The sequence below is a fragment of the Rutidosis leptorrhynchoides genome, chromosome 2, assembly GCF_046630445.1.
Source record: "Rutidosis leptorrhynchoides isolate AG116_Rl617_1_P2 chromosome 2, CSIRO_AGI_Rlap_v1, whole genome shotgun sequence".
Taxonomy (NCBI): Eukaryota; Viridiplantae; Streptophyta; class Magnoliopsida; order Asterales; family Asteraceae; genus Rutidosis; species Rutidosis leptorrhynchoides.
The window spans coordinates 653,563,575-653,707,753 of NC_092334.1; the positions used below are offsets into that span (position 1 = coordinate 653,563,575).

The 144,179-nt window shown below is 33.1% G+C and overlaps 3 protein-coding genes and 1 pseudogene across 3 annotated transcripts; 2 read left to right on the forward strand and 2 right to left on the reverse strand.

Annotated features, from left to right (window-relative positions):
• The first annotated feature begins 6,073 nt into the window (after positions 1-6,073).
• On the forward strand, positions 6,074-37,272 carry LOC139893797 (U11/U12 small nuclear ribonucleoprotein 25 kDa protein-like). The gene is made up of 4 exons (XM_071876986.1): positions 6,074-6,308; positions 6,384-6,489; positions 36,826-36,925; positions 37,085-37,272. Exons 1-4 carry the CDS (start codon positions 6,074-6,076, stop codon positions 37,178-37,180), a joined length of 537 nt encoding a protein of 178 aa, XP_071733087.1. The 3' UTR covers positions 37,181-37,272.
• A 5,804-nt stretch (positions 37,273-43,076) lies between these two features.
• Positions 43,077-47,480, reverse strand: LOC139893798 (uncharacterized). Its single transcript, XM_071876987.1, has 7 exons — positions 47,030-47,480; positions 46,307-46,424; positions 45,877-46,223; positions 44,902-45,018; positions 44,682-44,798; positions 43,659-43,757; positions 43,077-43,471 (listed from the first exon to the last, which is right to left on the reverse strand). The coding sequence occupies exons 1-7, from the start codon at positions 47,413-47,415 to the stop codon at positions 43,360-43,362; spliced, it is 1,296 nt and encodes a 431-aa protein (XP_071733088.1). The 5' UTR covers positions 47,416-47,480; the 3' UTR covers positions 43,077-43,359.
• Positions 43,922-44,044, forward strand: LOC139895430 (5S ribosomal RNA; annotated as a pseudogene).
• A 1,256-nt stretch (positions 47,481-48,736) lies between the features above and the next one.
• LOC139893799 (phospholipase D delta-like) lies at positions 48,737-54,682 on the reverse strand. Its single transcript, XM_071876988.1, has 10 exons — positions 53,561-54,682; positions 52,394-52,510; positions 51,951-52,145; positions 51,555-51,836; positions 51,046-51,114; positions 50,808-50,955; positions 50,528-50,676; positions 50,258-50,428; positions 49,963-50,163; positions 48,737-49,226 (listed from the first exon to the last, which is right to left on the reverse strand). Exons 1-10 carry the CDS (start codon positions 54,476-54,478, stop codon positions 48,933-48,935), a joined length of 2,544 nt encoding a protein of 847 aa, XP_071733089.1. The 5' UTR covers positions 54,479-54,682; the 3' UTR covers positions 48,737-48,932.
• Positions 54,683-144,179: the final 89,497 nt, after the last annotated feature.

Here is a 144,179-nt window from a genome sequence, read left to right on the forward strand (position 1 = left end):
ATTTATAAGAAAATCTCCGACAGAACAATTAAAATGGACGATCGCATTTAAAGCGGATCCTAATTCCCTTGATTACCGGAGAGTCAAATCTTATTAAGAAGATTTTCTTCAAATCCCTTAAAATCTGAGAATCAATCATATCTACGTCAAATGATAAGATGAATCTACACTTACTCATTTCACTCTTCTATGTTAGCTTCATTCGTACTCTTCATATAAATGGATTGTTTATCCAAATTATTCGCTGATGATAAAACTCTAATTTTCAGCCCGTATGCATCATGAAAACATACTTATTATCATTCACGACCTTTCCACTCAAATTTCGGGACGAAATTTCTTTAACGGGTAGGTACTGTGACAACCCGGAAATTTCCAACCAAATTTAAACTTTAATCTTTATATGTATCCGACACGATAAGCAATATTTGTTAAGTTAAATTTCAAGAATTTTAAACTATGTTCATACATTCATTCAACCTCGACCAAGTTCCAACGATTCACGAATCATTAAACGAATATGATTATATATGTATATGTGTATATATATTATAATTTGAAACGTAAACAAAATATTAGATTAAATACTTTATATGATTGTATCTGTTTCAAAATGTTTATCAATGAAATTAGAAGATAAGATCAAATGATTGAATTATCAGATATATTGAATTATGATTACAAGTCTCTGTTGAAAGGCCCACGTTGATTTGAGAAATCTTTCCATTTTAACAATATTCGAAAAATGGTAAAGTGATTTATAAATAAGAACAAATTGTCAATCATTGAGAACTAGACAAAGGATAGTGGAAGATTGAATCTCATAAAGACTCGATTGATCTATTTAGTTTCAAACGTACAAAAACGTTTTCAGTTTAAAAAGAACTTTATTATTAAAACGTATATAACTTTTATAAATATCTAGAACCTCTTTTGACAACTTCTTACTTAACTAGTATGATAAAGATAACGATATTTATATTTTATTTTATTAAATATATATAGCGATTTAAATTAATATTAAATATATTTATACGCGTATTATACGTACATAGTTTTATACTTTTACTATACTTAAACTTTATCTTTACTTTATTTTTACTTTACTTTCACTTTAATAATTCACTTTAATAATTCATACTTTAATAATTCACTTTAATAATTCATACTTTAATAATTCACTTTAATAATTCAAAAATCTATTATAAATAGAATTCAATAGGTTTCATTATTTCATAGAAACTTGAAAATATTTTTCTCTAAACTCTCTCAATCGAATTACATATATATTTACTCCGTATTATTTCAAGATATTATTAGTATACATAAAATATTACGACGGAGTGCTGTCCGAGTGATTTCGAAATTGTTTTTTCGAGTAGGATAGGATTAAGGAAATTATGGGTTATAGCTATGGAGGTGATTGAGTATGGTTCATGGGTATGCTCGTGAGGTCAATATAGTGTTTATCATTTCCGTTGCGTCTACGTACCTTTCCTGCAATATTGAATCTCAATATTGATACGTGAGTACTCATAATTTAACTTTTACATACTAATAGTGTATCCCTGACTAGTGCTCGAGTATTTAGGATTATGCATGCTTGTACTTTTGATATTGCCCTTAGACAGGTTAGGTTGAATCTTGAATTAGTTACACTTGCGGTTGAGATAAGGTATAAGATATGCATGTCCTTGGAAAGCTAGCGAAAAATTAAGAACTTTTCCTTTAGATATCGAATGGTTTCGATGAACGGATTAGAAGTTATAATCAATTGAATTTTCGATATTTTTATTAAAAATGATTATTATTATCGTCATTTTTATCATCGTTCTAGTTTTATCTTATTATTATCATTATTATTATCTTTATCAATAAAAGGGATTTATCATTAAAAATTGTTATTTTTATTATTACTATCGTTATTATCGTTAAAGTTATAATTAGTATTATTATTATTATTATTATTATTATTATTATTATTATTATCATTATTAATATATATATATATATCATTATTTAAAAATGGTTATTGTTATTGTTATTATTATTATTACTATATTATCATTAAGATAATTATTAGTATTATCGTTAATAATGTTATAGTAACTATCATTATTAATATTAGTGTAATTAAAACAAATATTTGTAGCACCTAATTATTTTGATTACTATTATTATCATTATTATGAACACGATATAAAATACGATTAAAAGCTATTAAACGAAGCGATTAGGAAATAATGAGTAAGAGTATCATGATGAAATTAAAATATTATAAGATATTGATTTAAATAAAATTATCGTTCTTATTATTTTTATCATTACTATTATTATTAAAAGTATCGTTAGTATTAAAACTATCATTTTAACAAAAATTATCATTTTAATAGAAATGTCATTGTTACTATAAAATATCATTATTATTATTATTTTAAATAGAATTATTATTTTAAAGATAATATTAAAAATTATCGTAAATATTAAAGTTATCATAATTAGAATTATCGTTTTATCATAATGTCATCGTAGTAATTATAAATATTGATATTTTTATAAGAATTATTATTATTACAAAATAATACAACTTTTACTTACTATCATTATAGATATTATTTTATCAAATAAATATGTGATACAAACATATTTTACTACGTGTAATAACTTACTTTAATAATACCTATCATATTATCTTTATGATATTAAATGAACCCTATAAATTTTATTACTTAATATATATAAAAGTATATTTTATTATATAAATTTAATATAAAATTTTATTTATTAATAAATAAATTATATTATTTACTCTAATAAATCTTTTAAAAATATTTAAAAATATAAAACGACGATATTTAAACTATATATTAATCATGTATAGATTTTTGGAAATTATTTTGAGTCAAATTTACTTTTGTTGACTTTTGCATATTAGTCTCGAGCATTAGGATTGTGGTACACTATGACTTGACCTAATTTGTTGGACAAATATTGACCAACACATAAATATATATAATTAATTTAGGTTCGTGAATCCGAGGCCAACCTTGCACTTGTTCAATGACGTTATATGTATTTTTACTACGAAATACAGTATGGTGAGTTTCATTTGCCTTTTTACCCTTTATATTTTTGGGACTGAGAATACATGCGCTTTTATAAATGTTTGACGAAATAAACACAAGTAATAGCAACTACATTCTATGGTTGAATTATCGAAATCGAATATGCCCCTTTTTATTAAAGTCTGGTAATCTAAGAATTAGGGAACAGACACCCTAATTGACGCGAATCCTAAAGATAGATCTATTGGGCCTAACAAACCCCATCCAAAGTACCGGATGCTTTAGTACTTCGAAATTTATATCATGTCCGAAGGAGGATCCCGGAATGATAGGAGATATTCTTATATGTATCTAGTTAATGTCGGTTACCAGGTGTTCACCATATGAATGATATTTTTGTCTCTATGCATGGGACGTATATTTATGAGAACTGGAAATGAAATTCTTGTGGTCTATTAAAATGATGGAAATAAATGATTATGATAAACTAATGAACTCACCAACCTTTTGGTTGACACTTTAAAGCATGTTTATTCTCAGGTGTTAAAGAAATCTTCCGCTGTGCATTTGCTCATTTTAAAGATATTACTTGGAGTCTTTCATAGCATATTTCGAAGAATGTTGCATTCGAGTCATTGAGTTCATCAAAGATTATTATTAAATCAATTTATAGTTGGATAGTGGATATTATGAAATGGTATGCATGCCTGTCAATTTTCGTTGTAAAGAAAGTTTGTCTTTTAAAAACGAATGCAATGTTTGTAAAATGTATCATATAGAGGTCAAATACCTCACAATGTAATCAACTATTGTGAATCGTTTATAATGTATATGAACAGGTCCTTTCATTGTCTATGAGCGTTTTTGTTTGAGTTGTACGATGTTGCTTGACGAGTCGTAAGGCTCGCAAGGTGAGTATCGGGAATCTTATCCTAATAAGATTTTCGATAAGATTCTACAACAGATTATAGATTTAAAAGCCACCACGTGGGGTCCAATTGCTTCACGGGTTTTACTGTGAAACCTGCATTTATACCAACTCGATTCTCACCTTCAACTGCACCAATCACTTACACAACTACCTCCTTCACAACTTACCACCTTCAACACGATTATCACTGTTCAACCTGCATATATACCGACACGAGTTCCACCAACAAGAGTTCCACCAACAACTGCACCAATCACTTACCACCTTCACGACTTACAACCTTCAACATCACCAATCACTTACCAACTTCACAGGATTAAAATTGCTGAAAAGAAAAATGATTAGGGACATAATCAGCAAAAGTGGTCAACCATAGGATCAAAATGATGAATTGGAAAAGTTGAGCATAAATTTTCAACTCCCACGTGTCATTTGTGTAACTTTCTAGTATCCTCAACAATCTGTATAATTGGTCAGTGATTCCATGTGAGCGAAAGGTTGGAGTTTCAGCTTCAATTTCGCTTTCCAAACCCTTCGAATACACCGAATTAAAGGTATAATATAAATGAGGAGCATAATCAGGAGATTATGCGATTTTACTTTGAATGAGAACATATGCTATCAAAGTGATTGTTTGCATTCTTTATAGTATCTTTGGAACTGTTTGTATCATTTTCGGCATGTGTTTAATTTCTGAATGATTAGGGACATAAAATTTCAACTCCCACGTGTCATTTGTGTAACTTTCTAGTATCCTCAACAATCTGTATAATTAAGTGGTCACTGATTCCATGTGAGCGAAAGGTTGGAGTTTCAGCTTCAATTTCGCTTTCCAAACCCTTCGAATACACCGAATTAAAGGTATAATATAAATGAGGAGCATAATCAGGAGATTATGCGATTTTACTTTGAATGAGAACATATGCTATCAAAGTGATTGTTTGCATTCTTTATAGTATCTTTGGAACTGTTTGTATCATTTTCGGCATGTGTTTAATTTCTGAATGATTAGGGACATAAAATTTCAACTCCCACGTGTCATTTGTGTAAATTTCTAGTATCCTCAACAATCTGTATAATTAAGTGGTCACTGATTCCATGTGAGCGAAAGGTTGGAGTTTCAGCTTCAATTTCGCTTTCCAAACCCTTCGAATACACCGAATTAAAGGTATAATATAAATGAGGAGCATAATCAGGAGATTATGCGATTTTACTTTGAATGATAACATATGCTATCAAAGTGATTGTTTGCATTCTTTATAGTATCTTTGGAACTGTTTGTATCATTTTCGGCATGTGTTTAATTTCTGAATGATTAGGGACATAAAATTTCAACTCCCACGTGTCATTTGTGTAACTTTCTAGTATCCTCAACAATCTGTATAATTAAGTGGTCACTGATTCCATGTGAGCGAAAGGTTGGAGTTTCAGCTTCAATTTCGCTTTCCAAACCCTTCGAATACACAGAATTAAAGGTATAATATAAATGAGGAGCATAATCAGGAGATTATGCGATTTTACTTTGAATGAGAACATATGCTATCAAAGTGATTGTTTGCATTCTTTATAGTATCTTTGGAACTGTTCTATAAAATTGTATCATTTTCGGTATCAATTAGGATTTAGGAATGATTAATTTCTGAATGAGAGTAATTTTTTTTTTTAAATTTTGTTATATTTACCGTCTTTGGCATGTGTCTTGTTTCTTGCACATTAGGTGTTCGATGTATTGCCTCACTGAGCTTTTTTGTCTATGACACTATTTGTAAGTAAACTCTATCCTAGTTTCGTTTCAGATATAGTTATGACTGTGATAATGAGATCCTATTGTAGGTTTCAGTGTATTGATATTTGTAAATATAGCAAATTTTGTTTCAATGTCTTTGAAAATATATGAATTTATAATCAGATCCTCAAAAGGCCTTTGAAAAACAAGGTGAAATAGTAAGAAATATATTTGAAATCCTCCTAGTTATTCAGTATATTTTCTAAAAGAAATGATTGTATATTATTGTCTAATCTAACAGGTTTTTGAATTCCCGAGTGATAATTATTTGATCCATTTAAAAAGAAGTATATGGCTAGACCAACATCGAGTAGTGCAAAAGATGATGAAATTTTGGCTCTTGAGTACAACACTACCAATGTCAAGAAAGCAAAGCTAAATTCAACACTAGCTGCACTTCTCGATGATCCTGTACTTTCAGATGTGCCAAGAAAGCCGAGTTTATCAGATGTTGACACACTAATCAGCTTGGAACTCGGAAGTGCTATGCGTGTTTCTGTGCTTAAGTTGGATGGTACATCTTTTGGTATGTAAGATTTGTGTTTGTGTAGCTTATGTATATGAGTTTAGTATTGTTAATGATTGTTGGTATTGGACACAGATGTTGCAGTGATGAATTCTGCAACAGTTAAGGATTTGAAACTTGCTGTCAAGAAAAAAGTCAACGAAATGGAGCAGTCAAAGATGGGTCATCGCCACATTTCTTGGTTCGTTCTTTAGTTTTATCATTTAGACAAAATTACTACCGTCGTCCTTGAACTTATACCGAAATCATACACGTCATCGTCAAAGGTTTTTTTTTTTTTTTTTTTTTTTTTTTTTTTTTTTTTTTGCGTTCGTGATCACTGAACTTGCATTTTATAACTTATGTCGTCCTTATGCTAACTGTCCGTCTCTTTCCTATGTTAACCTTTGGCACATGTGAGGGCAATTCTGTCATATTCTCTCTTTGAAAGTTCAGGGATGACTGGCGTAATAAGTTCAGGGACGACCGGCGTAATTTTGTCTTCGTTCCTTAAATAATTTAATTTATTATTTCTTTTCATTTTTCTTTTATTTTCTCTTTTAAAACCCATTTTTTTACTCTTTTTTGTTTTTTACTATTTCACATTCACTGCTATTCCATATTCATCCCTAAAGGTACAACCCTAACACTAAAATTAATTTTAATTTTTCTTTTCATGAATTTGTTTATTTTTAATTTTAATTTCTGGAAATTATTTAGAGTTTCATATTTTATTTTAATTATTTTGGTGTGCTATTAAGATTAATGTTTCTTCAATTGTAATTGTAAATGGTTCGTTGTATGATTTTCCAGAATGAGGTTATGCTATCGAGCCAACAAAGGTAAATAAAGTTCCCTGTCAAAATCATCGATTTGCAGGTTTAATTCTTAGCGTTGTAGGTATTTAAAAACCCTAATTTTTATACCTGCAAATCCCTAATACAACAACAACAATACCCAATCCCGCACATGCGAGGTATGGGGGAGGTGAGATGTAGACAATCCTTCCTCTACACTAGTATAGAAGAGAAGTCGTTTCTTTAACCACGAATCGAGAAAATGAATTCTCCACCCACAGGAAGAGAAAGTCATCATTCTCTCTACTCTAGGGTAAAGAGATTGCTTCCGTGAGGACCTCCGACAAAAAAAAAAAAAAAGATTTTAAGTAAATAAACAGAAAAGAAGAATAATAAAATTAAAATTAAAAATTAAAATTAAAAATAAAAGTTAAAAATTAAAATTAAAATAAAAAATAAAAATTAGAGACGCCATGAAAATGGTAGAATCAGATTTCCATGGGTTTTAAAGCCAGCCTGAAAATCAATTTAGGCTCTAAGCGACAGTCAAGTCGCCACTAAATCGACGCTTGTTGTTGCCTCAATAAGTAGAGCCAAAAGACCTTGTGGGCAGAAACTCGAATGGCATGCCAGGTGGAAGTTGTTGCGCAAGCAAAGAGCCGACCACCCGTAACAAACCAACCACCACTCATGCACCTTTACGGTAGACATCCCCGAAGTCACACGACTAAAGGAAACCAACCAAGCTCAAGAGCAAAAAGGGTCGTCCTCAACCATAATGACCCCAAGATGCACCAAACGATGCGAAGCACCTGATCATATACATACATGCATACATAAATACATGCATACAAACACACATAAACATACATGCACACAAACATAAACCTATATACATGCCTACAAACATCCGTACACAAACAAACCTACGTACATACATGAAACATACCTACGAACATACATACATACAAACAACCAAAACGTACATACCATACACACCTACATAAGCATACCTACATACATACATATTACATATAAATATAAATACATACATACATCTATACATGCATACCAACATCCGTATACGTTGATACATACCAAGTCATCATAAACCTATAAACAAAAACATACATACATGCACATATATATACACACCAACAAACAAACAAAACCTACTGATAATGCTAAAAACGAACATATATTTCATAGCATTATTCCTCAAGAAAGACAAGCTTTTAGTTGCAATTGTTCTATTTACAAGTGATATTCGTTTAAATAATAAAAGGTGAAGACAAAAGACAGATTCGACGAATTGAAGACGCAAACGACCAAAAAGCTCAAAAGAACAAAAGACAATCAAAAAGGTTCCAATTATTGATAAGAAACGTCTCGAAATCACAAGAGTACAAGATTCAAAACGCAAAGTACAAGATATTAAATTGTACGCGAGGACGTTCGAAAAACCGGAACCGGGACCAGAGTCAACTCTTAACGCTCGACGCAACGGACTAAAAATTACAAGTTAACTATATATATAAATATAATATAATATATAATTAATTATATTAATTATATATATATTATATATATATATATTTAAAACCGTCGGCAGCAGGAAACTCCAAGGGTGTAAACTGAAAATACCTCTCCGCGACTCGCGGAGTTTGGAGAGGCTTTTGCCGCGAGTCGCGGAGCCCCAAAATTCACTTCTGGCTATAAAGCCAACCGAATTCTGATCGAATTTAACATCCTTTTTCTCTTCCTCTTCAACGTAAATATATTTATATTTATAATTTATATTTTAATTTTAATTATAATTCTAATAATAAGGGTATGTTAGCGAATGTTGTAAGGGTGTAAGTCGAAATTCTGTCCGTGTAACGCTACGCTATTTTTAATCATTGTAAGTTATGTTCAACCTTTTTATATTAATGTCTCGTAGCTAAGTTATTATTATGCTTGTTTAAAACGAAGTAATCATGATGTTAGGCTAATTACTAAAATTGGGTAATTGGGCTTTGTACCATAATTGGGGTTTGGACAAAAGAACGACACTTGTGGAAACTAGACTATGGGCTATTAATGGGCTTTATATTTGTTTAACTAAATGAAAGTTTGTTAATGTTAATATAAAGATTTACAATTGGGCGTCCCTATAAATTACCATATAAACTCGATCGGACACGATGGGCGGGGTATTTATATGTACGAATAATCGTTCATTTAACCGGACACGGGAATGGATTAATAGCCACTAGAATAATTGAAACAGGGGTGAAATTACATTCAAGGGTAATTGGTGTAATTGTTAACAAAGTAGTAAAACCTTGGTTTACACGCAGTCGATAACCTGGTGTATTCATTAAACAAAGTATTAAAACCTTGTTACAATTCGAATCCCCAATTAGTTGGAATATTTATCTTCGGGTATAATAATAATTTGACAAGGACACTTGCAATTTATATTTATGACTGATGGACTGTTATGGACAAAAACCAGACGGACATATTGAATAATCCAGGACAAAGGACAATTAACCCATGGGCATAAAACTAAAACCAACACGTCAAACATCATGATTACGGAAGTTTAAATAAGCATAATTCTTTTATTTCATATTTAATTTCCTTTATTTTATATTTAATTGCACTTCTAATTATCGCACTTTTATTTATTGTTATTTCATTTTATCGCACTTTTAATTATCGTACTTTTTAATTATCGCAATTTAATTTTTATCGCATTTTTATTATTCGCAATTTCATTATCGTTATTTACTTTACGCTTTAATTTAAAGTCTTGTATTTATTTTATATTTTACATTAGGTTTTAACTGCGACTAAAGTTTTAAAATCGACAAACCGGTCATTAAACGGTAAAAACCCCTCTTTATAATAATAATATTACTTATATATATATTTGTATTTTTATAAAAGTAAACTAATATAGCGTTGAGCTTTGCTTAAAGATCTCCCTGTGGAACGAACCGGACTTACTAAAAACTACACTACTGTACGATTAGGTACACTGCCTATAAGTGTTGTAGCAAGGTTTAAGTATATCCATTCTATAAATAAATAAATATCTTGTGTAAAATTGTATCGTATTTAATAGTATTTTCTAGTAAAATATAAGCTATTTTATATACACCTCGTTCGACATCAAGTATTTTTGGCGCCGCTGCCGGGGAATTACTCTTAAAAGCCGGAAGCGCAACGCTAATAAAAAAAAAAAAAAAGATTTTTATTTACTTTTATTAAAAGTCGTTTTTGTAAAAATTACGTTTTAATCATTCAAAAATATAAAAAGAAAAAACAAAAATATAAGTATTTTTAGGATTTTGTTAAATATTTAAGTTTTATAAGTTTCTTTATCTTTATTTTAATTTATAAAAATATAAATTTTATTAAAAATCGTTTATTTAAATTAAAAACAGAAAACAGAAAATAATAAAAAAAAAAATAAAAAGAAAAAAACGCGTAAAAACAAAACCTGTCAACTGAATTCCTGAACCCCGCGACTCGCGGGGTTTTCCTCTTTATTTGCCGCGACTCGCGGAAGCCCTCTGACACACGGACAAAACCCTAATTTCGCATTGATTACGGGGTTTTAATTATTATTATTATTATTTAACTTAATTATTATTATTATTATTATTAATTTTAGTTTTTTATTTTTTTTACTTTATATTTATGTATTTAGTTTTAATAAGTTTTTATTAAATTGTAAAATTAATAGTTTAGTAAAATAAATAATATAAAAATAATATTTTTATAAAAATTGTACTTTTTACAACTTTTTGTATATTTTTATAATTTGTACCTTTTTAATCGTTGTAGCGTAACTTTTGTATTTTTAGCTCATAATTAATTTTAAACTTAGTTTTTGCTATAGTTATTTTTACTCCTATATTTTTAGGCTTTGCCGTAGAATTCCTTAAGTGCTTTTTCTTTAGACTAAGATTTAGGTGCTTTAGAATTTTGCGACGCCTTTTTAAGTTTTAGTTTCTTTTTAAAGTTATTTCCATTTGGGATTTAGTTTTTCCTGTAAGCTTTAATATTTTTAGACCTTTTACTATGTATCAATTATCATTCCAATTAGTAATATCAATTTGCGATTATAATTTTAAGTTAGTTGTAGTAATAAGGTTAGGTTAGTTAAGTATTTTTAAGTTTTTTTAAGTTTTTTTTTTTTTTTTTCCGTCACCTTTTATTTTTCAACCATTTTTTTTTTTTTTCGACATTTTTCGACGCGCAATCTTTTTCTCTCTTATTTCTCGCCATTCTAGTTTTAGGACTTAGATTTTTTTTTCTACTTCTTATCTAAATTTCTTAAAATTACGAAAATTTATTTTGAGTGGTTAAATTAATAGACATCAAAATTTTCTGGTTCGTAGTAATAGTTGGATTTGTACGTGGACCGGGTTATTGGAGCCAAACAGTCCTCAATTATATTGAGACCAAACGAATCCTGCCCCTCTGCTGCATCTTTTGGCTATTCGAAACGTGGGCAAAATCAGAAAAGTCTATTAATTGGATAACTTATTATAATTTTTCTTTCCTTTTAAAAAAAACTAATAGGATATTCTGTGAATGCACCGAGCAAGACGTTCACCACCTTTTGTACGTTCACCACCTGTAACTCGATCAAGACATCGTTTAACAAATATCGCCGCCGTTGATTTTTCTTTAGAATCGTCATCCAGTCGACCAAGTACTTTAGTTCAAATTTCCGATAATCCAGTTTTTGAAACAAACCTCACAATTGAGAATCCAGATAATATTCAGGAACGGTTCATAGATCCTGAACCATTAAACTTTCCTCCGGAACCACCAATCATTCAAACAGAGATTGTTGAGGAACGAACTATTAAATCAGAATCATCTAGTGATACCGATTCAACAAATTCAATTATGGAGAATCTGGAACCTTTAAGTATGGAAGACCGAATGAGAGCTAAACGCACTGGCCAAGGTCACGCAATTACTCATCCAGACATTAATGCGCCAGATTATGAAATCAAAGGACAAATTCTACACATGGTGACTAATCAATGCCAATTTAGTGGTGCGCCGAAGGAAGATCCAAATGAACATCTACGTACCTTTAATAGGATCTGCACACTATTTAAAATACGAGAAGTGGAGGATGAACAGATATATCTCATGTTATTTCCCTGGACTTTAAAGGGAGAAGCCAAAGATTGGTTGGAATCGTTACCTGAAGGAGCGATCGATACATGGGACGTTTTAATTGACAAATTTCTTAAACAATTTTTTCCTGCATCTAAAGCCGTAAGACTTCAAGCAGAAATTGTTACGTTCACACAGAAGCCAAATGAAACTCTATATGAGGCGTGGACAAGATATGGAAAGTTGTTAAGAGGATGTCCGCAACATGGTTTAGACACTTGTCAAATAGTACAAATATTCTACCAAGGATGCGACATCACTACAAGAAAAGACATAGATATAGCAGCTGGTGGTTCGATTATGAAGAAAACCGAAACTGATGCTTACAAAATTATTGATAATACTGCTTCCCACTCACATGAGTGGCACCAAGAAAAAGATATCATTAGATCATCTAAAGCAGCTAGAGCCGATTCTAGCCATGACTTAGATTCCATTTCCGCAAAGATAGATGCTTTCGAGAGACGAATGGAAAAGATGACTAAGGATATTCATGCTATACGAATTAGTTGTGAGCAGTGTGGAGGACCACATTTGACAAAAGATTGTCTCAGTATTGAATTAACAATGGAACAAAGAGAGAATATTTCATACATAAACCAAAGGCCTGGAAATAATTATCAGAATAATTATCAACCGCCAAGACCGATTTACAATCAAAACCAGAATTATAACCGAAATATTCCATACAATAACCAACAAGGTCCTAGCAATCAACAATTATCCAATAATACTTATAATCAGCAAAGACCGAATTTTCAAAACAAACCACCACAACAAACCGATGATAAAAAGCCAAATTTAGAAGATATGATGACGAAGCTAGTTGAAACTCAAACGCAGTTTTTCACATCTCAAAAACAAACCAATGAACAAAATGCTCAAGCATTTAGAAATCAACAAGCTTCTATTCAAAATCTGGAACAAGAAGTGAGTAACCTAGCAAGGTTAATAGGTGAAAGAAAACCGGGAAGTTTACCAAGCGATACAAATGCTAACCCCCGGAATGAAACAGCTAAAGCTATTACCACAAGAAGTGGTACAACACTTAAACCACCTGAAATACCTGTAACTTCTGATGAAACTATTCCTACTACACAAGAACCACAACCTGATCAAGATAAGGAAAAAGAACCGGTAGTTGAAAAGGTTAATGAAGATAACACAGTTAAGGATAAACCTTATGTTAAACCATACCAACCACCTCTTCCTTATCCGAGTAAAATGAAGAAAGAGAAACTTGAAGCCGAGCAATCCAAATTCTTGGATATGTTTAAACAGATAAATGTAAATCTTCCTTTCATTGACGTAATTTCAGGAATGCCAAGGTATGCTAAATTCTTGAAAGATCTAATCACGAATAGAAAGAAAATGGAAGAACTCTCGGCTGTTACTATGAATGCTAATTGTTCAGCAGTGCTGTTGAATAAGATACCAGAAAAACTATCTGATCCAGGAAGTTTCACAATTCCATGTTTTCTGGGTAGCCTTAGTTCAATAGAAGCATTGGCAGACTTAGGTGCTAGTATAAATCTAATGCCGTATTCACTATACGCTAAACTAGACCTTGGAGAATTGAAACCAACCAGAATAAGCATACAACTAGCCGATAGATCAATAAAATATCCTAGAGGGATAATGGAGAACATGCTAGTTAAAGTTGGTACTTTAGTATTTCCAGTAGATTTTGTTGTTTTGGACATGGAAGAAGATTCTCAAGTTCCTCTCATATTAGGAAGACCATTCTTAAACACGGCTAAAGCAATGATAGACGTGTTCGGTAAGAAACTGACCCTAAGTATAGAGGATGAGAGTGTTACCTTTTCAGTTGATAGAGCAATGCAACAACCACAATCTGCAGATGATACATGTTATTATATTAAAACTATAGATGCACATGCAGAATTATTAGAAGAATTTCCAGAATTACACGGAACAGGAGAATGTTCTTTAGGAGAAAGTAATGAACCAATTGATGAAGCTGAAATGTTAGCTACACTTATAGCTAATGGATATGAACCAACAACAGAAGAAATTCAAATGCTAAAAGAAGAAGACAGATATCGATATAAATCATCAATAGAAGAACCTCCGAAATTAGAGTTAAAGCCACTTCCAAACCATTTGGAATACGCTTATTTACATGGTGAATCTGAATTACCTGTAATAATATCGTCTTCTCTTACTGAAAATGAGAAATCACAACTCATTTCTGTGTTGAAAGCTCATAAACCAGCCATTGCATGGAAGATTCATGATATTAAAGGAATAAGTCCTTCGTATTGCACACATAAAATCCTTATGGAAGAAGGTCATAAAACGTATGTGCAACGCCAACGAAGACTAAATCCTAATATGCAAGATGTAGTTAAGAAAGAGATTATTAAACTGCTAGATGCAGGTTTGATATATCCAATTTCTGATAGTCCATGGGTAAGCCCAGTTCAATGCGTGCCTAAGAAGGGTGGCATGACTGTCATTACAAATGAGAAAAATGAGCTTATTCCTACTAGGACTGTAACAGGATGGCGTGTATGTATTGATTATAGAAAATTAAATGACGCCACCAGAAAAGATCACTTTCCTTTACCTTTCATAGATCAAATGTTGGAAAGATTAGCCGGAAATAGTTACTACTGTTTTCTAGATGGATTTTCCGGATATTTTCAAATTCCAATAGCACCCGAGGATCAAGAGAAAACCACATTCACGTGCCCTTATGGTACTTTTGCTTACAAACGCATGCCATTTGGACTTTGTAACGCCCCTGCAACCTTTCAAAGGTGTATGATGGCGATTTTTCATGACATGATAGAAGAATGCATGGAAGTATTCATGGATGACTTTTCAGTCTTCGGTGATACATTTAAATCATGTCTAGTTAATCTGGAACGAATGCTAATTAGATGCGAAAAATCAAATCTAGTACTTAATTGGGAGAAATGCCATTTTATGGTTAAAGAAGGCATCGTTCTTGGACATAAAATTTCAAAAGAAGGAATTGAAGTGGATAGAGCTAAAGTAGATGTAATTGCTAAACTTCCACATCCCACCAATGTAAGAGGAGTTAGGAGTTTTCTAGGGCATGCCGGTTTTTACCGACGTTTCATAAAAGATTTTTCTAAAATTGCCACTCCTATGAATAAACTCCTAGAAAAGGATGCGCCATTCATCTTTTCAGATGAATGTATCAAATCTTTTAATATTCTTAAAGAAAAACTCACTAATGCACCGATCATGATAACACCAAATTGGAATCTACCATTTGAACTAATGTGCGATGCAAGTGATTTTGCAATGGGAGCCGTTTTAGGACAAAGGATTGAAAAACGATTTCAACCTATATATTATGCTAGTAAGACATTACAAGGAGCACAAACGAACTATACAACTACTGAAAAAGAACTCCTTGCTATTGTCTTTGCTTTTGACAAATTTCGATCATATCTAGTTCTAGCAAAAACGGTGGTCTATACCGACCATTCTGCTCTTAGATACCTATTTTCAAAACAAGATGCTAAACCAAGATTAATCCGTTGGATCTTACTCTTACAAGAGTTTGATATTGAAATCCGAGATAAAAAAGGAGCAGAAAATCTCGCCGCTGATCATCTTTCTCGTCTTGAAAATCCCGAATTAGAAGTTCTGAATGAATCGGCCATACAAGACAACTTTCCTGATGAATATCTATTGAAGATAGATTATAAAGAAATCCCATGGTTTGCAGACTATGCAAACTACTTAGTTTGTGGATTCCTTGAAAAAGGATTATCGTACCAAAGACGAAAGAAATTCTTCAGTGATATAAAACACTATTTCTGGGAAGATCCACATCTGTTTAAAAGTTGTCCCGATGGAATAATACGCCGATGTGTATTTGGAGATGAAGCTAGTAAAATTTTAAACCATTGTCACACAGGACCAACAGGAGGGCATTATGGGCCTCAACTAACAGCAAGAAAAGTTTATGAAGCTGGATTCTATTGGCCTACAATTTACAAAGACGCACACCTTCTTTGCAAATCCTGTGATGCATGTCAAAGGGCCGGAAAAATAAGTCAACGTGATGAAATGCCACAAAATGTCATCCAAGTATGTGAAGTATTTGACATTTGGGGTATTGACTTTATGGGTCCATTTCCAAAATCTCATAATAATCTATATATACTCGTAGCCATTGATTATGTATCTAAATGGGCGAAAGCACAAGCTCTCCCAACTAACGATGCACGAGTTGTAGTAAACTTTTTAAAACGTCTTTTTGCAAGGTTTGGAACACCGAAAGCTTTAATAAGTGATCGGGGTACTCATTTTTGTAATAATCAACTTGAAAAAGTTCTTAAAAGATATGGAGTAACTCATAAAATCTCCACCGCATATCATCCACAAACAAGTGGACAAGTTGAAAATACCAACCGAGCTTTAAAACGTATTCTAGAGAAAACCGTAGGATCAAATCCGAAGGAATGGTCCATTAAATTGGAGGATGCACTCTGGGCTTTTAGAACAGCCTACAAAACTCCAATTGGAACCACACCTTTTAGACTTGTTTATGGAAAAGCATGTCATCTTCCAGTAGAAATTGAACACAAAGCATTTTGGGCTTTGAAGACATGTAATCTTGATTTACATGAAGCCGGACGTCTACGATTAAGTCAACTAAACGAATTAGAAGAATTAAGACATGAAGCATACGAAAATTCGTTAATATATAAAGAAAGAACGAAGAAATGGCATGATAAAAGAATCAGAAGTTCAAAAGAATTTAAAGAAGGAGACAGAGTTCTTCTTTTCAATTCACGATTCAAGCTATTTCCTGGAAAATTGAAATCAAGATGGTCTGGACCATTCATAGTCAAAAGAGTTTTCCCATACGGAACGATAGAATTGATAAATTCAAATGGGATTGAATTTAAAGTTAATGGTCACAGAGTTAAACATTACATACAGGGTCCGATGGAAGTCGACAACGAAGTTAATCACAATTTCGACACCACAGCTAACTAAGTGTGGGGAGAATCAAGTCTTTAAAGGATAATAAGTATTTCTGTTAGAGTTAGATTGTCTGTTTTCGTGTAGTTCTCGAAAATGGAACACGTATGGTCTTTCCCTAGCAGACCCTAAAGAACTAGTCTTCTCCCCCCATTCTGAATTTTTATTTTTTTTAGTTTTTACGAAATGAAGACTGCCTGTGAACTAAACCATGGTCTAATGCTACACGCTTTGATCACTAAACGTAATAATGACATACTCCCGAGTGAAATAGTATCAGTAATCAGAGAAAGAATGGACGGAGTTAGAAAAGGATCCAGATGCGAAGATAATAAGTTACAATTTGGTAAAGGAAAATCAAAATCCGCAGCGAAAAGAAGAGCACGACACCTAGAAAAATGTCACAAATGCGGAAAATGGTCACATGGAGGTAAATGTTCAAATAATCAAACTTATTCAAATACCGAATTTGTTACTTTATGCAGAGACGGACCGTTCATATGTTTAGAAGAAAAGACAATGAATGCTCGAGGTTACGCCTATGCAGCCATGGAAGACCAATTAAACCGACTATCTTATGAATATAATAGATCATATAACTAAGAAATCTATTTCACAGGTATGTCTGTACAGTTTTTATTTTTATTTTTAACCTTTTGATAATAAACGCTAATTTGTTCGCTAAAAAGTATTAAATTGGTATTAAATAAAATTAGGTTTGGCGACCGAAATTATTGATATCCTTCAAAAATTTATTACATCACTGCGAAATTTAACGTTTATTCTTAAGGTATAAATATCTTTAATCAATCAACCCAAAATATTTCAAAAATTCGTCATGAGTTAAATTAGGTCTTGGAACCGAAATTACTTTACCGAAAAGAGGGGCGCATATTTTTGATAATATTTGATTGATTAAAGTGGGATAAAAAGAAAAAAAAAAGATTTTTAAATTTATTTTTACCATGTTTTTAAAATTAATATTTAAATCTTAAATTAATATTGTAAACTTTGTAAAAACAATATTTTTTAAAATTGTAAATATTTGAAAAATTAATATAAGTTTGATATGAATTTATAAATTTTTAAATTAAGTTTGGTGTGAATTTTTAAGTTTTAAAATATGAAATTTTAATTTTATGCATTTCAAATTTTAAGTTTGGTGTGAATTTTGAATTTTTAATATTAATTTTGAATTTTATATTTAAGTTGTGTGAATTTAAAAACAAAAATTTACTTTATCTCATTAAGTTAAGAATATGATTTTTAAAATTCGTCGTAAGTTGAAGACTAGGTCTCTGAACCGAAATTGCTTTACCCGAGGAAGGGACGAGAACTTTTATTATCATTATTTTTAATCTTATTAAATTAAAGTATGCAAAAACATTAAAAAAAACCCAAAAATCTTAGCTTTTAAAACAATCGCTACAAAAAGACAAATTTTAAAATTTTGTCGAAGGACGGACTAGGACATCGATCCGAAACGACCTCGTCCTAAATAACAAGGGAAACAAAATTTTAAAATTAATTTCTTAATTGTTTTATAAGTTAAGGATTAAAAAAAAAAAAAAAAAAAAAAAAAAAAAAAAAAAAAGTAACTCCGCGACTCGCGGAGTTTTAAGTGAAAACCTCCGCGACTCGCGGAGGTACCAAAACACAGAAAAAAAATAAAACAGCTGAATCGATCAGTAAACTCCCACCACCAAAAACACAGAAATTTTCTGCGAAAAAGAACTCGAAAAAACCCGAAAATCACCCCCAAAAATCTCAATTTTTAACCGGTAATCACCAAATTTTTTGCTAAAATCATGTTGAGAAGGATGATATCTAGGAACTACTCAAGAAAAACGGTAAATTTCTACACCTAAACACCATTTAATTCGAATTTTAGTGTTCTTGAGCTATTTTTCCCCAATTTGATTTTGATGCTTTTTAGTGTAATTAGACTTAAATTGTTTATGTATTATGCTTGTATAACCTAGATTGATGCTGTTTAACATGATTAGAAGCCTTAAACTTCAAATTTTGAATAATCTAGGGTTTGTGTTCTTGAGCAATTTGGGGCTTTTTGATATAAACAGGTTATGGCCGATTTTTGTCATGAATTGTTGCTAAATTGAGTAGTGTAACATGTCTAGGTAGTTAAAAGATCCAAACTTTGAGCCTAAACATGATTTTGAGAATTAAAGTGGACTTTTTCAAGTCCAAAATTCATGAACTTGATTTTTGAAAGATAATGCCATTTGAGACTTGTTTATTTGCTAGTAATGATTATTTTGACATGTTATTTGAGTTGAATGCTTATGAACTTGGCGAAAATTTTCGTATATGCTTATTTGAAAAAGTGTAGATTTGATAAAAATGTGGAAATAAGCTTAAGTTTGATATAAATTGATAATGTCATTGTAATTATTTTGATTGATGATTTTGCTGACACTAATGCATATTTGGATGCACAAAATTTGTGTTTGATGTGTTTTGCAGAATGAAAGGGGTGAATCTTCATCCCAAGCCCGCCATGCTCCTGCTGAGAACTTGGAACAACAGGAGGTAGATAACTACTACAAGCAGGATGTACCTCATCCAGTCATGACCTTTTCAGATATGCACTTGGAACAGTTGCACCCGAACCTGAGATTTGACAGACTTTGGATAGATTATCCAAAATATCAACGGGGTTTGCATACTCTTCATTCCAAGGTTGTTGAGGTACCAAGGGTCATAGAATGGGGACCCTTGGAAGCTGTAGAATTGGCCGGGCCAATTAGGGAATTACTGGTACAGAGGTATGGTAATTCTTATTTTAATGACTGGATATGTTTATTCACCATACGCAGACCTGTATATAAAGTATGGTGTGAAGAGTTGTTATGTAGTATAGAGTTGAATGATCGGGTAGCTAGTTTAACCGATCGTTCTTTTATTAGATTTTTGTTAGGAGGTTCGATGCGCCACATGTCATTACTGGACATGGCTCAGGCTTTACGTATATATACGCCTGAGGAATTAGCGTCTGCCGATTGTAGAGGATTGATACTAAACGGTAGGAAAATAGATGAAAATTTTGATACACACGGTGTGTGGAGTCAAATGACAAGCCATCACCGTTTTAAAGGGGGAAACTACTCTTATTTGGATATAGATAGAGCCGAATTAAGAGTAATACATAGGTTTTTAGCTAATTCGATTACACAAAGGGGTAAAAACAAAGAAAAGGTAAATGAACAAGATTTGTTTTACCATATGTGTATTCGAGACCCACACAGCGCTGTAAGTATACCATATTGTGTGGGTTATTATTTATCAGCTATGGTTCGAGGGATGCGTCCACATAGCATAATAGGGGGTGGTATTTTTATTACTTTGATTGGTGAATATCTCGGTGTGGACATAAGTCGGGGGGGATTATTAGTAGAAGAGCCGGAACCCCGCGACACTATAGGTTTAAATGTATACCATGGTGCGAAAGTGTTGAAGCGGCGAAATAACGCCGCAGTACGATACAATGGTAGACATCCACAGGTAGAGAGAAACCAGGAACAAGGTAATGTAGGAGGGGGGAATGAGATGCATAGGTTTATAGCTTCTCAGGAATACGAAAATGCTAGACAGAGAGCATTTGAAGATTGGCAAGTTCATCAGAACCAGATCATAGCGCATTGCCAACATATAGGTAGAAACTATATTCCTACACCGAAACCCGTCTTCCCTCCTTGGTCGATAGAGATGCAGCCACCATATCCTACGTATGACCCTGCCGAAGCATTCTATAGCACTTATGGTTATGCGTGGAATCCCTATTGGTACCAATATCATCCTTAGTTTACTTATTTTTTTTATTATTTTGTAATTTGTAATTATTGATATATTTAATATTTTTGTTAATATTGTAATCATTTTTATAATTATCTAACTTTTATTCTTATATTTTAATAATTTTTGAATGTGGGGTAATAAACCAAACTTCAAAAATATGTATATATGTTTGCAGTTTATCTTATGTACACAACAGGGTAAAACAACGCATTTTCAAAGACTGGCATTAAGTTCAGCAAAAGCAAGTAATTTTGACGACAAAGATGCAAAATATATGTGAAATAACAACAAGACGGAATGAACAAATGATGTGCACCATTTATCATTCAGCAAACAAACGCCAATATATTTGGAAACTTTGGTAAAAATTTAATCATTTTCACACAAATCACCCTCAATAATTTAAATTGTTACTGATTTCTTGCAAATGAGGGCATTGCAAGATCTTAAGTGTGGGAAGGGGTTAAATTCTTTCGGATTTTAAAAATTTTTTACTTTATACACTTGGTTACCATTAAAATACTAGTAAAGCAGTAGTTGTATTAGAATCTAGTGCTCTCTGATAAAAAAGAACAGCCCTAGTCTTATATACTGACTACCCAATTCTAGTAAAATTTTTCAAAATTTTTAATTAAATGAATTCAAATCATGTTTATACATATTTATGAACGATAAAACTAGGTTTTAACACCGAAATTATTGTTACCTCGGAAAGGACATAAATTGAGAAACAAACTAAAATGTTAAAATTCATTTAAAATGGAATAGAGGACGATAAAAAGAAAAATAAAAAGCCAAGTGTGGGAAAATTTACCAAGTTATTTTAAACATATGTCACATATATCTGTAACAAATAACTGAAAATACTTTTGCTTTGAACTAAACTAAACTGTTTTACCCAATGAAAGAAAAGAAGAAATGGATCTACACGATGAATCAATTCCATCACTAAAAGGAAGTAAAGTCTTCCGAAAAAGACACACGCTTCTTGATTTAGGTCATGAAGTTGTCGTCCAGACCAGCTGTAGGTTGACGAAAAATCTAGAAAAGTCATCACTAAAATCAGCAGGAAATCCACGGACCTCAGCATCAAACAGGGTCGCCAAGTGGTCAGATTTATCCTAACCATGAGAAGGATTTATCTCGTACAATGGGGAGGCACCGTGCAAATTAGCTTGATAAGACTAATGAATCAGATCCCCAGAAAGGATAATCTCCTTAAAGATTAAAAATCAGCTTTTAAGACTGATATTACTCAATCCTTGAGATTGACCTTAAAGATTGAGAATTCAAACTCATGGAATTCAATGATATCTAAACTCGAGCTTGAACGAGAAAATATTTTGATCAAAAATACAAACCGATTTGTTTTCTGAAAACCTATTTTCAATGCGTTCATTACCATTGAACGTAAAATCCTAGGAATTCACCTGGAATTCATTAGGTCACCTGAACTAAATCGGGTGTCAACCGTAAGAACGGTGGTTGCATAGCATGGTCAAAGACAGGACCTCGTGCCAAACCGACAAATTATAAGGGTGAGCTTTACTATTGCTCCTACCAAGGATAGTAATTGCGTCCGACACGTTATAGACCATAATCAAAAGCATGTCACGGGACATTGCCTTAACAGTTGCTTGTTCAACGCTTTCCTTTACAACCGGACGGTAGTTTGCCGAAAGGTAATATACGGGACAAGTAAACTGGACGTGTTGCTTTCCTAATACAAGGTTAGCAAGTGGGTGACACAAAACCGCAAGTTTTGAGCTAAAATTTTCAAATCTGAAACCCACCAAACCCACAAAAATATTTTGCAAACACCGGTAAAGGGTTATTCCGGAAAACTTATCTAGGGTAAAAACTAGATTTAATTTTCAAAAGATCAAATGTTTTCATAAAGATCCAATTTCCTTAATGGATCTAAATTTTTATAGTCATGTGGGACTGTAAACCATATCGTTACTACCATTGTTTATACCGCCGTATAGAAATCACTGATGTACAAAGTGTGAAGAATAAAAAAGTGATTCTAGTATTTCAAGACGATATTGCTTGAGGACAAGCAACGCTCAAGTGTGGGAATATTTGATAATGCTAAAAACGAACATATATTTCATAGCATTATTCCTCAAGAAAGACAAGCTTTTAGTTGCAATTGTTCTATTTACAAGTGATATTCGTTTAAATAATAAAAGGTGAAGACAAAAGACAGATTCGACGAATTGAAGACGCAAACGACCAAAAAGCTCAAAAGAACAAAAGACAATCAAAAAGGTTCCAATTATTGATAAGAAACGTCTCGAAATCACAAGAGTACAAGATTCAAAACGCAAAGTACAAGATATTAAATTGTACGCGAGGACGTTCGAAAAACCGGAACCGGGACCAGAGTCAACTCTTAACGCTCGACGCAACGGACTAAAAATTACAAGTTAACTATATATATAAATATAATATAATATATAATTAATTATATTAATTATATATATATTATATATATATATTTAAAACCGTCGGCAGCAGGAAACTCCAAGGGTGTAAACTGAAAATACCTCTCCGCGACTCGCGGAGTTTGGAGAGGCTTTTGCCGCGAGTCGCGGAGCCCCAAAATTCACTTCTGGCTATAAAGCCAACCGAATTCTGATCGAATTTAACATCCTTTTTCTCTTCCTCTTCAACGTAAATATATTTATATTTATAATTTATATTTTAATTTTAATTATAATTCTAATAATAAGGGTATGTTAGCGAATGTTGTAAGGGTGTAAGTCGAAATTCTGTCCGTGTAACGCTACGCTATTTTTAATCATTGTAAGTTATGTTCAACCTTTTTATATTAATGTCTCGTAGCTAAGTTATTATTATGCTTGTTTAAAACGAAGTAATCATGATGTTAGGCTAATTACTAAAATTGGGTAATTGGGCTTTGTACCATAATTGGGGTTTGGACAAAAGAACGACACTTGTGGAAACTAGACTATGGGCTATTAATGGGCTTTATATTTGTTTAACTAAATGAAAGTTTGTTAATGTTAATATAAAGATTTACAATTGGGCGTCCCTATAAATTACCATATAAACTCGATCGGACACGATGGGCGGGGTATTTATATGTACGAATAATCGTTCATTTAACCGGACACGGGAATGGATTAATAGCCACTAGAATAATTGAAACAGGGGTGAAATTACATTCAAGGGTAATTGGTGTAATTGTTAACAAAGTAGTAAAACCTTGGTTTACACGCAGTCGATAACCTGGTGTATTCATTAAACAAAGTATTAAAACCTTGTTACAATTCGAATCCCCAATTAGTTGGAATATTTATCTTCGGGTATAATAATAATTTGACAAGGACACTTGCAATTTATATTTATGACTGATGGACTGTTATGGACAAAAACCAGACGGACATATTGAATAATCCAGGACAAAGGACAATTAACCCATGGGCATAAAACTAAAACCAACACGTCAAACATCATGATTACGGAAGTTTAAATAAGCATAATTCTTTTATTTCATATTTAATTTCCTTTATTTTATATTTAATTGCACTTCTAATTATCGCACTTTTATTTATTGTTATTTCATTTTATCGCACTTTTAATTATCGTACTTTTTAATTATCGCAATTTAATTTTTATCGCATTTTTATTATTCGCAATTTCATTATCGTTATTTACTTTACGCTTTAATTTAAAGTCTTGTATTTATTTTATATTTTACATTAGGTTTTAACTGCGACTAAAGTTTTAAAATCGACAAACCGGTCATTAAACGGTAAAAACCCCTCTTTATAATAATAATATTACTTATATATATATTTGTATTTTTATAAAAGTAAACTAATATAGCGTTGAGCTTTGCTTAAAGATCTCCCTGTGGAACGAACCGGACTTACTAAAAACTACACTACTGTACGATTAGGTACACTGCCTATAAGTGTTGTAGCAAGGTTTAAGTATATCCATTCTATAAATAAATAAATATCTTGTGTAAAATTGTATCGTATTTAATAGTATTTTCTAGTAAAATATAAGCTATTTTATATACACCTCGTTCGACATCACCTACATACATAAACGTGCATACATACATCACACACACATCCATACCTACATCCCACATACCTGCATACCATCTTAGCATACCTACATACATAATCAAACTTACATACATAAACATAAGCACATACATTACAAAACCTACATACATACATACATACATCCATAAACAAACATACATACATACCACCAAACAAACATGCAAGCATACGAACCCCAACATACAAAAAACCTACTCGATAAATATTAGTAAAAATAGTACATAGAAATAATAAAAGTGATAGTAGTAGTAATACCGCTAACAACTATTTGCCTAAAAAAGCAAGTAAAGGGGTTGTTTATGCTTCTGATTCGTCCAATTGCTGCTGGAATTCCATCGGCAACTGGAAAGCTTCATCGAAAATTTTACATGCGAAAAAATCGACTAGGAAAGGGAAAGGCGTTGAGGATCCAAGTGGGATTAATTGTGTGACATGTGGTAGTAGAAGATCGAAACTGAGTAAGAAGCCATCGTCGTCTAGGAATAGCAAGAAGAAGGAGGTGAGCCAATTGATATCGGAAAACAGTATTGGAGTTGAGGAATTCGGCACCAATCTTGGTCTAAAATGGACCAAGAAAGATATGTAAGTGTCTTCTTTCTCTGTTCGTATCTTCTTTTTATTTATGAAGATTATTTCCTTAAACATTCGTGGGTTCGGGTCCGGGAAAGAAAGTAAGTTTGGTGATGTTAAAAGCTTATGTTTGGTCGAAAGGCCCTCTATTCTAGCATTTCAAGAAACTAAATGTCATAACCTTGTCGACAATTGGATATTCGGGCTTTGGGGTTCTAATGATTGTGGGTATGTTCAAAAAGAAATGATTGGTAAGTCGGGGGGACAATTAATAATTTGGGATAAAAACATCTTCGAGGTTTATAGTGAGCTAATTGGTGACTTTTTTATTGCTATACGGGGGAAATGGAAACAGTCGGGAAATGAATCGATTATTGTCATTGTGTACGGTCCGCATGATGACGCCAATAAATGTAAGTTTTGGGATTCGCTTGACAAGATCTTGTGTATTGATGGTGTGTCGTGGGTCATTTGTGGGGACTTTAATGAGGTTAGAGATAAGTCGGAAAGATTGAATTGTGAATTTTTTTATAATCGGGCTAGGAGGTTTAACGAGTTTATTGATAGAAATAGTTTAGTGGACATTCCTTTGGGTGGGAGGAAATTTACTAGGGTTAGTGATGATGGGTTGAAAATGAGAAAACTAGATAGATTCTTGGTTTCGGACGACTTTCTTAGCTTTTAGACCGATCTAAAAGTGGTGGCTTTAGATAGAACTGTATCGGATCATTGTCCTATTATGATGTCGGATGGTGAAGTGGATTTTGGGCCTAAACCGTTTAAAATCTTTGATGATTGGTTCGTGGTTGAGGGTATTGACAAGGTTATTGCCGTTTCTTGGTCTGGTCCAATGGGGGGTAACCGGAAGGATTGCGTTTTTCGTAACAAGTTAAAAAGATTAAAAGGAGACCTTAAAGAATGGAGTAAAGTTCACTTTGGCAAGCTTGATTGTGAGATTGAGTCGGTTAAAAAGGTGGTAACGGATCTTGAAATGAAAGCAGAAGTAGGTAGTTTAAAGGATGAAGAGCGGACTAAATGGCTAAACTCGAGAAAAACATGGATGGAAAAGGAAAAAATAAAGACAGGGATGCTAAAACAGAAAGCTCGTGTTCGTTGGATGATCGATGGAGACGAAAACTCAAAATATTTTCATAATTCCTTAAAGAGGAAATATAATAAAAACAACATCCGGGGGATTAATGTTAATGGGTCTTGGTGTGAAAATCCTAATACAATCAAAGAAGTTGCTTTCAACCATTTTAAGAGCATATTCGAGGTACATAATTCGGATGGACCAAGCCTTGAAGGGCTGTTTTCTGAATTGATTACATCAGCGGACAACGAGCTCTTAGAAGCTCCTTTCACGGAAGGGGAAATTTGGGAATCGGTCAAATGTTGTGGTAGTTCGAAGGCCCCGGGACCGGATGGGTTCAACTTTGGTTTTTTCAAAAAGTTTTGGTCTATAATCAAAGATGATTTGGTAGGTGCTATCAACTGGTTTTGGGTTTTTGGCGAGTTTTCAAAGGGTTGCAATGCCTCTTTTGTTTCCCTTATTCCGAAGAAATCGGACCCGCTGAGTTTTAGTGATTATCGTCCGATTAGTCTTATTTGCAGTTATTATAAAATTATCGCGAAGATGTTGTCTTTGAGAATTTGTAAAGTGGTACCTAGTCTTGTAGGGAAGGAACAGAGTGCGTTTCTTGGGGGTAGATATATTCTAGACGGTGCGTTAGTTGCAAATGAAGTGGTCGAAGATCTTAAACGAAACAAAAAGCACGGCCTAATTTTTAAGGTAGACTTCGAGAAAGCCTTTGATTCGCTTAATTGGGATTATCTTCTTGAAGTGATGAAATGTATGGGGTTCGGTACCAAATGGTGTAAGTGGATTTCCTCGTGTCTTAAATCGGCTACAATCTCCATTCTCATAAACGGGTCTCCGACAAGTGAGTTTAATCTTAAAAGGGGCGTTCGCCAAGGTGATCCCTTATCACCTTTCCTTTTTATTATTGCAGCGGAGGGACTTAATATCCTAACGAAAAAGGCGGTTGAGAGAGGGATGTATAAAGGGGTGGAGGTGGGTAAAGATAAAGTCGTCATTTCTCATTTGCAATATGCGGATAATACGATTTTTTTTGGCGAATGGAGTAGACATAATGCGCGAAATTTAATGTACTTGTTGGAATGTTTTGAACGGGCTTCGGGGTTGAAGGTTAATTATAATAAAAGTCAATTATTTGGGATAGGCATTAGTAATGATAACGTGGAAGCTCTTGCGTCTTGGTGTTCATGTCTTGCAGGTCGGTTGCCTTTCATGTATTTGGGTATTCCCGTGGGTAATAAGATGAAGAAATTGAATGATTGGTCCCCGGTGATCGAGAAATTTAACAAGAGGTTAGCGGACTGGAGAGCAAAAATGATTTCATTCAGTGGACGGTTAACTTTAGTTAAGTCGGTTCTCTCTAGCCTACCTCTCTATTACTTCTCGCTCTTTCGTGCCCCTACTTGTGTGCTAAATTCTCTCGAGAGTGTGAGACGGAATTTTTTTTGGGGCGGGACGGGTTCTAACTCTAAAATGTCATGGGTTAAGTGGGAAAAAATCCTTCTTCCTCACGAAGAAGGAGGTTTAAATATCATGTCCTTAAAAAGTAAAAATTTAGCTCTTCTTTGTAAGTGGTGGTGGAGGTTTAAAACCGAAACTAACACTTTGTGGGTCGCCGTAATTCGTAGCATTTACGGTTCTAATGGAGGTCTTGTGCTTGGAAACGGGCTTGTCCGAAAACCAAACGCTAGCCTTTGGAATTCTATTTGTGTTGCAGGAAATCATGTGGACGGGTTAGGGATTTCTTTCTCTAAGTCTTTCATACGCTTGCTCGGGGACGGGAAAAGCACCTCTTTTTGGAATGACATTTGGGTGGGGAACGCAAGCCTCAAAGACAAATTCAAAAGATTATACAGGCTCGAGATTGACAAAGATATCAACATCAGTAACAAAACCGAAGAATTTAAGGGAGATGGGCTCGGCAATTGGGCCTATCCACCTATGGGACGAACGAATAGTGAACTAACTGAATTGCGAGATACTGTTCGGAACTTGCAGCTGATCGAAGATAAAAAAGACTGTTGGAGCTGGAATGTAACGACCCGGCTTTTTCGACTTGCTTTTGTGCCTTGTGTTTTTGCGAAACTGCGTATTTGTGCGTACTGTGTTACTTTATACTCTGGAAACTTGATTTACGTGGTTTACTTCCATTTATATGTTAAAACGTGCCTTAGAGTACGTAGGATACATAACTTGATCATTGGAAGCCTTTATAACCGTTAGTGTTATTTGACGTTTCGAATAAACCGCGAACTTGCGCGCACGTTTAACTTTTGTCATAATCGGAATATTATGACTGCGAAATATTAATTATTATTTTATAATAATAATTACCTGGTTTTTTGGATGCTTAATTACGCGTAGTAATTTAATTATGCACAATAGTTAGTCTTGTTGGACTTTCTACCTTGTTGGGCTCAAGCACACCCTACTCTAGCTAGTGACCCAATTAATTAGTCCTTGTCCATGTCATCAATCCTTGTCAAATTCCTTGCTTATAAATACTAGCCATTGTCCATGTCATCAATCCTTGTCAAATTCCTTGCTTATAAATACTAGCCCTTGTCCATGTCATCAATCCTTGTCAAATTCCTTGCTTATAAATACTAGCCCTTGTCCATGTCATCAATCCTTGTCAAATTCCTTGCTTATAAATACTAGCCCTTGTCCATGTCATCAATCCTTGTTAAATTCCTTGCTTATAAATACTAGACCTTGCATGTCATCAATCCTTGTCAAATTCCTTGCTTATAAATACTAGCCATTTACCTCTCATTCAAATCACTTGCTCATTTGGTTTTCACACACACTTGTTCTTTCTTTCTTCCCTTTCTAGTATTGCTTGTAAGTCTTCTTTTTCTTTTTCTTTTCCTTTCATTTTCGTGGCCATCATCATCATATTATGGAGATCAAAGTTCCTTTTAGCTTTGATCTTGCTTATATCTTGTTGATTCAAGCATGAATCTTTCAAGAACATGGAAGATTCAAGCTTTCTAGCTTTGAATCTTCACCAACTTTGTAGATTCATCTTTCTTTTACTTTAATCTTGTTATTTTGTTATAAAGATTCAAACTTTTGTTTGTTATCTTCATATATCTTAAAGATCCAAGCTTTATGGTTCAAGATCTTCAAGAACACTAAAGGTTCAAGCTTTCTAGCTTTGTGACCTTATAAATTGTGTGAAAGGGATTCAAGCTCTCTAGCTTAGGGTTCCATCACCTCTTTTGACTTGGATCATGTTCATACTTGTTTGATTGATGTAAAGTTTGTAACTTTGTTTGTAAATAGGACTTGTAATTGTGTTAAGACTAAGGATATGATGTAACATTGGTTCATCATCCATCTAAGACTCTTAAATGAGTTGTGTTACCACTTGGTCTTAACATATTGTGTATTGATGGTAGAATCTTGGTCAAAAGTGATGCTAAACCATCAACGAGTTATACACTTGAAGCTACAAGCATCAAGGATGAGAACCGTGATGAGCATCAAGCACCAAGAACCTCACCGGAGCACTTGTCCACTGATTTTCGTATCTTATCAGACCACCTGGGCTACTGGAAAGTTGATTTTCAGTTATTTCGGTTCGATTAGATGATTTTTCATTTAGGCCTCGTCTTAATCCGAGTTACGGTTTAGGATTTATGGCCCTCCGAGAGTCACTACACCCTATTAACGTTGTGCTGAAATTTCTGACCTACTCGCACTTAAACCGTCTCCACGGTCAAACGAAGACGAGTTAGGTTCTGAAAATTGGTCAGAGATTAGGGGACTCACATACGGAGCCATAGCCACTGACTATGCATCTTTTCGATTTACGTAGAGGTCGCAGCAGCTTACCGAAGTCAGCCTATTGTTTCGATCTCTATTCTTGTCGAACTTACTTAGCTTTTATGATGATGAATGATGATGATGATGACACTTAAACTTATTTTATGCACTATTAGAATTTATAAAAACAACCTACTGACCTAGTAACCCTTGATTTAGGTTGACGACCTTTCGGACCGACTTACTACTTGCGTACTTTCATTACCGACTTTACCGCTTTTATCACTGTGAGTTATAGCATTCCCTTTTTACTTTAACTTATTTTGGGAACTGAGAATACATGCGGATTTTATGTTTTACATACTAGGCACGAGTACTTAAACTTATATATGTGTGGGTTATACAACGGCATAAACATTCCCTTTAGCTCGGTAACGTTTAATCATTGGTTTTTGAACCGTGAACGCGAATCTTAGATATGGATCCATAGGGTTTGACATCCCCACTCGGGCTAGTCGCGCTAGCATTTAAGGAGTGTTTAATACTTCGTAGACATACGCACTTGCCAAGTGTACTTTCAGGGGGTATAAACGTTAAGTTAGTTACCGAGTGCCCACGGTTATACATATACTTTATCATACTGCTTTGAATTACTGATTTGAATCGCTTGTTTGAAGCACTGAAATATCGTGGCCTACATTACATTACTGAATACAAACAAACTATAGCTCACCAACATTCGTGTTGACTTTTTAAGCATGTATTTCTCAGGTGTTTAGACGTTGTTGCTTCTGCTGTTAGCCTTGCTGTTCTAGTCTCGGTGTATAGACTTGCTGTTACAGACTTGCTGTGTTAGACTTCCGCTGCATTACTTAGAGATGTCTCAAGCATGAAACTTTTACTTTGCATTCCTAACTTATGTTATTTTCAAAACAATAGCTTTGTAATGACCTTAGTATCATGTACTCATGTTAATGTTTCCTATTCATCTTTTGTAAAACGTTATCTGTTCATGAATGCAAAACTGGTTTTTAAACAGCATATAGTGTTTGACCTTGTAATGATCCTGTTGTTGATGTACCGTACACGATGATTTTGTACGGGGCGTCACATGGAATCTCAATTCGAAGGGTACATATATGGTCAAGGACTGTTCGGTTCTAGTGGACAAAGTCATCCTACCACGTGCGGTTAATTCAATTGAGTTGTTGCGAAATTGTTTGGTTCCAAAAAAAGTAGAGGTGTTTATTTGGCGGGCGAGATTAGGTCGTATACCGGTAAGGTTCGAGTTAGATAAACGGGGCATCGATTTGAACAGCGTGAGATGTCCGATTTGTGATGGTGACATTGAGACGGTGGAACATATACTTTTTTCTTGTCAAATGGCCAAAGACATATGGGCGAAAGTCCTTAAATGGTGGGGGTATAATTCGGCTTTATTCGGGTATGAGGATATTTTTAATGGTACCTTCGGCTACGTAGCACATGATCACAAAAGGAACCAATGACAAGCGGTTTGTTGGGTGGTTTGTTACATTATATGGAAGAATCGAAATGCAAAGGTGTTCAAGAATAAGCTCGAGACGGTCCCATCTTTATTTAGCGAGGTTCAAGTTCTTTCATACGATTGGATTTCACGACGTTGCAAGGGTCATATTATGGATTGGCTTCAATGGTTCTCACAACCTTAGTTTCTCTCTTTTGTTAGTTGCAATCTTTGCAATTAGCTTAGGGCGGTGTAATTTGTTTTCTTTATTTCTTTCGTGATGTATTGTGTTGTTAAGGTTGCCCAGTCAACCATGTACTATTCGTGATTGTTTAATATAAGTCCTTCTTGCTTTTCAAAAAAAAAAAAAAAGTAGTAATACTAATAAGAGAATTAGTACTAATAGTTGATAAAAATAGTGATAGTATTAATATTGATAAATACTAATACTAATAAATACTAGTAATTAATTATAATAATATTCTAATAATAGTAAATAACTAGTTTTGGGGTCCGCGCTTCGCAGCGGATTTTGTATTAACGATGGGACGAATCATAACGGTCGTATGCGTCGGGCAGACTATTCTGTACATTCAAAATTACCACATGTAAACTAAAGATTGATTCAAATTACCAATAGTTTAGCAAGGCAAAAGGCATTATTTCAAACTTCAAATGGGTTACAGGGACCAACATTAATACAATAAGCATGCCAGAGACATACATCAGTCCATACGCCTGAACAAAAGATAGCGTTGGTGGAAATAAAATTCAACACATCTAAAAAAGACTTAATTGCCTTCAGACATGACAAACTCTGTGTTTCGATTATATATATTATTTTAGTATGATACTTACAAAGTTAATAATATAATATTTATTTACATCGTGAGAAAAAAGTAAAAAAAAAAAATCGATGTGGAAGTTAATTTGGTTTTAACCGAAACCGAACCGAATTCAAATTTGATTTTCGATCTGGTTTTGATTTTGGTTTTGATATTTGAATTTGGTTTTGGTTTGGTCTTTCATTTTAATTTTTAGAATTTTAAAACCGAAAAAACCGAACCGAATAAACCAAAAAACCGAAAACTGAGCCGATAAACACCCCTAGAATGAGGTGAAAAAAGATAAAATGAGGTGAATTGAGATGAGACGACACATTTAGATGAGATGATGAGAAAATGAGATGAGATGAAGACAAAATGGAATGAGGAAAATTCAATCGGATACAATATCACTTTGACGTCCGCAAGAACAACAAATGCCCACACACTCTCTCTCACTTATCGTTTTCTTCTCTTTCTAAACTTCTCCAATTTTCATCTCAAATCTTCTTTGTACAACACACCTGTCTCTCACTCAACATTCTCTTCAATTTATATTTACAAACCATAATCAACAGCAAGTCCACAACAACTTACTTCACCATTCAATTCTTCAAAACTGGTCCGTTTTTTCTTATTTTGTTATCATTATTTTCCATTATTTATGTATTTATTATATTATATTTATTTATATTTATATTTATTTTTATTATTTTACTGAGTAAAAGGTAAGCTGTTTTTTTTTTTGGTACATCGTAACCCTAGCTAAATTACACTCAATTTAGTTATTTATGTTATGTTAATAGGTTCCAAAATGTTAAAATCTTGGTCTTGTTGTAAGCATAAATGGGTTTGGAAGTACTTGTATATTTTTAATTTAAGAAATTCTTGATTATAATTTGTAATTTTTTTTTTTTTTGTCTTTATTATTTGTGCTCACTAATTTCGAAATATGTGTGGCTTTTGTAAATTTTCATGTCATACTTGACGATTTAGTCATTTGATCTTGATTCTAGGTTGTTAGTTGGATCTATCAAGATTTTCCGTTTTGTAGATGCCTCAGGTTGACGGTGGTCGGTGCCGGTGGTTGACGGTGGTCGGTGCCGGTGGTTAACGGTGGTCGGTGATGAAGATTGACTGTGATGGTTGGCAGAGATGGCTGGAAGGAATTGTAGAATAAGATTTGTTTAATTTTTTTTTTTTTTAATTTATGGGGTGTAAAAAGACGAAAATACCCCTGACGGTTACTGTATACTGTAGCAATTTGATGATGTGGCGGGGTGTAATTGGTGGGCATTCTCCATATTTAGTATATAGTATATAGTATATAGTATAAAATAAGGGTACTATAATGGTAGAAGTACAAGAAAAAAAATAAATAATAATAATAATAATAATAATATAATAATAATAATAATAATAATAATACAAGTAATAATAATACTATTACAAATTACAAATAATAATAACCTTCAACGCATTCCTATCAGAAGTCATGTCTTCGGTCAGCAAAAACTCCTTCATGTCGAGCCTTAGTCTATCCACCCACCTACGGGTAGGTCTACCCCTTCTTCTTACGTCGTCGACCGTGAGTGCCCCGACTCTCTTAACCGGGGCAGTTCGTGGTCTCCTCATTACATGCCCAAACCATCGAAGTCGTTCTTCTCTTAGCTTGACGATGATGCTTCCGATTCCAAGGTTTTCCCTAAACACACCATTTGGGATCATATCTAGCATGGTTCTACCACACGTCCACCTAAGCATCCTCATTTCTGCCACCTCCATCCTTCTCTCTTGGGCCTTCGTCATTGGCCAACATTCTAATTCGTACAATATGGCAGGTCTAATTGCCACCTTGAGGAATCTCCCTTTCAATTTGAGCGGTATCTTCTTATCGCACAAGACCCCTTTCGCTGCCCTCCACTTCAACCAACCTATCTTAATACGATGAGTCACGTCCTCGTCTATCCTCCCCGATTTGTGGAGGATCGAGCCTAGATATCTAAACGAATCTTGTGGATGCAAGATTTGGTCCCCAATGCTGACATTCACTCCGGCGTTTTGTTCATTCTCAACCCTGTCGAAGTCACACCTAAGATATTTCGTCTTTTGTCTACTGATTCGTAGACCATTTTGTTCTAAGGCCTCCCTCAATTGTTCTAGTCTTCTATTAAGCTCTTCCTTGGAATCCGCTACAAGCACGATATCATCGGCAAAAATTAGACTCCAAGGGATGCTCTCATGTATTCCTCGAGACAGCTCGTCGAGAATCAAAACGAAAAGGAAAGGGCTAAGGGCAGATCCCTGGTGCAGGCCTACTTCTATCGGGAAATACTCTGTGTTTCCTACAGGCGTCCGAACGCAGGACTTCGCCCCTTCGTACATATCCATAATAGTTCTAATATATCTACTTGGGATACCCCTAACATTAAGGGTCTTCCTAATCAAATTTCTCGGAACACAATCATAGGCCTTTTCTAAGTCTAAGAAGACCATCTCTACTCTTTCCACCACCGAAGCTTTAAAAGTTTCGGCTTTCTCTTCATTCAGATTCTTCTATAGGATCCTAATTAGGTTTTTAAATTCCTAAGTAGGGTTTTTAAATCCCTAATTAGGTTTTAAAATCCCTAATTAGGGATTTGTAGGTCTAAAAATTAAGGCTTTTACATCCCTACAACGCTAAGAATTAAACCTGCAAATCGATGATTTAAACGCTAAGAGCTAAAATGAAACTCTAAATAATTTTCAGAAATTAAAATTATAAAAAAAAAAAAAATCGAGTATGGAGATGGTGGATGATGTTGCTTTCTATTTGTAGATTTAGGGTTATAATATTATTGTTAGAGTTATAATTTTAGGGATGAATATGGAATAGCAGTGAATGTGAAATGGTAAAAAAAGAGTAAGAAAATGGGTTTTAAAAGAGAAAAGAAAAGAAAAATGAAAAGAAAAAATAAATTAAATTATTCAAGGAAAGAAGACAAAATTACGCCGGTCGTCCCTGAACTTTCAAAGAGAGAAAATGACAGAATTGCCCTCACATGTTTGGCACATGCTGAAGGTTAACGGAGGAAAGAGACGGACAGTTAACAAAAGGACGACATAAGTTATAAAATGCAAGTTTAGTGACGACGAACGCAAAAAAAAAAACTTGAGTACGACACGTATGATTTCAGCATAAGTTCAAGGACGACGAGAGTAATTTTGTCTATCATTTATTCATTTCCTTTTTTTGAGTTACAACTTACATTTTGTTTAAGCTACAGACAATAGAGGTAGTAAAATAACTCGGTTAGTTAACTGGTTAAAAACTTAAAATGGGTCAGGTTTTATTTGTAGACCCACCAACATGTCATGGTCTACTTTCTTTGTATTATTGAGTGATTAATGTAATGAAAAGATTTGGAAGCTGACGTATATAATATTAATCAGAATATTATTTGAATGAAACGATTTAGTATGCTGAAACCATTTGAATACATGTTCAGTTACTTGTAACCCTGTTTGTCCTCTTTCATATTTAGGTGATCTTTAAAGTGTAACCTCCTTGAAACATTATCAATCAGATACAATGTCAATTAATGTCTTTTCCATTTAAGTGGGTTGAAATTGCTACCTCTGATGTGCTAATTATGATTTTCCCTTTTTGTTATAACTCAACAAATGCCCTGTCTGCTTGGTATTTTCTCAAGTTTTTTTTTTTTTTTTTTTTTTTTTTTTTTTTTTTTTTTTTTTTCAGAATACCAATTGAACCTGATCTACATTAGTTACTCTATTTGTCATAAAAAAATACATACGCGTATCATTAAAAGGTTTTATGTAAAAATTTTATAGAGAAACTTGAGTGATTTTTGAGCTTATCTTCTTGTTTTTGTTTTCAGGAAGCATGTTTGGCGAAATTTTTGTCTATCGTACCACAACGAGAAGCTTTTAAATGATGATGCAACCCTACAAGATCACGGTGTGCGTAATCACTCTAAGGTACTTTTATTAGCTGTTTCAGCTATCAAAATTCATCATTGATGCAAACTTTTGAACAATAAGTTCAATGAAATTCTAATTCATATTCATATATATATTATAATGTATATTTATATTTAATATTTATATGATCAATAACTGGGATACTTGTTGCAACAGGTGCATTTTATTCCGTATGTGATGTCAAGGGAATCAAAACAGCATTCACGAAGGAGAAAGCATCGGTTTTTTCATGGATTTAACAGACGGGAATGAATTGCTGCTGATCCTAAAGTATTATCAATGTGGATAGAGATATAAACAATTGTTATGTGTTAGTGCCATATATGAAGTATAAACTTTGTAGTTCAGGCATTTGAATTTCTTTATAAAATAGTCAGTGTTACTAAATTTAATTACTGAACGTTGGTAAATGAAAACATATTTGGAATCAGAAAGTGTATCAAAATTACATACCTATAAACGCTTATTTTTATTTTTTTTAATCAAAAGATCAGAATTTTGTAATTTGTTGACTTCACTGGGATAATAAGGAGACCGGTTTTACTTAATCAATTACTTGAAATAAAATCTCACTGTGACATTTTGTCAAACACTTACAGTACATGGTTTCTTAGTACAATAATATCAAAATTAATCCAAAATTTACATTTAGCAACTACAACGATCTGTTTATACGGAGTAATTTTCAGCTGTTAAAAAAAATCACAATTATCTGTTTAGAAAAACAACAACAGTACTTAAAGAGGATTCAAGAACATGAATTTGGTTATTAACTATCCAGAACACATTAATCGTACAGATACCAAATGCAATGCAAAATCAAAGGAATATAACTCATAACTCATTATTATATATATATATATATATATATATATATATATATATATATAGTCTCACTAGATGATAGATATGTTCAACAATAATCGATCAATCAATAACAGTACCATCAATTGAATGAGTTAATATAATGATGTTCCAACACGTACAATCGAACTATAAACAAAACTAATGGTTAAAAGTCACTGAACAGACAACACATAACTCATTATTATATATATATATATATATATATATATATAGTCTCACTAGATGATAGATATGTTCAACAATAATCGATCAATCAATAACAGTACCATCAATTGAATGAGTTAATATAATGATGTTCCAACACGTACAATCGAACTATAAACAAAACTAATGGTTAAAAGTCACTGAACAAACAACATAATTACGTCTTCGATCGAGACCACGTTACTTACTTTCCCGACCGCATTATAATCAAACACGAACCACTGCAAAGCAAAGGTTCTCCTTAGCATCCCGAAAGGACCAAACCTGAATTTTCATAACATTTGTTAATCCATTTTTTTCCACAAATTCTTTCCAATGTTTCTTGAACACATAGTTAACATTTACTCCCATATCCCATTGCCCAAGATTCAATCCCCATTCACGCTTTCGTGGATCAAACACACTCACACTTATAACACTTTTACTGCCCAGAATTATTTTCTCATCTTGAGTCAAAATCTTATCTAAATTTTGCACTTGTTTTCCAGGCATCAACAACCGCACGTGATTTTCGCTGACATCACTTGAAGTAAGTTTCTTCTCAATGAACAAATTAGCCTTCGTACCACCAACACTAGTTATAAAATCTTTCATATTGTAAACCGTTAACTCATCGTCAAACATATTTAAATTAGGGTTAACGTTTTCTGAATCATAAATTTTGCGTTTTTTCAACTCCATCATGACATCATCATCTTCTTGGTCACGGCCCATATTGACCCTTCTGGAACTAGTACTAGGGTTTCTCGAATATTTTTTCACATTAGGGTTACACACGGCATTATTTTTTTCATGATCAAACACCCAACTTTTACCATCCAATCTGAAAACAACTCTTTTAATCATTGAATGATTCATGCTGTTGTGAACAGCAACAGGATTAACAGTAGTAGTAGCAGATGGGACAAATTTAGTGGTGTAGTTCTTTTTTTCACGTTCACAAATTTTTGCAAGCATATTGTCAACCTTTGCAGTAGCAGCAGGGTTATTATCTTTGAAGCCCATTAACGACAATATGTTACGGATGTTCTTCATGCATTTTTCTTCTTTTGGATTCATGTTTAATTTCTTCATTGATTAATGATGAATCGGAAACTATCTGAATGATGAGTGATGGAGGGTTTTATTTAGGGTTATTGAAACGTGGAATCCAAGTTGGAGAGGGAGAGTTGAGGTGCGTAAAGTGAGAAAAAGGTGTTTTTCATTAATTATAATTTTTTTTATATCAGTTATATAAAAGGAAATTAGTTGGAAGCCAAGTCGTAGATACTACCGTTGTATGGGATACATTATAGATTTTACCGTCTTAAGAAATCTTGTTCTAAAATATAATAGACGTAAAAAATAAGGGTTAAAATGTTATACTTCTTCTCCAAGTATGCCATATCCTTTCGATTTTTTTTTCCAATTCGTTTTTTATTTTTATTTTTCAAAGACGAGTGTATTATTATATTTATATTTATATTTATATTTATATTTAAAGGAATAATTACAAATAATTACATGATATATATACATATTAACTATTAACTATAACTATGCATTGCATTGGTAGTAACGATTAACTAACAACAAAATTCCTATTCCAACCCATATCCCCCTCTACATACGAAAAAAGTTACCTAGTCCACTAATGATTCACAATTTGGCCATTTAAAATATTACTCAGTATATAATAATTTTATTTTTAAATTTAATAAGTTTTTTTTTTTACTTTATTATCAGTGTGTATTAGTCAAATTAAAAATAATTAAATTAATTATTAATTTAATTTTTACAACAAATTAATTCAAATTAATTTTTACAAATGTGTATGGGTTACAACTTACAACAAAACAGTTACCGAGTAAAGGAGTACATGTTTGGGAAATTGTTGAGAATGTCCCTATATACAGAAGAATTTAACAATATGCTCTCAAAATATTGAAATTGCAGCACATGCCCCCCATCCACGCATCGCGCACCACGCATCATGCGTATGTAATGGTGCATGATGCGTGTGACCTAGCAATACGAACGTACTAGCTAGTGATGCTGTCATCCAACGCCACGCATAGTATAACACGCACCCTGAGTGGTTCATGATGCGTGGTGCGTGTGGAACATGGGATAGATGTTGGTTCTGCTCTTATATAACGCATAGTGACCACGCATAGTAACCCACGCACCGTGCGTGTTTGGGCTTTATTTAGGTGTGTATTTCACATTTAAATATTCACACGCACACTAACAATTAAATCACGCACATAACGGCGATTGTCACGTTTTTCCCAAGGTTCATCAGTTTTTCCGTTCTTGTACTCTCGATCGTAGTTAACATTAAGAATACTACCGTTATTACACCCTTTTACCCGTTATACGTTGGAGTGAAAGGATTTTCGGTCAAACAAAGGCGATATACGGGACCCCGGGGATTGCCTTTTAAGATATTGATAATCGAATAAATGTCAGAAAATCTTATCTTATCTTATCCGGTGAATCACGCACCACACACCAAACCAAACGAACGGTGCGTGATACGCATAATAGGCCATATGCCCTAATTGCTCGGTGACACGCATCACGCACCATTATATACGCATGATGTGTGGTGCGCAATTCATAGATGGGGGGCATGTACTACAATTTCGATATTTTTAGGGCATATTGTTAAAGTCTTCTGTATATAGGGGCATTCTCACCAATTTCCCTACATGTTTTATATATGATGTATAACTAGGTGGGAGGGGTCCACTGTGTTGGGGCCAAAACTCTAAAAAAACTGTGGTGAAAATCGAGAAATTAAAATGGGTCAAAATCAAGTGGGCCAAAATCAAACAATGTGAGTGGCCAAAATATGGGCTATAAGAGCACATGGAGTCGTTCGGTCTTAAATCTCAGTGTTAAATTTAACACTGGATTTAACACTGAGGCAAAAACAAGGGAAATGGTTCAGTGTTAAATCTCAGTATTAAATCATTATTTATTTATTTTTTCTTTTTTCTTATTTAATTATTTAGTTTAGTTATTATTAATTAATTTAAAATTTATTAATTTATTTTTAATTTATGTAACTAACTAACATATAAAATGTATAAAATAAATAAAACAATAATTATGTTAGTTTAACAAAAATATATAAACCAAAATTTTAACCCAACTTGTTTAAATAAATTGACCCATTTTTAAAAAAAATTGGCCACACTTTTTAGCCCAATTTTGGCCCATGTTTTAACCTAAAATACTCTTATCAGCTGATCTTCTTCATTCGCGTTCCACCTGCAAAAACAAGAACCAGAATAAAGAAGAAGGAAAAGAAAATAGAAGGAAAAATAAAGAAGAAGAAGAAGAAGAAAGAAAAAAAAAAGTAAAAAAAAAATTTAACATTGAGGCTGCAACCACCGTCGTCTGGCTAACGGTGACACCCGACGCCGAATTTTAACGGCGATTTAACGGCGGGCCGGAGTGGGGATTCCCACCGTCGCCACCGTTAAATCCCTTTAACGGTGAAAAAGAGCTTCGACTCCTGGTGCTCTAACTAATAAAGGTAAATGATAAAAAAAATGCTCTAAATGGAATACTAAACCATGAATGGTTACTAGTTGGATCTATAATACCTCTACCCTTGCATAATGACTTGTACAAAAAGAAATGTTATATAAAATGATCAAGTATAGAGGGTACTTGTACTAGGAGAACAAAAGCCAAGACAACTATCTCGAAGGGCCAACCCCATCACCGAGACCATCCATGATCAAAAGGGAGCTTCTCTGCATTCAAGCTAATCTTCGATATTACTCTTTGAAACCGGTTTGATGAGCTTCCCCTCTACCTTGGCAAACTGAATGGACTTCCCCGACCTAGAATAGAACGACAACTCCCCATGGCAGTGTTAGACGACGAAGAAGCCACCTTCTCAACCACACCAGCACTAACCAAATCATAGGTTTGACATCATTTATCTTCTTGCAAGAAACGGAAGCACCAACTGCACGACAAGAATCAAAAACCGAATCCCGAACCGTTTTATGGGCTCAAACATTTTTTTCTAAACGTATCATAACACGAACACTCTTTTTCCAACCTTGCATCCAACACATTCAAACCACCACCACCAACACACGAAGGACCATTAGGGTTAAAAAAAATCATTCAAACGTCTATCACCACGAGGCTTAGAGGATAACAAGTTCGAACCGTCAAACTCGATTTCAAACTTACCCTCAGACGGTCAGACCTATCAACCAAAGCATTCGAAACGGGAAACACAACAACTACCTTCGAACCATTGTCACCAAAATTACCTTAATTATTAAGAAAAAGGTATCGACAGTTAGATGGAGGAATATCCACGCAAAAACTAGAAACTACATGGACTAGTGGACTACCAATGCTAAATAAAAGTTTAGGGACTATATTCACAAATTCGTGCACATGGACTATCAGCGTAATTATGTTACGGAGTATTATCTTTATATTCTCTACGTAAGTTTTATGGGAATTTTCTTTAGAGCAAATGTGTCGACTATATATAAGTGGCTTGGTTCAAGAAATTCACCTCATAATAAAATAAAAGTTACTAATTAATCTATTTTTGACACAAAATTAAAGTTGCACAACGTTGTGTGTGATCTTCTTTGGAGTAAAAGCTTATATGAATGTCCCATCGTCATCCATTTTATTAAAGCACCTTGTGGGCATCTAATTTATATATAATATAGATAGATATAGATACATGTTTAATTGATAATTTGAAAGTTACATTTGGCAAGATGAAGATATATGAAGATGATAGGAAAGAATAAATCAAATTTCATAATATCACTTTAGATCTATAATAACCTTAATCTTTCTCAACGATTTCACAGTTACAAGGTTTATATCGATAATCAACTTATATGGTCAAGTTGCATAAATGGTGCAACATAAAAAAAAAAAATACGGAGTAATTATAATAGTAATAATAAAAAAAAAACTGCACAAAATATTCTAGGATGAAATAGAAATCATATGACATCTATCAAGGTCCTGGCTCGCAATATTACAACTATCACTACTAATACGCATCATAAACATAGTCACTTGTTAGAAAGTAATTTAAACTATAATTATCAACCATATATATATTTTAAGCAAGATTGATCATTATTCGTCTGAAATGAAGGATATCAACATCATCTATCAGATTAATGCAAATAGCATTACCACAAAGCCCTCGTACTGTCGTTCCTCTGTTTTTCAACACATAACAGTCTGAAAACAACCACATATTCAAATCTATAGATAATACTCCGAAAAACTCCATACATCTAAAGTTGTATGTTCTATGTCTTACTTCTTGGCACCACATAAAACCATGAGATCAAATTAGTTACTTATTATTAAGCTGGCTTCTTCCACAGTTGCTCTTCATATTTTGCTTCTGCATCTTGGGGTCGTTCACCATTGCACTTTCGACAAACAACGTTTCCATTATAATTGAGGAAATCACACCTAACCAAGGTTCAATAAAAAAAAAATATACAAATTTAGACCTCAGACCAAAGTTTACATAATATAGTAACATTTCAGACATCAAGTAATTTTGTAAGTGCATAATATAATATGCAATGAGACGATATAATTAAACGATTATGCTAAAAAGAGTAAATGAATTAACTGCTTGTTGTGAGAGACTTACGAAGGGCACTCCCAGTCTCCTTGATTTAGTTGCCGTTTGGGACGTTGCTCTCGGCAACGTAGACACTTTGTGTTGCTGGCAAAGTTCATAAATCGACACCTAAAAAAAAATATACCAAATTTGAAATTTCATACATTATAAACTATACCTAACAAATATATAATATATATATAGGATCGGGATCTCAAACTGTAACAACCCCGTCCCACATCGGCTTAAGTAAGAAAGTTTGAGTCCCTTATAAGGTAACTTCCATCCTTACCAGACACAACACGTTTTAGGGCTACAAGCACAGCAGATCCCATCAGAACTCTGCAGTTAAGCGTGCTCGAGCGGGAGTAGTACTAGGATGGGCGACCTCCTGGGAAGACCTCGTGTGGTCACTATGAAAAAGCCGTGCACCTACGGGCAAAGCGGACAATATTGTGGTCGTGGTAAGGCGGGATGTTACAGATGGTATCAGAGCACTAGCCTCTCGGGGTGTGACGGGCACTCGGCTCGTGCATCTCCTGAGGTATAGATCCTGTGTATCAATTTGTTTCGGCCTGACGAGGACGTCAGGATTCTAAGTGGGGGAGATTGTAACAACCCCGTCCCACATCGGCTTAAGTAAGAAAGTTTGAGTCCCTTATAAGGTAACTTCCATCCTTACCAGACACAACACGTTTTAGGGCTACAAGCACAGCAGATCCCGTCAGAACTCTGCAGTTAAGCGTGCTAGAGCAGGAGTAGTACTAGGATGGGCGACCTCCTGGGAAGACCTCGTGTGGTCACCAAGAAAAAGCCGTGCGCCTACGGGCAAAGCGGATAATACTGTGGTCGTGGTAAGGCGGGATGTTACACAAACTACTTGATTTATATGCCTAAGGAAGAAGGTAGTTCGATCATCTAATTGTGCTTAGTGATAAGTGCTATTTAGAACAATAAAGCTACCAGCATAAGTGACTTGTACATAAGATAGTGGAAATATAAATATTTTTGCTTTAAAATTACCAAATTTATAAACTAACAAATACTACTTACGATGGACAATTCCAGTCTCCTTTCTTCATTTCTATATCATCACTCCCAACTCTCTTTGGCCCCTCGGTTTTGCATTTCATACACCGAATATTTCTTGCAAAATTCATAAAATTGCACCTGTAAAAATAGTAAAGAAATATTTACACATTCAGAAATACAATCATTAAGTCAACTATAAAGTAATGAAAGTGTTTCATAATAAAAGTGTTAATGAACTTACTGAGGACAATTCCAATCGCCTTTTTTCATTTCAACTTCTTCAACACCAGATTTTAAAGGACCGTCTTCGTCGCATTCACGGCATTTTTTATTCCTAGCATAATTCAAGAAATTGCACCTACAAAAGGTTGATTAACGTATCAATAAACATTAATTTATGTTTAACAAAAACGCCTTCGGCAAACAGCTCACTATTTTTCTCAATGCAACAATCAGTGATTAAAATTCCATACAGAACTGTAACTGATTTAAATATACCATTAAATTAATTAACTTACATGCATAAGAAGATGAAAGTTTTGGTAACAAGCAAGAAATGTGAACACTATAATGCATTAAATTGTATTCATCATGTTAGTTACTGTTGCTGAAAATCTATTCATTTTGCACACAAGTATTTGATGTCAGAGAGAATCAAAGTTGTAAAAGTTGCCGGTCGGGACCTTAGAGGGACGAGACGAGGACGAGCCGGACATTGACCAACGTTGACTTTTAGTAACAAACAAAATTTAACTAATATATTAAGCATAAATATATCATCACACCCACACAAACACACACACGCACACACACATATATAGGGCACAATATCTAGTTTAGAAAATTACTGGAATTTTGACCGACTTTGACCGACTCAGACCAACTCAGCCCGATTTTGACCGACCTTCACCCGACTTTTTAGGCATTTTTGGGTGAAACGTGACGGGTTAGTCCCCAAACCGAAGCGTAGGCCGACTTGTACGTTACAACAGTGGAGACAATACAAAAGCTATTGTCTTGATTTAGGTGGTCGCATGTATATAGAAGAAACCGAGCAACTTTTTAACATGGTTCGCCCGTTCCCTTTAGGCTACTTGAAAGATTAAAAGATAACCCAAAGATTAAACTGAGAGACTTTAAACATGTATTTAAGAGATGACCCAAATTGAAAGATTAACATGTGAAACTGCACTTGTAGTAAATTTTATATACTCACTTGGGACACATCCAATCTCCTCTCTTCATTTCAACGTTTCGAGAAGGGTAACGTTCAACAAATTGATAAGATTTCGACTGCTCCTTACGAGCAACAACTGCAGCTGGCTTTTGCAACTCGGGGTTAATTTTAGTGTCACTTAACTCAGTCAACTCCAAAAGTAATTTTTTGGCAGATGATTCAATAACATCAGCAACAGAAGGGTTCTTATTGGAAACAACAATTGGATCAAGTGCATAACTCAACAAAATGCGCACAATATCTACAGTTCGAGCTGCCGATTCAATGTCTTTTAGTATCAAATATGCCCTATCGCATGATCCCCGAAGAACGCATACCCCACATACCTAGCAAAATCAAATCATTTATCATATACATATCAAATGGAAACCTGATTTTATGTTTATAAATAAAATAATATCAAACTTACATCTCCTTCATCAAGCTGTAAATGTGCTCTCAATCGCTTCCCTGAATTAACAGTCTTTCGGTTAATATTAGGACAACTCTTTTCTACAAGAGTTTGAACGTCTTGCATAGACAGTGAGCTACATTAACAATTTAGAGATTAGTTACAAAATAAAACACTTTATCAAAGACAATAACATTTATGTAACTGAATTAGAAAAACTAACTGAAACCAATTATTTAGAAAGGGCAAGTGTTATTGATTGATTACTATGCACACAACTACCTAAAAGTACTGTTGACACAATAACGATAAGCTATAAGTTGTGTATATTTCCAAAAAGTAATCCCATTAAACAATGAAAACAATGAATTCAAACCTCAATCAGAAAAAAAATACGATTATGTGTTAAAAACAGTTAAACACATTTTAGCTAATTTGTTGCATTGCCCCCTTTTACGAAATTGATGAATTACTTCAAAAATAACAAATTTATGAACAATTTTCTCCTTTCGCAACGAGTTGTGTTTTAGTCATAATATAACACTTTAACACTAAACTTTATCCAAGTATCAAAAAGCTATATTCCTCATTTCTAAAACATAAGCATATACATTGACACTCATTCAAATGTTTTCTCTAATTTGTTCATTACACTAATAATAAACAAAATTGGTATTGTTAAATTATTAAATTATTAAATCACAAATTCAGAATTATACAAAAACATCAAAGATATCTTACTTAAATAGATCAAAACGATCACGGCCGAAACTGAGACAAGCTTCTTTCAAGATGGTCATATCTTTATAAACAGCAACGTTATCATTTCCAGTTTCTTTTGTAATGTAACCTTTTGATTTCAACCGGTCTACAAAATTCACCCACTCAGGCCACGGATGTTGTTGAATTTCCCCAGCGACGGCGGCGGAGGTGGTATCGTCGTCAATGACGGAAGCGGCGGTGGAAGATGAGTAGCGGCGGAAGCGTAGGGTTTGAGATGATGTGTAGTAAATTGAAGAGAATCGAGTTGTACGGAACGAGTGGAGGTTTACGGCGGCACCGGAGACGGTGGTTGTTTCAAATAGAGAGAATAATTTGGTTGCGGCCGCTGCTGCTATTGCTGCCATGTTTGGGGGAAACGAACTGAAGTGAATGATGAGATCAGGGTTTTTGTTTCTTTTTTGTGAGGGTTTTAGATTAGATGGATAATGAAAAAGGGTAACATAGACATTTTGAACATTGTTTATTTCAAGCAACTAAATAAAATAATATTTTAACCTTTTCGTTTTAATTCATGTGCACTGATGCAAAAGACACCGTTTCAGGCTGTTGCGACGATTTAGTGATTACTCCGTCCAGTTCCGAAAAAAACCGTCTAATATAACAGTTAACTGTCAAAATTCAGATCAAAGTTGAAAAAATCGGATCAAAGGCTGTCAAAATTCGGAAAATTCAGAAAGTCTGTAAAATCAGTCAAATATGTCGTATTTTAGTTTGAACTTTTTGAATTTATTTTAACGGTGATAGCGATTATGAGTAAAAATTAGTCAATTAAAGTTTTTGGCTTTAAAATATGTATACATATATTTATATACTTATATATTTAAAAGTCAACTTTGGTTAACGTCCGTCTCGACCCCGTCTCGAACGTCTCGACCCTTTTAGCACCCGTCCGTTTCGACCCCGTCTCACGTCTTTTGCAACCTTGTTCATGTGTATCATCATTAAAAGCCAAATGATTGAAATTCTGAAATTTTTGTAGAAAGTCTCGTGTTTGAATTTTGTAGTGGTCCGAAGCATGTTTAAAAACTGTGAAGGATTTAAAAACAGTTATGAAATACTTAAATTAAACTTCATACATCTAAATAAAAATATATAAAGATAATCGCCGTTTTAGATTAATTGAAAAGCTTATCACTTGCATTGTTTTAATTCCATCATGTCAAAATACAAACTTATGAAGGGTAATGTTCAAACATCGTAATTAGTGCAATACAAATAAGTATGAAGAAACTACAGATGTTATGTAAAAATTTCATTAGAAAAGTTCTTTCAAACTATAATTAGTATATAGCCTATATTGATTTTTGATCATTGAAAAATGACAGGTGACATTTTCATCACAAAGTTTGATTAAACCGTCACGTGTACATTAATAAGTTATACAAAACAACTTGTTAATGTACATATGTTGTGGATTTATCAAAAAATGATTCGCGAGTGCAATACCAATAAATATGAAGAAAAATACTAATTATTGTTACAGTAGTATATATGTTTTTGTGCAATTACATATACATATAGATAGCTCAATTAGATAGCTCAATGAATGGAATGAATTATCAGAAACACTAACACAAACTTTGAGTTCTATTTCCAAAAAATTTAAATAAATAACACAGAATGTTCAAAAATACAGGGTACAACACACCAAATCTACAAGTTACACTCACAGCCACACAAAAAAAAAAGAAAAAAAGAAAAGAAAAAAAAAGTATCTACCTCAACTCCTATGGTTCAATAAGTGAACCATCAAACAAAAATAAATAAAAAAGCTCATCCAAGCATATGTACCTCTCACATTTTATAGGTACATATGTGAGTAAGGTGAAAATATACACATAATTTACATGTAACAAAAAAACTATGTGGTTAAGGCATCAGGGAGGGTGGAAGGATTACCAAGAACCTTTCCACCAACATCTGGGAACTGTTCATGTCCAGGCAATGGGCTTACTTTTCCATCACTATCAACTTGGATCGGGTACTTTAAAAGGTGGCCTTGCAAAGGTGTGTAGTCGTCGGTTGTAAATTTCTCCCAGTTATCTTCTGCGAGTTTGTTTATGTTCCGTACACAATCTAACCTCTCTGGCTCCTTGAAGTAGCCTTCCAGCTTTCCTGTATGTTCTGCCCATAGTGACATTCTGTATCCGTAGACCTGAAAGTCAAAACCAATTCAAGTCAATTTCTCAACTAAAAGTAAGAATAAAGTAGAATTAAAAAATTAAAACCAAAACTGATTGGTAATTTTACATCATTCACATTTTTCATTAATTTTTTTAATCAAACATGTTATTGTTATTCAGAATCAACTTCATTCAGATTATAAACCATTCAACGCTTGATTATTCGGTTTTATCAAACGCACCCTTACATTTATGTATAAGTTTTCTTTTAACGTAGTACGGCTCTACTTATTGAGTCGACAGCAAGTGTCGATTTATTGGCGACTTGAATGACTCTTAGAGCCTAAATTAAATTTCAGGCATGATTTAAAACCCATGAAAATTTGATTTACCATTTTCATGGCGTCTCAATTTTATTTTATTTTTAATTTATTTTTTAATTGGCCGGAGGTCCACTCGGAAGCAATCTCTCTATCCGTCGAATCCGTCGAATAGAGAGAGATGACTTTCTCTACTTTTGAGAGTGTTTTCACTCTGGGTGGAGAAATGACTTGTCTTTATTCTCGGATAGGGGAAGAATTGTCTACATCTCACCTTCCCCATACACCACTTATGTGGTATTGAGTTTTGTTGTTGTTGTTGTTGTTTCTTTTAATGTAGACAAAGTCGAGAATTTTGTATTTAATGAATTAAACTTTTCTTAAACTCGGCTCTTTATCCATCCATTTACTCTTTTATAAAAAACCAAATCAAGAACAAAGGACTAACTTGACCACGAGGATGGTTCCTTTTGTGAGCCCATGTGTGATGTGGTTGATAAGCACCCATAGCTATCTCAGTATCTCTCGAACCAGCCATAGACCGTTGATTGATGTTGGCAGATCCCAATATCACATACTCATCATCTACTATCATCCCCTTAGCATGTACATAAATCATAAACCTTCCATGCTTTTGAGAAGCCGAAACCTGGATTTATAAACAAGAAAGTAACTTTTATTATAAGAATTTATAAAAGCTAAAAAAGGTATCAAGATTCATATAAAAAGGGTGCATCATTTACCGAACCACCATTAGAAGAGCTTTGGCTGGATGAATTTGACGCATTTTCATCACATTGTTCACGGTTACCAAGGCAGTAGAAATTTAAGTACTCTTGTGGATGTGCATTCTCAAGCTTTGAACACTTTAGCTCTCGCGCAATCACATCATACATCATTTGCATAGTTTGTGCCTTAAAAACGAAGAATTTAACATGTGGAAACCTTATTAGGAGAGTTATGTTAAAGGTGAATTGAAATTTTGTATATATATAACATCGAAATCCATGTACCTGCCAAAACAAAATTCCTTGAACAGATGCAGAAGTAGGATTACCCTCGGGCCACATTGGAATAACAATATAAACCGAAAACCTCTCATTTGCTCTTATCTTACTAGCAATCTTCAGGGCCAGTTCTATGGGAATTAAATGATCAGCCCCTGTTGATATACATGGCCGAACATGATTTTGGTCAATGTGAAAATTAGCTTTTTACAATATACACCCTAATCATAATTAAAGGGCATAAATTAACAATATAGTTTAGGGTATTAATGAAAAGTGCTCAAACCTGCATCTTTATGGGACTGCCATGCATAAGATGACCCGAGAAAATACTGGTTCTCAATATATATGAAGTTTTTGGCAGATCTTATGGCTTGAATATATGCTTTTTGAATGCTCCTATCGATGACCAAATTTTTTGCACAAACGAGATTCTGAAACAAGAATTAAAATGGATTTCAATAATCATTTTCAGAAACAAGCAAGTCATAAAATGGCTTATTATACGATAGAATAATAAAGACCTGAGCCTCAGCTAATCGAACTTCTTTTGGAAATCCCTTCAAAGAACCAGAATCAATAGAGCGAAAAACCTATCAATATTAGAAAACCAACATATTAGCAGTGCAAGCTCAAACACAACACTTTATTTCAGAGGTGGCAAGATATGTGGGTAGGGAAACAAGTCAAAATGGGTTTCAGATAGTTATTAAGTATGGTTTGAAATTATCCGTTTTGGATCGAGCTGACCCCATAACATTTATCGCCCACTTTTAACCATTTCCAAAAACTAATAAGCACATGTATTATGATTACAGAAACAATGTTAGTACGATAAAAATCAAAACTTTTCAATGAAAAGATTTATAAGGGCGTATGCATTTAAACAATAGATGTTGGGAAACTTTCAAACATTTAAATTATTCCTCTTTTAGCTACACAACCAAAACCAAAACCAAAACCAAAACCAACCCATTTGGGTCAAGATTGCCACCTCCTGTTTATTTGATGAAAGATGCAAAGTAATAAAAACCTGAACATGCCAGTTTTCAGGATCGCCTTCGTTAGAAACCCATAAAGAAGGATGATCATTTGGACGAGTTGATGTAGAACTGAGTATCCACGAAATACGCTCTATCTTAATCAATGAATCATCATGCCAATGAGAAATTTTCTTGAAACGCCGTCCAAATTCAGACCATTTGGTTGCTTTCCTCCACCTTTGCTCAAAGTTCTTGAGCACATCATATGCAGCAGGACCATCAATTTTGCAATGTAAATCATGCCATGGTTGTCTTGGACCCTTTGTACCTGTCTATTGTGGAAAAGTCAGTACATGAAACACGGTACAAAATCAGGAAAGTGAAGGTTAATAGTACAGATGTTTGATTATGGTTAGGTTGAAATGTAGATTAAGTCATTAACTTACGGCAAATGTTGGATTATGGTAATCATTTTCAAACACAGTATCAAGATCACGAAATAAACGATGATCTGGTGTGTCATAGCGTCCATCACAGAGGTCCAAACCACCAATAAATGCCGATATTTTCCTGTTATTTCCATGGCCTTGCGTATCAACTATAACACACTTCTGGTGATGGGTGTATAGGGTCCCAACTACCTGCGTCATGCAAAAAGTATTTGGCTAACATTAGATACAATGTAAGACATTATGAAACGAAGAGCATAGTGAGTCTATTTTGTAGAAGTTACTAAAGTATATTTTAATATGATATCCATAAATCCTAATTCCAAAAACATGGCGCCAATATTGAAGACTCTATAAACCTTTTGAAGTTAGACATTATGGTAGCAGTTAAGTCCATAAACAAGAAGTTATCAGATATAGTATAAAAGTATGAAACATGCCTGTTGTTTAAAAATGCTAAGCTTATTGCTTGCATATCGGGGAGACAGTACACAGTGGACAGAGGAGTGTTTAAAAAACTTCTTTGTCTCTTCGTCATGAGTTTGCATAACTCCTTCCTGCACATAAAAACATATGAAATGATAAGGTATAAGCATCAGGGAACACCGCACACAAAGTGATTTGTAAACCACAATACACAAAATCAAAGCTCAAGAAAAAAAGAAAGATAAACAACTACTTTAGTGGTGTACAAATCAATTCCACTAATAAAAGGTTGGGAATTTACATACCTACGTAGATGTAGGTATATAACTGGGAATTTAAAATAAGACAAGCAGGCATAAATGCATTCATTTTGATTATGGGGATATAATCATTTTATACCTTACATAAAAGCTCTACTTTTTCTACTTAGTTTGCTTTATCCCAACCAAGGTTGCAAAACTCGTTATCTGGAGATTAATCGGTCATGACTTTGGAAAACTCATTATTTGGGGATTAATCGGTCGAACCTTTAGAAGGAGTAATCGGAAATTCAGAGATTAATCGGATTGTACCTTTTATACATTTAAATATTAAATTTCAACATTATATGTGTAAATATAGAAGAAAAATCATGAACATAATATAAACTTTAACATAATTGTCTAAAGATAGTTCATACTCCGTATTATTTAAAAACTCTAAAATTATAGTTTAAATTCATGTTAAATCGTTGACCAATTTTGACTTTAACCGACTTTAATAAAAATTCAATTTTGACCCATTAACCGACTTTTACCGATTAATTAAACGAATTTTGAGAAATCGGAACGGACTCCTCTTAATAAGGGGTAATGTGAGTAATGCATTGGTTGAATTTTTTACAACAGTGATCCCAACCTATCATGTCCCACTAAAACAGTAATCTGTTACTGTACTTACTAAAAAGAAAATCAACTAATTAGATACATACACAAAGGTACGAAAAACATATATTCACTGCTCTGAGTACAGTACAATCTAACCACAAGTACTTCCATTACAGAATCCATACGAATGGACCCCAAATCTTTTGCATATGCCCCCACCATTACTACCATGATTGATTCTGTGTTTAATTCTGTGTTTAGAACTTACACAACTATAAGCAAATAAAAATCAATGAAATTTGCCTAATAACATACCGTTTTAAGGAAGAACTTGTTATGTGAAGTCTTATCATCCCAAACCAACAACAAAACCCTAACCCCTTCTTGTGATTTATACTTCAACAGCTCACCCAAACTCTGATCCCAACCATCTGGTAACTTTTTACTACTCTCTCTAACTAACTTAACCTTATCATAAATAGACCACCCTACAATATACACCAAATGATGAGCCTCTAAAATTGCATAACATATATCCTCCCAACACCCTCTCTGCTCATAAACCTTACCATCTCCATCCAACTCAATTTTTTCTAACTCACCCGCACGCACGTGCGCGTCCTGATACAATGTCACATTCCCTCCGTGCCTCACCGGAAAATAACTATCTTTCAAACCAAACAACATCTCCTCATCATCACTCTCCTTATCATTAAACGATCTGAATATAATCCGTAACCGAATCGCAGCATCCGGTTTAACCGGTTTACCACCCGACCCGATAATCGAAAACCATTCATCTATTAACTCACCGGACATTACTCTGTCAGCAGAAATGATTACAATACCGATCAAATCCGCGCCAAAAACGTCGTTATCTTTTACTTGAAACTCGAATTGTGAAACTGGATGTGCTAACGGTGTGATGAAGTGTTCGTTCCACTTTGGATTTTGAGAATTTGAGATCACGCGCGTACGCGCGACGGTTGCTCCGGCGATACTGACGGTTACGTATGGATCACTAGTGATGACTTTACGACGTCGTTGTGATTTTGATCGATTTAACGGCTGTGATTTACATGAATTGAAGATAGTTAAACAACGGTTCATACGATCGGATAATAAATCCATATTAGGTAAACATCGAGCTTCGATTATTGTTAGATCTAGATCACCGTGAAGATAAATAATTGAATCGGAAGAATTAGAATCTGAAGGATTTGATATAGTCATAGTAATAGTAGTAATAAATTATTTAATTAATAATTATTTCTTTGAAAATTATTAAAATGAGGGATGCTGGAGTGAAATTGTGAATGATCGCCGGAGATAAAGTGACGGTACGACTGTGGAAATGGTACTGCCGTTGGAATCTCCGGCGAACGGCTGAATTTAAATTGGGAAGCGTGTGGCGGTGGGACCTTGAAAGTACTAAAAGGTGTTAGATATGGGGTGAGGTGGTTGAATTTTGCTTACCAAAATTGCAACTATATAACACGTGGACGTGTAAGTAAAGTCGTGTTGAAGACTTTTTTGGTATAAAAATGTAAAAAATGACTTGTGTAAATTACAGCAATTTTATAAAAAAATGTTTATGATGTAACATCGCTTATGATTTATGAAAAATGACACGCAAAGGGAACAAGTGCTTATAGGTGCATTTTCTGTATAGTTTTTTTTTATCTTCCAAATGACCAAGTCAAACATAGCTTAAAGAATGGAATTAAAGATCAGCAAAATACACGGTCAAGGTACGGTCGACCGCATACCCAGCCGTAGAACCCCAAACTGAATTGCAACGCAGTTTTATGAAAACAAGTTGCACGGTCACCACCACGGTTAACCGCAGTGTGACCGCATTTTTCTCTGTCACCACTTTTGACCAAATTAAATTTGACTAGTTCCCTACATCTATAATTCATGAAACATTTCTCAACATGCTTAGAATAGATGCCCTCTCCATACTCAATTGAGTTTTGGTCATAAAAACACTAATCGTGGTTAATTACGCCTAATGACATCTTAATGATAAATTAACCAAGATTAGGCATAACACATAAGTGTTAAACAACAACTTGTGATCTTAAATCTTATCTAGACATCCTTAGTATGATCATCAAGTACCAACACACTTAAGCCAATATCACTAGAACAATAATTACTATTAAAGATGACTTAGTGATTAATTAAGGCTAAATGAAGAACAATGCTTTCAAGTGTAACTAGTAAAGACTTGTAATCCTAAAATACACTTAGATACATTTAGAATGGTCACCAAGTCCCAACTAGAGATCGCTCTTCCCTTGTGCATATGTTGGACATTAATGTGTGCTTACACATTAATCATGCAATATGTTATATTGCAAGTAAGCTTGCTAAAAGCTTAAATTATAAGTTGTGAAATATCTATATGATTTGAAACGACCCGTCCATATTACTATAAACGCAGTACGTTCTCATTGGTCCCATAGCGAGGTATTTGACCTCTATATGATACGTTTTAGAAAATATTGCATTTGTTTCATAAAAAGCACATCATTATTATACATAATGCATGTTTTAAACAAGTGGGCGATTATTTAAGAAATAATCCGCAAAATGCATCGGTTTCCAAATACTACACACGTGACATAACAGTCGAATATAATACATGACAAAGGTTTTATTGAATGCAACACTTTATTTAAATAAAAGTATGAGACTCCATGCACAACTTGCTCAGATAATGCAACAGCGGAAGACTTTCTTAAGGACCTGAGAATAAACATGCGTAAACAGTCAACACAAAGGTTGGTGAGATATATAGGTTTATCATCGATATAAATATAGACCACAAGATTTCATAGTTATAAATATATGTACACTCACAAGTGTATAACAGTATTCTATAAGTTGTTGAGCGCTTTGGTAACCATACTTAACCATTAATGTGGCATATTTCCTTTATTATGAAATCTCCCTACACTGTACCAAGTGTAGTAAAAACGAAGTACTATGCAACCGTTTACGATACTAGAGCGACTAGTCCAGTTGGGGTTGTCAAACCCGATAGATCTATCAATAGGATTCGCGCTTACATGTTCTTACAACATGTAAATATTAGTTACCAAGCTATTAGGGAAGATATGCAAAGTGGTACAACTCAACGTAGAATATATTTTAAGTACTTGTGTCTATGGCGTAAAACATAAAATGCATGTATTCTCATCCCAAAATATTTGTAGAGTTTAAAAATGAGACTATTTACTCACAGTAGTAAAAGTATATTAATAATAAGTTTTCAACTTATTAAAAATATGACCGCCATCCTTGGATTCACGAACCTATAACAATAATAACGATTCAGATAATAATACGACATATGAATAAAATAAAGCAAGTTCATAGAATACTTATATAATAATTTTTAACATTTTATGTTAGTAGTCCATTGTTAGTAGTCGAAAATAGTCCGAAAAGTCCAACAGTCCAATAATCGGTATATATATATATAATCTTAGAATTACCCCACGACGTATTGTATACGTATTGTCTTTGCATCAACCCAGAGACGTATTGTATACGTATTGTCTTAGAATTAACTAAGAAGTATTGTGTACGTATTGTCTTAGGATTTATCAAAACGTATTGTATACTTATTGTGTTAGGACGTACCAAGAATATTATTATACATATATACAATCACAGAATTAACCAAGATTATAATATTTTGTTATACTACTGATAACATGTCCAAATATATATAGGATATAGGAAAAGTTAACAAGGATATAGTTAATATAGTTTTTATAATATAAATTTCGTCCATACAACGTTAATTTTAGCAGATTTGTTTTGCTCGCTAAATATTCATTACAACTCCGTTTAAAGTGAATCAAATTGCTATGGATTCATTAAGAAGTAAATTTTACAAAACCAATTCGAAAAGTTCATCCCAAGTAGTAATTTTTAGAGCTTTACCCTCTTTTTATGTCGGTGGACAGATTTGGAAAAATCCCGGCATCCACCCAATATATGATTTTTGATAAAATACTTCCACTTTGTCTAAAATCATGAAAAAAATACTGGAAGTCTTATTTAAATATATTAACATATTTTCAAAGTCTTAGCCTCGAACTCAAAGTCTAAGATAGGTTTTTAATTCCCAACCCAAAACAGCCCGCTTTTTACCGAATGGAGATTAAAGGATATATGTTAAGTTTCAAGGTGTTCTTCATATGTACAAGTTATAAGTTCTTATATTAACTTAATATAACATCATAATACATATAAATAAGTGTTATTAGAGTTAAGTTAGTAATATTAGATTAGTTTTTCAAACAAGCTTGGTGTTCACCAAAACAAGTTCTAGTTTTTACAAGTTTTATAAGTATAATAAGATAGCAATTATACAAGGAATTGAACAAGGATTTTGAGAAGTATTTTACCTTGATTATGAAGAGGAAAGTTGCTGAGATTAAAGTATGATACGAGAGCATTCAAGTGTGTGTTTTTAGTTTAAGAAAATGTGGAGTAAAAATGAGTTAAAATGGTCCTTATTTATAAGCTTATAATTTTGGCTTTTAGTGAAAATATCTAAGATAAGTTAAATTGTATTAAGTCATGCATGAAATATTAAATTGATTAGGTCATGAATTACATATTACACAAATAATTGAAGATTTCTAATGGTATATACCAATAGTAAATACTTCTAGAAGCTGTGTATAATACGGGTAAAAATACCGTATGAATGCGAGTAGAATTCTTGAGAAAATTGAACGGAAATACGAGTATAGATATCCTTTATATGTATTGGTATATTATAAAGTGTATTCAATACTTGTAAGGATGTATTTACACTCGTAATACATTATATGTAAATACATTTTAACATAAGTTAATTACGTCGTTTAAATAGTAATATATATATTGTTTGAAAACTCTTTAAATTAGTAGTATGAAAATATATATATATATATAATACTTTGTTAATATACTTAATGAGATATTTAATTATCATATTTTCAAGTTGAATATATATAAATCCATATATATACACAATAATTAAAAAATTAAATCAAGTTATGACGTTCGTGAATCGTCGGAATAAAAGGGTGAGCAAAAGCTTGTGTAAAACTCTTTCCGGAGGTTCAAGATTTATTAAAATTCATTGCTTATCAAGTCAGAATTATATAAAGATTAAGTTTAAATTTGGTCGGAAATTTCCGGGTCGTCACAGTACATACCCGTTAAAGAAATTTCGTCCCGAAATTTGATCGAGGTCGTCATGGCTAACAATAAGAATGTTATTATGACGAATATAAGTTGATTCATAGGGTTTTATCATGATTGAGAAATATGGATAAAATAATTCGATTACTCGAAACGTATGAGTGAAGCTATCGTAAAAGAGTGAAATGAGAAAATAGGGATTCGTCTTATCTTTTGACGTCATCACGGTTGATCTCCGGATTAAAGAAAATCTTTGTAATCTATATAAGATTTGATTCTTCGGCGATTAAGGAAATTAGAATTTTCTTCGATTAGGTGCGTAATCTGCCTCGATTGCTATGCCTGATATATCGCTATAAATTAACACCCCCTTCGTTTCCTTATTTTCACATCTCTTATCTTCTATAATTTCTTCCTTAATTCATACTTCCAAAACATTTGTCAATATGCTCCATCCGGTTCTAATCCTTGATATACTCCTAACTTTTATATCCGTCATTCTTCTTTTTCATCTGCCGCCGGAAGAATCTATTCACTTCTACTATACTCTTGGTTTTATAGTGTTTTTAGTTATCCCGTGTCTTTTCATTGCAATACATATTGATATACACGGTTTGTAATTTATGTATTGTCGTCGGGCCTTATATCTTTCCTTATTTTTCGGAGTCCATGCTCCTGTTTTTCCATAATCATTGACATCTACGGTTAATGGTCTTTTCTGTTTGCTGCGATTTATACCCCCTTTCTATTTCGGAGCTTCATGCTTTTGTTTTCTTTTCGCAAGTAATGGTCCAGAATTCGTAGGTATGGAGTTTCGAATTATCATAATATACAAAGTAGAAAGGAAAGGTAGTAACACGATTTATTTGTCAAATTACCAGAATATCCGAAAAAGACCGAATCATCAAGAAAATATTTTCTTGATATTTTTTAGAGGTTAAATAGAATGCAAGAGTCGTGTAACATGGCACATGATGATGTTATGATCTGTGAATCATCACATTCCATTTAGAAACTCAGCATGACTTACTGTAATATAATCACGTTGATCAAGTGTCATTATATTATACTAACTCATGCTTCAGTTTCCAACATTACTTCAAAAACATTCATACTTTACACTCAGAGGTTTCAGATGTTTAGAAACTAAAACAGTTTTCTTTATGATGTGATACAGATAACGCGAAGGAATAAATGATTTCAGATAAGAATGGTTATGAAAATATCTTCAGAAATATGAAGGATATTTATAATGGAAGATACGATGATATCTTAGAATATTTAAGATAAGAAGATGATGAAGAATATTGTCCGCAAGGGTTTTAGAGTAAGGAGCAAGGTATTTGCTAAGGATTTTAGCAGACACCGAATCATTTGGATTCTTTGAAGGTAGATTTCGTCCTTGTGATTTGTCCACAGCCTCCTTCAGGGTTTGCTCAATCCGTTTTCCAGTTCCAAACCTTCTCTTTTTCTGTGCTTTACTAACACAATATTCTTTATCATCAACTTTTGACTGTTACGGTTGTCTACAGTTTCTGCTGCTTCATTCAGCTTTTTCAAAACTTCAGAGTACTGATTCGTAGGCTGAAGTGCTATTCCGGATTTCAGAATTATAATTCCAGGAAATAACGTTATATGTATATGCAGAAATGATGTGAGTTCAAGAATAATTATTGATGCTTCCTGGGGTTTGGTATGACAACTATTGTTACAAGATGTAGATGGGTACATGACAAGGTTTTATAGTGATCTTTCAGAGAGATTTAAGTCAAAGAGCAATAAAGTTGCTGGTAAGCTTACTACTAATGTGGTGGAATATAAAAGGTTCCCCAGTAACGATGGTGAAAAGACAACGTATATATCAAGGTTATAATAAGGCTACTCCGGATGAAAAGTCGAAGTTGTCTTTTTGGAGCTATGACAAAATTTGCTATTTTGAAAAGGGATTGTAAAGTTATTTTGGGTAATAATAATGCTAAAGGATCTGACACGGATACGTGTTGAACCTTTGCTTAGGTTCAAGTGTCCTCTGAATGTATATTTATATGCATATATTCTTCGTATGTATCGTGTGATTGGTTCATTCTCTCGATTGTTCCTTAGTTGAGATGTTTTCAAGAATTTTGAAGGGTTTAGACGCAGGTTGTCATCGTCAATATCCGTATAATGAATTCGTCATGAATCTTGAATGATACGAATATCTTTATGAGTTCTGTGAATGAAGGTGATGTTCTAGTATAGTTTGAATTTAAAGTATGATTTTGAAGGATGTAGGAATTTAAGATTGATGGCACTTCTTAAATCTTGACTTGGATTTTGATCTGTCAAAATCAGAATATGTAATTGAATTGGTATGGAAAATGGTTGTCTTGAATTTTGTGAAATGATGTATATTGATATGAAAGGAGAGAGTATAATTAACGATTGTTGAAACATCATTGAAAATGTACAGTGTAACATATTAATGTGAACTTAAGTATTTCTCGGGTATTACCTACCCGTTAAAATAAAATTTCACAAGTAATATTTTGTACAAAAGAATTTTTATTACAGTCTTTATGAAAATATATGTATGTATATTTTCTTCAGATGTAATATGGATTTAATGAGTTAATATTATATTAATCTCATTTGGTTTACGGTTGGAACTAGAAATGAATAATCCCTAAAACTTTAGAGATTACATAATCGCCGCGGAATATTTCTTCAACGTAAATGAAATAATGAATTAATATTTCATCACTCATTATTGTTGGTATTCCTCAGTGCCTGCGGTGCGTATGATGTTGATGCTCGTAATGCGGCTTGCGATGTTGAGGCTTGTGATGTTGTTGGTACTGCTGGTGCTGGTGCTGGTAGTGGTTTGATGTGAGTATAGATGATGAGAATTTGTTTTGTTTTGTATTGTGAAAGAAGATGTTTAAAGTTTCTTGAATAAAAAGAGAGGTCAAGAGCTTTATAAAGGGAATGAAATGATGTAGGATGCACTTGCTAATGAAGTTTTGCTTTTCATGACAGTAATTTTTCTTTTTACTAAATAATTCACCATGCAAGATACGGAGTAATGGTCGGATAGCCTCAATAATATTAGTAATATTATACTCGTTGCGGCATATCCTGGAAAGGAGAGAGAAAACGGTGTTACGAACGAGTTCGCCGGTAAGTGTCTCATGTTCTCCACCGAGAGGCGAATTAGATTCATGAAACAGATCACCTTCTTATTGTCTAAATTGATTAATTCATCCACGAACCCACCCCCAATTCATCCAGAAGAGGTGATGACTAATTGGTTGGTTCATTACGGTTAGACTGCTCTCAGAGCTTAAATGAAATTCTATATCGGAATAGCTTTTAGAATTCGATGAACTCGAGCTTTGTGAAGAATCCGCCTTACACGTTCAGAGGAATGATTGTTGATATGAAAAAGATTTAGGACTTAGATTGATATTCTTAATACATAATTTACATATGTATATTTAATACCAAAATCCCATAAGTTACAAAGGAATTTACGGAAGATGTCAGGCAAAGTCTACCGTGATAGATATGATAAAATATCAATATGTGTCTATACACTACCTATGCAATAATTGCAGTAAGACGCGTCTAGACTTAATGTCATAACCCGTCCTTAACCATAAGAACGCGTTAGATAACGTATGATTTCATTGCGAGGTATTGACCTCTATATGAGACATTTTTGAAAGAAAACTGCATATATTATACATTACAAACCATAACCATTATTTTTGTTACAAACTTAAGACAATAAAAAGAAGATTAACGTTTAGCGATAATCTTCGACTTACAAACTTTACAAATGATGACAACAACACGGTTTCTAGCATATTTTACAGTACAACATCTTGGATATGCAGTTTTATTTTTGACACAAACATGCGTACGCAAGATCCTGGTTAGATCCAACATGATGCAGCGGAAGCTTTAGAAATCACCTGAGAATAGACATGTTTTAAAAAGGTCAACATAAAGTTGGTGAGATATAGGTTTAATGCCGGCAGCAATATATATATAGACCACAAGATTTCGTATATAAACAGTTTAATAAAAGTATTCTAAGTGGTTGAGCACTTGGTAACCATACTTAACATTTTCACGTCGCATATTCCCTTTAATATGAAATCTTACTACACCGTACCAAGTGTAGTCACAAAACGAAGTACTGTGCAACCGTTGAATACTGGTCGTCCAGTCCGGTTGGGGTTGTCAGGCCCGATAGATCTATCAACAGGATTCGCGTTTACAATACCGCTGTAAATATTAGTTACCAAGCTACAGGGAAGTATGCCAGTGGTACAACTCAACGTAGAACATATTTTTCAGTTACTTGTATCCATATCGTAAAACATAAAATACATGTATTCTCATCCCGAAATATTTAGAGTTTAAAAGTGGGACTATATACTCACTCTTGTCTTGATGATATATATAATTTGACTCGGTCTTCCGGTTGATATCACGAACCTATCCATATATAATATATCAATATGTTTTCATTTTAAAACAAACGTTATATATATCTATACTTGTTATACTTTTAATACTTTGAATATTTCCTTAGTCCGAAGTTAGCTGTCCGAGGTTAGCAATTCAATTTTTAATGGTTCATTTTTAGATGTTTAATATACCCGCAATAAATAAAACCCCCAACGAAATAAATAAAACCCCATCGTATATGTATTGGTCGAGATTAATCTTGACCCATGGTACCGGTGTTGTCAAATGACGTGTTGCGTACAATCATGGGATCTTATGATTAATCTTCTCGTGTTGTTTACGGGTGATCCTGAACCATATAAAATTGAATTATAAGTACATATATATAAAATATCATGTTATCTTAGAAGTATGTGATTTTATGTAAATTTTTCCAATGAATCCCGAAGTCATTTAAGCCTTGGATAACCAATTTTGTTTCGGTCATAGTTTCTTCGTTACAAGTCCGTTTTCGTTGATTCAACTTGCCATCTCCTTGGATCGAGTCCCTCTTTAAGACTATGAACTGTAAATACCTTAGTTTGTATTCAAAATCACACGGCATAGGTCAAACTTTAGTGAAACTTATGAAGTTAATCATTTTCGTTACAACAAAATCATTTAATGACCATTTTTCTAAAAATACTTATACTTTGAAAAACCAAGTTTTACCTTGTTAAATTAGCATATACATAAGTTATATTACATGTCTTGAAGTATTTTAAAAGTTAAATTAGAAGGATCTATTTAGTTTGCAAACAAGTTTGAAAACATTCAAACTATGTTCTTGTTGTTAAACTTGTATACCACAAAATATGATAGCTATATATATATGAATCGAATAAGGTTATGAACATAGATTCTACCTCAAGTTCCTTGGATGAAGTTGCTGTAAAAGAGAAGTAAGAAGCTAGAATCAAAAGGGTGATGGAAGTGGATGAAAGATTGGAAGTAAGTTGGTGTTCTTGGAAGGTTTTCTTGAAGTGTTTTTGTATGGTTTTCTTATGGTGTTTTAGTATGGTTTTTGAAGCTAGATCTTTATGGAACTTTGCTGGATTGTTATGGAGTTTAGAGAGTAAGAAAGAGTGTGTGTTTTTAGTTAAGAGATTGAAGTAAAAATGAATCAAAAATGATGATACATATATACTCCTAAAAATGTGATCTTTAAGGATAACATGACAAAATTCTAGTTTGTATTTTTGTAATTAGTCTTGCAATGATTCAAAAGTAATTACCTTATACATAAGGCATGAATAAGGGCTGGTTAGGTGGTGATTTGATGTGTATATACCAATAGTAAATACGTATAGAAGCTTGGTATGATACGAGTACAAATACTCTAGGTATACGTATAGAAATTTTGTGAAAAATGGAATGAGGATTCAAATATAGCTATCTTTTGTGAATACACTTATATGATTTTATGTATTTAAGTTCTTAAAAGTGATTAAATACATTACTTATACAATATATGTATAAACATTATATGTCTTAAGTATTTATGTCAAATAACGTTACGTATAGTTATCGTTTTGAAAACTTAAGTTAGTAGTTTCAAAATACACATATAACTTGTTGTTATTAATACAAAATGAGATATTAAAACATTTATTAATCATGTTAAATATGTATATATACATTTATATACACAAACGTATAATTATTATATATTGTATAGTTCGTGATATCATTGGTCAAACTAGACGGTCAAACGTTGCGTAAAACTCTTTTCGGAAATATAAATCTCGACAATTTGGATTGCTTATCATGTTGGCAAGGTTTAATTTATGTAAATATTAATCTTATAAGTATAGTATGATCGAAAAAATGCGGGTCGTTACATTACCTCCCCGTTAAATAAATTTCGTCCCGAAATTTTAAAATTGTACCTATTTTGCGTTATCGAGAAACAAGTGTGGATACTTTTGTTTCATTTGATCCTCTCGTTCCCACGTAAACTCGGGACCTCTTCTAGCATTCCAACGAACCTTAACAATCGGTATATTGCTCTGTTTGAGCTGTTTAACTTCACGGTCCATGATTTCGATTGGTTCTTCGACGAATTGTAGTTTCTCGTCGACATGGATTTCTTCGAGAGGAATGGTAAGGTCTTCCTTTGCAAGACACTTCTTAAGGTTTGAGACGTGAAAGGTATTATGTACTCCAGCGAGTTGTTGCGGTAACTCGAGTCGATAAGCTACCGGTCCAATGCGTTCGATGATCTTAAACGGGCCTACGTACCTTGGGTTCAGTTTACCCCTTTTGCCGAAACGTATTACACCTTTCCAAGGTGACACCTTTAGCATAACCATGTCCCCGACCTGAAACTCTAATGGTTTCCTTCGGACATCGGCGTAGCTCTTTTGGCGACTACGGGCTGTTTTCAATCTCTCCTTGATTTGTACTATCTTCTCGGTCGTTTCGTGTATGATCTCGGGACCAGTTAAATGCCGATCTCCTACTTCAGTCCAACAGATAGGAGATCTACACTTCCTTCCATACAATGCTTCGAATGGTGCAGCTCCAATGCTCGCATGATAACTATTATTATACGAGAATTCTGCTAACGGTAGATACTTATCCCATCCGTTTCCAAAATCGATCACACATGCCCTGAGCATATCTTCAAGAGTCTGAATTGTTCTTTCACTCTGCCCGTCGGTCTGCGGATGATATGCGGTACTCATATCCAAACGAGTTCCTAGTGCCTCCTGTAGTGATTGCCAAAACTTTGAGGTAAATCTACTATCACGATCGGATATAATGGAAATAGGTATTCCATGCCTTGAAACAACTTCCTTTATATACAATCGTAATAGTTTCTCCATTCTATCCGTTTCCTTTATAGGCAAGAAATGTGCAGACTTGGTGAGACGATCAACAATCACCCAAATGGTGTCGTATCCCCAGGCAGTCTTTGGTAACTTCGTGATGAAATCCATGGTAATACCATCCCATTTCCATTCTGGGATTTCTGGTTTTTGAAGTAACCCTGACGGCTTTTGGTGTTCTGCTTTAACCTTGGAACAAGTTAAACACTCCCCAACATATGTTGCAACGTCTGTTTTTAAATTAGGCCACCAATAACGTGTCTTAAGATCTTGATACATCTTTCCAACTCCAGGATGTATCGAGTATCTTGTCTTATGTGCCTCGTTCAATATCAACTTCCTTAATCCACCCAACTTCGGTACCCAAATACGGTTTGCAAAATATCGAATTCCATCTTCCCGTATAACGAGTTGCTTCTCATACTTCTTCATTATTTCATTTCCTATATTTTCTTTAGTAAGTGCTTCTCGTTGAACTTCTTTGATTTGTGAGTTGAGATTCATGCGAATTTTTATGTTCATCGCTCGTACTCGAATTGGTTCTCGTTCCTTTCTGCTTAGTGCGTCAGCCACCACATTCGCTTTCCCGGGATGATAACGAATTTCACAATCATAGTCGTTTATTAACTCGACCCACCTACGTTGCCTCATGTTCAATTGTTTCTGATCAAAAATATGTTGAAGGCTTTTATGATCAGTAAACACAGTGAATTTAACCCCATACAAGTAGTGTCTCCACATCTTCAATGCAAACACGACTGCTCCCAATTCTAGATCATGCGTCGTATAATTTCGCTCGTGAATCTTCAATTGTCGGGATGCAAATGCAATAACTTTCTTCCGTTGCATAAGAACACAACCAAAACCTTGTCTCGAAGCGTCACAATATATTTCAAAATCATTGTTCCCTTCTGGTAACGATAAAATAGGCGCCGTAGTTAACTTCTTCTTCAGTAATTGAAATGCGTTCTCCTGCTCCGAGGTCCATTCGTATTTCTTCCCTTTTTGTGTTAATGCTGTCAACGGCTTAGCTATTCGGGAAAAATCTTGAATAAACCTTCTATAATAACCGGCTAAACCCAAAAATTGGCGTATCTGTGTTGGTGTCTTAGGAGTCTCCCATTTTTCAATAGCTTCAGTTTTTGCTGGATCGACCTGAATTCCTTTGCTATTAACAACGTGACCAAGAAATTGCACTTCTTTCAACCAGAAAGCACACTTAGAAAATTTAGCGTATAGCTGTTCTTTTCTCAACAACTCTAATATCAACCTTAAATGCTGCTCATGCTCTTGCTCACTCTTGGAATAGATAAGAATATCATCAATGAAAACGATAACAAACTTATCTAAATACGGACTACAAACTCGATTCATGAGGTCCATGAATACAGCTGGCGCATTTGTCAACCCAAACGGCATGACCAAAAATTCGTAATGACCATAACGTGTTCGAAAAGCAGTTTTCGGAATGTCCTCTTCTTTGACACGTAGTTGATGATAGCCCGATCTTAGGTCGATTTTCGAATAAACACATGATCCCTGGAGTTGATCAAATAAGTCGTCAATTCTCGGTAGTGGATACCGATTTTTGATAGTTAACTTATTTAATTCACGATAATCTATACACATCCTGAAAGATCCATCTTTCTTCTTAACAAACAAAATTGGAGCTCCCCACGGTGATGTACTTGGTCGTATGAATCCACGGTCCAATAATTCTTTTAACTGACTTTGAAGTTCTTTTAATTCGGACGGTGCAAGTCTATATGGCGCACGAGCCACTGGTGCAGCTCCTGGTACTAAATCTATTTGAAATTCTACCGATCTAAATGGAGGTAATCCCGGCAATTCTTCCGGAAAAACTTCAGGAAAATCTCTTGCCACAGGCACGTCGTTGATGCACTTTTCTTTCTTTTCGACTTTATTAACATGTGCTAAAATAGCGTAACATCCCTTTTCTAAACACTTCTTGGCTTTCAAACAGCTAATGAGTTTTAGCTTTGAATTACCCTTCTCTCCATAAATCATCACCGGTATTTTATCCTTACCAGGAATACGAATTGCCTTCTTGGCACAAACAACTTCCGCTCCTATTTTGGACATCCAGTCCATGCCGACTATTACATCAAAACCTCCTAATTCTACGGGTATTAAGTCGATTTTAAACGTTTCTCCGGCTAGATTTATTTCACAATCACGACAAATTTTATCGGCTTTAATTAGCTTACCATTAGCTAACTCAATCAAGTACTTAGCATCTAGAGGTAATGATGAACAATTCAATTTAGTGTAAAAATTTATACACACGTAACTTCTATCGGCGCCAGTATCAAATAAAATAGATGCTGATAAGTTATTAATGGTAAACGTACCCGTAACAAGTTCCGGGTCTTCTCGTGCCTCTCTAGCATTAATAACAAACGCTCTTCCACGTGCAGGTCCGCCATTCTTTTCTGGATTCGGGCACTGACTCTTATAGTGACCTTGTTTTCCACACCCAAAACAAGTAATGTTAGCCAAAGCAGTTCTATTTGCGTTGGTGGCAGGAGTCTTGTTACCATTTGCATTTGTAACGAGAGCCTTACAATCTTCAGCAAGATGTCCCTGTCTATTGCATTTGGTGCACAACACACTGCAGTAACCAAAATGATGTTTGTGACAACGGTTGCATAAAGGACTTTGTCCTTTGTAACCAAAGCCTGAACCGCTACCCGCACCTTTCGTGGTTTCTTGTTTCTTATAAGGTTGTTGTTGGTTACCTCGATCATAACCTCCATTCCACTTTTTCTTGTTCCCCAATACCTTCACCTCAGTATTGAATGCTTTCTTGTCCAAAATGACCTGATCCATTAGCTCGTTCGCCATGGTTATAGCTTCATGAATTGTCTTAGGTTTCGACGCCGTAACGTTTGCCTTGACCTTTTTGGGCAAACCACCTTTGTACATTTCAATCTTCCGTGCTTCGGTTGGGACCAATTCAGGACATAGTAAAACTAATTCCATGAATCGCTGGTTGTAGTTGGTGATTTCAGTACCAACCACCTTCAAACTTCGTAACTCATCTTCTAACTTAATAACCTCATTCCTTGGACAATACTCGGTGATTATCATTGCTTTGAATTCTTCCCATGGAGTATCATAAGCTACATCTCCTCCTACCGCCTTCACATAATTCTTCCACCATGTGAGTGCACTATCTTGTAAAGTGCACGATGCATACTTGGTCATGTCTTTTTCATCACACCCGCTGATTTTGAACACCGTCTCCATCTTTTCTATCCATCGGGTTAAACCGATAGGTCCTTCCGTTCCACTGAATGATGAAGGTTTGCAAGCTTGAAACGTCTTGTAGGAGCATCCTACACGAGGATTTGGATTAACTGCAGTAGCTCTTGCAGCTTTGACCCATAGCATTCTATCGTTGACTCGCTGGTTGATGAAGTTCTCGACTTCTTGTTCCGTCATTCGGTTCAATCGCGCCATTTCCTAATGAAAGAAAATAATTATTCACATGGATTATTATAGATGTAGTATGTATTTATAGTACATTTATAGCTTGTTAATAATATGAACCAGGTATTATTATAAAAGCCTTTTCTTCTTATTAGCGTTTTATAATTATATCTTGGGTAGTACCTACCCGTTAATGTTCATACTTAATAGCTTAGTACAGAATCAATTACTACAATCTAAATAATACTTAACCATGGAAAATTATTGCATTTCATACTTCGCTATTTTACATATGCTTATCTTACATCAAACTTTAAGCAAACCACACTAATAATATTATACAAAACATTATATGATTCCATGGCTTAATACGGCAGTGCATCGTTCGGTCTATTTTCTAGGGCGTTTAGTTCCAATGAATGGCCTAACGCTTATCCTAGCTGTCTGCCTACGTTTTGGCTGAGGAGCCGAAGAACTAGATGCGGGGATAGCACTAATAGGAATAGCGGGAATAGGGGTGGTAGTGTTGAGTGGAATTGGTGCTACGTCATTCTCACTAAGTTCGGGATTTGAATTTTCTAATTCATTCGCTTTTCGTTTCTTTCCTTGATCGAATTTTTCTTTCGTAATTTCTAGTATTTCTTCCTCGGGTTCACTTTCTTCTTCGGGTTCACTTTCCTCTTCGGGTTCACTTTCCTCCTCGGGTTCACTTTCCGATATTTCTATAGTTGGTTCATCTGGAAATTGTGAGTCTTCCCCAAAAATACCATTTTCGTCATCGGATATGTTAATGACTGAAACACAATCTGAAGATTCTGATTCGGAGTCGCTGAATGTGATAATAAGTTTCGAGCCCGACATCTATCACACAACAACTAACCCATTAGTACTTACATAATATTTACATATAAATTTTTAACCAACAGTGATAAGCAATGGTTTTTAAAATCAGACCCGGTCAAAGTCCAGACTTACTAATGTATCCTAACGACTTATCGGTTTAGACACACTAATGCAAACCTGGTTCGCTAAGACCACCGCTCTGATACCACATGTCATAACCCGTCCTTAACCATAAGAACGCGTTAGATAACGTATGATTTCATTGCGAGGTATTGACCTCTATATGAGACATTTTTGAAAGAAAACTGCATATATTATACATTACAAACCATAACCATTATTTTTGTTACAAACTTAAGACAATAAAAAGAAGATTAACGTTTAGCGATAATCTTCGACTTACAAACTTTACAAATGATGACAACAACACGGTTTCTAGCATATTTTACAGTACAACATCTTGGATATGCAGTTTTATTTTTGACACAAACATGCGTACGCAAGATCCTGGTTAGATCCAACATGATGCAGCGGAAGCTTTAGAAATCACCTGAGAATAGACATGTTTTAAAAAGGTCAACATAAAGTTGGTGAGATATAGGTTTAATGCCGGCAGCAATATATATATAGACCACAAGATTTCGTATATAAACAGTTTAATAAAAGTATTCTAAGTGGTTGAGCACTTGGTAACCATACTTAACATTTTCACGTCGCATATTCCCTTTAATATGAAATCTTACTACACCGTACCAAGTGTAGTCACAAAACGAAGTACTGTGCAACCGTTGAATACTGGTCGTCCAGTCCGGTTGGGGTTGTCAGGCCCGATAGATCTATCAACAGGATTCGCGTTTACAATACCGCTGTAAATATTAGTTACCAAGCTACAGGGAAGTATGCCAGTGGTACAACTCAACGTAGAACATATTTTTCAGTTACTTGTATCCATATCGTAAAACATAAAATACATGTATTCTCATCCCGAAATATTTAGAGTTTAAAAGTGGGACTATATACTCACTCTTGTCTTGATGATATATATAATTTGACTCGGTCTTCCGGTTGATATCACGAACCTATCCATATATAATATATCAATATGTTTTCATTTTAAAACAAACGTTATATATATCTATACTTGTTATACTTTTAATACTTTGAATATTTCCTTAGTCCGAAGTTAGCTGTCCGAGGTTAGCAATTCAATTTTTAATGGTTCATTTTTAGATGTTTAATATACCCGCAATAAATAAAACCCCCAACGAAATAAATAAAACCCCATCGTATATGTATTGGTCGAGATTAATCTTGACCCATGGTACCGGTGTTGTCAAATGACGTGTTGCGTACAATCATGGGATCTTATGATTAATCTTCTCGTGTTGTTTACGGGTGATCCTGAACCATATAAAATTGAATTATAAGTACATATATATAAAATATCATGTTATCTTAGAAGTATGTGATTTTATGTAAATTTTTCCAATGAATCCCGAAGTCATTTAAGCCTTGGATAACCAATTTTGTTTCGGTCATAGTTTCTTCGTTACAAGTCCGTTTTCGTTGATTCAACTTGCCATCTCCTTGGATCGAGTCCCTCTTTAAGACTATGAACTGTAAATACCTTAGTTTGTATTCAAAATCACACGGCATAGGTCAAACTTTAGTGAAACTTATGAAGTTAATCATTTTCGTTACAACAAAATCATTTAATGACCATTTTTCTAAAAATACTTATACTTTGAAAAACCAAGTTTTACCTTGTTAAATTAGCATATACATAAGTTATATTACATGTCTTGAAGTATTTTAAAAGTTAAATTAGAAGGATCTATTTAGTTTGCAAACAAGTTTGAAAACATTCAAACTATGTTCTTGTTGTTAAACTTGTATACCACAAAATATGATAGCTATATATATATGAATCGAATAAGGTTATGAACATAGATTCTACCTCAAGTTCCTTGGATGAAGTTGCTGTAAAAGAGAAGTAAGAAGCTAGAATCAAAAGGGTGATGGAAGTGGATGAAAGATTGGAAGTAAGTTGGTGTTCTTGGAAGGTTTTCTTGAAGTGTTTTTGTATGGTTTTCTTATGGTGTTTTAGTATGGTTTTTGAAGCTAGATCTTTATGAAACTTTGCTGGATTGTTATGGAGTTTAGAGAGTAAGAAAGAGTGTGTGTTTTTAGTTAAGAGATTGAAGTAAAAATGAATCAAAAATGATGATACATATATACTCCTAAAAATGTGATCTTTAAGGATAACATGACAAAATTCTAGTTTGTATTTTTGTAATTAGTCTTGCAATGATTCAAAAGTAATTACCTTATACATAAGGCATGAATAAGGGCTGGTTAGGTGGTGATTTGATGTGTATATACCAATAGTAAATACGTATAGAAGCTTGGTATGATACGAGTACAAATACTCTAGGTATACGTATAGAAATTTTGTGAAAAATGGAATGAGGATTCAAATATAGCTATCTTTTGTGAATACACTTATATGATTTTATGTATTTAAGTTCTTAAAAGTGATTAAATACATTACTTATACAATATATGTATAAACATTATATGTCTTAAGTATTTATGTCAAATAACGTTACGTATAGTTATCGTTTTGAAAACTTAAGTTAGTAGTTTCAAAATACACATATAACTTGTTGTTATTAATACAAAATGAGATATTAAAACATTTATTAATCATGTTAAATATGTATATATACATTTATATACACAAACGTATAATTATTATATATTGTATAGTTCGTGATATCATTGGTCAAACTAGACGGTCAAACGTTGCGTAAAACTCTTTTCGGAAATATAAATCTCGACAATTTGGATTGCTTATCATGTTGGCAAGGTTTAATTTATGTAAATATTAATCTTATAAGTATAGTATGATCGAAAAAATGCGGGTCGTTACACTTAAGATGATAAACAGGTAATTTCCGACAAGAATGATAAGCAAAACTTTTAATATGCAGATAAGGTCGAAGTCCAGACTCACTAATGCATCCTAACAACTATCAGTTAGACACACTAATGCATGACCTGGTTCGTTAAGACCACCGCTCTGATACCAACTGAAACGACCCGTCCACATTACTATAAATGCAGTACGTTCTCATTGGTCCCATAGCGAGGTATTTGACCTCTATATGATACGTTTTAGAAAATATTGCATTTGTTTCATAAAAAACACATCATTATTATACATAATGCATGTTTTAAACAAGTGGCGATTATTTAAGAAATAATCCCCAAAATACATCGTTTTCCAAATACTACACACGTGACGTAACAGTCAAATATAATACATGACAAAGGTTTTATTGAATGCAACACTTTATTTAAATAAAAGTATGAGACTCCATGCACAACTTGCTCAGATAATGCAACAGCGGAAGACTTTCTTAAGGACCTGAGAATAAACATGCGTAAACAGTCAATACAAAGGTTGGTGAGATATATAGGTTTATTATCGATATAAATATAGACCACAAGATTTCATAGTTATAAATATATGTACACTCACAAGTGTATAAAAGTATTCTATAAGTTGTTGAGCACTTTGGTAACCATACTTAACCATTAATGTGGCATATTCCCTTTATTATGAAATCTCCCTACACTGTACCAAGTGTAGTAAAAACGAAGTACTATGCAACCGTTTACGATACTAGAGCAACTAGCCCGGTTGGGGTTGTCAAACCCGATAGATCTATCAATAGGATTCGCGCTTACAGTTTCTTACAACATGTAAATATTAGTTACCAAGCTATTAGGGAAGATATGCAAAGTGGTACAACTCAATGTAGAATATATTTTAAGTACTTGTGTCTATGGCGTAAAACATAAAATGCATGTATTCTCATTCCAAAATATTTGTAGAGTTTAAAAATAGGACTATTTACTCACAGTAGTAAAAGTATATTAATAATAAGTTTTCAACTTATTAAAAATATGACCGCCGTCCTTGGATTCACGAACCTATAAAAATAATAACGATTCAGATAATAATACGACATATGAATAAAATAAAGCAAGTTCATAGAATACTTATATAATAATTTTTAACATTTTATGTTAGTAGTCCATTGTTAGTAGTTCTTTGTTAGTAGTCCAAAATAGTCCGAAAAATCCAACAGTCCAATAATCGGTATATATATATAATCTTAGAATTACCCCATGACGTATTGTATATGTATTGTCTTTGCATCAACCCAGAGACGTATTGTATACGTATTGTCTTAGAATTAATTAAGACGTATTGTGTACGTATTGTCTTAGGATTTATCAAAACGTATTGTATATTTATTGTGTTAGGACGTACCAAGAATATTATTATACATATATACAATCACAGAATTAACCAAGATTATAATATTTTGTTATACTACTGATAACATGTCCAAATATATATAGTATATAGGAAAAGTTAACAAAGATATGGTTAATATAGTTTTTATAATATAAATTTCGTCCATACAACGTTAATTTTAGCAGATTTGTTTTGCTCGCTAAATATTCATTACAACTCCGTTTAAAGTGAATCAAATTGCTATGGATTCATTAAGAAGTAAATTTTACAAAACCAATTCGAAAAGTTCATCCCAAGTAGTAATTTTTAGAGCTTTACCCTCTTTTTGTGTCGGTGGACAGATTTGGAAAAATCCCGGCATCCACCCAATATATAATTTTTGATAAAATACTTCCATTTTGTCTAAAATCATGAAAAAAATACTGGAAGTCTTATTTAAATATATTAACATATTTCCAAAGTCTTAGCCTCAAACTCAAAGTCTAAGATAGGTTTTTAATTCCCAAACCAAAACAGCCCGCTTTTTACCGAATGGAGATTAAAGGATATATGTTAAGTTTCAAGGTGTTCTTCATATGTACAAGTTATAAGTTCTTATATTAACTTAATATAACATCATAATACATATAAATAAGTGTTATTAGAGTTAAGTTAGAAATATTAGATTAGTTTTTCAAACAAACTTGGTGTTCACCAAAACAAATTCTAGTTTTTACAAGTTTTATAAGTATAATAAGATAGCAACTATACAAGGAATTGAACAAGGATTTTGAGAAGTATTTTACCTTGATTATGAAGAGGAAATTTGCTAAGATTAAAGTATGATATGAGAGCATTCAAGTGTGTGTTTTTAGTTTAAGAAAATGTGGAGTAAAAATGAGTTAAAATGGTCCTTATTTATAAGCTTATAATTTTGGCTTTTAGTGAAAATATCTAAGATAAGTTAAATTGTATTAAGTCATGCATGACATATTAAATTGATTAGGTCATGGATGATATATTACATAAATAATTGCAGATTTCTATTGGTATATACCAATATTAAATACTTCTAGAAGCTGTGTATAATAGGGTAAAAATACCGTATGAATGCGAGTAGAATTCTTGAGGAAATTGAACGAAAATACGAGTATAGCTATCCTTTATATGTATTGGTATATTATAAAGTGTATTCAATACTTGTAAGGATGTATTTACACTCGTAATACATTATATGTAAATACATTTTAACATAAGTTAATTACGTCGTTTAAATAGTAATATATATATTGTTTGAAAACTCTTTAAATTAGTAGTATAAAAATATATATATATAATACTTTGTTAATATACGTAATGAGATATTTAATTATCATATTTTCAAGTTAAATATATATAAATCCATATATATACACAATAATTAAACAATTAAATCAAGTTATGACGTTCGTGAATTGTCGGAATAAAATGGGGACCAAAAGCTTGTGTAAAACTCTTTCTGGAGGTTCAAGATTTATTAAAATTCATTGCTTATCAAGTCGGAATTATATAAAGATTAAGTTTAAATTTGGTCGGAAATTTCTGGGTCGTCACATGATTGATCTTAGAGTAACTATCTCTTGCTATGTGTGAGTATTACTTGCTACTTGCTAATATGTTTAACTGAAAGGACCCGTTCATATACATTATAAACGATTCATAATAGTTGATTACATAGCGAGGTATTTGACCTCTATATGATACATTTTATAAACATTGCATTCGTTTTTAAAAGACAAACTTTCTTTACAATGAAAGTTGACGGCATGCACACCATTTCATAATACATCCAACTATAATTGACATAATAATAATCTTGATGAACTCAATGACTCGAATGCAACGTCTTTCAAAATATGCCATGAATGACTCCAAGTAATATCCTTAAAATGAGCTAATGCACAGCGGAAGATTTCTTTAATACCTGAGAATAAACATACTTTAAAGTGTCAACCAAAAGGTTGGTGAGTTCATAGGTTTATCATAACAATCATTTCAATATATTAATAGACCACAAGATTTCCGTTTATAAATATATGTACACTCGCAAGTGTATAAGAGTATTCTATAAATTGTAGGCACCCGGTAACAAGCCTTAACGTTCATGTTTTACCCTCTGAAGTACACCAGATCAGGTGTGTTTAAAATAACCTCGAAGTACTAAAGCATCCCATAGTCAGGATGGGGTTTGTCAGGCCCAATAGATCTATCTTTAGGATTCGCGCCTACCGTACATAGACAAGTAGTTTAATGTTACCAAGCTAAGGGTATATTTCTGGTTTAAACCCACATAGAATTAGTTTTAGTACTTGTGCCTATTTCGTAAAACATTTATAAAAAAACAGCGCATGTATTCTCAGTCCCAAAAATATATATAAAAGGGAGCAAATGAAACTCACCATACTGTATTTCGTAGTAAAAATACATATAACGTCATTTAAAAAGTGCAAGGTTGGCCTCGGATTCACGAACGTATCAATATTGAGATTCAATATTGCAGGAAAGTACGTAGACGCAACGGAGATGATAAACACTAGATTGACCTCACGAGCATACCCATGAACCATACCCATCACCTCCATAGCTATAACCCATAATTTCCTTAGCTTCGACTCATTCAAAAAAAACTATTTTGAAATCACTCGGACAGCACTCCGTCGTAATATTTTATGTATACTAATAATATCTTGAAATAATACAGAGCAAATATATATATATATATATATATATATATATATATATATATATATATATATATATATATATATATATATATATATATATATATATATATATATATATATATATATATATATATCGATTGAGAGAGTTTAGAGAAACATATTTTCAAGTTTCCATGAAATAATGAAACCTATTGAATTCTATTTATAATAGATTTTTAAATTATTAAAGTGAATTATTAAAGTATGAATTATTAAAGTGAATTATTAAAGTATGAATTATTAAAGTAATTATTAAAGTATGAATTATTAAAGTGAATTATTAAAGTATAAATTATTAAAGTGAATTATTAAAGTATGAATTATTAAAGTGAATTATTAAAGTATGAATTATTAAAGTGAATTATTAAAGTATGAATTATTAAAGTGAATTATTAAAGTATGAATTATTAAAGTGAATTATTAAAGTATGAATTATTAAAGTTAAGGTAAAATAAAAATAAAGTAAAGGTAAAGTTAAAGTATAGTAAAAGTATAAAAACTATGTATGTATAATACGCGTATAAATATATATAATATTAATTTAAATCGTTATATATATTTAATGAAATAAAATATAAATATCGTTATATTTATTATACTGGTTAAGTAATGAGTTGTCAAAAGTGATTCTAGATATTTATAAAAGTTATATACGTTTTAATAATAAAGTTCTTTTTAAACTGAAAACGTTTTTGTACGTTTGAAAATAGATTAATAGAATATTATGGAAACCAATTCTCCACTAGCTTTTGTCTAACTTTCGTAAATGACACTTTTTATTTTTATTTATAAATAGCTTTACAAATTATTCCGAATATCGTTAAGATGAATAGATTTTCTCAAATCATAGTGGACCTCTCAATAGAGACTTGTAATCATAATTCAATGTTTCTGATAATTCAATCATTTAATATATATTTTTTAATTTCGTCGATAATCATATTGAAACAAATACGTTCATATAAAGCATTATACGTTTAAATACTTTGTTGACATTTTCAATTTATAACATATACACATATACATACATATTCATATATGTTCATTTAATGATTCGTGAATCATTGGAATTTGATCGAGGTTTAAATGAATGTATAAACATAGTTTAAAATCCTTGAGATTTAACTTAACAAACATTGCTTATCGTGTCAGAATAATATAAAGATAAAGTTTAAATTTAGTCGGAAATTTCCGGGTCGTCACAGTACCTACCCGTTAAAGAAATTTCGTCCCCGAAATTTGATAGAGGTCGTTATGGCTAACAATGAGAATGTTATTATGACGATTATGAAGTTTTTGCATGTCTAAGAAGTATGGATAAAATAATTCGATTACTCAAAGCGTATGAGGGAAGTTATCGTAAATGAAGGAAATAAGATTATAGTAATTCGTCATATCTTTTGACGTCATCACAATTGATCTCCGAATTTAAAGAAAATATTTGTAATCTATGTTGGATTTGATGCTTCGGTGATTAACGAGATTATGATTCTCTTCGAATTAATACGATAATCCATATTAATTTCTCTGTCGGGTATTTCACTATAAATCCACCTCCTTCGTTTCCATACAACTCACACCTTCTATTCTTTGTCCCTCAACTCATATTTTAAGGTATTTGTCAATATGCTTCATCCAGTACTGATTCTCGATATACTCCTCACTTTCATAGCTGTCGTTCTTCTTTTTCATCTGCCTCCGGAAAAATCTATTTACTTCTACTATACTCTCGATTTTATAGTGTTTTTAGTTCTTCCGTGTCTTTATATTGCTATATGCATCGATATATACGGTTTATAATTTTTGGGTGGTTGTTGGGTTTTATATCTTCCCTTATATTTCAAAGCCCCTGCTTTTGTCTTCTATAATCATTGACATCCACAGTTAATGCTCCCTTCTATTTGCTGCGATTTATACTCCAATTTCTATTTTGGAGTTTTGTCCTTTTGTTTCTTCTTCTTGCGATTAAGCAACGTTTGTAATGGTCCAGTATTCGCAGATATGAATTTAAGAATGAACATAGTTAATGTTCTAAGAAGGAAATGGTAATGGCACGATCTTGATTTGTTAATTTACCAGAATACCCTGAAAAGACCGAATCATCAAGAAAATATATTCTTGATATTTTTAAAGATTAAATAGAATACAAGATTCGTGTAACATGGAACATGATGACGGCATGGTCTGTGAATCGTCATGTCCCATTAGAAACTCAGCATAACTTACTGTAATATAATCACGTTGATCAAGTGTCATTATATTATACTAACTCATGCTTCAGTTCCCAACACTACTTCAAAACATTCATAATTTAAACTCGAAAGTTTATAGAATATAGAAACTAATAGTTTCTTATATGCTGTAACACTGATAGCGCAAAGAGATAAATGACTTCAGATAAGATTAGTTGTGAAAATATCTTCAGAAATATCGCGGATATTTATAATGAAAGATATGATAATAACTTAGAATTTCTAATATTGATGGATGATGATGAAGATTTGTCTATAAAGGTTTAGAATAAAGAGTACGGTATTCGTTAATGACTTTAGCAGGCACTGAATCATTTGGATTCTTTGAAGGCAGATTTAGTCTTTGTGATTTGTCCACAGCCTCCTTCATAGTCTGTTCAATCCGTTTTCCAGTTCCAAACCTTCTCTTTTTCTCAGCTTTACCACCTTACTATTCTTTGTCATCAAACTTTTTACTGTTAAGATCGTTTATAGTTTTTGATGCTTCGTCAGCATTTCAAGAACTAGTTTGCAGTTCAAAATATTTTTCAGAACTTCACATTCAAAGTATGTAAGTCCAGGAGATAGACGTTTTACGTACACATATAACTGTTGGCGTAGACATGCTGCGAGATTTCAAAATACTGGTTACTGTTTTTCGATGATTCGTATGACAATTCTCGTTACAAGATGCGAATGAGTAAATGATGTGATTTCAATAAATATAATGATTTTTCGAAAAGTCAAAGATAATTGAAGTTGTTGGTAAGTTTATTGCTAAGGTGGCGAGATATAAAAGGTCCCCAGTAACGATGACAAAAGGGCAACGTATCTATCGAGGTTATAATAAGACTAGTCCGACTGAAAAGTCGAAGTTGACTTGCTGGAGCTGTGACAAAACTGTCTACTTTGAAAAGGAATTGAAAAGTCATTTTAGCTAATAAATGCCAAAAGGTCTGACACGGATACGCGTCGAACTATGACTTTGGCTTCGAGAGCTTTTTAGGTACATAAATGTGGGTAATATGTGGTTGGATCATCATCTCGATTGTTCATTGTTTGAAGTGTCTTCAAAAACTTCGGAGAGTTTGAACACAGTTTGTAATCGTTAATATACATATGATGTTCTAAGATTTTGAATGATACAAATATTTTTGTGAGTTCCATGAATAGAAATGAGGTTCTAGGACAGTTTTGAAGTCAAAGTATAGTTTTGAAAGATGTAGAAATCTAAGAGTGATGATTTCGGTTATATCTTGAATCGAATTCTGAGATTTCAAAATCAGAATATGTAATTAGATTTTGAATGAGTATGGTTGTTTTGATTTCTATAAAAGAATGTATATTGTTATGAAAGTAGGGAGTATAATGGATGATTTGCTGAATCAGATTCGAAGAATGTAACATATTAATTGTGAATTTATATATCTCTCGGGTATTACCTACCCGTTAAAAAAAAATTCACAATTAATATTTTGTACCAAAGAATTTTATTACAGTCTTTATGGAAATATATATGTGTATATTTCTTCAGATGTAATATAGATTTAATGAGTTAATATTAAATTAAACTCATTTGATTTATGGTTAAGGCTAGGATAGATAATTTCTAAACTTTAGAAATTACATAATCGTCGTAGAATGTTTCCCCAATGAAGTTATGAATCAATACTTCATCGTTGTGGTATTCCTTGGTATCTACATGGCGTATGACATCGATGCTCGTGGGACAGATTGTGAAGTTGAGGTTTGCGATGCGGTTGTTGTTGGTGGTGGTAATGGTACTGTTGATGTTGTTGATGGTGGTACTGGTTATGCTGCTGGTGCTGCTGCTGGTGTTTGTAACCTTTGCACCATATTCTCCAAAGCCACTACCCGAGCGCGAAGCTCGTTGACTTCTTCTATTACACCGGGGTGATTGTCGGTTCGGACGAGCGATAAGATCTAGAATTTGGTGTAGTATATAATCATGACGAGATACTCTGGAAATGAGAGAAAATGGTGTTTCGGACAGGTTCGCTGGTAAGTGCTTCAGGTTCATTGTCAAGAAGGCAATGTGGTGAATGAAAGGGATCACCTTCTTCTTGTCTCCAATGATTAATGAGGCTACGAACCCATCCCCAATTCATCCAGAATAGATGATGACTAATTGGTTGATCCATTCCGGTCACACTACTTTCGGAACTTGAGTGGGATTCCATTTCGGAATCCGAGGGACTTGAACTAATGACGAATTCCATTTCGTACGATTGAATAAAGAATTTTTCGATATGAAATGATTTTCTGACTATCGGGTGGTATTCTAATTATATAGAGCAAAAGGTTTCGTAGATTACGGAGGAATTTACGGAATATGTCAGGCAAAGTTTACAGTAACAGATACGCTAAGATATGAATTAGCAGATACGCTAAGATATGAATTTTGTCTATACACTATTCATGCAATCAATGCAATAAGATGTGTCTAGACTAAGAATGATAAGCAGGTAATTTCCGACAAAAATGATGAGCAAAACTTTTGACATGCAGACACGGTCGAAGTCCAGACTCGCTAATGCATCCTAACGACTATCAGTTAGACACACTAATGCAGACCTGGTTCGCTAAGACCACCGCTCTGATACCAACTGAAAGGACCCGTTCATATACATTATAAACGATTCATAATAGTTGATTACATAGCGAGGTATTTGACCTCTATATGATACATTTTATAAACATTGCATTCGTTTTTAAAAGACAAACTTTCTTTACAATGAAAGTTGACGGCATGCACACCATTTCATAATACATCCAACTATAATTGACATAATAATAATCTTGATGAACTCAATGACTCGAATGCAACGTCTTTCAAAATATGCCATGAATGACTCCAAGTAATATCCTTAAAATGAGCTAATGCACAGCGGAAGATTTCTTTAATACCTGAGAATAAACATACTTTAAAGTGTCAACCAAAAGGTTGGTGAGTTCATAGGTTTATCATAACAATCATTTCAATATATTAATAGACCACAAGATTTCCGTTTATAAATATATGTACACTCGCAAGTGTATAAGAGTATTCTATAAATTGTAGGCACCCGGTAACAAGCCTTAACGTTCATGTTTTACCCTCTGAAGTACACCAGATCAGGTGTGTTTAAAATAACCTCGAAGTACTAAAGCATCCCATAGTCAGGATGGGGTTTGTCAGGCCCAATAGATCTATCTTTAGGATTCGCGCCTACCGTACATAGACAAGTAGTTTAATGTTACCAAGCTAAGGGTATATTTCTGGTTTAAACCCACATAGAATTAGTTTTAGTACTTGTGCCTATTTCGTAAAACATTTATAAAAAAACAGCGCATGTATTCTCAGTCCCAAAAATATATATAAAAGGGAGCAAATGAAACTCACCATACTGTATTTCGTAGTAAAAATACATATAACGTCATTTAAAAAGTGCAAGGTTGGCCTCGGATTCACGAACGTATCAATATTGAGATTCAATATTGCAGGAAAGTACGTAGACGCAACGGAGATGATAAACACTAGATTGACCTCACGAGCATACCCATGAACCATACCCATCACCTCCATAGCTATAACCCATAATTTCCTTAGCTTCGACTCATTCAAAAAAAACTATTTTGAAATCACTCGGACAGCACTCCGTCGTAATATTTTATGTATACTAATAATATCTTGAAATAATACAGAGCAAATATATATATATATATATATATATATATATATATATATATATATATATATATATATATATATATATATATATATATATATATATATATCGATTGAGAGAGTTTAGAGAAACATATTTTCAAGTTTCCATGAAATAATGAAACCTATTGAATTCTATTTATAATAGATTTTTAAATTATTAAAGTGAATTATTAAAGTATGAATTATTAAAGTGAATTATTAAAGTATGAATTATTAAAGTAATTATTAAAGTATGAATTATTAAAGTGAATTATTAAAGTATAAATTATTAAAGTGAATTATTAAAGTATGAATTATTAAAGTGAATTATTAAAGTATGAATTATTAAAGTGAATTATTAAAGTATGAATTATTAAAGTGAATTATTAAAGTATGAATTATTAAAGTGAATTATTAAAGTATGAATTATTAAAGTTAAGGTAAAATAAAAATAAAGTAAAGGTAAAGTTAAAGTATAGTAAAAGTATAAAAACTATGTATGTATAATACGCGTATAAATATATATAATATTAATTTAAATCGTTATATATATTTAATGAAATAAAATATAAATATCGTTATATTTATTATACTGGTTAAGTAATGAGTTGTCAAAAGTGATTCTAGATATTTATAAAAGTTATATACATTTTAATAATAAAGTTCTTTTTAAACTGAAAACGTTTTTGTACGTTTGAAAATAGATTAATAGAATATTATGGAAACCAATTCTCCACTAGCTTTTGTCTAACTTTCGTAAATGACACTTTTTATTTTTATTTATAAATAGCTTTACAAATTATTCCGAATATCGTTAAGATGAATAGATTTTCTCAAATCATAGTGGACCTCTCAATAGAGACTTGTAATCATAATTCAATGTTTCTGATAATTCAATCATTTAATATATATTTTTTAATTTCGTCGATAATCATATTGAAACAAATACGTTCATATAAAGCATTATACGTTTAAATACTTTGTTGACATTTTCAATTTATAACATATACACATATACATACATATTCATATATGTTCATTTAATGATTCGTGAATCATTGGAATTTGATCGAGGTTTAAATGAATGTATAAACATAGTTTAAAATCCTTGAGATTTAACTTAACAAACATTGCTTATCGTGTCAGAATAATATAAAGATAAAGTTTAAATTTAGTCGGAAATTTCCGGGTCGTCACATTAATACTCATAAATTTGTCAACTTAATTAATATGCTTGCTATGTGCTTACTACTTAGAATACTAGGATCCAAATAACTAGCCTACTCCAATAAATTAAGTGTAAAATGGTTCACAATGGAATTATGGTCAATTGTTTATTTGGTCTTGTCTAATTAACAAGTTGTGATTGCTTATTCAAGTATGACTTAACTTTGATGTCTCTACACACTTAATGATTATCTTAGAAAGACATCATTCAATTAATCTATATCTAATCTTAAAATGAACATGACTTGTGATTAATTGAAACTAAGAAGTTAATGACATATTGAGTAGTCTTTAGAATTGAACCAAATGCATTAATGTGACTAACTAAGTATTGACCAAACTGATATTTCCCAAAATATCAATCAAGACACTTCTCCAAGAATGTCGGGTTTACCACTATTGGAGTGTTATGTCACTTTCACTCAATAAGACCAAATCTCACACACTTAATGCATATAGTACTTGTATAGGATGTTGGATTTCTTTTGCAGGTGCTAGATGGAGTAAAGGTGCCAAAATGTGGTGTTCAAATTTAAGTCAAACGGCTATACAACGGATACACATTTTGGACTGGAGCACGCACGGTCGGCCGTGCTGGCAACCGTGTGTCAACGACTATTTTTTAAATCATACTATAAAAGGCAAGCATTGAAGAGCATTTGAAGCTGACCCTCTTGCATATTTCAAAAGCTTATTTCCAGAGATCACAAGTGCTCTAATTACTACTCAAATGTGATCAAGCAAGAGAAGATTCTATGATCTTTTAGATATAGAATTTGGTTATTGTAAACTTACTAATCAAAATCATTAATCTTGTGAGTTTACTTAGTGTAATGTATGTGCTTAGTGATCTACTTCCTTAAAGGGACTTGGGAAGTTGATTAATCTTATTTGGAGATTAATACTTGTCCAAGGTGAAGACAAGTTGATCTAGGGTGGAGTTGATCTTTCAAAGGGACAGAAAGATTAGGTTTGTTGTCTACCAAAGAAGTTGAAGACTTGTAAATCGGATCTCCACCGGGTTTGGAGAAAAGTGCTTAGTGAAGCAAGAAATCCCGATTAGTGTAATCGGGGAGTGGATTAAGGTGAATTAGTTAACATCCACCCGAACCACTATAAATCCTTGTTTACATTACTTTATTCATCATTTTGAACATATACACTACACACATCAAGTTTGAGTTGAATTGGTTGATCATAGTTAATCGAATTTGGTGATCAATCGAAAAATTGTTAAAAACGTATTAAGTAACTATTCACCCCCCCTCTAGTTACTTACAATTGGTATCAGAGCGGTTGCTCAAATCAGTTCTCTATAAAAAATTTTGAAAGTGTCAAAATTCGTTTTGTGCAAAAACTTGAGTCAACGATTCTCGGATCAACTCAAACTATGGGATACTTGGAAGAATTGGTGAAAGAAGCACCAATATTTGATATGGTAGATATTGATGTGTGGAAATTGAGATTTGAGACTTATCTCAAATCCAAGGATTACTACTTACAACAACAACATACCCAATCCCACGTTTGTGAGGTATGGGCCAAGGATTACTACTTGTGGAGAATAATCAAAGTAGGAGACTTTGTTCCACAAGCAAGTTCAAGATTAATGAAGTCAACATTTCAAAACAATGATGTCTTGATGCAATTTCACTACTTCATGAAGTTCTTCCTAATGAAGAAAGAATAAAGATAATTTCATGTGAAAATGCAAAGGAATGTTGGGATTCTCTATGCTCTCAAGAAGAAGAAAACTCTAGGAGTTTAAAGGGTAAAGGGGTAAGGAAGAATTTGGAGAAGCTTGGAGACTTTCAAGAAAAGGGTATGGATGGAAATGAAGATTTTAGCCTCGTGAGTTCTTGAAATGATCTAAATCAAGATGGTCAAAGTGAAGAAGAGGTTGAATCTCCTTTCAAAGAAGATGATGTCTCAAGCATGGATTGCAATGAGGTACATGTATTCTATCCTTCTAATTATGAAGAATTGTTAGATGATTACAAGACTATTAAATTTATGTATGATAGTAGTCGTGACAAAGTAAAACTTTTAGAGAAAGAATTACACAAAGTTAGACAACTTAACAAAGTTTTAATTGATGCTTTGAAAAGAAAACTTGAAACAATGATTATTTATGATTCATCAAAAGACAAACTTAAAATGAATGTGTGTCACGACTCTAGCAAAACGCAAATCATGTAATCAAAGTCCATTGTCTATTATTAGAAGAATTGAGAACATGGGAAAAATGGACCAACCTAGCAATTCAATGGTAGGGATAAGTCAAGGATTGGGTAAACTTAAAATCAATCAAAACCAATGATCAAAATGCTAATGAGAATAACCTTTTCAAAAAGATTTTGAATTAATGAAAGATTTTTTTTACAAATGCAAAATTGTTTTTGAAAAATGATTTTAAAAGATTTTTGAAGGAAGTTTACTTGTATTAGGATTGTGTGTTTGTGTGAAACTATGAATTGCATGCTAAATACAAAATTGATGGATTTTGTGTATACTATGTGTATAATTGAATATATATATATATATATATATATATATATATACATATAAATATGGTATATTACGTGTTATTGATGATTAAACATCAGAAGGATGTGATAATTCAATGTTAGGAAAAGAAAACTTGTCCTCAAGTATTCTATAGAACCTAAGAATCATCAAAAAGCACTCAAAAGAAGAAGAAGTGAAGAAATTGGTGATCAGAAGAATCCACGGCTGAATCACGGCTGACCGCATACTCGACCGCAGATTCTTGTTTTGTACGTCTCAAAACTCTCTCACGGCTAACACCACGGTCGGCCGTGCTGTGACCGTGCGTGGTCTGATTTTGTTTTAAAATTAAATAAAACCCTCACTTTTTATTTCATTCAAACTCACTTCAAAACACACACCTTCTACACAGCCGAGGAGATCGACCGCACAAAAAAGAACACGCATTCCTTCCATCTCAATTCCTACTTTCGGTATGATTAATTCTTGCTTTTCTAGCTTTCAATTGTGTTTGTATGATGAATTAGGGTTATGAAGAAACCCTAACTAGAATGAATCAAAACTCAAATTGATGTAAACAATCAAAATTGTTCTTGAAGAACAACTTAGAAATGATTGTAGTAATGCTTATCTATGCATTGATTTAAACTTGAACAATTCTAGGGTTCATTATACATCTAGGTTAAATTTTCATAGAATCATTGTTCATATGATATAAATGACATTGTTGCAAATTGAGTGTAATAATGTTAGATGTCAAAACATGTGTTGATGATGATCTCAAAAGTCTAGAACACATATGAACTTTGTGAAAATCATAATCTAGTTGCAAACTCATTAACACTAATGAAGAGTGAAAATGTAAAGAACATTAACATCAAAACATCTAAGTATTGATGATAATCAAAGTTTGCAAAACTTGTTGCCTACAATTGAATTATACACTTTGAATTAATTTGAAGAATCATTGTGTAGAAAATGGTAAGAGCCAGGAATGATGAATCAAAAGGTGGTGAGGAAAGATATAATCCTCCAGCTGATGCAATACTACGCACACTATACAACAAGAAGTGGCTCAGAGCGAGAACAATCGCAGAAGGAAGAATTATAAACCTTGAAGCATTTCCTGAAATAATCGACAAGCTATTCTAAAGAAATCTAGCATCTTTTGTGCTAATCAATGGACCTATATATCCTGAGCTAATAAGAGAGTTCTATGCCAGCTTCAGTTTTAACTCCGAAACAAAGGTTGTAAGGTTTCATCTTAACAAAAAATGGTAGGAATACCCCCTCGAAACCTTCGGTGAAATTCTGGGTGTACCTACCGGGGAAGGGAGTTCTACAGCAGAAGACACAAGCTGGAACATCTTCCTGAATTCATTCAAGCTACTGATGCATTAACCCTGCTCTGCAAACCTGAAGCCAATCACTCTGAAATCTGAACAAAATCATTGATCACAATATCTACTGCAGGCTAGGAAACCACTCCCACATCCATGTTACTCAAATCTATGTTATGTAGGCAATTGAACTAAATGAAGAGATCAATGTGGCTTTTCTAGTGGCATCTCGAATGAACAACTTGATAACTGAATCAACTAGGTCTCTTCCTTATGGTATGCATCTGAACAACTTGTTTAACTATCTCAAAGTCTCTCAACCTAACGGTCAACAACCTTCGCGTGAACCACTTGATAAGTTGATCATCATTCGAAGTGGTCATCTACCTGAAACCTCTCATGGAAGAAGATCAAGTCTTCAAGAAGATCTAGATGAAATTGAGAACTATCAACCATGGGAGGAATCAGATGAAGAAGAAACGGAAGATGAGGAGGCAAATCTACAGGAACATCAAGAATTCGTGAACTCAAATTTTGAAACCAAAATTGACAGAATTCTTAAGCGGGAAGAGGAGATTAGTGAGAATCACTCCAAGTTCAAGAAGTCATTGAAAGGTTTTGTGAAAACAATCTCATGCAGTAGGACATAATTTGTGTGTTTAGGGTAATGAACCTTATTGAATGCTTATGTGCATTGTGAAGTGCTTGAATGTTGGTACTAAACAATTATGTGTAAGACAATTTGTGATGTTATGTTTATTGTGTGCTTAAATTAATATTGCTTACATGCCCATGTAAAAGGATAAATTTGCTTTTGTACGGCTACTCCCACGGTCGACCGTGATTCGACCGCAGAACATCTGACAAAAATGATTTGTCCTAACTCTCTTACACAAATTCAATGATCAATAGATTACAAAAGTACAAATTGATATTTATGTCAAAGAGCTTTCAATTCATCTACCTACCCCATCAAGTTTGCTAGATAACACTCATCATTTGTCTATAAAAACAAATACATTCAAACAATTCACACCCACATCACTTATTCCAAAAATCTCTTTTCAAACCAAAAATTCATCACATGAGGTATATTGCTGAAGGGAGAGAAGTTCTCACACATCACCTAACTACCTACTCTCTTGAAAGCTTCTCAAACATCAAGTGGGATGCTTTTCTAAATCTAAAAAGGCCACTTTATCCGCTTCACATCAATGAACTCTATGAGAATTTTCAATTCTCACAAAATAATGAGAAAATCTCATTTTTCTCTTTATGGAAGAAATTATTCATTAACTCTTAAAGAATTTGGAAATATTATGGATGTTCCGAATGAAGGACGAACATTCATATTAAAACTAAATTCATTTAATGAATTTCCTGAATGGGTTAAGAGAGACAGTGCACTAGACATTCTGTGCAATGAAACACTTTGAAACACCCCGTCAAAAACCATTAACGACGGTGTTAACTCTGGTCTCAGTGCTTGGCTTGACTTCTATGTAACAACAAAGTTTTACAGCGGAAGCAAAAAGTACCAGAGAATAAACATGCTTAAAAAGTCAACACGAGGTTGAGTGAGTTCATAGGTTTGTCATAATTAATGATTTTGATGATAGTAATAGATCACAAGATTTCAATTTCCATAAATTTCCTTACACCGCAGTGTAATAAAAAGATTTGTACAACCATGGGCACCTGGTAACAGCCTTAATGATAATAATATAATAATAAATACCCCTGATGTCTATAGAGCACCAAATCAAGTGCGAAAAATACCCTCGAAGTACTAAACATCCGTTGACTGCTAGCGCGACTAGCCCGAATGGGGTTGTCAAACCCGATAGATCTATCAATAGGATTCGCGCCTATGGTACAGAGACCAATAGATTACGTTACCAAGCTAGGGAATATTTGTGATTCTAATCCACGTAGAATTAAGTTTAGTACTTGTATCTATTTTGTAAAACAGATTATAAAACATTGCATGTATTCTCAGTCCAAAAATATATATAAAAAGGGAACTATGAAAACTCACGATACGATATTTCGTAGTAAATATGTGTATGATGGCACTGAACAAGTGCAGAGTTGTCCTCAGATTCATGAACCTATATCAGTTTTATATATATTAAAACATGTAATCGTACTTGAACAATTTCACATATCATAACTTATATTATATTTTTTGTATATTTAATTTGTGTATATGTATTTAAAATGATAAATATTTATATAGTTATATTAATATATATTTGGTTAATAATATATTGAAATACCTATATATGAATATTCGTATAGAAGTTGTTAATACGGTTGATACATACTTATATGTAATATTACTCATAAATACGTTTTTATATACATAATATTTATTTAGTAAAATAATATTAATATTGGTAATCAAAAGTTGTATTTGTTTATAATGGTAATAGAAATACTGATAATAATGATAATTATAACAATAATAATAGTAATAAAAATAATAGTAAAAATGAAAGTTCTTATAATACTAATAATAAAATAATTAAAATATTATATGTTAATAATAATAATGGTATTAATAATTTTTGTAATATCTATAATAATAATCATAGTAGTAGTAATAATAATAATAATTATGATAATAATGTTAATAATCGTATTACTAATACTTAACAATAATAATACTAATACTAATAATAATAATTATAATACTTATATTAATAATAACAATAATAATAGTAGTTTTTAATGAAAATGATAATGAAAATAAAAATTTTGATATTAAAACTTAATACTAGTAATAATAGCAATAATAATAATAATAATAATAATAATAATAATAATAATAATTATAATAATAATAATAATAATAATAATAATAATAATAATAATAATAATAATAATAATAATAATAATAATAATAATAATAATAATAATAATAATAATGCTACCTTAAAAGAGTGGGCTTTAAAAAAAATGCCAATGCCGGGACTCGAACCCGTGGCCTCTCACTAACGCGTAAACCACTTAAACCATCCGGCTGTGTCTGTTTTTCTGTTAATATACGAAACCCAACTATACTTAACCCGTTTCTGTGTTTCTTTCTTCTTCTTCTCCTCCAATTCAATCGATCACTCTTAACTTAATCATATCAACTATTTTAATGTATGGAATTTATATTATGAATTTGAAAAAGAAATGATATGTGTTTGTATTAATTGGTAAACGAAAAAAATAAAATAAAAAAAATGCTGCTGTTCGTCATGTAAAAAGAAAGAAAAAAATTTGATTTCGAATTTGGGATAGTTTTAGACTTCGATTTCAACATGAAAGTGGTAGTAAATCGTTCCTAAAAACTCTATGAATCTTCAATTGATCCTGAAACGTCAAATGGAATTCGAATTTTGTGATGAACACATTCGTTGACTTTTTGAAAACTAAACTTTGACTCTAAAATTGAAACAGGTTTTGAAGAATTAAGAACTGAAACTTTGCAGATAGTTTGCTCAAAGGATTCCTAACAAAACTGTATTTTTAATTTTTGACAAATCGTTCGAATTCGAATTAAGAGTAAAAAGTTTCCATGAACAGAGTGTTACGAGCTGTATTTGTATTTTTTTTAATCTACGAATTACAGTGAGTGGATAAGAATGAATGTGATAAATAAACAGATAACAATCGATAGTTTTTTTTATAGCCAAGATCTTGACAAAATCAAAACCAGTAGCATTAAAATATATAAAGCTGGATCACGCTGAATAAAAAAAAAATTAAAAAGCAGATATATCTAATCTTCTAACCTAACTGAATCCATAAAAAAAATAAAGAAAGCAGATACAAAAATATATATATCGTGGTCTGTTCTTGACTTCTATATTTAATTTTTTTTATTTAATAATTAATAGATATATTAATAATAATAATACTATTAATAATAAAAATGCTAATAATAATAATAATAGAATTTATAATAATTATTATTATATTAATAATAATAATAATAATATTATTAATGATAAATAATAATAGAGATAATAATAAAAATAAATAATTATAATGATAATAATAATAATTAATACCAAGTATAATAATGATAATAATTTTAATAATAATAATAATATTATTAATGATAAATAATAATAGAGATAATAATAATAATAAATAATTATAATGATAATAATAATAATTAATACCAAGTATAATAATGATAATAATATTAATAATAATAATATTACAATTTAAATGTATCACATTTCATTATATATTGCAAGTAATAATATAACTAATACTGATATTGATATTAATATTAATATTGAATTTTAATAATAACAATAAAAGTAATAATATAACAACAATATTATCTTGTATAAAATTTTAGATATTTAGTTATAACAATTAAGTCAAGTTTATATATATATATATATGTATATATATATATATATATATATATATATATATATATATATATATATATGTGTGTGTGTATATATATATATGTATATATATATATATATATGTATGTATATATATATATGTATATATATATGTGTATATATATATATGTATATATACATGTATATATATACATATATATATATATATATATATATATATATATATATATATATATATATATATATATATATATATATATATATATATATATATATATGTATATATATATTTACTATTATTTGTTCGGGAATCGTCGGAAACATTCGAAGGTTAATTGAATTCTTGAAAATAGTTAAAAAATTTTGATAGTCGGGATAACAGGCTTTGCTTATCGTGTCAGAAATCTGAAGTCAAATAGAGATTTTGGTTCAAAATAATTCGAAATTTTCTGGGTCATGACAGTATCTACCCGTTAAAAGAAATTTCGTCCTGAAATTTGATCGAGGTCGTCATGGCTAAAAATAAAAATGTTTTCATGACGAATATGAGTTGATAAATAGAGTTTTATCACCGTAGAGTAATATGGATAAAACGATTCGATTATAGAAAGAGTATAAACGAAGCTATCGTAAAAGAGTGAATGAGAAAATTAAATGTTCGCCTTAACTTTTGATGTAGTCACGATTGATTTCTGGAATTCAAGGGATTTAAAGAAATCTTCGTAATCTTTATAAGATTTGATTTTTCGGTAATTAAGGAAATTGAGATTTTCTTTGATTAAATGTGGTACATTGTCTCGGTTACCATGTCTGGCATTTCGCTATAAATTAGCTTCTTTCGTTTCATTATCTTCACCACTTCTATACTTTCTTTCTCGATTCATACTTTTAAAAGATCTGTTAAAATGCTCAATCCTGTATTGATACTTGTTATTATATTGACCATATATGCAGTCTTTCTTCTTTTTCATTTACCACCAGAGGAATCTGTTTACTTCTACTATGCCCTTGGGGTTATAATGTTTTTAATTCTCTCGTGTCTTTACGTTGTAATACGTATTGATATACACGTTTTATAATTTATGTGTTATTATCAGGCTTTATGTTTTTTCTTATATTTCAGAGCTCTTTGCCTTTTTATTCTCTTCTCGACTCTAAGTAAAGCGAGTAATGGTCCAGAATTTGTAGGTATGAAGTTTCGAATGGACCTACTGTTCTAAGCGTAATATCACGATTTGATTTGGTAAATTACCAGAATTACTGAGGATAGAACTATCAAGAATATATTTTCTTGATATGTTCAGAGATTAAGTAGAATGTAAGAGTCGTGTAACATGACAAATGATGATTATAAAGTTTATGAATCATCATCTTCCATTAAAAATTTAGCATAAATTACTATAATATAATCACGTTGGCCCGACGTCATTATATTATACTAACTCATGCTTCAATTCCCAACACTTCTTCAAAACATTTATAATTTAAACTTGAATTTTTACAGAATATAGAAACTAATACAGTTTCCTTTATGATGTAATAAAGATATCGCAAAGAGATAATTAATTGCAGACAAGAATCGTTATGAAGATATCTTCAGAAATATTGAGGATATTTATAACGAAGGATACGATGATATCTTAGAATTTCTAATATCGAAGGATGATAAAGAAGATTTGTCCGTAAAGGTTTAGAGTCAGGAGCAAGGTATTCGTTAATGACTTCAGCAGATACTGAATTATTTGGATTCTTTGAAGGCAGGTTTAGTCTTTGTGATTTGTCCACAGCCTCCTTCATAGTTTGCTCAATCCATTTTCCAGTTTCAAATCTGAGCTTATACCATTCTTTATCATCAAACTTTTGGCCATTAAGACTTTTTACAATTTTGCTGTTTCCTCTGCATTTAATGCAGCCATATTTGAACCATCGGTTATAAATCCGAGATGGTTTCAAGAAATTTCATTTTTAGATGATTAAACGCTGATTGTAACCGTCAACGGATCTAATGGTTGACGAATAGGTGTTGTTGATTTCAAAAGTAATGAATGATAATTTCGGTGGTTTGATGTGATAATTCATCGTAGAATACGAATGAATATAATTCAGGAATGTAGTGATCTTTAGGAAGATAACACTTGCTAGAGTTTTAATTGGATTCTGATATGTCAAAATATGCAGTGGTTGTTCTTTAGTGAACAAATACATATTTCTTGTAAGTAGTATAGTTACTGACTGTTGAATCAGAATCGAAGAATGTACAATGTAACATATTAATGTGAGATATAAATATTTCTCGGATATTACCTACCCGTTAAAATATCAACAGTTTGTACATCAGAATATTTAATTACAATCTTTATGAAAATATACGTACATTTTCCTTCAGATGTAATCATGGATTTAATGAGTTAATATAATATTAAACTCATTTGATTTATGGTTGAAACGAGAATGAATAATCTCCAAAACCTTAGAGATTACATAATCGTTGCGAAATATTTCTCTAATGAAGTTATGAATCAATACTTCATCGTTCATTGTTATTGATATTCCTCGGTGAATGATGTTGATGCTCGTGAAATCCTTGTGAACTTCGCAAGGCACGAATAATGTTCTCTAAAAAGTTTCGAGTACATCGAAAATGAAAGTATACAATCAAACATGTTTTCGAATAATACACTTGGTTTATTATGAAATGGAATTCATTGAGTTGAAACAGAGATTGTAGTTAACGATGGTTAAGTCATTAATGAAGGATGTACATCATAGCATATTAATGATATGAATTAACCAAGTAGTACATACTAGTTAAGATTCACACGTAATAGCTTAGTACGAAAAGATTTATTATTGTTCCAAATCATATATATATATATATATATATATATATATATATATATATATATATATATATATATATATATATATATATATATATATATATATATATATATATATATAACAAAGTATACATATATAATTCTTCAGGAAGAATGAGTCAATACATCTTAACTCATTATTACTAATATTCCTTGGTATCTATGGGGCGTATGATGTTGATATCCGAGGTACCGAGTGTGATGTTGAGGCGTGGGATGCGGATGTTGTTGTTGGTGGTGATGATGGTACTGGTGGTGCTGATTATGCTGCTGGTGCTGCTGATGCTCTTAGATTTTGCACCATATTCTCCAGAGCCACTACTCGAGCGTGAAGCTCGTTGACTTCTTCTATTATTCCGGGATGATTGGCAGTTTGAAAGAGTGGATGAATAAGATCTAGAATTTTGGATGTTATATACTCGTGGCGGGATATCCTGGAAATGAGGGTGAAAATGGTGTTCCGGATTTGTTCGCCGGTAAGTGCTTCAGGTTCTTCACCAATAGGGCAATGTGATGGGTGAAAAGGATCACCTTCTTCACTTCTCTATTGATTAAGTAGACTACGAACCCATCCCCAATTCATCCAGAAAAGATGATGACTAATTGGTTCGTTTGTTCTGGTTATGCTGCCATTTGAGCTCGAGGAGTTCGAGGAATCCATATTATGTGTTTGGAATAGGGTTTGATATGAAATGGGTGCTGGATACTGAATGATATATTCGTCTCCTTGAATATGTATATATATAGCAAAAAGATTTCTGTAATTTACGGAGGAAATTTAGGAAAAGTGTTAGACAAAGTCTATTGGGATAGATATGATAAGATATGATTTGTCTATACTCCATTTATGCAATAATTGCAGTATGACGTGTCTAGATTAAAAATGATAAGTATGTAATCAGATAAACTTTCGATTAAAGACTTTTAATTCGTAATGGCCTATTCAGGTCTAGGGGCTTGAGCTATAGGTGAAATGTCCCGTTCTTATTGATTAAAAACGTTCCATATTAATTGATTTCGTTGCGAGGTTTTGACCTCTATATGAGACGTTTTTCAAAGACTGCATTCATTTTAAAACAAACCATAACCTTTATTTCATCAATAAAGGTTTAAAAAGCTTTACGTAGATTATCAAATAATGATAATCTAAAATATCTTGTTTACACACGACCATTACATAATGGTTTACAATACAAATATGTTACAACAAAATAAGTTTCTTGAATGCAGTTTTTACACAATATCATACAAGCGTGGACTTCAAATCTCGTCCTTATTTAAGTATGCGACAGCGGAAGCTCTTAATAATCACCTGAGAATAAACATGCTTAAAACGTCAACAAAAATGTTAGTGAGTTATAGGTTTAACCTATATATATCAAATCATAATAATAGACCACAAGATTTCATATTTCAATACACATCCCATACATAGAGATAAAAATCATTCATATGGTGAACACCTGGTAACCGACATTAACAAGATGCATATATAAGAATATCCCCATCATTCCGGGACACCCTTCGGATATGATATAAATTTCGAAGTACTAAAGCATCCGGTACTTTGGATGGGGTTTGTTAAGCCCAATAGATCTATCTTTAGGATTCGCGTCAATTAGGGTGTCTGTTCCCTAATTCTTAGATTACCAGACTTAATAAAAAGGGGCATATTCGATTTTGATAATTCAACCATAGAATGTAGTTTCACGTACTTGTGTCTATTTTGTAAATCATTTATAAAACCTGCATGTATTCTCATCCCAAAAATATTAGATTTTAAAAGTGGGACTATAACTCACTTTCACAGATTTTTACTTCGTCGGGAAGTAAGACTTGGCCACTGGTTGATTCACGAACCTATAACAATATATACATATATATCAAAGTATGTTCAAAATATATTTATAACACTTTTAATATATTTTGATGTTTTAAGTTTATTAAGTCAGCTGTCCTCGTTAGTAACCTACAACTAATTGTCCACAGTTAGATGTACAGAAATAAATCGATAAATATTATCTTGAATCAATCCACGACCCAGTGTATACGTATCTCAGTATTGATCACAACTCAAACTATATATATTTTGGAATCAACCTCAACCCTGTATAGCTAACTCCAACATTCACATATAGAGTGTCTATGGTTGTTCCGAAATATATATAGATGTGTCGACATGATAGGTCGAAACATTGTATACGTGTCTATGGTATCTCAAGATTACATAATATACAATACAAGTTGATTAAGTTATGGTTGGAATAGATTTGTTACCAATTTTCACGTAGCTAAAATGAGAAAAATTATCCAATCTTGTTTTACCCATAACTTCTTCATTTTAAATCCGTTTTGAGTGAATCAAATTGCTATGGTTTCATATTGAACTCTATTTTATGAATCTAAACAGAAAAGTATAGGTTTATAGTCGGAAAAATAAGTTACAAGTCGTTTTTTTAAAGGTAGTCATTTCAGTCGAAAGAACGACGTCTAGATGACCATTTTAGAAAACATACTTCCACTTTGAGTTTAACCATAATTTTTGGATATAGTTTCATGTTCATAATAAAAATAATTTTCTCAGAATAACAACTTTTAAATCAAAGTTTATCATAGTTTTTAATTAACTAACCCAAAACAGCCCGCGGTGTTACTACGACGGCGTAAATCCAGTTTTACGGTGTTTTTCGTGTTTCCAGGTTTTAAATCATTAAGTTAGCATATCATATAGATATAGAACATGTGTTTAGTTGATTTTAAAAGTCAAGTTAGAAGGATTAACTTTTGTTTTGCGAACAAGTTTAGAATTAACTAAACTATGTTCTAGTGATTACAAGTTTAAACCTTCGAATAAGATAGCTTTATATGTATGAATCGAATGATGTTATGAACATCATTACTACCTTAAGTTCCTTGGATAAACCTACTGGAAAAGAGAAAAATGGATCTAGCTTCAATGGATCCTTGGATGGCTCGAAGTTCTTGAAGCAGAATCATGACACGAAAACAAGTTCAAGTAAGATCATCACTTGAAATAAGATTGTTATAGTTATAGAAATTGAACCAAAGTTTGAATATGATTATTACCTTGTATTAGAATGATAACCTACTGTAAGAAACAAAGATTTCTTGAGGTTGGATGATCACCTTACAAGATTGGAAGTGAGCTAGCAAACTTGAAAGTATTCTTGATTTTATGAAACTAGAACTTTTGGAATTTATGAAGAACACTTAGAACTTGAAGATAGAACTTGAGAGAGATCACTTAGATGAAGAAAATTGAAGAATGAAAGTGTTTGTAGGTGTTTTTGGTCGTTGGTGTATGGATTAGATATAAAGGATATGTAATTTTGTTTTCATGTAAATAAGTCATGAATGATTACTCATATTTTTGTAATTTTATGAGATATTTCATGCTAGTTGCCAAATGATGGTTCCCACATGTGTTAGGTGACTCACATGGGCTGCTAAGAGCTGATCATTGGAGTGTATATACCAATAGTACATACATCTAAAAGCTGTGTATTGTACGAGTACGAATACGGGTGCATACGAGTAGAATTGTTGATGAAACTGAACGAGGATGTAATTGTAAGCATTTTTGTTAAGTAGAAGTATTTTGATAAGTGTATTGAAGTCTTTCAAAAGTGTATAAATACATATTAAAACACTACATGTATATACATTTTAACTGAGTCGTTAAGTCATCGTTAGTCGTTACATGTAAATGTTGTTTTGAAACCTTTAGGTTAACGATCTTGTTAAATGTTGTTAACCCAATGTTTATAATATCAAAAGAGATTTTAAATTATTATATTATCATGATATTATGATGTACGAATATCTCTTAATATGATATATATACATTAAATGTCGTTACAACGATAATCGTTACATATATGTCTCGTTTAAAAATCATTAAGTTAGTAGTCTTGTTTTTACATATGTAGTTCATTGTTAATATACTTAATGATATGTTTACTTATCATAGTATCATGTTAACTATATATATATATATCCATATATATGTCATCATATAGTTTTTACAAGTTTTAACGTTCGTGAATCACCGGTCAACTTGGGTGGTCAATTGTCTATATGAAACATATTTCAATTAATCAAGTCTTAACAAGTTTGATTGCTTAACATGTTGGAAACATTTAATCATGTAAATATCAATCTCAATTAATATATATAAACATGGAAAAGTTCGGGTCACTACAGTACCTACCCGTTAAATAAATTTCGTCCCGAAATTTTAAGCTGTTGAAGGTGTTGATGAATCTTCTGGAAATAGATGCGGGTATTTCTTCTTCATCTGATCTTCACGCTCCCAGGTGAACTCGGGTCCTCTACGAGCATTCCATCGAACCTTAACAATTGGTATCTTGTTTTGCTTAAGTCTTTTAACCTCACGATCCATTATTTCGACGGGTTCTTCGATGAATTGAAGTTTTTCGTTGATTTGGATTTCATCTAACGGAATAGTGAGATCTTCTTTAGCAAAACATTTCTTTAAATTCGAGACGTGGAAAGTGTTATGTACAGCCGCGAGTTGTTGAGGTAACTCTAGTCGGTAAGCTACTGGTCCGACACGATCAATAATCTTGAATGGTCCAATATACCTTGGATTTAATTTCCCTCGTTTACCAAATCGAACAACGCCTTTCCAAGGTGCAACTTTAAGCATGACCATCTCTCCAATTTCAAATTCTATATCTTTTCTTTTAATGTCAGCGTAGCTCTTTTGTCGACTTTGGGCGGTTTTCAACCGTTGTTGAATTTGGATGATCTTCTCGGTAGTTTCTTGTATAATCTCCGGACCCGTAATCTGTCTATCCCCCACTTCACTCCAACAAATCGGAGACCTGCACTTTCTACCATAAAGTGCTTCAAACGGCGCCATCTCAATGCTTGAATGGTAGCTGTTGTTGTAGGAAAATTCTGCTAACGGTAGATGTCGATCCCAACTGTTTCCGAAATCAATAACACATGCTCGTAGCATGTCTTCAAGCGTTTGTATCGTCCTTTCGCTTTGCCCATCAGTTTGTGGATGATAGGCAGTACTCATGTCTAGACGAGTTCCTAATGCTTGCTGTAATGTCTGCCAGAATCTTGAAATAAATCTGCCATCCCTATCAGAGATAATAGAGATTGGTATTCCATGTCTGGAGACGACTTCCTTCAAATACAGTCGTGCTAACTTCTCCATCTTGTCATCTTCTCTTATTGGTAGGAAGTGTGCTGATTTGGTGAGACGATCAACTATTACCCAAATAGTATCAAAACCACTTGCAGTCCTTGGCAATTTAGTGATGAAATCCATGGTAATGTTTTCCCATTTCCATTCCGGGATTTCGGGTTGTTGAAGTAGACCTGATGGTTTCTGATGCTCAGCTTTGACCTTAGAACACGTCAAACATTCTCCTACGTATTTAGCAACATCGGCTTTCATACCCGGCCACCAAAAATGTTTCTTGAGATCCTTGTACATCTTCCCCGTTCCAGGATGTATTGAGTATCTGGTTTTATGAGCTTCTCTAAGTACCATTTCTCTCATATCTCCAAATTTTGGTACCCAAATCCTTTCAGCCCTATACCGGGTTCCGTCTTCCCGAATATTAAGATGCTTCTCCGATCCTTTGGGTATTTCATCCTTTAAATTTCCCTCTTTTAAAACTCCTTGTTGCGCCTCCTTTATTTGAGTAGTAAGGTTATTATGAATCATTATATTCATAGATTTTACTCGAATGGGTTCTCTGTCCTTCCTGCTCAAGGCATCGGCTACCACATTTGCCTTCCCCGGGTGGTAACGAATCTCAAAGTCGTAATCATTCAATAATTCAATCCACCTACGCTGCCTCATATTCAGTTGTTTCTGATTAAATATGTGTTGAAGACTTTTGTGGTCGGTATATATAATACTTTTGACCCCATATAAGTAGTGCCTCCAAGTCTTTAATGCAAAAACAACCGCGCCTAATTCCAAATCATGCGTCGTATAATTTTGTTCGTGAATCTTCAATTGTCTAGACGCATAAGCAATCACCTTCGTTCGTTGCATTAATACACAACCGAGACCTTGCTTTGATGCGTCACAATAAATCACAAAATCATCATTCCCTTCAGGCAATGACAATATAGGTGCCGTAGTTAGCTTTTTCTTCAATAACTGAAACGCTTTCTCTTGTTCATCATTCCATTCAAATTTCTTCCCTTTATGCGTTAATGCAGTCAAGGGTTTTGCTATTCTGGAAAAGTCTTGGATGAACCTTCTGTAGTAACCAGCTAGTCCTAAAAACTGGCGTATGTGTTTCGGAGTTTTCGGGGTTTCCCACTTTTCAACAGTTTCTATCTTTGCCGGATCCACCTTAATACCTTCTTTGTTCACTATGTGACCGAGGAATTGAACTTCTTCCAACCAAAATGCACACTTTGAAAACTTAGCGTATAATTCTTCCTTCCTTAATACTTCTAACACCTTTCTCAAATGTTCACCGTGTTCTTGGTCATTCTTTGAGTAAATAAGTATGTCATCAATGAAAACAATGACAAACTTGTCAAGGTATGGTCCACACACTCGGTTCATAAGGTCCATGAACACAGCTGGTGCATTAGTTAAACCAAACGGCATGACCATAAACTCGTAATGACCGTAACGTGTTCTGAAAGCAGTCTTTGGAATATCATCTTCTTTCACCCGCATTTGATGATACCCGGAACGTAAGTCAATCTTTGAATAAACAGACGAGCCTTGTAGTTGATCAAATAAGTCGTCGATTCTTGGTAGTGGGTAGCGGTTCTTGATGGTAAGTTTGTTCAACTCTCGGTAGTCGATACACAACCTGAATGTACCATCTTTCTTCTTGACAAACAAAATAGGAGCTCCCCACGGTGATGTGCTTGGTCGAATGAAACCACGCTCTAAAATTTCTTGTAATTGGCTTTGCAGTTCTTTCATCTCGCTGGGTGCGAGTCTGTAAGGAGCACGAGCTATTGGTGCAGCTCCTGGTACAAGATCTATTTGAAATTCAACGGATCGATGTGGGGGTAATCCCGGTAATTCTTTCGGAAATACATCGGGAAATTCTTTTGCAATGGGAACATCATTGATGCTCTTTTCTTCAGTTTGTACTTTCTCGACGTGTGCTAGAACAGCATAGCAACCTTTTCTTATTAGTTTTTGTGCCTTCAAATTACTAATAAGATGTAGCTTCGTGTTGCCCTTTTCTCCGTACACCATTAAGGGTTTTCCTTTTTCTCGTATAATGCGAATTGCATTTTTGTAACAAACGATCTCCGCTTTCACTTCTTTCAACCAGTCCATACCGATTATCACATCAAAACTCCCTAACTCTACTGGTATCAAATCAATCTTAAATGTTTCGCTAACCAGTTTAATTTCTCGATTCCGACATATATTATCTGCTGAAATTAATTTACCATTTGCTAATTCGAGTAAAAATTTACTATCCAAAGGCGTCAATGGACAACTTAATTTAGCACAAAAATCTCTACTCATATAGCTTCTATCCGCACCCGAATCAAATAAAACGTAAGCAGATTTATTGTCAATAAGAAACGTACCCGTAACAAGCTCCGGGTCTTCCTGTGCCTCTACCGCATTAATATTGAAAACTCTTCCACGGCCTTGTCCATTCGTGTTCTCCTGGTTCGGGCAATTTCTAATAATGTGGCCTGGTTTTCCACATTTATAACAAACTACATTGGCATAACTTGCTCCGACACTACTTGCTCCGCCATTACTCGTTTCGACACCATTTGTTCCTTTCGTTCTATTAACCCCTGGTCCGTAGACCTCACACTTCGCCGCGCTATGACCATTTCTTTTACACTTGTTGCAAAATTTGGTGCAGAACCCCGAGTGATTCTTTTCACACCTTTGGCATAGCTGCTTCTGATTGTTGTTGTTGTTGCGGTTATTATTGTTGTTGGGATGATTGTTGTAGTTGCTGTTGTTGTTGTTGTTGTTGTTGTTGTTGGGCCGTTTGTTGTAGTTGCGATTGATGTTGCGATTGTTGGGATAATTGTTGCGATTATTGTTGTAATTGCTGTTGTTGTTGTATTGGTGATTCTTATCACCGTTTTCCTCCCACTTTCTTTTGACTTGCTTCACATTGGCCTCTTCAGCAGTCTGTTCTTTAATTCTTTCTTCAATCTGGTTCACTAGTTTGTGAGCCATTCTACATGCCTGTTGTATGGAGGCGGGCTCGTGTGAACTTATATCTTCTTGGATTCTTTCCGGTAATCCTTTCACAAACGCGTCGATCTTCTCTTCCTCATCTTCGAATGCTCCCGGACACAATAGGCACAATTATGTGAATCGTCTTTCGTACGTGGTAATATCAAATCCTTGGGTTCGTAACCCTCTAAGTTCTGTCTTGAGCTTATTGACCTCAGTTCTGGGACGGTACTTCTCGTTCATCAAGTGCTTGAATGCTGACCACGGTAGTGCGTACGCATCATCTTGTCCCACTTGCTCTAGATAGGTATTCCACCATGTTAACGCAGAACCTGTGAAGGTATGCGTAGCGTACTTCACTTTGTCCTCTTCAGTACACTTACTTATGGCAAACACCGATTCAACCTTCTCGGTCCACCGTTTCAATCCGATCGGTCCTTCGGTTCCATCAAATTCCAAAGGTTTGCAGGCAGTGAATTCTTTGTAGGTGCATCCTACACGATTTCCTGTACTGCTAGATCCAAGGTTATTGTTGGTATGTAGCGCAGCCTGTACTGCGGCTATGTTTGAAGCTAGAAAAGTACGGAATTCCTCTTCATTCATATTCACGGTGTGTCGAGTAGTCGGTGCCATTTCCTTCAAAATAGTTAAATGGAACAAGTTAATCATACAGAATATTAAGAGTAGTTAATAGTATTTAGTAGCATAATATGAACTCCTTTATAAAAGCTTTTTCTTCATATTAGCATTTTATAAGTTTAAATTCGGGTACTACCTACCCGTTAAGTTCATACTTAGTAGCTAATATACAATTCAACTACTACAATTCTAGATGAAAAACTGATTATAATAATATTTCGCGTTCAAACTTTTATACAATATTTTACAAACTTACAATACCGCTTATTTTATATAAAGCATGAAATATAGCACACAATAACTTTGATACAAGATAGTTGTGAAGACAATTCTAGCTAGTACACAAGTCGTTCAGCAAAGGCAATAAAGACACGTAATTCATACGTCCAGAAACAAGTCATGCATTCTGGTTTTACTAGGACTACTTCCCATCCTTGGTCTTGTGCAACATAACCGTTATGGCCGTTGATAAGACAGCGTGTTGTAACGTCATCAAAGGGACGAGGGTTACGTAATGTCCAACAGTCCCGTAATAATCTAAAAACCTCATTTCTTACCCCAATTACCGACTCCGTCACTTGTGGAAACGTTTTGTTTAATAGTTGTAGCCCGATGTTCTTGTTCTCACTTTGGTGAGAAGCGAACATTACTAATCCGTAAGCATAACATGCTTCTTTATGTTGCATGTTAGCCGCTTTTTCTAAATCACGAAGTCCAATATTCGGATATATTGAGTCAAAATAATTTCTTAACCCGTTGCGTAAAATAGCATTTGGGTTCCCCGCAATATATGCGTCAAAGTAAACACATCGTAACTTATGGGTTTCCCAATGTGATATCCCCCATCTTTCAAACGAAAGTCTCTTATAAACCAAGACATTCTTGGAACGTTCTTCGAATGTCTTACAAACTGATCTCGCCTTAAATAGTTGTGCCGAAGAATTCTGGCTGACTCTAGACAAGATTTCATCAATCATGTCTCCGGGTAGGTCTCTTAAAATATTGGGTTGTCTATCCATTTTGTGTTTTTAAACTGTAAAATAGACAAGAGTTAGATTCATAAAAAAAATACTTATTAATACAAGCAATTTTTACATATATCATAAAGCATAAGAACACTATATTACATATATTACACCACACGAATACAACTATCTTATTCCGACTCGCTCGTTTCTTCTTCTTCGGTTTTGGTTCGTTTTGCCAAGTTTCTAGGGATATATGATGTTCCCCTAATACGAGCCGTCGTTGTCCACATTGGTTTAGAAAAACCTGGTGGTTTAGAGGTTCCCGGGTCATTGTTACAACTTAAGGACTTCGGGGGTTGACGATACATATAAAGTTCATCGGGGTTGGAATTAGATTTCTCTATTTTTATGCCCTTTCCCTTATTATTTTCTTTAGCCTTTTTAAATTCAGTTGGGGTAATTTCTATAACATCATCGGAATTCTCGTCGGAATCCGATTCATCGGAGAATTGGTAATCCTCCCAATATTTTGCTTCCTTGGCGGAAACACCATTGACCATAATTAACTTTGGTCGGTTGGTTGAGGATTTTCTTTTACTTAACCGTTTTATTATTTCCCCCACCGGTTCTATTTCTTCATCCGGTTCCGATTCTTCTTCCGGTTCCGATTCTTCTTCCGGTTCCTCTTCGGGAACTTGTGAATCAGTCCACAAATCATTCCAATTTACATTTGACTCTTCATTATTATTAGGTGAGTCAATGGGACTTGTTCTAGAGGTAGACATCTATCACATAATATCAAACACGTTAAGAGATTAATATATCACATAATATTCACATGTTAAAAATATATAGTTTCCAACAAAAATGTTAAGCAATCATTTTTAAAGAAAACACGGTCGAAGTCCAGACTCACTAATGCATTCTAACAAACTCGATAAGACACACTAATGCAAATTTTCTGGTTCTCTAAGACCAACGCTCTGATACCAACTGAAATGTCCCGTTCTTATTGATTAAAAACGTTCCATATTAATTGATTTCGTTGCGAGGTTTTGACCTCTATATGAGACGTTTTTCAAAGACTGCATTCATTTTAAAACAAACCATAACCTTTATTTCATCAATAAAGGTTTAAAAAGCTTTACGTAGATTATCAAATAATGATAATCTAAAATATCTTGTTTACACACGACCATTACATAATGGTTTACAATACAAATATGTTACAACAAAATAAGTTTCTTGAATGCAGTTTTTACACAATATCATACAAGCGTGGACTTCAAATCCCGTCCTTATTTAAGTATGCGACAGCGGAAGCTCTTAATAATCACCTGAGAATAAACATGCTTAAAACGTCAACAAAAATGTTAGTGAGTTATAGGTTTAACCTATATATATCAAATCATAATAATAGACCACAAGATTTCATATTTCAATACACATCCCATACATAGAGATAAAAATCATTCATATGGTGAACACCTGGTAACCGACATTAACAAGATGCATATATAAGAATATCCCCATCATTCCGGGACACCCTTCGGATATGATATAAATTTCGAAGTACTAAAGCATCCGGTACTTTGGATGGGGTTTGTTAAGCCCAATAGATCTATCTTTAGGATTCGCGTCAATTAGGGTGTCTGTTCCCTAATTCTTAGATTACCAGACTTAATAAAAAGGGGCATATTCGATTTTGATAATTCAACCATAGAATGTAGTTTCACGTACTTGTGTCTATTTTGTAAATCATTTATAAAACCTGCATGTATTCTCATCCCAAAAATATTAGATTTTAAAAGTGGGACTATAACTCACTTTCACAGATTTTTACTTCGTCGGGAAGTAAGACTTGGCCACTGGTTGATTCACGAACCTATAACAATATATACATATATATCAAAGTATGTTCAAAATATATTTATAACACTTTTAATATATTTTGATGTTTTAAGTTTATTAAGTCAGCTGTCCTCGTTAGTAACCTACAACTAATTGTCCACAGTTAGATGTACAGAAATAAATCAATAAATATTATCTTGAATCAATCCACGACCCAGTGTATACGTATCTCAGTATTGATCACAACTCAAACTATATATATTTTGGAATCAACCTCAACCCTGTATAGCTAACTCCAACATTCACATATAGAGTGTCTATGGTTGTTCCGAAATATATATAGATGTGTCGACATGATAGGTCGAAACATTGTATACGTGTCTATGGTATCTCAAGATTACATAATATACAATACAAGTTGATTAAGTTATGGTTGGAATAGATTTGTTACCAATTTTCACGTAGCTAAAATGAGAAAAATTATCCAATCTTGTTTTACCCATAACTTCTTCATTTTAAATCCGTTTTGAGTGAATCAAATTGCTATGGTTTCATATTGAACTCTATTTTATGAATCTAAACAGAAAAGTATAGGTTTATAGTCGGAAAAATAAGTTACAAGTCGTTTTTGTAAAGGTAGTCATTTCAGTCGAAAGAACGACGTCTAGATGACCATTTTAGAAAACATACTTCCACTTTGAGTTTAACCATAATTTTTGGATATAGTTTCATGTTCATAATAAAAATCATTTTCTCAGAATAACAACTTTTAAATCAAAGTTTATCATAGTTTTTAATTAACTAACCCAAAACAGCCCGCGGTGTTACTACGACGGCGTAAATCCAGTTTTACGGTGTTTTTCGTGTTTCCAGGTTTTAAATCATTAAGTTAGCATATCATATAGATATAGAACATGTGTTTAGTTGATTTTAAAAGTCAAGTTAGAAGGATTAACTTTTGTTTTGCGAACAAGTTTAGAATTAACTAAACTATGTTCTAGTGATTACAAGTTTAAACCTTCGAATAAGATAGCTTTATATGTATGAATCGAATGATGTTATGAACATCATTACTACCTTAAGTTCCTTGGATAAACCTACTGGAAAAGAGAAAAATGGATCTAGCTTCAATGGATCCTTGGATGGCTCGAAGTTCTTGAAGCAGAATCATGACACGAAAACAAGTTCAAGTAAGATCATCACTTGAAATAAGATTGTTATAGTTATAGAAATTGAACCAAAGTTTGAATATGATTATTACCTTGTATTAGAATGATAACCTACTGTAAGAAACAAAGATTTCTTGAGGTTGGATGATCACCTTACAAGATTGGAAGTGAGCTAGCAAACTTGAAAGTATTCTTGATTTTATGAAACTAGAACTTTTGGAATTTATGAAGAACACTTAGAACTTGAAGATAGAACTTGAGAGAGATCACTTAGATGAAGAAAATTGAAGAATGAAAGTGTTTGTAGGTGTTTTTGGTCGTTGGTGTATGGATTAGATATAAAGGATATGTAATTTTGTTTTCATGTAAATAAGTCATGAATGATTACTCATATTTTTGTAATTTTATGAGATATTTCATGCTAGTTGCCAAATGATGGTTCCCACATGTGTTAGGTGACTCACATGGGCTGCTAAGAGCTGATCATTGGAGTGTATATACCAATAGTACATACATCTAAAAGCTGTGTATTGTACGAGTACGAATACGGGTGCATACGAGTAGAATTGTTGATGAAACTGAACGAGGATGTAATTGTAAGCATTTTTGTTAAGTAGAAGTATTTTGATAAGTGTATTGAAGTCTTTCAAAAGTGTATAAATACATATTAAAACACTACATGTATATACATTTTAACTGAGTCGTTAAGTCATCGTTAGTCGTTACATGTAAATGTTGTTTTGAAACCTTTAGGTTAACGATCTTGTTAAATGTTGTTAACCCAATGTTTATAATATCAAAAGAGATTTTAAATTATTATATTATCATGATATTATGAAGTACGAATATCTCTTAATATGATATATATACATTAAATGTCGTTACAACGATAATCGTTACATATATGTCTCGTTTAAAAATCATTAAGTTAGTAGTCTTGTTTTTACATATGTAGTTCATTGTTAATATACTTAATGATATGTTTACTTATCATAGTATCATGTTAACTATATATATATATCCATATATATGTCATCATATAGTTTTTACAAGTTTTAACGTTCGTGAATCACCGGTCAACTTGGGTGGTCAATTGTCTATATGAAACATATTTCAATTAATCAAGTCTTAACAAGTTTGATTGCTTAACATGTTGGAAACATTTAATCATGTAAATATCAATCTCAATTAATATATATAAACATGGAAAAGTTCGGGTCACTACAATAGGATCCTTTAAATCGGTAATCTAAGCCTTCCATTCTAGAGTTTCGTAGACGCCACTCGTCAAGAAAATTCAATGATCAACAATAACGAGAAAGCAAAGATTTTGAAAGTAATGAATATGAATAGTAGAGATTTCAAGAATCATGAATAACATTTTATGTAATACATATGTAATACACAAAATCATGATAGATGACAAAGGAATGTCGAGAATTTCAGAAATCATGAATGACTCCCTCGGTTTCACCAACCGAGGTGATCTTATAAAGATAATGCGCGTGAGTTATAGAATATTATGAATCACAATGGGAGTTCCTCCCGGAGTGACAGAATAAAAGATATGTATATGTATGATGCAAGTAATAATGTTCTAAAGCTATAGGTCAGGCTGTAGGCTAGACTTTAATGCACCCTCTAAATCTGGGTTATCTATGAGAATTTCAGCCAACATGTCCTAGATGACCCACTCATCAAAATTTGGTTTTTATAAATTGGCCCGAACAATTAAACGAGCGCGATCCGAGAAAAATACCGCTACACAAATTAAATACGCGAGAAGAATAATAAATCAAGAAATAAAACATAGGAATATTTTATTAACTCATACGACATCGGAATATCGTATCAAAATAATTCGGATTTGGAAATCTCAAAAGTCTAATCGTTGGTTTGGAAACCGAGACGATTCATCGAATAAAAACGTTATACGTAGGAACGTACAAACACATAGTCACACCTTTTTATTTAATAGATAATATAGGAATATTATAATATAATTTAGTCACATAAAATGACTTCATAAAACCTTTCAAAATTTTGAGACTCATAATAACAAGTTTGCTTATCGAGTCGAAACCATTCAATCATATAGAGAATTGACGTAAAAATAAGTTGAAATTTTCAGGCAAGAAATGATAAGTAAAATTTAAAATAAACACGTACGGTCAAAGTCTAGACTCACTAATGCATCCTAACAACTACTGGTTAGGCACACTAATGTAAATTCTAGATCCCTAAGACCAAAGTTCTGATACCAACTGAAACATCCCGTCAAAAACCATTAAAGACGATGTTAACTCTGGTCCCAGTGCTTGGCTTGACTTCTATGTAACAGCAAAGTTTTACAGCGGAAGCAAAAAGTACATGAGAATAAACATGCTTAAAAAGTCAACACGAGGTTGAGTGAGTTCATAAGTTTGTCATAATTAATGATTTTGATGATAGTAATAGATCACAAGATTTCAGTTTCCATAAATATCCTTACACCGCAGTGTAATAAAAAGATTTCTACAACCATGGGCACCTGGTAACAGCCTTAACGATAATAATATAATAATGAATACCCCTGATGTCTATAGAGCACCGAATCAAGTGCGAAAAATACCCTCGAAGTACTAAACATCCGTTGACTGCTAGCGCGACTAGCCCGGATGGGGTTGTCAAACCCGATAGATCTATCAATAGGATTCGCGCCTATGGTACAGAGACCAGTAGATTACGTTACCAAGCTAGGGGAATATTTGTGATTCTAACCCACGTAGACCTAAGTTTAGTACTTGTATCTATTTTGTAAAACAGATTATAACACATTGCATGTATTCTCAGCCCAAAAATATATATAAAAAGGGAACTATGAAAACTCACGATACGATATTTCGTAGTAAATATGTGTATGATGGCACTGAACAAGTGCAGAGTTGTCCACAGATTCACGAACCTATATCAGTTTTATATATATTAAAACATGTAATCGTACTTGAACAATTTCACATATCATAACTTATATTATATTTTTTTATATATTTAATTTGTGTATATGTATTTAAAATGATAAATATTTATATAGTTATATTAATATATATTTGGTTAATAATATATTGAAATACCTATATATGAATATTCGTATAGAAGTTGTTAATACGGTTGATACATACTTATATGTAATATTACTCATAAATACGTTTTTATATACATAATATTTATTTAGTAAAATAATATTAATATTGGTAATCAAAAGTTGTATTTGTTTATAATGGCAATAGAAATACTGATAATAATGATAATTATAACAATAATAATAGTAATAAAAATAATAGTAAAAATGAAAGTTCTTATAATACTAATAATAAAATAATTAAAATATTATTTGTTAACAATAATAATGGTATTAATAATTTTTGTAATATCTATAATAATAATCATAGTAGTAGTAATAATAATAATAATTATGATAATAATGTTAATAATCGTATTACTAATACTTAACAATAATAATACTAATACTAATAATAAAAATTATAATACTTATATTAATAATAACAATAATAACAGTAGTTTTTAATGAAAATGATAATGATAATGAAAATAAAAATTTTGATATTAAAACTTAATACTAGTAATAATAGCAATAATAATAATAATAATAATAATAATAATAATAATAATAATAATAATAATAATAATAATAATAATAATAATAATAATAATAATAATAAGAGTGCTACCTTAAAAGAGTGGGCTTTAAAAAAAATTATGCCAATGCCGGGACTCGAACCCGTGGCCTCTCGCTAACGCGTAAACCACTTAAACCATCCGTCTGTGTCTGTTTTTCTGTTAATATATGAAACCCAACTATACTTAACCCGTTTCTGTGTTTCTTTCAATCGATCACTCTTAACTTAATCATATCAACTATTTTAATGTATGGAATTTATATTATGAATTTGAAACAGAAACGATATGTGTTTGTATTAATTGGTAAACGAAAAATATAAAATAAAAAAATGCTGCTGTTCGTCGAGTAAAAAGATAGAAAAAAAATTTGATTTCGAATTTGGGATAGTTTTAGACTTTGATTTCAACATGAAAGTGGTAGTAAATCGTTCCTAGAAACTCTATGAATCTTCAATTGATCCTGAAACATCAAATGGAATTCGAATTTCGCAATGAACACATTCGTTGACTTTTTGAAAACTAAACTTTGACTTTAAAATTGAAACTGGTTTTGAAGAATTAAGAACTGAAACTTTGCAGATAGTTTGCTCAAAGGATTCCTAACAAAATTGTATTTTTAGATTTTGACAAATCGTTCGAATTCGAATTAAGAGTAAAAAGTTTCCATGAACAGAGTGTTACGAGCTGTATTTGTATTTTTTTAATATTCGAATTACAGTGAGTGGATTAGAATGAATGTGAGAAATAAACAGATAACAATTGATAGTTTTTATTATAGCCAAGAACTTGACAAAATCAAAACCAGTAGCATTAAAATATATAAAGCTGGATCACGGTGAATAATAAAAAAAATTAAAAAGCAGATATATCTAATCTTCTAACCTAACTGAATCCATAAAAAAAATAAAGAAAGAAGATACAAATATATATATATCGTGGTCTGTTCTTGACTTCTATATTTATTTTTTTATTTAATAATTAATAGATATATTAATAATAATAATAATACTACTATTAATAATAAAAATGCTAATAATAATAATAATAGAATTTATAATAATTATTATTATATTATTAATAATAATAATATTATTAATGATAAATAATAATAGAGATAATAATAAAAATAAATAATTATAATGATAATAATAATAATTAATACCAAAAAATAACAATGATAATAATTTTAATAATAATAATAATATTATTAATGATAAATAATAATAGAGATAATAATAATAATAAATAATTATAATGATAATAATAATAATTAATACCAAGTATAATAATGATAATAATATTAATAATAATAATATTACAATTTAAATGTATCACATTTCATTATATATTGCAAGTAATAATATAACTAATACTGATATTGATATTAATATTAATATTTAATTTTAATAATAACAATAAAAGTAATAGTATAACAATAATATTATCTTGTATAAAATTTTACATTTTTAGTTATAACAATTAAGTCAAGTTTATATATATATATATATATATATATATATATATATATATATATATATATATATATATATATATATATATATATATATATATATATATATACTATTATTTGTTCGGGAATCGTCGAAAACATTCGAAGGTTAATTGAATTCTTGAAAATAGTTCAAAAATTTTGATAGTTGGGATAACAGACTTTGCTTATCGTGTCAGAAATTTGAAGTCATATAGAGATTTTGGTTCAAAATAATTCGAAATTTTCCGGGTCATGACACACTTAAACCTGAATACATAAAAAAGGATGGATTCCTTTGTCAACATCTTGCATCAATGTATGATCTCTGGCAATAGATCATTACTGCAAATGTTTACGAAAAGGGGGAACTACTGGATCGACTAGATGTAAATGAAATCACCTTCTTATGGTGTCTTCTGAACTCATACAAAGTAAATGTTGCATACTTCATGGCATCAAGAACGCAACATGCATCTCAACATTCCCATATGTCATTTCCGTATGGTCTCCATCTGACCAAACTATTCACATATATTGGAATGACATCTCCCTTTCACCATTCCACTCAAGTCTCTTCATATCCAATATGCAGAGCCTCGACCAAAAAGATTCAAGAACCTCCTCTTGAAAATCCATCCAACTTTTGTTCTCTTCCGACGCAAGGACAAAACAGTGTGATTCATGGAAACATTCTAAAACTTGGTCGAAGATTGTCCCGACTTAAAGACAAGGATAAGGGTCACTCTTCTTATCATGATAATTGAACTTATCTGACTTTCATGTAAAAATCTCACTTGAGAAATGTACTACATGAATTATATATGTTTCGTGTTTTGTTTGAATATAATGTGTGCTTTAATAAATATTTTCCAACATGCACAAATTAAGAGGGAGTTTTTCTCTAAGGTCGAGCATAGTTCTCGGGAGAGCTAACCTTTTTGCTTCGATAAAAGGGGGAGAAATATGGATACAAGTGATTTTTAACACTTGCGTATTAATAGCAAAATGTCCCTCAGCACTTGTATGTTTGTCATCATCAAAAAGGGGAAGAATGTTGGTTGAATGTTAGTTAATGAACTAAACGACAAAGTCAAGTATGATGATTAACCAAAGAATATATTTTGATGATGACGCATACATATGCATAAGTGATGACCGACATCTTAACATAAAACACGCAAGGTCACTAATCTATACTTTATCTTGCAAATGACCAAGTCAAACATAACTTAAAGAATGGAATTAAAGATCAGCAAAATACACGGTCAAGGTACGATCGACTGCATACCCAGCCGTAGAACCCCAAACTGAATTGCAATGCAGTTTTATGAAAATAAGTTGCACGGTCGCCACCACGGTCAACCGCAATGCGACCGCAGTTTTCTCTGTCACCACTTTTGACCAAATTAAGTATGACTAGTTCCCGACATCTATAATTCATGAAACCTTTCTCAACATACTTAGAATAGATGCCCTCTCCATACTCAATTGATTTTTGGTCATAAAAACACTAATCGTGGTTAATTACACCTAATGACATCTTAATGACAAATTAACCAAGATTAGGCATAACACATAAGTGTTAAACAACTTGTGATCTTAAATCTTATCTAGACATCCTTAGTATGATCATCAAGTACCAACACACTTAAGCCAATGTCACTAGAACAATAATTACTATTAAAGATGACTTAGTGATTAATTAAGGCTAAATGAAGAACAATGCTTTCAAGTGTAACTAGTAAAGACTTGTAATCCTAAAATACACTTAGATACATTTAGGATGGTCACCAAGTCCTAACTAGAGATTGCTCTTCCCTTGTGCATGTGTTGGACATTAATGTGTGCTTACACATTAATCATGCAATATGTTATTGCAAGTAAGCTTTCTAAAAGCTTAAATTATAAGTTGTGCAAATATCTATATGATTGATCTTAGAGTAACTATCTCTTGCTATGTGTGAGTATTACTTGCTACTTGCTAATATGTTTAATACTCATAAATTTGTCAACTTAATTAATATGCTTTCTATGTGCTTACTAGTTAGAATATTAGGATTCAAGTAACTAGCCTACTCCAATAAATTAAGTGTAAAATGGTTCACAATGGAATTATGGTCAATTGTTTATTTGGTCTTGTCTAAGTAACAAGTTGTGATTGCTTATTCAAGTGTGACTTAACTTTGATGTCTCTACACACTTAATGATTATCTTAGAAAGACACCATTCAATTAATCTCTACCTAATCTTAAAATGAACATGACTTGTGATTAATTGAAACCTAGAAGTTAATGACATATTGACTAGTCTTTAGAATTAAACTAAATGCATTAATGTGATTAACTAAGTCTTGACCAAACTGAGATTTCCCAAAATATCAATCAAGACACTTCTCCAAGAATTTTAGATTTACCACTATTGGAGTGTTATGTCACTTTCACTCAATAAGACCAAATCTCACACACTTAATGCATATAGTACTTGTATAGGATGTTGGGTTTCTTTTGCAGGTGCTGGATGGAGTAAAGGTGCCAAAATGTGGTGTTCAAATTTGAGTCAAACGGCTATACAACAGATACACATTTTGGACTGGAGCGCGCACGGTCGAACCACGGTCGACCGTGCTGGCAACCGTGTGTCAACGACTATTTTTTGAATCCTACTATAAAAGGCAAGCATTGAAGAGCATTTGAAACTGAACCTCTTGCATATTTCAAAAGCTTATTTCTAGATATCACAAGTGCTCTAATTACTACTCAAATGTGATCAAACAAGAGAAGATTCTATGATCTTATAGATATAGAATTTGGTTGTTGTAAACTTACTAATCAAAATCATTAATCTTGTGAGTTTACGTAGTGTAATGTATGTCCTAGTATTGTCTTAGGATCATCATTGCAAAGTGAATAAGTCTTGTAACTTCAATTAGTAGAAGCATAGGCTAGCTTAGTGATCTACTTCCTTAAAGGGACTTAGGAAGTTGATTAATCTTATTTGGAGATTAATAATTATTCAAGGTGAAGACAAGTTGATCTAGGTTGGAGTTGATCTTTTAAAGGGATAGAAAGATTAGGTTTGTTGTCTACCAAAGAAGTTGAAGACTTGTAAATCAAATCTCCATCGAGTTTGGAGAAAAGTGCTTAGTGAAGCAAGAAATCCCGATTAGTGTAATCGGGGAGTGGATTAAGGTGGATTAGTTAACATCCACCTGAACCACTATAAATCCTTGTTTACATTACTTTATTCATCATAATGAACATATACACTACACACATCAAGTTTGAGTTGAATTGGTTGATCATTGTTAATCGAATTTGGTGATCAAACAAAAAATTGTTAAAAACGTATTAAGTAACTATTCACCCGCCTCCAGTTACTTACAACTTACAATGTAGTTCAATCAGTTAATTATTGATAATGTACCCCATTTTCTAGGGGTGTTCATCGAACCGTTAAAGCGGCCAAATCGGGGCATTTGGGTAGGTTTGGCCGATTTAAGTTGTTAAACCCAGTCCTACTGTTTAAGTTTTGGCCAAACCGGGTTATCTGGTCCGACTACAGTTTGAAAAAAATAGAAACCGGACAGGAACGACTACAATGAGTTCATTTTTTAAAAGATAATATAAGTACCCATGTAAATAACACTTATTTGTAACAATGATATGGAGTAATTAATGAATTGAATTGATATCCTTTGATTACAGTGTGTATATATAAAGGATATGCAAATGTATATATATGTAACAAGATACAACTTAAACTACAAACTAGGATCACTTCTTGACAATGTATATCAGAAGAGTAGTTCAAATATTTGACCAACTTATGATGAAGAGCCAGTTGGAGTGATAATTTGAATCATATGACCCTAATCAAATTAATTACGTAATATTATTATCATTATTATTATTATTATTATTATTATTATTATTATTATTATTATTATTATTATTATTATTATTGTTATTATTATTACTATTATTATTATTATTATTATTATTATTATTAATATTATTATTGTTATTATTATTATTATTATTATTATTATTATTATTATTATTATTATTATTAATCATTACAAAATACTTTATTATTATTATTCATTACAAAATATTTTATTTCATTATTTTGATCAGATCTTTATTTACTCATCTCAATGCATTTTACTTCAGCACCTTTACACTCAAAGATCACTGATCAAGCATAGAATTGATAGTGGGGTTCGCCCACGCTTAACATCAAGGATAACGGGAGATTTGAGGGTTTTTTGTGTTTAACTCTCCGATACGGATTGCTGAGAATAACCCCGACGTGAGATGAAGATCTCAACAGGGGTGGTTACGTAACCCACCATCGTTCGGGTAAGCCGGCTACGATGGCTTGCTGGGTGGTATCTAGAATTTATAGTTCGAAGAACGTTAGATGTGACTTTGCGCAACTGTAAGCTGTTAGTATTCCGATATAGTCGGGGTCTTGAGTAATTGTTCGAATTAATATATGATTTAGATTGCTCGCTTGTGAAATGGGGGCATGACATCCTATTTATAGGAGAAATTTCGTTGTCTTATAGTGATACATGATAAGATAAAGAAATGGGAGACACTCTTTTTTGTATTGTACCATAAAGATGAAAAAGGTATGTGGTGTCTCTTGATGCTTTTTCTGCAAAAAAGCTTTGTGTCGCCCTCTGGCAGGTTGTAGTGTCGGGATCGTGCCAATTCTTCAGGACGTCCTTTTGTTTGTTTATGCTTAGCACGAATCTGGCGTACTCACGCATGCATATCTTTCGAAGTAATCCTTTATTATACTTGAAATACGCGTGCAAAGCAAGTGTGATGTGCATACTTAGCGCTAGTCGATTATGCGTACCATTAATCACTTCACTACCTTTTCTTCAAGATCATCAATACCATTTTTATAGTCAAAGGTCACTTAACTACTCTTTCATCAAGATCATCAGCCATAAACCTCTATCATCGTATGTGACGACCCGGAAATTTCCGATCAAATTTAAACTTAACCTTATATGATTCCGACACGATAAGCAATGTCTATTAAACAGAATCTCAAAATGTTTGAACTATTTTTTTTCATGAATGTATTTGACCTTGACTATTTCCGACGATTCACGAAGAGTTATGAGTAAAAAAAAATGTAAATATATATAAATAAATAAAAGTGTATATATAGGATACTTTGAGTTAATAAAATAAATTAATTGGAATTAAACATATAAAATAATAAACAAATAAGTATTTATATATAAATATATACATAATATTATTCTGAACTTATAGGCATATATATGTGATGCTTATTAATACTTATTATTTGTACATTTGTGATATATATGTATATATATAATAAGTTACTACTCAATATAAGTTGTATATTATATTGTAAAATATATTAAATGTATAAACATTAAATATTTAATATATTACTATATAATACTAATAATAAAATTTAAGTACAAGTTAAAATATTAAAGTTATATTATTATCGTTACTTTCATTAATATTGTTATTAATATTAAGATTAATATTTGTAACATTAATGTTAGTATATATAAACATATAAGTTTGATAAGTATAAGTCATTATATTATTATTGTTATTATCAATTATCAATAATATTAGTATTATTATAATTAGTATTATTGTTATATTATCGTTTTACATTTTTGTAATAATCATCATTATTATAATATTATTATTATTACTATTATATTGGTATTACTATTATTTACTAAGAGTATTATTATTATAATTAATAAGATTAATTTATAATCTATAAAAAAAAATAATGATAAATAAACATATAGATATAATAGATACATATAACATCGGGTATAAACACAGATATATAAGAAAATTCGATATGCAGAGTTATATAAGTATCTACACATTATTAGGAATTCCAAATCAGATACAAACAAATATGTTAGATATATACATCGAATATAACTGAAATCAGATTTCCATTGATTTCACTTTACTTATTTTATTTTCTTTCTTGTCCTTCCTGTCAGATGTTGTTACACTTCTAATTCAATTCATAATACAAACAAATTCGATCAGACAATCAGGTACAAGAATGGTTACAAGTCGTTATCCCTTTTTATCTTCTTCCTGTGTGATTTTTTTTTCTTTTTCTTTGTCGACTTTAGTTGGAACAAAGCAAAATCAATCCTCTCTTTTTTTATGAACCTCTTGGACAGTCATTCACTTTTCTCTCTCTTCGTATAACCCTCAAACACCAATGAAATCCTCAACCCACAATCACCATTTACAACCCACGATCACCACTCTAAAAACATTGACGCTACACTTGTTCCTGACCAACTATGTGAACCAAAATCATCATCTCCAACACAAATAAATTGATACTTCTCGTTCCTATTTACCATCGTGAGTTCAACATGGCTGCAGTCCAAGATCACCTAAAATCTCCCTTGCTTACTGCTACTCGTTGTTCGATATACATAAACTCAAAGAATCTAAAACCACCATTATCGATGCTTCAACAACCATCTGTAACCTTCAAAAGGTGATTGTTATGTTTGCTCGTTTAGTACTCCACGAAATGATGAGGTTACGGGTTGAAGATGACAAGTTGATGATGATAACTGTTAACAATGATAAAGGTGATAAAATAAGATGATAATATGATATTAGATAATAATGATGGGAGGATGTGGTCTGCGTTTTTCTTTTGTTTTTCTGATTCCACTTCTGTTACCAGCTATAAATAATTCCCACTTTGTATCATGGCCGACAATTATAAATCCACTTGTGATTAAACAAATACGACGGCTGAAGCTTCCATCAAACCCTTTTAAACGTTCATGTATTCACTGGTATGGGCCCTAGTCCATTTTACCTTGCAAGTGGGTTGTCTTAAAAATTATTCATTTATCTATTGGGCTCTATTCTAATCTTTCAAATTCTTTTGGGCCGAAACCCAATTTCAATAAAAATGATTATGATCGTAATTTCACGTATGAGGATACTGTTGCTACTCACCATATTTTCGTGTCTGATATGGTTAAGAACAGCGAGATTGATAATGAATGATAATATTGTGTATTATGATGATGATGTTCATAATGATAACGATAAGGGTGACGATTAGTGATGCAATTGATAATGATGATCACGATTATGTTTGTGATTATGTAAGATGTTCATATTGATGATGATGAGAAATTGATGTTAATCGATGGAAGGGGTATGATTATGATATTAGTGATTATGATATTGATTACATGTTGATAATAATAAGATGATAATTAGGAAGAACAAAGATGATGATGATGATGCTGTAAAATTGTTGTAAGGTATATGATGTGAGAAGAAAACAGATAATCTGGTTATATATTTTAATCCGTGATAAAAACAAAAGAAATGAATAAACAGAGGGATGGTTAGGCGTTTGTTATGGGAACTAGAGGTCTTGAGTTCGAACCCAAACTGTGATAATTTTTTTTTTTTGAAGAAGAATAGGGGAAAACAGGAAATACGACAAGGATAAAAAAAATTAGAACCTGATGTAAATCAGGAACGTTATGATGGATGAATGGTTGGGGTTATGCCGGGTTAAGGAGAGGTCGCGAGTTCGAGCCTTGTCTGAGGCATTTGTTTTTGGAAAAAGCTTTTAAGGTAGTATATTTATTGTTCATATTATTATTATTATTATTATTATTATTATTATTATTATTATTATTATTATTATTATTATTATTATTATTATTATTATTATTATTATTATTATTATTATTATCATTATTATTAATATTATTCTTATTATTATTATTACTACTAACAATATTATTATTATTATTATTATTATTATTATTATTATTATTAACATTACTAATTATAACTTAAATTTTAAATGTATTTCGTATGTAAAATATAACTAAATTCTTATGATGTTAAACTAAAAAGATAGATATTATAAGTTAGATACAAACATTAGATATATAGAGGTATATATAATAAGTATACTACTTTTACTAATAAAATACTTTTTGTTCATTTACGTTTCAATATAACTCAAATTTATTAAAGGTATTATCATATTAAAAATTATGAGTACTTAAAAACATTAATACTAGATATTTATTCAAAATATTTTAATAAAGTATATAATATATTATTATGATAAAATAATAAAATATATAAAATAAATATATTTTAAGTAATTATTAATATTAAATCACAAGTATATTTCTAATATCAAAATATATATTTAATTGAATATTATATGTGTTAATATACATACTTGATATAGGTTCGTGAATCCGATGCCAACTCTATACCTATTCAATGTCGTCTTATGTATTGTTACTACAAAATACAATAGGTGAGTTCATTTACTCCCTTTTTACTCATTACATTTTTGGGCTGAGAATACATGCAAATGCTTTATTAACTGTTTTACAATATTTATATGCGTGAGTTTCATTTGCCTTTTTACCCTTTATATTTTTGGGCTGAGAATACATGCGCTGCTTTTATAACTGTTTTACGAAATAGACACAAGTTATCGAAACTACATTCTATGGTTGAATTATTAAATCGAATATGCCCCTTTTTATTAAGTCTGGTAATCTAAGAATTAGGGAACAGACACCCTAATTGACGCGAACTCTAAAGATAGATCTATCGGGCCCAACAAGCCCCATCCAAAGTACTGGATGCTTTAGTACTTCAAAATTTATATCATGTCCGAAGGAGGATCCCGGAATGATGGGGATATTCTTATATGCATATTGTGAATGTCGATTACCAGGTGTTCAATCCATATGAATGATATTTTGGTCTCTATGTATGGGACGTATATTTGTGAGAATTGGAAATGAAATCTTGTGGTCTATTAAAATATTGAAATGATTGTTATGATAAACTAATGAACTCACCAACCTTTTGGTTGACACTTGAAAGCATGTTTATTCTCAGGTATTAAAGAATCATTCCGCTGTGCATTTGCCCATTTTAAAGACATTATTTGGAGTCGATCATCGCAATGGAACCAGATGTTGGTGACTTCATCCAGATGGATTAGGACGGGTCCTTTCAGTTGGTATCAGAGCGGTGGTCTTAGCGAACCAGGTCTTGCATTAGTGTGTCTAACTGGTAGTCGTTAGGATGCATTAGTGAGTCTGGACTTCGACCGTGTCTGCATGTCAAAAGTTTTGCTTATCATTTTTGTCGAAAATCATCTGTTTATCATCCTTAGGAAATTACCTGCTTATCATTCTTAGTCTAGACACATTTTACTGCATTAACTGCATGAATAGTGTATAGACAAAAATTCATATCTTAGCATATCTGCTAATCCATATCTTAGCGTATCTGTCACTGTAGACTTTATCTGACACGTTTCCTTAATTTTCTCCGTAATTCACGGGATCTTTGGAAGTATGTATAGAGATTCTATATATAATTAGAATATCATTCGATATTCGAAAATCATTTCATATCAAAACCCTTTAACTGATCGTGAGCGATTGATCCTACACCTAGCTTGGATTCTATTAGTTCCGGAAGTGATTTCGAGATGTATATTGAAGCAGACTCCGAAGTCAATGAACCAAAAGTGCCTCAACCATTTAGTTATTTTTCTTTCTGGAGGAGATGGGGGTGGGTCCGAGACTTACTCACTCGATGGAGAAATGAAGAAGGCGAGCCCTACTGCGAACCAAACTTACCTCCTAACATCGGAGAAAACGATGTACTCACCGGTGAACCTATGCGCAACACTGTATTCACCCTTCTTACTAAAGTTTTCCACCTCGAAGGTCGCATTGCTGCAATCTCAAAAAATATTCAACCTCTACTTTCGAATACCAATCGAAGGGGAATATTAGAAGAAGTTAGGGAACTTCGAATTGATAATCAAGATCTATCGAATCAGATGAGTGGATAGATAGAAATGATAGAGGGTAGGATAGAAACCCTGACAAGAATGGTGCGTGATCTACAAGCTATACTTACTACACCAACATCATCAACAACCTCAGCACCAACAACACTTGTAGGACCGACAGCAATAGTACCACCATCAGCAGCATCAGCAGCATAAACCAGTACCAATAACACAACAACATCATTACACGTCTCAACCTCGCAATCTATACCTCAAGCATAATCATCGTTCTATGAATCGTTCTACATAAACTATCTTCGTCTTTCATGGTAATTATGTAATCTCTAATGTTTAGAGATTATGTACTCTAGTTCTAGCCGTAAATCTGATGAGTTTAATATCACATTGACTCATTAAATCCATGATTACGTCCGAAGAAAATATATGTATGTATGTTTTCATAAAGATTGTAATTAAAAGTTTTATTGTACAAACTGTTAATGGTGAAAATATTTTAACGGGTAGGTAATACCCGAGGAATATTTAGATTCCACATTAATAAGTTACACTGTACATTCTTCGAATCTGATTCAAATGTCAATTACCATCCTACTTACATCCACAGATATACAAATCTGATTCACCAAAGAATAACCATTTTTATTCAATTTCATATTTGGATTTTAATCTATCAGAATCCAACAAGTAGCATAATGAAGAACACATTTGACGAAATAAAAATTTGATAGAAACAAACAAATTAACTATGAAATTTTTTTTTTGTTAAGAATCCACGCTAACTGTTTCCAGTATACTGTTCCTAGCTAACTGATTACATTTTATTTATCGCAGTTTATTTATCGCAATTTAATTATCGCAATTTTATTTATCGTCATTTAATTTCTGTTATTTATTTTATGCACTTTAAATATCGGGACACGTATACAAGGTTTTGACATATCATATCGACGCATCTATATATATTATTTGGAATAACCATAGACACTCTATATGCTGTAATGATCGAGTTCGCTATACATGGTTGAGGTTGATTCTCAAATAATATATATACTTTGAGTTGTGATCGAGTCTGAGACATGTACACGAGTCACGATACTTATTAATTAATTCGAATATTATATATGAATTATTGAATTGCTAACTGTGGACTATCAACTGTGGACTGCCAACATTGGACAAATTAAAATGAATTAAAATATTGATTATAACATATGAAACTAAACAATTCTTCAAGTTCGCCACTTGATCTCATCTTAAACCTCATTTGTATCTTGACGATTACAATCTGCGTTCAAACCTTTCGTAATTCTTGAAAACACCTCAAACGAGAGGATAAACCAACCACACCCCATCTACGGAAGAAAAGATTGACGCATATAGTCATGCACCTGAAAATACTCGGAACCTGAGTAAACGTTTAACACGTAACTATGTTAATTCCTTAGTGTTATTATTACCCAAAATAACTTGGAAATCCCTTGCAAAGTAGCAAATTTTATCACAGCTCCAACAAGTCAGCATCGACTTTTCGTTCGAAGCAATCTTATTATAATCTTGATATATATGCGTGCTCTTTTAATGTTACCGGGGAACCTTTTATATTCCACCATATTACCAGCAGATGTACCAGCAACCTCGTCGCTCTTTGGTATAAATCTCTCTGACAAATCACTATATTTATCTATTGAAGTCTCATCATGTACTCATTCGCATATTGTAACAAGAATTGCTATACCAACTACCGGGAATTAGCAATCAGTATTTTGAAATCTCGCAGCATGTCTACATCAACAGTTATAAGTATACATATAATCCTTATCTCTTAGAATTATGATCTTCCACTCTGAAATTTTGAAAAGCACCCAGTCTATAAATCAATACTCTAAACTCTGAAAAAAAGCTGAATACAGCAGCAAAAACTGTATACGGCCTTAACCGTCGAAGGTATAAAGATAAAGAATAGTATGTTGGCAAAGCTCAGAAAAGTTGGAACTGGAAATTGGATTGAGCAAACCATGAAGGAGACTCTGAATAAATTACAAGGACTAAACTTGTACATAAAGAATCTAGATGATTCTGTTTCTGATGAAATCTTTAGCGAATACCTTACCCCTTAACCACTCTAAATCATCGTGAATGAATTTCTTCATCACAATTTGATTCTGAAATCCTAGGATATCATCGTACATTTCTCTATTAATATCCTCAATATTTCTGAAGATATCTTCATAAATATTCTCGTTCGATATTAATTATCTCTCTGCGCTATCCGTATTATATCATAAAAAGAAACTGTTTTAGTTTCTATATTGTGCGAACCTGTGAATTTAAATTATGAATGATTTTGAAGTAGTGTTGGAAACTGATGCATGAGTTAGTATAATATAATGACACTTGATCAACATGATTATATTACAGTAAGTCATGCTGAGTTTCTATTGGAACATGGTGATTCACAGATCATAACGTCATCATGTGCCATGTTACACGACTCTTACATTATATCTAATCTCTAAAAATATCAAGAACATATTTTCTTGATAGTTCTATCTTTTCCCGTAACTTCTGGTAATTTAACAAATCAAATCGTGCTATTACATTCTTTCTTGTTTAGAACATTAAGTTCATTCGAAACTCCATACTTACGAATTCTGGACCGTTACTCACTCTACTAGAGGTCGAGAGGATAATCAAAAGGCAAAGAGCTCCAAAATATAAGAGAAAATATAAAGCTCAATAACAACACGGAGGTTACAAACCATGGACATTAATACGAATAACAATATAAAGACACGGTATAATTAGGAATAGTATCACCCCAAGCTTATATTAAAAGTAAACGAATTTTCTGGTGGAAGATTTAAAAGAAGGATGACAGAAATGATAATTAGGAAAATATCAGGGTTTAGAATTGGATTAAGCATTTTCATAATCTTTTAAATTTGGGGATGGTATAGAAATGGTGAGAATAAGGGAACGGAAGAGCTTAATTTATAATGGAAATATCAGACAGAGTAATCGAGGCGGATCACCGTATTTAATTTTAGAGATCTTAATTTTCCTTACTCGCCGAAGAATCAAATCTTTTAGATTTCAAAGATTTTCTTTAAATCCCTTGATTTCCGGAAATCAATCGAACCTACGTCAAAAGATATGACGAAAATTTTATGTTTCTCATTTCACTCTTTTACGATAGCTTCACTCGTACTCTTCGAGCAATCAAATATTTCCATCTAAATTACTCTATGGTAATAAAACTCTATTTATCAACTCATATTCGTCATGAAAACATTTTTATTGTTACCCATGACCACCTCACTCAAATTTCAGGACGAAATTTCTTTAACGAGTAGGTACTGTGACGACCCGGAAATTTCCGATCAAATTTAAACTTAACCTTATATGATTTCGACATGATAAGCAATGTCTATTAAACAGAATCTCAAAATGTTTGAACTATTTTTTTTTCATGAATGTATTTGACCTTGACTATTTCCGACGATTCACGAACAGTTATGAGTAAAAAAAATATGTAAATATATATAAATAAATAAAAGTGTATATATAGGATACTTTGAGTTAATAAAATAAATTAATTGGAATTAAACATATAAAATAATAAACAAATAAGTATTTATATATAAATATATACATAATATTATTCTGAACTTATAGGCATATATATGTGATACTTATTATTACTTATTATTTGTACATTTGTGATATATATGTATATATATAAGAAGTTACTACTCAATATAAGTTGTATATTATATTGTAAAATATATTAAATGTATAAACATTAAATATTTAATATATTACTATATAATACTAATAATAAAATTTAAGTACAAGTTAAAATATTAAAGTTATATTATTATCGTTACTTTCATTAATATTGTTATTAATATTAAGATTAATATTTGTAACATTAATGTTAGTATATATAAACATATAAGTTTGATAAGTATAAGTCATTATATTATTATTGTTATTATCAATTATCAATAATATTAGTATTATTATAATTAGTATTATTGTTATATTATTGTTATACATTTTTGTAATAATCATCATTATTATAATATTATTATTATTACTATTATATTGGTATTACTATTATTTACTAAGAGTATTATTATTATAATTAATAAGATTAATTTATAATCTATAAAAAATAAAATAAATAAACATATAGATATAATAGATACATATAACATCGGGTATAAACACAGACATATAAGAAAATTCGATATGAAGAGTTATATAAATATCTACACATTATTAGGACTTCCAAATCAGATACAAACAAATATGTTAGATATATACATCGAATATAACTGAATTCAGATTTCCATTGATTTCACTTTACTTATTTTATTTTCTTTATTGTCCTTCCTGTCAGATGTTGTTACACGTCTAATTCAATTCATAATACAAACAAATTCGATTAGACAATCAGGTACAAGAATGGTTATAAGTCGTTATCCCTTTTTATCTTCTTCCTGTGTGATTTTTTTTCTTTTTCTTTGTCGACTTTAGTTGGAACAAAGCAAAATCAATCCTCTCTTTTTTTATGAACCTCTTGGACAATCATTCACTTATCTCTCTCTTCGTATAACCCTCAAACACCAATGAAATCCTCAACCCACAATCACCATTTACAACCCACGATCACCACTCTAAAAACATTGACGCTACACTTGTTCCTGACCAACTATGTGAACCAAAATCATCATCTCCAACACAAATAAATTGATACTTCTCGTTCCTATTTACCATCGTGAATTCAACATGGCTACAGTCCAAGATCACCTAAAATCTCCCTTGCTTACTGCTACTCGTTGTTCGATATACATAAACTCGAAGAATCTAAAACCACCATCATCGATGCTTCAACAACCATCTGTAACCTTCAAAAGGTGATTGTTATGTCTGCTCGTTTAGTACTCTGCGAAATGATGAGGTTACGGGTTGAAGACGACAAGTTGATGATGATAACTGTTAACAATGATAAAGGTGATAAAATAAGATGATAATATGATATTAGATAATAATGATGGGAGGATGTGGTCTGCGTTTTTCTTTTGTTTTTATGATTCCACTTCTGTTACCAGCTATAAATAATTCCCACTTTGTATCATGGCTGACAATTATAAATCCACTTGTGATTAAACAAATACGACAGCTGAAGCTTCCATCAAACCCATTTAAACGTTCATGTATTCACTGGTATGGGCCGTAGTCCATTTTGCCTTGCAAGTGGGTTGTCTTAAAAATTATTCATTTATCTGTTGGGCCGTTTTCTAATATTTCAAATTCTTTTGGGCCGAAACCCAATTTCAATAAAAATGATTATGATCGTAATTTCACGTATGAGGATACTGTTGCTGCTCGCCGTATTTTCGTGTCTGATATGGTTAAGAACAGCGAGATTGATAATGAATGATAATATTGTGTATTATGATGATGATGTTCATAATGATAACGATAAGGCTGACGATTAGTGATGCAATTGATAATGATGATCACGATTATGTTTGTGATTATGGAAGATGTTTATATTGATGATGATGAGAAATTGATGTTAATCGATGGAAGGGGTATGATTATGATATTAGTGATTATGATATTGATTACATGTTGATAATAATAAGATGATAATTATGAAGAACAAAGATGATGATGATGCTGTGAAATTGTTGTAAGGTATATAATGTGAGAAGAAAACAGATAATCTGGTTATATATTTTAATCCGTGATAAAAATAAAAGAAATGAATAAATAGAGGGATGGTTAGGCGTTTGTTATGGGAACTAGAGGTCTTGAGTTCGAACCCAAACTGTGATATTTTTTTTTTTTTTGAAGAAGAATAGGGGAAAATAGGAAATACGACATGGATAAAAAAAATTAGAACCTGATGTAAATCAGGAACGTTATGATGGATGAATGGTTGGGGTTATGCTGGGTTAAGGAGAGGTCGCGAGTTCGAGCCTTGTCTGAGGCATTTGTTTTTGAAAAAAGCATTTAAGGTAGTATACTTATTGTTCATAATATCATTATTATTATTATTATTATTATTATTATTATTATTATTATTATTATTATTATTATTATTATTATTATTATTATTATTATTATTATTATTATTATTATTATTATTATTATTATTATTATTATTATCATTATTATTAATATTATTAATATTATTATTATTACTACTACTAATATCATTATTATTATTATTAACATTACTAATTATAACTTAAATTTTAAATGTATTTCGTATGTAAAATATAACTAAATTCTTATGATGTTAAACTAAAAAGATAAATATTATAAGTTAGATACAAACATTAGATATATAGAGGTATATATAATAAGTATACTACTTTTACTAATAAAATACTTTTTGTTCATTTACGTTTCAATATAACTCAAATTTATTAAAGGTATTATCATATTAAAATTTATGAGTACTTAAAAACATTAATACTAGATATTTATTCAAAATATTTTAATAAAGTATATAATATATTATTATGATAAAATAATAAAATATATAAAATAAATCTATTAAAGTGATTAGAAGTGCAGTGAAATATGTTAGATCATCACTATCAAGGTTAAACAAATTTAAGCAATGTATTGAGGATGAAAAAATAAGTGTGAGTGAAATTGTTTGCTTAGATGTTCCTACTAGGTGGAACTCCACTTTTTTAATGTTGGAATTAGCTATAAAGTATAGGAAGGCATTTGAGAGAATGAAAGATGATTCATAATACTTTAGATACTTTATATTCGATTCAAGCTTAGGAAATGAAGAAGCTAATCAAAATGAAAGTAGAATAGGTCCACCTTGTACGAGATCCTTGATGAGGCAGAAAAGTTTATGATGTTTTTGGAGTTATTTTTCGTGGTCACCAAACGATTTCCAGGATCATTGTATGTTATTTCAAATATGTATCTTCATGATCTTTGCACAATTTATACTCACATAACTAGTTGCATTGAAGATGATGATCTAAAGTTAAGTCACATGGCTTGTGATATGAAACTGAAATTTGATAAGTATTTTGGTAAATTGGGGAAAGTCAATCCGTTGTTGTTTGTTGCGGTGGTCCTTGATCCTCGTTATAAGAAATAATATGTTGATCGAAGTTTTGATGAAATGTATGGTATAAATGATGTGTCAAATAAGGTGAAGAAAAGGGTAACTAAAAGTTTGAAAAACTTGTTTGATCATTATTCTGCACAAGATCCTGATTGTGACAGAGAAGAGAGCCTTCCACCAAAAGCTAAAACTGTGGATAATAATTTTGATAATAAGAAGCGCAAAGTTCACGATAAACATTAGTTAAAGTACAAGTATTTTTTAAAAGCATGTGATGAAGGTGGAAAACTGTATTAGATAAGAATTTAAAAGATCATGGAGAAAGTATGGATGGAGATTTTGACTTGTTATGTTGGTGGCAAATGAATTCAAAAAAGTATAAGGTTTTATCCCGGGTTGCAAATGATGTGTTAGCTATTTCGTTTCTTCAGAATTGGTGTTTAGCACGAGCGGTCGAGACTATATTTGTGGTCGAAACCAAGAGTACTTCACTAATCTAGTGAATTACTTCCACAATTGTAGTTCACAGGAGACAAAGATAGCTACATTTGGTCGATTTGTAACTGATGTGCAAAAGTGTGCAGTGTTTAATTTGCCTTTCAAACTTTTAAATTTATAAAACCTTTATTAATACACTTTTAACACCCTAACGAGCAACAAAACCCGATCAGAGGTAGTATTTTAGGTTATCGTTCCAAGAGAGCGTGGAAGCAGATAAGAGTTGTTTATTATATAGCTTAGCTCTTATTAAAGAACTAAAGATAGATTTTTTATGTGTTTTTTGGTTGTTGATTCCTATCTCTTAGGAAAGAGAATATAAACAAAATAACAAAATATAAAGCAAGAAATAAAGATTTAAAATAAACAATTATAAAAGAGAAGTGATTACAAGGACGTGTGAATCATAAGGGAAATATATATTAATTATTTCATAACTTATATTAACAAATAGCAAGATAACAATCATAGGCCAATTATTATCCCTAAAAGGTTAAGCTAAATGTCGCATATCATTCATAAGGTAGGACCTAAAGCATACATTAACTAAGTGATGTTCATAGCTAATGTATTCATTCATGGCATTCAAATAATCACATGATAAATATTACCTAAACCTGATGTAGATCCAAGGCAACATTTAATTAGACTGACAAATTATATAAGCTAACAAACTTAATCAGATCAACTCAAGTTACTAGCTGAAAGTTAATCTTAATCAAATTCTCATGCAATTGATAATTAAACACACATAAACAAAGGTTCTTCAATTAAGCCTAACAATAATGAATTCTATTATATAAGTGTGATTCAAGTTCAACTAGTTGTATAACTACCAAAGAAGTTTACTTAATTTCCATGCAATCCAAACACTATATTTGATGGACTAGATCTAAACAAGTGATATGAATCGAATATAAGATCATAGAATCAATGACTAGTTAATCCTAGATTCATAATATTTAATCATTAAGCATGGCAAACAAGTTATTGAATCATGGCAGACATAAACAGTTTAAATAATTATCATAGAAACATGAACATACAGATCTGAAAAAGAACCAGAAACCGTACGGACTGAAGAACGAAGCCGACGGCTTGGCTCAGCTAAGCCGGCGGCTTGGACTGAGGAAGCCGGCGGCTTCATCTATTTTCCCAGACGTTCACAGTTTTCATCCAAGTAACCACTATGAACATTTAGTTCATAGTTGGAGATGAACAGAAGTAGATAACAGCAAATAAAGACATAATTAAAAAGATACGATAAAGTAAATAAGATTAGAACTTACAAAGCAATAAAGAGGAATAAGAAAAACTGCATTAACTTGAATTAAAACTTGAATCCAATGCAAGATAGTAACTTTACATTGAAAATAAAACCTAAACTAACCCTAAACTACAGAATTTCAAAAGTTGAGAGTGAAATAATGAAAATGTACATTGAAAACTATAGAATTCGGCCAGTATTTATAGACTTTAAAAACCGTGCCAAGCCGGCGGCTTCGTACGAAGTCCCCCGGCTTCCTTAGGTGGTGACTTTTTCTCCACTCAATACTTGATCGTTACACTCAAGAAAAAGCATTTTAGGTCCAATCCGGCAGCTTCAGATGTCAAGCCGGCGGCTTCACTTCGGATTTGAGCTTGGAGGCCAAGAAAAACGTGTCCGGCAAAAATGTTGACTTTTTGACCGAAGCCGACGGATTCCTTTGGCCAAGCCGGTGGCTTTCCTTTGACCAAGCCGGTGGCTTCCTCCACTATGTTGTATATTTTTTTTCTTACGGTCGTTTTGACAGGTGGCTCGTCAAAAACGGAATCCGGATGCTCAAGATATGGCCAAAACGGTGACAGCACGCAGATTTTTAGCATTGCTTCAACACTTAGTTCCTTTTTCCTGTTTTTAGTCCTGTTTTAACACATCTCTCAAACAAAACATTAAAAATACCTTTTTCCCGTTTTTACCCATTTTTGTGTATTTTAGTATCAAAATGACTTTAAAATACCAAAATAACTCCTCAAAATGTATTCAAAAACATGTATAATTTAGTAGTTATCAGTAACACAAGTGAATTCAAGGTATGTAGTACACGAAAATTCATTGATGATCAAATATTACCTAATGCAAATATCAATACAAGATGGGTGAAAGAATTACCAGCTAAGATTAACATACTCATATGGCGAATTGATAGAGATCGTATTCCAAATCGATGGAATCTTGAGCAGTGTGGCATCGTTCTTCAGAGCATAGATTGTGCAATTTATAATTGAGAAGCTGAAACATCCAATCATATGTTTTTTGCATGTGAATTGGCTCATGATCTATGGCGTAAAGTCACACTTTGTCTTGATATCGGTTTACCTAATTTTCCTAACTGGAACGAATGGGTATCCTGGTATGATAATAGGGTCAGATCCAATAGCTGCAAAATTTAGGCTTATTGTATTGTGGCTGCTTATTTTTTGTTCATGTTGTTAAGTGTGGTGAAGAATTAGAACAAAGAAAAAGTGGGACTGGCAAAGATGTCACATTTTGTGACATATTGTCACCATTGATGACATGTAGTGTCAAAAGAACTGAGGTCGAGCATATTTGAATTGATGGAAAGTGGATGTCACATTTATTGACAAAATGTCACCAATGGTGAGGTGCAAGTCGACCAGGAATATTCTGGAACATCTTGGCTTGTCCAACAAGTTGTTTCTTTATTTTTTTTCTCCTATAAATATAACCTCATATAACCTATACAATGTGTGCACGAAAATAATAAAGAAAAATCTATGATTTGCCCCCATCGACTAAAACCTTATCCGTGTTTGGAGTTAGGATATAACCACGTTAAATTCTTGTGTCGTTTTATCTTTATTTTCGTTCGTATTCTTTATATTAATCGTTTGTCGTTCGTGAGTTTGGTGATTGGTTTAAATCACTTGTCTTATTGGGTCCATAATTCCTAACAAATGGTATCAAGAGCTCAAGGTTTCAAGTTTGGGAGCGATGGCGATTTGAAAGCAAGTTCTTCGATATGGTTGTTGATTCGGTTTTTTCATCAAGGTTAGATCAAATGACGGATAGGGGATTTGTTTTGAAACATGTATCAGGACTAGGTGACTTAGTTGGTCGTGATGAACTCATGGGTATGTCTATGTATCAGGAGAAGTTGATCACACCAAGATTCGGGTGACGATCTTGGCAAATTATGATATAACGGTGCGTGCGGTTGCATTGTGATGGTGGTTTTTTTCGAGAAGGTTTAGGGAGGCAGATGTCGGGTCAATGGTTTCGTTGCGGAGAGATTTTTTTTTAGATCCTGGTGACGGGTCGAGTTCTTATTCCTTGCTATCCCATGCGAAGGAACAATTGAGCAAAATTCGGATGTTCATGCGAAGTTACAGAAGAAAATTCATAGCGGGTTCGTTAACCATTGGATCGACTTGAATATTGGGTTGTAGGTAACATACACATGGATCTACATGTGGTAAAAATTTGAGGCTGATCGGACCGTTGAATTTTGAGACTACATTACCCGTTATCTCACCCTTCAAAAACAACTTCACTACCACTCCAAAATTCCTTCTCCATCATTGACAAATGACCTATAAAGATGAGATTACTACCGTTCTCGCATTAGCAGCAAGGATTTGAGTCTTTATCAAGCCTATGATGATGGGTGCAGCATGACTGGCTATGAGCGTATTCATTTCTTAGATCTATAGGGAACCCTAAACACCTGAGTGATTTGAGTGACCCGTGAAAGCTAGCCTATGTCATGTAACCTCCTCGCATGCTTGCAGAGATAATTTCAATCCTAACATAGATGACTCACCTTATCTTTTTACTCTTATAATAAAAGCAAACCGCTTAGGCTATTAGAAAAGAAACACCGAAAAGATTCTTAAGAATGAGAGTTTGCTTGAGGACAAGCAAAGTCTAAGTGTGGGATATTTGATATCGGCTAAAAAGTCACGTTTTCACCCCGGTATTAAAGTCCAAAAACAAGAAAGATTCGAAGTTTATCAGCAAAATACCCACTTCGTCGGTTAGAATTGAAGAACAAGTAATTACGAAGGTGGTGCAAAAAGAATCAAGAGAATCGGAGCTAAAACGAAGATTCTAGAGCGAAAACGGTGAAAGACAAGAAATCAAGTTACGATCCAGGAAATCAAGGCTGACCAGCACACCATACGGCTTGCCATATGGCCTACCTCTATGGATACGGCCTGCCAGATACGCCCCACCAAGTGCCTTCACCATACGGCCTGCCAGATACGCCCCACCATACGGCCTGCCATGCGGCCTGCCAGGCGTATTTTGGCATTTTCCTAGTCTATTTAATGGGTCTTTGTCATTCATTCCAACACACACTTCAATTCACTTCTTTCTCTCTCTTATACAATATTAGTCATACTCTCAAGGCCTTCTCACCTCCGAGCGAGAAATTAAGTACCCGGAGGCGAACGCTGAAGATTGTATTAGGAGCGGTCTGGAGTCTTGAAGTTGTCACTTTTGTATTCGGAACTCGTTTAATCTACTGGTACCTCTATCCTTTATCTTATATAATGTTTTATTATATTGTTGCCATGATTAGCGAGTAGTTATCTTTAGTGTATGCTATGATGTAAGCAGTTATAATGCCGAAATAATATTATGGTTTGTGTATGCTGTCGAAATGCTTTCCGATTATGCTTTTAACTCAATCGCTTTTCCAACTAATAGAACGTAGTTATAGGCTCTGTTATTGGGAAGTCACGAAACCCGATTCAGAGTACACTATCTGTGTCACCCCTTGGTAAGAGAAGTCTATCGGATACAACGTAAGATCGACTGAGGCACACCGATTGTATTAAGTCTATCAAGCTTTGGATTTCGACTGAGCACTCTTTCGAAGTAAAACATCTAACTAGACCCCTAGTACATTGTCGGTCCTAGACCATGCTAGTGTAGCCACCAAGCATATAAACTTCGTACGTGCACGCTGAAGCACAGCGGTTGTTGTAAGCTGTACCTCTGCTAAGTAAGGCCTTGGAACACGGTTAGTGTTGACTAGTACACTGCACCATAACACGGTCTCAAGCATTGCACCCCGCTTGAGGGATTCTTAGTTAATTAAAGAACTGTTTGTTTAGACACATAAAGGATTGGACCGTTAGGATAACCGAACGTGTTCATGGAAGTCATCTTGACTTGGCCATGGTGTTCTTTATGGTTGAACTCTTTTTAAGGGCCTAACTATCTAATACTAATCATTAACGAAAGCATTGAAACACATCACGTCTCTCGGATATGGTAAACCATGTATTCTATTATGCTTAAGAAAGTTTAGACCATTTTAGAATGTTAATACGTCACCCAACCGAGTCGCTCAATTGGATGAGCCGTCTGAACGTGTATGCCTGTAGTCAGACTGCACGGGCGTCGGGGGTAAGGGACGTTGCTGTCTATTCAGAATCTTCATGCCTAACGCAGTACCCAGTGACATGTCTTATGACAGAGGCGTTTCGGACCACTGTAATGAATACAAGGCCTCTGCCTATTCATGAGCCAGCATTCCATAATCTCGGCAGAATAACTAATGAAGTCATAGTATGCACTTACTTTAACCTTATCTGAATTACAAATTTTATCGCATTTACTTTATCTATCTTATAAACTAGAAAATCCCAAAATAAATATTCACTACTCCCTAACTATCTTAGGCTAAAATATAGGTTCGATGTTACTGATATCTCAAAAATACGACTCTAGGTCATACTTCCCTTAGTAAGATTTAGGCCCCGCTAAATATAAATTTAAAACTGTACCCTCTCCCACGAGTGGCTGATCCTGGTGAGCCGTGGCCTAACGACACTGCGCAAATAAAAACCGTCCGTTTCGGCCATATCAGGAGAAAACTATAGTTTTTGGCGCCGCTTCCGGGGAGCTGGTATCAGGCAATACTGCTCTCTATCAAACTTATTCACAAACATTTAGTGGTGTCTAAGAAAGACAATTATACACGGACTTGGTTATTGGATTTTCCGAACAGTCGCCAATTATATTGGGACCAAAAGGATCATGCCTCTCCGTAGTCGGCCTGGCTACTTGGTTTGTTGAATAGTCTGTGCGAAGCTCTGTTACCGAAATACCAGGGAATCAGTAGCCAGAACCAAAAACATATTCCACCATAGGATAGTTAGTTAATTAGATTAGATTACCTTAGATTACTTTAGACTACCTTAGATTAGATTACCTTAGATTAACTTAGGTTACAATTAGATTAAATTAGACTACCTTAGAATTAGATTAGATTAACTTAGTTTAGTTTAGCTTATTATAATTTAATTTATTTGCGGAAAATATAAAAACATAAAGGCATATCTAGTGTATGACCCAAACCCGATCTAGACCAGGGCCGTTGTTATTCGTACCTGATCCAGACGCAATAATCTCTAAAGCACGCAAGGAAGCAAGAATCAGAAATTAAATGGCGTTAGGCGTTACTTTAGCAGAAAATACCAAACCCTCGATTGAAGGTCGAGGAGGACCAATCAGATTTCCAGAGATTCAAGGACACTCGTTCGAGTTAAAACATCACATCATCCAACTCATTCAGAATAGCTGTCAGTTTCACATATTACCGAATGACGATCCTAATTCTCACCTTGATAAATTCATATCTCTTTCGAACTCCTACAAACAGCCAGCGATAGGACAAGATATAGTCCGTCTATACTTGTTCTCCTATTCTCTCACTCATCATGCTCAAACTTGGTTCGAAGGACTGGAAAAAGATTCCATTACGTCATGGACGGAGATGGCTACTAAATTCCTAACCAAATACTTCCCTCCTTCTAAACAAACCAAACTGAAGAATGACATCATTAACTTCAAACAAAGTTGCAATGAATCTCTTTACACTGCATGGGAGCATTTCAAAACCCTGCTGAAGAAATGCCCTAATCACCAGCTAGAACGGTCAGCCCAAATCTGCACCTTCTACAATGGTCTTACGGTAAATCATAGGACGACGATCGATGCAGCAACTCAAGGGAATATGATGAACTAAACCGCAGACGAAGCATGGGAATTACTCGAGAACATGACGATGCATCATCATGACTGGAACAGTGGTGAAACAACTTCATCATCTACACCACTCTCCGCACTTAATAATCAAACAGAGGCCATCAAATCCCTCACGGATAAGATGGAATCTCTTGCTAAACAACTCGGAGAATTGAAGACGCAGCCGCAGCAGGTTAACCAAGCCCAGGCTTGTGTTAGTTGTACCAACCCGTAACCTACTGAAGATTATCAAGTTGAGTACGAAAACCCCGACGGTTCAGTCTGTTACGTCCAATACCCAGCTCGTCCACCAAATCCCGGATTCAATCAACCACCTAGGGTTAATCAATTTCAGCGAAACAATCAACCTTTTTGCTATCGCTATCCACCTTATCTAGCCCAACAATCTCAATTGACCTACGATCAACCACTTCCACTCACTGGTCCCCCAGTTGAGGAGAATTCCCCTACCACCCAGATTACAAAAGCAGCCAACCCCACTCTCGGAGCTGATGATCAGTTAACTCAGTTCATCCAAGGACAACAACAGCTAAATTAGAGAACTGCAACCAGACAAGATCAGACGGAGATACTAATGAGAAATCAATTGGCTCTGCTCAAAAGTTTGGAAACGCAGCTCGGACAGTTATCACAACGCCTTGAAACCCGACCGCAGGGAAGATTGCCAAGTAATACTATCCAAAATCCCCACATAGAAGAAGCAAAGCAAATGGATTACGTAATCCCAGAGGAAGAACCACAGAGAAGGTCAACTAAGCTCAAGAACAAATCGACATATACTCAGAAGCTGATCCCTGAAACTCCAGTTCGCGTACCTTATCCTGGAAGGCTACAAGAAGAACCATCCAAGCTTGATTCCTTCAAACTTGATGGAAGATTCTTGGACACCATGTCCAAAGTTCCCAACCAGAAGAGATACATCCGAAGGTTTCTTTCTACAAAGGAGAGGATACCAGACTCTAATAAAATTCCATTGAATGAAGAATGCTCTGCATTACTCAGAAACTCTCTACCACCTAAGCTAGGAGATACGTGCCGACTCGTTTTCCCGTGTTCAATCTACTAATCTGGAACATTCATGCGCTAGCAGATTTAGGAGCAATTATCAACCTAATCCCCTACTCTCTCTACAAGAGATTGGAGTTAGGAGACTTTTCACCAACCAAAATGACAATCTAACTTGCGATATCCTAAGGGCATAGTTGAGAACGTCTTGGTAAAAGTCGACAAATTCTTGTATCCTACGGATTTCGTAGTGATGGATATCAAGGAAGACCTACACACCCCAATAGTGTTAGGAAGACCTTTCATGAATATGGCTAGGACTGTCATTGATGTGTACAATCAAACCATGATCTTACGATCACATGGGGAGAGCGTTACCTTCAAAATTGACCGACCAACCGATCTTTCTGGACAGGCAGAGATGTTTGCTATTTCCACTAGACGGATCACTTCTGATGACGAGTCTTCACCACCAGCCGATGATGTCAAGATGGGTGTTGAATCACAGTCTGTAGACAACCCAGAAACGGAAGAAGAGGATCTCAGCGAAGAAATAGAGGAAGAGGAGGAATCTGAGGAGGAAGAGGAAATGGAAGACGTAAAAGAAACTGCGATAATACCCGTTCCAAGCACTGAGCATCATGAAGAAATAATGAGGCTTGAGACGACAGATCACAATTTAATTATTCGCTTCAAGAAGAAGACCGACAAGGCTGAGGTTAAGGATATAGAAATTGATCCTGTAAGTATCAAAGTGGAGAATCAGAATACTGAAGAAACCTGTTCATCAGAACCAGATACTGATGATGACGAGGAAGAGCATCATGAAGACATTCTGACTAACTCACACTCTTCAACCGAATCAGATCAAGGGGAGCCGGACTCTTCTTCAGATCGAATTCCAGTTATATCCACACACGCAGACATGATCTCCTTCATCAATGATACCGATGAATTTGAAGACATTCTCGAAGCCATCCGGAAGTCAACCATTGACTTTTCGCTACGCTTAACAGAACAAATTATGGCTATCAGAGAAGAACACCACCTCTATCTCCGAAGAGAAGATAATGATGTTGAAATCCTAGAAGAACGCATTCAAGACTTTATCAATTCTCTTCACGATCATATCTATCACGAACAAAGGCAACGAAAGCATAACTCAGTAGTTCGCACTATTCTCGAAACAAGATTCTATCGAGATCAGAAGATCATTTACTTTAGGGTTTATAACGCCTTAGCCGGATCTGCACTTCCGTTCTCACGAAACCAACGAGCACTACTGACTCTCATCCGAAAGCATATGGATCTTTCCACCGGCCGCCCGACTTATCACTCTGATTTGCAAATGATCGAGGATATTCACAGTCTTTTTGCTCTTCTGGATAGAGATAATTTCGAAAGCACACCAGATAGACTAGTGATTTACGTAACAATTGATCACCACGCTGATCTGATTATCAAAGAGTTACAAGACGCTGTTATGAAGGAAGCAAGGCCAAACAATCCATTCTCTCATCTTGAACCAGATCGAGTCAACATTGCCATCTATGTTACGAAGCAGCTATCACGTATCTTCCACGAGTCCACGGATCCTAGTTTCACATTTAAAGCTGGATGTCGGGAGATATACTCAAAGAGGGTGAAATTAATACTCAGATCAGGATTGCTGTTCACTTCTTTCCAACTTCGTCTCTTAACTAATCTGTGCAAAGCTATAGACTCCTACTGTGGAAATCACCGTTCCAAAGACTTCAAAATTCTAAAGATACAGTTTTTAACATTGTTTGAAGACCTCAGAAATGAGCATCCCATCAGAGAAATCATCAACACCAGCACTGCTTCTATGATTGACATTCATGGGTCAACCAGCAGGGCTGTGGATCATATTCTCATCGGACTTCAAGATTTGTCAAGAGCCGAAACTGCGCATTATTTATCTTTCAGAAGATCTTCAAGAGAAGTACCGGATCTGTTACCACTGTTGGTCCGACACTTTCTCAGGACTTATCCACCAAGACTCACATTCCCTCAAGAAGACCAAGATCACAACCATCAGCGAGGAATGTTCGCTTTTTGAAGCATCACTACGGTCGAGCCAACGACCTTAAACAAAAGCGCTTCTCGGGAGGCAACCCTTGCAATAAAGTAGAGTAGAAGAATAAAGGATGACAAATGAGCCGATAAAGAAGCAAGGAAGCCAGCCGCATCTGCTAGGGGTATTTCTTTCTTTTCGCTACTAGCTCAAGATTCAAAATATGCCACATCCTAGCTTATCACTAAGTGTGGGATAACACCCAAATCAAAACACTAGACAAATACTCCCAAATCTTCAACTAAAACTCCTAAGTGTGGGATACACTAGGAACATTGAGGACAATGTTCTTCTAAGTGTGGGATGTTGGTATCTTTTTATGCTGTATTATAATAAACCATTACGAAAATTCCAAGTCCTTAAGCCAAATTTCAAAATTTTTGCAAAAGAAACCTTTTTCGAAAGAGTATTTTTGAAAACCTAAAACGTTTTTCAATAAAAATAAGGCTTAAGTAAGGTGGAATTCTTGTTAGATTGAAATCTCTAATAGAGCATTGCATGACTAAGACATTATCGACCTAAATTGATTATGGTGAGGCACCCCAAATAAGACCAGCATTCATCTTTAATGCTTCACTATTTTCCTTTGAGAGTGCCGATGTCTGTGCTCAGAATCAGAACTTGCTTTAGATCTACATCTCCAAGCAGTGAAACGTGGTTCGGTTGTAATCAAAATAGCTACCCATTTGTCAAACATAAACCTTCCACACCTCCACTACTTCTACTCCACCACCACATCCATATCACCTTTACTATTTACTCGAAAAACCCAGAAAATGAGATTCCTTCCGAAAACCCGATGTTATAAACCTCTCAAGTATCATGGCAAAGGTCTTGAAAAAGTTTACCGGCAAAAAGTTTCTCGAGATGAAGTCTCCAAAAAAAAAAATGATGAAATTTTCAAGTTCTGAAAAAAGGAGCAGAACTAAATAAGAGAAATGCCGAAGAGAACATGACCAAAAATAATTATCAAAAGAAGAAAAAGTTCAAAAGTGCTTCTCAAAATATTTTAGCACTCCTATCTATCCGAATAAAAGTCTGTATAAAGACTACATTACCCGTTATCTCACCCTTCAAAAAAAACTTCACTACCACTCCAAAATTCCTTCTCCATCATTGACAAATGACCTATAAAGCTGAGATTACTACCGTTCTCGCATTAGCAGCAAGGATTTGACTCTTTATCAAAGCCTATGATGATGAGTGCAGCATGACTGGCTATGAGCGTATTCATTTCTTAGATCTATAGGGAACCCTAAACACCTGAGTGATTTGAGTGACCCATGAAAGCTAGCCTATGTCATGTAACCTCCTTGCATGCTTGCAGAGATAATTTCAATCATAACATAGATGACTCACCTTATCTTTTTGCTCTTATAATAAAAGCAAACTGCTTAGGCTATTAGAAAAGAAACACCGAAAAGATTCTTAAGAATGAGAGTTTGCTTGAGGACAAGCAAAGTCTAAGTGTGGGATATTTGATATCGGCTAAAAAGTCACGTTTTCACCCCGGTATTAAAGCCCAAAAACAAGAAAGATTCAAACTTTATCGGCAAAATACCCACTTCGTCGGTTAGAATTGAAGAACAAGTAATTACGAAAGCGGTGCAAAAAGAATCAAGAGAATCGGAGCTAAAACGAAGATTCTATAGTGAAAACGGTGAAAGACAAGAAATCAAGTTACGATCCAGGAAATCAAGGCTGACCAGCACACCATACGGCTTGCCATACGGCCTGCCTCTATGGATACGGCTTGCCAGATACGCCCCACCAAGCGCCTTCACCATACGGCCAGCCAGCCATACGGCCTGCCAGATACGCCCCACCATACGGCCTGCCATGCGGCCTGCCAGGCGTATTTTGGCATTTTCCTAGTCTATTTAATGGGTCTTTGTCATTCATTCCAACACATACTTCAATTCACTTCTTTCTCTCTCTTGTACAATATTAGTCATACTCTCAAGGCCTTCTCACCTCCGAGCGGGAAATTAAGTACCCGGAGGCGAACGCTGAAGATTGTATTAGGAGCGGTCTGGAGTCTTGAAGTTGTCACTTTTGTATTCGGAACTCGTTTAATCTACTGGTACCTCTATCCTTTATCTTATATAATGTTTTATTATATTGTTGCCATGATTAGCGAGTAGTTATCTTTAGTGTATGCTATGATGTAAGCAGTTATAATGCCAAAATAATATTATGGTTTGTGTATGCTTTCGAAATGCTTTCCGATTATGCTTTAAACTCAATCGCTTTTCCAACTAATAGAACGTAGTTATCGGCTCTGTTATTGGGAAGTCGCGAACCCCGATTCAGAGTACACTATCTGTGTCACCCCTTGGTAAGAGAAGTCTATCGGATACAACGTAAGAACGACTGGCACACTAGTTGTAGTAAGTCTATCAAGCTTTGGATTCCGACTGAGGACTCTTTCGTAGTGAAACATCTGACTAGACCCTTAGTACATTGTCAGTTGTAGACCATGCTAGTGTAGTCACCAAGCATATAAACTTCGTACATGCACGCTGAAGCACAGCGGTTGTTGTAAGCTGTACCTCTGCTAAGTAAGTCCATGGAACACAGTTAGTGTTGACCAGTACACTGCACCATAACGCGGTCTCAAGCATTGCACCCCGCTTACGGGATTCTTAGTTAATTAAGGAACTGTTTTTTTAGACACATAAAGTATTGGACCATTAGGATAACCGAACGTGTTCATGGAAGTCATCTTGACTTGGCCATGGTGTTCTTTATGGTTGAACTCTTTTTAAGGGCCTAACTATCTTTTACCAATCATTAACGAAAGCATTGAAACACATCACGTCTCTTGGATATGGTAAACCATGTATTCTATTATGCTTAAGAAAGTTAAGACCATTTTGAAATGTTAATACGTCACCCAACCGAGTCGCTCAATTGGATGAGCCGTCTGAACATGTATGCCTATAGTCAGACTGCACGGGCGTCGGGGGTAAGGGACGTTGCTGTCTATTCAGAATCTTCAAGCCTAACGCAGTACCCATTGACATGTCTTATGACATGGGCATTTAGGACCAGTGTAATGAATACAAGGCCTCTGCCTA

What these genes read in the sequence shown, in the direction of transcription:
- LOC139893799 (XM_071876988.1), bottom strand. Translation starts at nt 54,478, where the DNA reads ATGACTATATCAAATCCTTCAGATTCTAATTCTTCCGATTCAATTATT. An exon ending in ACCATAATCCAACATTTGCC is followed by an intron (nt 51,837 to 51,950) that starts GTAAGTTAATGA and finishes TTTCCACAATAG; the next exon opens with ACAGGTACAAAGGGTCCAAG. An exon ending in CTGAAAACTGGCATGTTCAG is followed by an intron (nt 51,115 to 51,554) that starts GTTTTTATTACT and finishes TAATATTGATAG; the next exon opens with GTTTTTCGCTCTATTGATTC.
- LOC139893798 (XM_071876987.1), bottom strand. Translation starts at nt 47,415, where the DNA reads ATGGCAGCAATAGCAGCAGCGGCCGCAACCAAATTATTCTCTCTATTT. An exon ending in GATCGTTTTGATCTATTTAA is followed by an intron (nt 46,425 to 47,029) that starts GTAAGATATCTT and finishes TTGTTAATGTAG; the next exon opens with CTCACTGTCTATGCAAGACG. An exon ending in GGAGATTGGATGTGTCCCAA is followed by an intron (nt 45,019 to 45,876) that starts GTGAGTATATAA and finishes AACCTTTTGTAG; the next exon opens with GTGCAATTTCTTGAATTATG.
- LOC139893797 (XM_071876986.1), top strand. Translation starts at nt 6,074, where the DNA reads ATGGCTAGACCAACATCGAGTAGTGCAAAAGATGATGAAATTTTGGCT. An exon ending in GTTGGATGGTACATCTTTTG is followed by an intron (nt 6,309 to 6,383) that starts GTATGTAAGATT and finishes TATTGGACACAG; the next exon opens with ATGTTGCAGTGATGAATTCT. An exon ending in GGTCATCGCCACATTTCTTG is followed by an intron (nt 6,490 to 36,825) that starts GTTCGTTCTTTA and finishes TTTTGTTTTCAG; the next exon opens with GAAGCATGTTTGGCGAAATT.